Genomic DNA, 102,903 nt, shown 5'->3' with positions numbered 1-102,903 from the left:
AAGACGGCAGAGCCGCGAAACAGAAGGAGCCCAGGTCACTGAAGATACTAGAGCCTTCTCTCCTGGCCCTTGACATGATTGCTGAGAGGGCAGCACACGTTCTCTCGCGTTGAAGGTATGGTTGTGGTTCTCTTGTGACGCGCCGTCTCTTCTAACACTAATACACGCTTAGTGGCGGAATGCAGGCGTCCTGACTGCACTGGCGGTGGCGTCAGGGAGCAGGTTGAGCCTCAGTGGGAGTGTGGAGGCTTCAAGGAAAGAACATGCTGGGTAAGAGCAAAAAGCCAAGTCTGGCTGAAGAGAACAGAGACACAAGAAGGAAAAGAAAGGACTGGGTCACGTGAGCCCTCTACACTAGGCTTCGTAACTCCAACTTTCTCAGGCAGGTAACTGAGCAGAGTGAGTGTGTAGGTTGTTTGTGCACGTGCTGTTTAAGTGGCTTCACTCAGCACCCACCCAACTCACTTTCACCTGCCTCCTACACTGTAAGGGTGATAAATAAATGACAAGCAGTAGGCTATATTGGAGGATATGAGGAAGCCATTTGGTTTGAAACTAATTTGACCTGACCTTGTTTTTCCAGAAAGGTCTGTTGAGCATGCATTGTACATCTGCTTTAAACGCTTACAATGTCCCAAAGATAAGAACAATGCCCTTAAAGATAAGGAGGTAGCTTCCCCCCACATCGGCATTTCCTTTAATATGCATCTGTCCCTAAACTAAGGATTAATTATGGACCTGCTGTGCTCACCGTGTGACCACCCACCTTGTGACCACTGACCTCTGACCTGCTGGGCCAGCAAAGCATCTCGCGATAATTGTAAAAGGGATATTCCTGCCATATATGATGGATGCTATTTGTTCCAAGACTGTGTATAACCACTCGGTACACCCCACTTCTTTGGTGCCCTTCCTTCCTTGGGGGAGGAAGGCCCCAGGCTAGTCCTCAGACCTGACTCATAATAAATTCACCCCAATTTTGATTTGTAGATTGATGTGGATTATTTGTGTCAAGGGGCTGAAAACAAAACTCTGAAATTGCCAGCTTCCTTTGCTGCTAGGGTTGGCCAATGAAATGTGGGCTGGAGTTTCTGAGGAGGCCTTTCTTCTTGGATAGAAAGGCCTTTGGCTTTTGCTCCTTCCTTTTTTTGGGGGGGCGGCGGTCCTGGAACGTGGATATGATGCCTTGGGACCTAGCAGCCATTTTGTGACTTGGTCTGAGGTCAGAGGCACACACTAAGGACAATAGGGAAGAAAAGGAACCTAGTTCCTTGAAGACAGGCTTAAGACAAAATCCCTAAACTAACTCCTCTGGACTTCTTATGTGAGAAAAATAAACTTTAGTCACTTTTCAGGTTTTTCGTTCTTGGAGCTAAGTGTATCCGTAACAGTCACAGTGGTTAAGAACAGACTGTGGAGTCAGAAAGATGCAGGTAAGTCCCACATCTTTCCCTCACCAGCTAAGTGAATAAGTTACACAGCTGACCAAACCTGTTTCACGTCTGTAAAATGAAGGTAGGCATAGCACCTACCTCAGGGATGTTGTGAGGAGGAAGGACTTGGCATGTACAATATTTGTTACATTTGTACTTAAAAATGTGAATGATTATTAGAAATTCAATTATAATGGATGGTAAAAATTACCCTTAAAGATTTTTTAAAACCCTGCCCTAGTTTCTGCTTGTGTTCACATAAGGTCTTTGGTAAAACTGTCTCTCATTGCCCCACTGTAGCTTCTAACACTGGGTCTAATGACTGTAATCACACGCAGCTGTGCTCCTTGTGTTCCTAACAACATCTTTCCTTTCTTTTTTTTTATGCTTTTTTTTTGGTGAGGAAGACTGGCCCTGAGTTAACATGTTACCAATCTTCCTCTTTTTTTTTTTCTCCCCAAAGCTCCAGTACATAGGTGTATAGCTTAGTTGTAGGTCATTCTAGCTCTTCTATGTGAGACACTGCTACAGCATGGCTTGATGAGCGGTGGTAGGTCCACGCTCAGGATCTGAACCAGTGAACCCCACGCCACCAAAGCAGAACATGCGAACTTAACCACTTGGCCATGGGGCCAGCGCCAATACCTTTCCTTTGACTTTTGAGGATTTTGGAATAGACTTTTTATGAATATGAGAGTTCCCTAATCAAGGCCAACTCAGGTACCTCTTTCTCGATGCAGCTGTCTTCAGCCTCCCTTTATTCACAGATCTTCAACAATTATGCTTACTCTACGACCGCCTAAGTCACATGGTATTGCAGATATTTGCTTACCCCTCTGTATAGTCAGTGGACTAAATTTGTTTAAGGTTAGGGACCATATCTTTTTCACCCTTACATTGTGATCAGCTCATATTAAAAGTATGAGTTATTTGTTTTCCAGCTACAACATGAGTCCCACAAAGGCAGTGCCTTTCGGTGCCTAGACCAGTGATCAGCACACAGTAGAAGGTAGTTAAATATTTGAGTATGAATGGCAGGCTCTCAATAAGTTTCCTGAACATGATTCTGCTAGGCTCTCAAGAAAATGTTTCCTATGAACAATACTGTATTTTGTCTTCTCTGGTCCTGACTTGACTTTTCAGATTTTAGTGTTGTCTGACCATCTTATTGCTTTTTAACATTCTCGCAAGTTTCCATTGCTAACTTTCATCATTGTTCCTTCACAATCTTTCATCATGACACTGAAACTCAGGTCATAAGAGTTAAGCAACATTCTGAGGGAGACATCAGCAAGATGGAGGAATACAAAGTCCCGGCTCTTTTTCCCTGACAGAGACACTGTCGTAACAGCAATACATGGACCAAAGTATCTTTGTGAGAACTTCAGAAGCCAGGTAAGAAGTTGCAGTCCCCTGGGTAAGGGCAAAGCTAACAACTTCCACCCTGAAACTAGGCAGAAGAGCCCTTTCATTTTCCCTGCGACCACCTCTCCCCCAAGCCAGCACAGCTCACCCCTGCTTACAGCTCCTCCATCGTGAGGAGCAGGGGAAAGAAAAGAGAGGAAAATTCAGTCACAGTTCCGTCTTTTTGGAGAGCTGCCTGAAGGACTGGTTTCTGTCTCACTTGACCCGAACTGCTGATGGAACTGGCATGGTCTGGCACCAGACAGAGCCTAGCGTGGCTCAGCACCATCAGGAGTAGGTGCCCAACTCGAAGCTTCATCCTCGGGAGGGAGGGAGGGAGGAGAGCAGAGCGTGTGTCTTATGTGCCAGCGTTTTGGAGGGCTGCCATTGGGACTGGTTTCTATCTCACCTGATTTGGGGTGCTGATGGGAGCTGACGTAATTTGGATGCCTGGGGGCCAATGAGAACAAAGGAGAGTGGGGTGGCTTCCTGCTGCAGCACCAAAGAAGCTGCAGTACTACAGACAGATATTAGAGGGAGCAAGAGATTATGAGCTCCTGAAAAAGAAACTGGCAAACCTCTCTAATTGGCAAATCACATACACAAGCCTAGAGAGTCACATCTGCCCAAAAGCTTTCAGAGGGCCCACAGTCTATAACTGGGCTGACTGATGAAGGTCTTCCCCTGTATGAAGCAGCCCACAAAGACTGGAAGAGGTGGCTATTTTTCAAATGCATAAAAGTCAGCAAAAAAATCAAAAGGCACACAAAGAAACAGAGAAACACGATGCAATCAAAGAAACAAACTAAATCTCCAGAAACCAACTCCAAAGAAATGGTGACCTATGAACAAATACCTGACAAACACTTGAAAATAATAGTTTTAAGGAAGCTCAATGATCTACAAGAGAACACCAATAGACAGCTAAATGAAATCAGGAAAATGATGCACAAACAAAATGAGAATATTAAAGAGATGGAAACTATAAAAAAGGACCAAACAGAAATTCTGGAGCTGAAGAATACAAATAACTAAAATGAAAAATTCACAGAGGGGTTCAATAGCAGACTTGATCAAGCAGAAGAATCAATAAGTTGAAACCAGGTCATATGAAATTACTCAGTTAGAGAAGAAAAAAGAAAAAAGAATAAAGAAAAGTGAAGAGAGCCTAAGGTACTTATGGGACATCAGCAAGTGGACCAATATATGCATCATGGAACTTCCAGAAGGAAAGAGAAAGGGACAAAAGATTTATTTGAGGAAATAATGGCCAAAAACTTCCCAAATCTGAGGAATGAAAGATATCCAAATTCAAGAGTTAAGCAACATTCTACTAGACTGGATATCTGAAGACTGATCTTATATATATATATAATTTCTATTGAGTTCATAAGAGTTGACATCATTGTGAAATTTCAGTTGTACATTGTTTCTTGTCTGTCACCACGTAAGTGTTCTCCTTCACCCCCTATGCCCACCCCTCACCCCCCTTCCCCTGGTAACCACTGAACTGTTTTCTTTGTCCATGTGTTTGTTTATATTCCACATGTGAGTGAAATCATCTGGTGTTTGTCTTTTTCAGTCTTACTTCCCTTAGCATAATTCCCTCCAGGTCCTTCCATGTTGTTGCAAATGGGATGGATCCGTCTTCTTTTAATGGCTGAGTAGTATTCCATTGTATATATACCGCATCATCTTTATCCAATCATTGGTCAATGGGCACTTGGGTTGCTTCCAGGTCTTGGCTATTGTGGATAGTGCTGCTATCAACACAGGGGTGCATATGTTCTTTGGATTATTGATTGCAAGTTGTTTAGGTAGATACCCAGTAATGGAATAACTGGATATGGTATTTCTATTTTTAGTTTTCTGAGGAACCTCCATCTTGTTTTCCATAGTGGCTATACCAGTTTGCAGTCCCACCAGCAGTGTATGAGGGTTCCCTTTTCTCCACACCCTCTCCAACTTTTGTTATTTTTAGTCTTAGTGATTATAGCCATTTAAACAGGTGTAAGGTGGTATCTTAGTGTAGTTTTGATTTGCATTTCCCTGATGATTAGTGATGTTGAACATCTTTTCATGTGTTTCTTGGCCATCTGTATATCTTCTTTGGAAAAATGTTCATATCCCCTGCTCATTTTTTGATTGTGCTGTCTTTTTGTTGTTCAGTTGTGTGAATTCCTTATATATTATGGAGATTAACTCCTTGTCAGATATATGATTTGCAAATATTTTCTCCCACTTGGTGGGCTGTCTTTTTGTTTTGATCCTAGTTTCTTTTGCCTTGCAGAAGCTCTTTAGTCTGATGAAGTCCCACTTATTTTTTTCTTCTGTTTCCCTTGTCTGAGAAGACCTGGTATTCAAAAAGATCCTTTTAAGTTTGATGTCAGTGAGTCTACTACCTATATTTTCTTCTAGGAGTTTTATGGTTTCAGGACTTATCTTCAAGTCTTTGATCCATTTTATTTTTGTGTATGGCATGAGATAATGGTGTACTTTCATTCTTTTGCATCTGGCTGTCCAGTTTTCCCAACACCATTTGTTGAAAATACTTTCCTTTCTCCATTGTATGTTCCCAGCTCCTTTGTCAAAGATTAGCTGTCCATAGATGTGTGGTTTTCCTTCTGGGCTTTCAGTTCTGTTCCACTGATCTGTGTGTCTGTTTTTGTACCAGTACCATGTCATTTTGATCACTATGGCTTTGTAGTACACTTTGAAGTCAGGGATGGTGGTACCTCCAGCTTTGTTCTTTTTTCTCAGGATTGCTTTAGCAATTTGGCGTCTTTGGTTGCCCCATATGAATTTTAGGATTCTCTGTTCTGTTTCCATGAAGAATGTCATTGGGATTCTGATTGGGATTGCATTACATCTGTAGATTGCTTTGGGTAGTATGGACATTTTAACCGTGTTTATTCTTCCAATCCATGTGCGTGGAATCTCTTTCCATCTCTTTATGTCATCATCTATTTTTAAGACTGATTATATTTTTAATGGCCTTAAAGTCGTTTTATTACCCAGGTGAACATACCTACTACTTTGCAATACTCTTATTCAGTGGAGGAGTGAACATCGTAGAGAATCAACCTGCAGCTCTGTAATCATGTCTGGTTTGGGTGCAGAGGAGAAACCAAACTCCCAAGGGACAGGCCTGAGGGACAGCGTTATAGGAAGGCACAGTTTCACTTCACCCTAGTGAACCTGTGACAGTGTGTTAAGGTAAGGGAAATAACCAATTCATAGACTTTAACAGTGATGGCTATGATACAATTAATAATCTCTCCCTTTGAATAAGTCTTCTTACCAAAGAGCCAAGAATGCCTTGAAATCACTAACTCTGTTCTAAACCTTATGCAACTTGCTGTTTTATATGGTTTTTCAAAGTCATATGATATAAAAGTACTATCAGATACTCTCTAAAACCACAGTTCTTAACCTCTTATAGAGTAACAGACCTCTCAGAGAGTATGTTATAAGAAAGTAGGGACCCTAGTATCCTAGAAAACTGAATCCACACACAAAAGATAAAATTTCAGAGGTTTTACAGATTGTGTGAAGCCCATCCATAGATGCTTTATGTGTTGCGGGGAGCCCAGGTTTAGGAATTTTGTTAATTAAATGATGCTTTAATTTATGTATTATCTAAGTCACATGTGGATAACGAGATTAATGAAAATGTATACATTTTATGTATACACGGAAAGACTGGAAATTTCCTTCAATAACTTTATTCTTCACAAAATATATAAATAAATAAAACAATTCAACTTCTAAAGTATTACCACATTCAGGAAGAAGGCAGTCTATCACCATTCTAAATGACTGGAATGCCTCAATTTCTAATGGCAAAGTGCAAACTGAATTGAAATTAAGTTGGACTGTGACATCATTGCCAGGGATAGAAAAATAAAGTAACAAATACAGTCATTTCTAAATAAGGAACACTAGGCCCCTAGAAAAGTGACAGCAGAGTTTACTGAGTCTTGCACTCGGGCACAGCTTGTCCTGAGGAGGCGTGCCAAGGGCCTGGCTGAGGATCCACACTCTCTGCTCCAGCAGTTTGTTCTTCTGAGAAAAAAATAGAAAGCAAAAGTCATCTTATTAAAAAACACGTTTGGTTGCAACACAACATACAGCTTATATACAGTTTACCTTACAGCTGAGGTAATGTTTTCAAATTGATAACCCATTATGTTCTCCTGCTGTTCTTTAACATCTTTCAACGGCTTCCTCTAGCATGCTCCCAGGATGAAGTAAAAATTCCTCTCCACAACCCACAAAGTCCTGCGCATCTGGCTCTTCTCTCTCTGGCTTCACCGACTTCACCCAGAGGAACCTGTGTGCACTGCGCTCTGGCCACACGTGGTTTTCCAACCCTTCCCCTGGTTACGGTCTCTCCCAGCTGGGCCGACCCTGTTCCCTCTGCCTGAATCGCCTTCCCCTCCCCTCTTTGTTAAGCTAACTCACCTTAACCTGTTAGATCTCAGTCCCCTTCTTCAAGGAAGACTTCCTTATGTTCCTAAAACAACCTATTAAAAACTCATAGGCTTTTGAACTCTAGAACTGTACCTTTTTTGACTACTTGATCACCGTCTATACCCACTAGACTGTGAACTCCAGGAAGGCAGGGGCCATATCTGGTTTGGTTATCAATGTACCATCAGGGTGCAATATGTGACACATAGGTGGAGACCAAAAATTTCTGTTCATTGAATGAATATGTAAATGATATAAGTCTATGATCTGGCTTGTGTAAAATGAATATAATGCTACTGGAAATACTGGCCCATTGAATTGATAAGAAGGTCTTTTGCAGTAAAAGTAGTTATGTTTGTAGGATGGTGTCTCTCTGTGTCCTCGAGAGCTGCTTGTCTATCTGAGGGAAAAGTTGAAGGTTCAGGAGGCAGAATAAGACTTCCCTCGGGGTAAAAAGTGATTTCACTTCAGTGCTGTGCTTTGGAGAAACTTCTCACAGAGACAGCAAATGACATCTCTGCAGTGCAGCTTCTCCATGACATCTTCTCTTGTCTAAACTTGCCCTTTGGGGCCACAGGTGACAAATGAGTTCCAACCGTTATCCCCGATCCCCAAGTAACCAGTATATTTACCCACCTGGGCGGAGGCCTAGACTTGAGTTATCAAAATAGCGAACTGGGTGAGGTGCTGGGAAAGACTTTGATCGGCCATCAAAAAACCAAGATTTCGGTGAGTCCTTTGGCACAGGATCTTGTAAATTCCGTTCCTTGCATTGAGAAGGCGTATGCTGTCTCTTTTGAGAAGCTGGTCCGGTCGCTTTAGGAGACTTTGGAGAATTCTCACAAGTCACTTCTTTGTGAGCTTCTCTTTTAAGAGTTCTCTCCTTCCACATTTTGACCTCATTGGAAAGATGATGATTATTGCTTAAATGTGGGGAAAAATAAAAGAGACTGTAAGACTGCTCAATTCCAGAAATATATTCATATTTACATAAAATTTTTTTTCTTAATTGTGGTAAAATATATGTGACATATAATTTACCATTTTATCATATTTACATTTTAATTTCAACCTAATGCTTCCTAAGTTTGGATTATTTCCACAGTTCAGAAAATGAAATGAGGTCAATATAAATTGAAAAATTGTACTAAATCTCCGTGATCACAGAATCTTGAAAAGTATGATATTAGGTTTCAAATGAATCAGTGATGTCGTCCAGCATGGTTTATCTACTGATACTCTGTGGCAATAATTTGATAAGTTAGTCTTCTGGATGGATGAATCTTTAATGTACCTTTGTTATTTTAAAAGATATATTACACTGTGCTTTTCTGGATTACTTATAGTGTTGCTTCCCACAGGAAATGCTGCCTGCATTTATTCACTCCTTCAGAGAAGCCTGGGAAGCAATCCTAGGCCCTGCTCTCCTTTCTTTGATCAGTCAGCCAAGTGTGTTGATACAACCTCACACTTTTGGGTTCCCCCCCATTCTGCTCTAGCAGCTAGAGACGCCGTATGAGCTCATTAGGCCCCAGCTTAAAATCCTCCAGTGGTGGTAATCCTCCCGTTACATTTAGGAGACCACCCCAGCTGCCTCAGAATGACCTGCAATGTGTAATCTGGACCAGTGGCCTCTGGCATCGCATCTTGCACTTACTCTGCCTCATTCTGTATGCTCTGGCCACACTGCATGTCTTTCTGTTCCACTTTCCTCTTTGACTCAAAGCCTGTGCACATGCTGTTCCCTCAGCCTAGAAGGCTTAGCCATCTCTCCTGTCATCAAGCCTAACTGCTACTCATTTTCAGATCTACTCTTACATATTAGTTTCTTGATCACCGCCCCTCCCCACATCTAGATAAGGTCTGATCCCTCTGTTGGACCCTTTCATAATGTCCTGTTTGCTTTTTTTGTTGTTTAATAGCCTCACACAGAACAGTAGCTATTTGCATATTTATTTAATGCCTATTTTTCTTCTATTGCATCATTAGTAAAGATTAGCACAAGATTCTAATCTTTGGTAGAAGCCAATTAATCAAATTTTTTACAACTGTTTATAAAGGTTAATGGGCTACAATAATGGACCTCAGGGATTCTCCTTTGAGTAAAGCCTCACTGACTTGGGCATATTTGTGGCATATTTAAGCTCCCCTCAAAGATCTTGGTTTACTTTTTGGTTCTTGGCTTAGTTAAAAACAGGCTTAGCTAAAATCAGTTGATGGGCCAGCCCTGTGGCCTAGTGGTTAAGTTCCGGGCACTCCACTTTGGCAGCCTGGGTTTGGTTCTCGAGTGTGGACCCACATCACTCTGTTAGTGGCCATGCTGTGCTGGCAGCCCACATACTAAAAATAGAGGAAGATTGGCATGTTAGCTCAGGGCGAATCTTCCTCAGGAAAAAAAAAAGGTCAGTTGATGGATAGCAAACCTCTGGAATGGTGCTACCATATTCTCATTCCTTTTAAAAAAGACACATTACATGAGCTCTAAAAATTACTTCCCCTATATGTGTGAGGGGTTGCCCACTGCAAAAAATATATATGCATGTGTAGGCATCATCCTCTCCCACACGTACCACCATAAGCATAATTCCTGTATCAGGTAAGCAGATCTTACCTTAACATTTCATTCCTTTGCTTTGTTAACTGTTCATTTTGCTGCTTTAACTTAGAAATTTCCTTTTCTAGCCGTATATATTCACTTTTCAAAATAAGAGCTCTTGTGCTTTGTACAATGCCGCTGCCACCCCCACAGGTTAAGGGTTTCCTTGAAGGCTGAGAATCAGTATGTTCTGATATCACTGTGGGAGGCAAACACACAGACAGGTGATAATTTTAATTATCTCCAAAGTTCACAATAAAGGAAACATTAGTAAGTTCAATAAATCACTATAAAAAACAAAACATCTCAGCACCATCTCCCTGAACGTCACCCTTGACTTCCTCCTCTTCCCTCACCTCCTATGCCAATTCCATCATGGATTCTAAGTATCTGTGGAACCCCTGCTTCTCTCCACCCACTACCTCCACCACCACCACCTGCTAGGATCACTCACGGTGACGGCAGCAGTCGGAGCTGCCCTTCACTGTCTACTCTCGACGCCAGTGGGGTCCCCTGGAGGGCTGCTTCCACCACACAGCGTGTGTGGGGTCCACCCCAAGGCAGTCAATGTGCTCCCAATACTCAACACGTATTTGTTAACTAAATAAACCTTAGACTGCTATTAAAGAATATACTATTCAGTATTTTACACCATATGTGTACAAGTAATGTAAAGAACTGTTTTGTAAATTTTAGGTAAAATTGCATAAAAGTGTGAGGTGCTTAGAAAGTGGAATGATCCACTGGGTCACTGACTGTTTACAAGGGAGGGGCAAGATGAGTGTGGGGAAGACACTCAATGTCCATTTCCTTTTGAATTATTCTGAATTCAGGTATAACACGTACCTGAAAGTCACAAATTAGAAGGAATCATCCTGACCCTTCTCTAACAACAAAAGTTCTATTTTTACCCCTTGAAGTTTTCCAGGTAGGAGCTGCAATTATCCTGCAATGGACACTAGGGCAGTTCAAACTAAACAAGCACCAGACAATGCGTGGACAATAATACACACAAACATCATCTTGCATTTGCCTGACATTTAGAATTTTCAGTGTGCTTTCACACACAACTTTTAGCCTGATCCTTACAAGTCTATATCCAATCTAGAAGGTCAGGCGTTCTCCTCATGATTTCACAGGCTGTTAAGTGAGGGCAGTCAGCTTAGAGAACTGTTCGTGACGTTATTTCGATGCTGGACCCACTACACAAAGCTGCCCCAAGTACTGTTCAGCATTCTCTCTTTTCAAATGAAACATAAGAGACAGAAATATGGGAAAAGATACAGTTTGAGGAATGTATATGCAGAAATTTGATGATTAGATTTGAAAACTGTATCTAAGATAAGTTTCAAAGAGTTTGCCAGTAAGCATCAAGTCTGTATTTTCAGTACCAACAACAAGTAGGATAATATTTACTGTATACTGACTATGTTTTTACAGTGCACATGGTTAAAATCTATTAAGATATGCTTGTGTTTTATTGGGAAGGGTACGTCTACCTTGACAGGTAAGTCATTCTTGTATACTACTGAAGGTATCTTCACTGATATGTAAAGATCTGATAGCGCACAGGTTACATTCATAGTTTTTAAGAATCTATAATGGATAAATAGTTGAGATTACAGGAAACTTAAGGAGGTATCACAGGATAAATATGATCTCAATGAATTCATTTTAAAAATAGTTCTTTATAAATTAGTGATTAACAGGTTTATTCTTGACTGTCATATATATAGTAGCAGTCTTCAAAATGTGTAAGTATACTGAGAAGTAAGATGGAAAAAGATCTGGAAATATCAGCATTTTCTACTTACTTGAAGTATCTTGGGCCTGCTGATTTCGTCTAAGATTTTCTCTCAATAGCCTTATAACTTCTTTTTGATGTTCTACAGTGGCTTTTGTACAAGTAATTCTATTAAGAATAACAACAGAAATATGTAAAAGGCCAGCAACTAATTTTTAATGGAAGAATAAACAGAACTGCTGTCAAGAATTTTCTGATAAGATACATCACATTGATATGATATGCATAAGCAGCAGTAGGTAAGCCCTCACGATACCCCCTGGTATCATGCACTTTATAGCCATAAATAACACCATCAAATTGGAAGTGTTCTGTTTGGCTGCAGGGGCAATTTTTTTTTAACATTGAGAAACCAATTCTTTTAAAATTTCTGAAAGCCCAATAGGTATCATTAACTGGATATTGAGCAAAATTACATTCAGGGGCACCATAAAACAAATAATTGGGTTGTTATCATGAGGTCCTAGAAACCTCTTGAAGGTACAACAATTACCAAAGCGTAAAACCAAAAGCACCTTCTGTATACACTGTAAGGAAAGCACACTCGACTGCAGCTCTGATCTGAGGTGACACAGTCAGAGGTCACAGTCTGCTCATTGCACCCAGGAGAAAAAGACATTCTGTTAATTATTTGCTTGAGTGTTAATTGGCAATGCTAAATTATGAGACTTTCTGCCTTTCTTAGAGACTGAAAGTATCTGCTGATTCTATTCTATATAAAATTGCTTTGCATTTATTTAAAAAAATTTTTTTCTTTTGAGGAAGATTAGCTAGCCCTGAGCTAACATCTGCCACCAATCCTCTTTTTGCTGAGGAGGACTGGCCCTGAGCTAACATCGGTGCCCATCTTCCTCTACTTTATATGTGGGATGCCTACCACAGCATGGCTTGACAGGTGATGTGTAGGTCCACACCTAGGATGGTGAACCCTGGGCCACCGAAGCGGAATGTGCAAACTTAACCACCGTGCCACTGGGCTGGCCACTAAAATTGCCTTTTTAATGATGCTCCACTAAAACCAACAGTCCTATCAATAGAAGGCTGGTTAGAATGCATGAAGATTCAGAGTGCGACTTTTTGGGCAAAATTAGATATCATCATTAAACATTTATTAAACATTTACAGGAAGAATAAAAAGTGTGAGGAGTCAGAGGTGACATATTAATAAGTGGCAACATTATATTTCTAATTCAGTTTCCTTGACTCTCTGTTTAATGTTCTTTTCATTATGCTATACCACAAAGAACTTTAGGCATGCTATTGTATATGGTACTATACATAAATAAATCAATAAAAAGGGAATATGCTCTTGGGCACTAAGTACTACAATTTAAAAGGAAATAAAACCTTACACAAAAATACAATAGGAAGAACAAATGAAATTAAGAGAACCAACAGAAACCTTAGACAAACTGCTAAAAACACACACACGTTCTTAATATTCACTTTCAAACAAAAAAGGCCATTTTTAAGCTGTTCCTATATGATTGAACAAGAAGTATCCAAAGACATAGTATGTCAGTAATTGATCAGAATTGTGCTTGTTTTCAAAACCTTTGCATACATAATGAGAATTTAATAACTTTAAAAGCTGTAGATGTTTGTATTTATTTTATAAAAAGCAATAACAATATCTTAATATATTTTAAATTTATACAGTTTAGAAAGGAAATTTAAGCTACTAAAGTCATATTCAATTAAGACAAAGACATACTCCTTTTCAAACTCCTTGGCATTTCTCATCTTCTCTAGGTCTATTTTCACCAGCTTTGTTTTGAGCTCTTCAATTTCTTCTTTATAGGGCTTAGCTCCTAAAGCAACTTTGTCCTAAAGGTTTTAGAGAAAAGAGAAATAAAGTAATTTTAGAGCAGTTTCAAAGACTTGTTAACTACCTAATATAGTAGGAACATTTTAAAACAGCAAACTCCAAACATATGAAAAGGAGGAAAGGCACAAATTTTAACCCTAAAATGAGTAACAAATAGATATTTGATGTGAAGTACATGTGAAGCTATTGGAAGCTAATGTGTAATTAGAAAACCTATGACTTCTATTTCTTAAAACAAATATTTTTCCCAATTAAAAAACAATATACTTAAACAAAATGAAACAGAAAAGTTGAAACGAATGAAATGGGTAGATAAAGGTAAATCAGGAAAATAAGACAAGAGATGAACAGTAATATAAATATCAAAGTAGAACTGAATTCAAGGCACAAAATATTATATAACATTATTGGGGATATTCTGTACTCAAGGTTGGTTCAATCTAGCCATACATCTACTTCGACTCAGAAAAAAAATCAGTCATATATACATACAAACATATACAAAAATCTTTTTTAATAAATAGGTTTAACTTTTTAGAGCAATTTTAGGTTTATAGACAAATTGAGCAGAGTACATAGAGTCCCGGTAATACCCGTGTCCTCCCCTAGTTTCTCCTATTATTAACATCTTAGTGTGGTATGATTGTTACAAATGATGAGCCAATATCGATACATTATTAACTGACGTTCACAGTTTACATTAGAGTCTATTGTTTGCATTGTATAGTCCATGGGTTTTGACAAATGTATGACACGTGTTCATCATCACTGTATCATGCAGAATAGTTTCACTGCCCTAAAAATCTCCTGTGCTCCACTTATCCATCCCTCCACCCTCCCCCAGAACCCTTAGTAATCATTGATCTTTTCCTGTTCGCCTAGTTTTGCCTCTTCCAGAATGTCATACAGTATGCAGTGTTTTTAGATGGGCTTTTTAAAATTAGCAATGTGCATTTAAGGTTCCTCCATGTCTTTTGTGGCTTGATGGCTCATTTCTTATTATTGCTGAATAAATCATTCATTTCTTTTATTGCTGTTACCACAGCCATACTATGGATTACTATTATATATTGAATACAAAAATAAACCCATCTAAATAGGGACCCAGAGAGCTCTTCATTCCTCTAGGCGTTACCCCCAGTGCCTATAAAAACATTTGCACACACACGTAGTTAGCAAAGACTAAAAAGATGCAAGCTTCCAAAGCTGAGATGCTCAGCTTAAGAGGGTTGCTGACTAGGTCAGATAAGCCCATTCTGGGAGGAGCCCAGTATTTGCTCAGTCATGGCACCAGTAAAATACCCTGGCTTTCTGGACCAGATGCTGATATCAGGGACTCCTTGAGCATATGACTGGCTGGAGTGGTGTCAGTTTTGTAAGAAACTGCCAAACTCTCTTCTAAAGTGGCTACTGTACCACTTGCATTCCCACCAGCAGTGAGCAAGAGCTCCTGGCCCCACTCCTTGCCAGCATTTAGTGTAGTCAGTGTTCCGGATTTTGGCCATTATATTTTGAGATACAGTGGATGTACAGTGGTATCTCATTGTTTTTTAATTTGTAATTTTCTAATGACATATGATGTGGAGCATCTTTTCATATGCTTATTTGCCATGTGTGTATCTTCTCTGGTGAAGTGTCTGTTCAGATCCATTGCCTATTTTTAAATCAGGCTGTTTGCTTTCTAATTATTGAGTTTTAAGAGTTCTTTGTATATTTTGGATAACAGTTCTTGAAAGATATGTGTTTTGCAAAGATTTTCTTCCAGTCTGTGGCTTGTCTTTCATAGGGCAAACATTTTTAATTTAAATGAAGTCCAGTTTATCAATTTTTTTCCTTCATAGATTATGCTTTTGGTGTTGTATGTAAAAAAATGTCAATGCCAAACCCAAGGTCACCTCGATTTTCTCCTACGTTATCTTCTAGGCATTTTCTAGTTTTGTGTTTTAGATTTAGGTTACAATCAATTGAGTTAATTTTTGTGAAAGGTGCCCAGTTGTTCAGCACCGCTAGTTGATAAGACTACCGTTTTCCATTGAATTGCCTTTGCTCTTTTGTCAAAGATGAACTGACTATATTTGTATATATTTCTGGGCTATTTTGTTCCATTGATCTATTTGTATACATTTTGATTTAAAAGTTCAAAGAACTCTAAAAATATTTATTCATTTATGACACCTAAAAGAAAATTTCAATATATTCTAAAAATGGAGAAATTGCAGTAATTTTTTTGCCACAATGTAATGAAATAAATTAGTCATATATAACAGTTTTAAAGCAATTCTTGAGTAAAAGAAATTGAAATTGGAAATACTCTCTTAGAAATGAAAGACAGTGAGAATTCCTTATTTCAAACACATGACGTGTGCCCAAGCTGCACTCAGAAGCGCTGACAGCCTTAAACATCCTCTAGCCGCCTGAGGAGTCTGAGCGCCTGTGTTCTCAGTGAACAGCACCTGCTCATCCTATTTTAGATGGAGTCTGCTGAGAAACTTTCTTTGCTCTACCAGAAAAAGAATTCCTTTGAGATTCTGATTTGAATTACATTAACTTTAGAAATTAATTTGGGAAAAACTGATGGTTGTACAGTATTTAGGTTACAACCTAGGAAATGGCATATTTCTTATTTTAAACCACATGCTCTCCTATATTTCCTTTTAGAGTTTTGTTGTTCTTTTCATATATGTTGCCTCATTTTTTGTTAAGGTTAGTCACTTGAGCATTTTATATTTTGTGCCAGTTATAAATAAGATCTTTTTTTCCCACTGTGCAGGATGTCCCTAAAGTACTAGCACAGTTTGAATTTTTAACAAATTTACTGCTACTTGATATAAATAATTTGTAAAGATACAACAGAGGAAATGTATCAAGATTTAAACAAAACTGTTAATGAGTCATTTGTTCAAATTACTTTCTTCTATATTCACTTAATAAACCCTACATTATATTGGACAGCTATATCCAGGTGAATTAAAATAGTGGTGAATAGGTTAAAAGTTAATATCTTTGCATTTTACTATGCCAAATCTCAAGTTAAATATACTGTTGCATTTTATAGAATATTTATATAAAATACAGAAACAGATTCTTAAAAATTCAAACTGTATAAAGATTTTATGGATACCCTATACTTTGCTTTCTTTCCTCATGGATGCTGTACAATGGCATACTCTATTATATTATCTAAATGGTTACTTTTAGTATGCAGGAAAGATATTCCTCTCTCCATAGACACCTGTACCAATCTATACTGAGTGTGGAGAAATTTGTCGCTTACTCCCTCTTTCTTGAAACACTAGCTTCACTTATATGAAGAAACTGGAACCACTCTGTTGCCCAGACCCCCTTTTCTTTTTCACTCACTGGCTGCTCCATCTCAGTATCATTTGATTACTCCACATCTCCTCTCCATTATGCTTATGCCCTCGTCCAGTCTCATGATTTTTATATGCTGATGATTCCCCAAACTTAAACCTCTCGCCTATATCTTGCTCAGACTCAGATATTCAATTGCCTAAGTCATATCTCAACTTGGGTGTCCCCAGTGGGCATTTCCAATTCAGCATGTCCAAAACTGAACTTTCCTGGTTTCAAACTTCCTCTTCTGGCAGTCTTTCCCATTTCCGTATGTAGCAACTCTATCTTCTTGGCTGCTCAGGCCAAAAACTTTGGAATCATCTCTGACTCCAAGAAATACGAGAGGTACGTGTTTGGCTTTCTCTTTGATAAATTGAATCTAAATATTTTGCAAAAAAAAGGAAATATGAGAGGAAGAGACATGTGCCACTTCTGGGCCAGAGCCTTTATGAGTACAGATTTTAAGACAATTTTTAGCTTCTCCATCTTGTCCCTTTTCTGTGAGCCTGAGCACGGACAGCTTACAACTGGGCTTTAACCATGCAGATGAAAACAGCACCAAGGAAGTGCTGGAGAAACAAGATGGGAGAAACGGGGGCCTCTGAATGACCATGTGGAAAGGAGCCACTTGCCAAGCTGGAACCCACACTTTTACGTGTGAAATAAGCTTCTGTTTTGTTTGAGCCATTGCATTTTGTGGTTCCCTTTGTTGTAGGAGCTGGCACGTCACTAACAAACACGCCTTCCTGGATTCTATTTTCAAAGGGCAGCCTTTAAAAATTTAAGTCAGACTATATCATTTTGCCAAAATCCTCTGATGACTTCCCATCTCATCCAGAATAAAACCCAAAGTGCTTACAAATAGCTTTCAAGATGCTTTATGATTTGGCTCTCTGCTACTTCTCACCTATTTCCCTTTCTATCCTTGCCCACGCTGCTCAGGAGACGCTGGCTTTCTTGCTGTTTCCTTGAATACATCTCAACTACTTCTGTGTTGCGGCCTTCGCATTTGCTACTTCTTTTGCCTAGAAGGCCCTTCCCTACCAGACAGCTCACACCATCACTTCGTCATCTTAATTGTGCGGCTCTCCTCAACTCCCCTTACAAAATCACACTCCTACTCACACCCACTCTCACCCTGCACCTATATACCTCTGTCTGGCTTAATATTTTTCCATTGCACTTCTCACCGTTTAACAAACATATATACTTGTTTATTTTCTGACTTCATGAAGCAGAATGTAAGCCTCTTCAAGGAGGCTTTATTTTTTTTCCATTGCAGTACACATGGCATCTAGAACAATGACCAACACATAGTAGGTATTCAACAAATACTTGTTGAATGAATAAAAATGTGATCATTTAGTTATTTGAAGTATTAAAAAATTACTCTCAAAGATTTTAAAGCTTTACAGTTGATTTTCTTGGTTTTTAGCTATACTAACAATTTCTAAAAACAAAATTAAGATTATTTTCTCTTGCCTCTCTGTTTCATGTCTCATTGAAAGAACCAGAATTTTTAGAACAATGTTAAATAATGAAAAGAGTAGGCATTCTTGGCTTGTTTCTAATTTTGGAATGAAGAGAAGAGACACTGGAGCAGGAACAGTGAACAAAATGCCTATTAGGATCCGACCCAAGTAGCAGAAGAGTGAGAAGTAGCTGTGGCTCAGACGAGGAAGGAAGGCTGTGATGAAGGAGGGTGCGACTTGTGTAACGGCATTCAAGCTCAAAAACATTTCAACTCTGCTCTTTCTAGAGAAAACAGGTTAGATTAAGCCCATAGGCTACCAGGTGGGACTCAATAACAGGGGATTAAGTAGAAAAAAATATAATTTTAAAATGTACTTATCTAACAGAGTATTAAATATTTAGATAAGAAGCATATTTTTTTGAAAAATAAAAAGAAAGTCTCAACAAGAAAAAAACCAACAACTCAATTAAAAAGTGGGCAAAAGATCTGAACAGAGATTTCTGCAAAGAAGATATATGGGTGGCCAACAGGCTCATGAAAAGATGTTCAACATCATTAGCTATCAGGGAAATGCAAATCAAAACTACAAGGAGATATCACCTCACTCTGGTCAGAATGGCTATAATTAACAAGACAGGAAACAACAAGTGTTGGAGAGGATGTGGAGAGAAAGGAACCCTCAAACATTGCTGGTGGGAGTGCAAAGTGGTGAAGCCACTATGGAAAACAGTATGGAGACGCCTCAGAAAATTAAGAATAGATCTACCATATGATCCAGCTATCCCATTGCTGGGTATTTATCCAAAGAACTTGAAAACACAAAGGCATAAAAGATATATGCACCCCTATGTTCATCACATCATTATTCACAATAGCCAAGGCTTGTAAACAACCTAGGTGCCCATCAAGGGACGAATGGAAGATGTGGTATATATACACAATGGAATACTACTCAGCCATAAGAAATGATGAAATCTGGCCATTTGTGACAACATAGATGGACCTTGAGGGTATTATGCTAAGTGAAATAAGTCAGAGGGAGAAAGTCAAATACCATATGATCTCACTCATAAGTAGAAGATAAAAATGACAAACAAACACAGAGCAAGAGAGACTGGATTGGTGGTTACCAGAAGGGAAGGGAGGAGGGGGAAGGGCAAAAGGGGTGATTAGACACACGTGTGGTGATGGATAATTGGTCTTTGTGGGGTGAACATGATGTAATCTACACAGAATTCGAAATATATTATGATGTACACCTGAAAGTTATATAATGTTATAATCCAATGTTACTGCAATAGTAAAAAATTTAAAAAAAAACATATTTATGAAAAAATGTTGCAATATACTACTAGAGATATACAAACATACATCCTCTACATTTTTGGCATTCAGAAATTAAAGTGAAAATAAAAAATTTCCTTACTTTGAAAAGTAAAAAAATTAAAAAAAATTAAAAAAATAAGATATATTTTAAACTGTCAAGAATATTTATGTTTTTTAAAAATAATTTTTACAGGAAGATGAAAACAATCATTATTTGGCATGAAAATAAACGTATGCATTTATTTATATTTATTATGCATAATTTATAAAATTATGCCTTTATTTATAAAATGAGTTTTAAGTTACCTGAAGTACTTGGATCATTTCTTTTGTTTTTTCAAGGCATTTATTTGATTCATTAACTTGTGATTGAAGTTTTGCTATTATATCATTAGTCATCTCAAGCTCTTTCTGCATCTTTATAATCTTGTCTTCCTTTTGCATGGCGGTTTCTTTAGCTTCACGTAGTGAAGTTTCCAGCTCTTGAATCTTCTATTAAAAAAAACACACATATATAAGGTGTGCCTTGAAGACAGAATCACAGTTTATATGAAACAAAGATCATATATAGGTATTAATCTTTCAGATTGCATCAACATAGGATAGATGGAGACTCCAAATGTCACTCAATTTATACATGTATTATTTTTTTCATTTAGAAGCTGATCATTTAGGACTAAAAGAGGCCCAGATTTTATATAAGGTTAGTACTTATTTTATTTACTAGTTAGCATGGTGCTAAGCATATTAAATAGGCACTTACATTTTAAATTAACACTACTTACAGAAAGTATATTTGTTAATTGACACTTTAGAGGAATACATGTAACATATCTTTCCCTTTATTTTTATTACCTAGTTTTTATGCTGAAAAATACAAGTATGTGGAAAAATCCAAAGGCATATAATTAAGATTAAGTTCCCCCATCTCAGAACCCCCACTGACTCTAAAGCGATGACTACTAAACTCTTTCAAGTGTATCCTTCTAGAAATTTTCTATATGTATCTACGCATGTGAATATACAGTTTACAAAAACAGTAAGTCACACACACAATAGTGTGTAAGAAGAAAGTTCACACAGAATAGCGTGAAAGAAGAAAGAGCCAAAGCAGGACTGCATTCGAACATGAAGAAGACAGATATGACTACAGAAGAACTATACAACTTTAATGTAGACCATGAAGACACTGAAATTGTTAAAGGTTTTGTTTCCCTTGGTTCAGTCATCAGTTTAAATGGAGACCGCAGCCAAGAAATCAAGAGAAGACTGTGACTCAGAAGGGCAGCGATGGAAGAATCAGGAAAGATCATCAACAGTAAGGGAGTATCATTAGAGACCAAGGCCAAGATTATCGACACCCTCGCATTCCCAATTACTATGTGTGGGTGCGAAAGCTGGACAGTGAAGAAGGCTGACAGGAAAAAATGGACTCATTTGAGATATGGTGTTGGAGGAGAGCTCTACAGATACCCTGGACTGCCAGAAAAATGAACAAGTGGGTCCAAGAGCAAATTAAGCCTGACCTATCTCTGGAGGCAAAAATTGTAAAACTGAGACTATCCTACCTTGGGGACATGATGAAAAGTAAAAGGCAGCAGGAAAAGAGGAAGACGAAATACGAGATGGCGTAATTCCAGAAAGGAAGCCATAGGCGTGAGTCTACAGGAGCTGAGTAGGGCTCTTGAGGACAGGATATTGGACATCACTCATTCATAGAGTTGCCAGGAATCAGAGCTGACTCTACAGCACATAACAACAATAAATATATACTTCTGGTTTTTTGTGGGTTTTTATTGCTGAGGAAGATGAGCCCTGAGCTAACTTCCTCTTTTTTTGCTTGAGGAAGATTAGCCCTGAGCTAATATCTATGTCAATCTTCCTCCATTTTATATGTGGATTGCTGCCACATCATGGCTGCCAATGAGTGGTGTAGGTCCGTGCCTGGGATCTGAACCATGAACTGGGCCGCCGAAGTAGAGCATGCAAACTTAACCACTATGCCATGGGGCTGGCCTCCTGCTTTTTAAAAAATTAAAAATTTTATTTTCACTTGATAATATATTTTCCAGATCTTTTCATTATCAACACATAGATCTCTCGCATTTTTGTTTTCATGGGTAAATATATCCTATTTCATGGAGGTACTATAAACTAGTTAACCTGTCACCTACTAATGAACATTTAGGTTATTTCCAGTTTTTTATAAGTACAAAAATATCTTAATTTGTTCATAATATAAGACTGTTCACATATACACACATGCAGGTTTTCCTGGAAAACGTTTCTTTTTGGTCCACCTGGAATTTACTTTTGTTTAATGAATGAGGTAGGAGTCCAGACTTATTCTTCTAAGATGGCTAGTTGGTTGTTCTGATTCAAACATTAAGCAGACTATCTTTCCCCCCTGAGTTGACTGCTCCTACTGTCATGCACTGAATTCTCCTACTTGTTTGGGTGGACTGCCCAACTCTCTGCCTGCCCCACTGCTCTACCTCCACATCACTGACCTGCTCTGTGCTACTCTGATTTGGCCTAATTATCAAACTAATAACATACGATTTATTATCTGATGGGGTATTTCCTGGGGTCATTGAAAATGGGATTTCCTTGTGCTTGTTTATCTTATTGCTTTGGAAGATGGGTTTCATATTTCCACTATTTTTACCTCTGCAGCTGACTGAGGTCTGTAGTGATCAGCAAATCAATAAACTCTATATTAGTGATCTTCTAGTTTCCACTAGTAATAATTATTAAACTGGCAGTTGATGTTTTATTATAAATATTTATTTTGGTAAAAATGCTAAGTTGTAATTCACTCGGGTTCCCCACTAAGACGTGTGTGCTAACAAAATAAAACAGCGTGTTTGCTGTACAGATTCCCAAGTAAGGGCAGTTAATACAGTTATTGGATTATTCAAATAATGTACTGATTCTTGGGCACAGGTTAATCTGTATAAGAAATTTATTATACTTTTAGCCTCTTCCATTTTTGTTTTGATCACATTAACCAATATTAAAGACACTGATGATAATTAGAGAAAAGCTAAATTGCTCTTTCTCTCTAAACTAGTTTGGTACTATAGACATAGATTATAATTTAATAGAAAGTCACATGATTTAGAAAACTTATAATGTATGGTAATAACACCTTAAGTGGTATACATACCTATTAATCAAATTAAGGCATGAGTTACTTCTATTTTATAATTCAAAGGTAAGATCTTATGTAACATGTAGCTTTATAATTAGTTGAGTGAGCGCCCCAATAGAACTATATTTAAAAAACAAGTCCATCATGCATGTTCCCTAATACCTTCAATACTGTGATTTTGCTCTGAAATGTTACATATGATACATCTTTAACTCTACAATGAAGCTGCAAATTGAAAAACATCTTATAAGAAATCTCATACCTCTGTGGTTAGTTGTGTAGCTCTTGATGTGACATGAAGATTCTTATCGCCTTGTGTAGTAGGATTAACAAGGGCACCAGATGTTTGAGAGATCTTCAAAGTTTGATAGTTTTTCAACAGTTTTTCATTTTTCTCTTTCACTGATTTCAGGTCATGTTCCCATTCTTTGGTGATGGTCACATTTCTTTCCTCAAACTCTGTTGATTCATTTATTATAGCCTATTGAGTAGTAAAGACAACACTATAGCTTCTAAAATGAATTACGTATTAAAAAAACCACTATGGAAAATACTAGAGTTCTAGGACAAGGCATATGTTGAAATTCATTATTCAGAACATTCTAGAATAGTACTTTAAAAGAATGTGAACATTCTTTGTGGCTTGCACCAGTTCCTGACATTTCAGAAGACGCTGGATATTGATTATGAGAATAAAAGAAGAATAAGGACTAGAGAGGATTCATGTTGATTTGCAAGATGATAATCTCATTCTATTAGATCAGCACTGACATATGAAGAGGAATCTGAAGAACTGGTCAGGTTAAAATCATTATGTATGTTATGACATATATAATGTCATATATAAACATTAACTGACATCTAATAGCAGAGCATACCCAGTAAACTTAATAACAATCTATTTTCCTCTTTCATTTCAAACCTCAGTGTTTATAAGGAAAAAAATTTACTGACTTTTCGTAATCTGAAAATCTTCTATTTCCGTGCAGGGAGTAACAGCCAATCCATACCCTCGTTACATCAAAGGCTGACTCACTCTGAAATTGCTTCTATCATCTTTTTACTTCCTATTCTTATGGGATGTACTTTTTGCTCTCATCATGAATGCCTTCTTGGCCTTACCTGTATCTTTCTTTGTGGCTTTATGGTAGTTCTGTGAGATGCGGATCCTAAATTAGTTGTGTTCTTGCTGGCACCCTGGACTCTCCTTGGTTCTGGACTACTGACCCCACACCACACCAAGTTATCAATTGCTATGCTCAGATGGTGGAAGAAGCCACATATCCATGCTGATCCACAGAGCAGAAATCTCTACTTTCTAACCACAAGTGAGCCCTCAATATTATGAGAAAAACACTGAATTATATGGAAATTATCTTATCCCAAACACTGGTTTTATGCTTTTCTTCATTGATTGTGGACCATTTTTTTTTATTTTAAAAGCTCATTTACTGTTTTGCTAGCTTGGGGTATTCGACAAATGGGATTCACTATCCACAGGAAAACCTTTTTTAAAAATGTTATCTACATTTCAATGTGATTTAAGTATAGTTTCCAGATGAAATTAAAGTGTCAGGAAAGAACTACCCAAACAAATGAAATATAAAACCAATCTTAGGAGCTATAATATTAATCTAGCTCCCTTTGCTCCAACTGCCTATATAACAAGCAACTTTCTGATTAATGACAATTTTACCAGGTGTATGAGGTAGAGATTACTTCAGAAAGCCGAATGAATCTTCTCATCAGTGGAAAGTAAAACAAATTAATAAAACTGATCTCAAGCAATCTTGGTTCATATGAATCTGTCCACAAGGGCTGGTCACCTTGGGAACAATGATACAAACCACATGTTTGAACCTCACAGTTGAAGGATCAGCACGTATGATAGCAACAGCACCGAGGTGAGAAGCACAAGGCCTCACTAATTAGTGGACTAGAGCTGTCTTTGGCTTGACCACAGGTGCTGCCCACAGCCCTGAAACAGGCTAGCATCTCACCTTGTTTGAGGATACTTGGGGGAAAAGGCTCAGGTCCTACGGAAGCGAGAAAGGACAGAGGAAAATGGCAAGATTTGAGGTTTCACCAGTGGAAATGGATTGTTATACTGCAACATTTTATTATCTTCTTTACAAGTTGATATATTTAATTACCTTAAGGAAGCAAAATGTGTTAGAGGAAGAACACATTTACAGTCACTCTTTTTCAAATAAAAAAATAAAGAAGCATATACAAATAAATGAAAGAAAATATACTTAAAATTAAGTTGCTCTAAGTCTTTTTAAGAATGAGGCAGAAAAATTAAAGCAAACAAAAAAAAAGAATGAGCACCAAAAAAGTACTACTTACAATTATCTTTTTATTATAAAAGATATTCACTTCACAAATCCTATCATTTTCTTTCTGGATGCCATTTTTAAGCTTTCCTATATCAAAATGAGTATTCAACCACTCTTCCAAAAACTGGGTCATTTCTTTCCTATTACTCAGTACTTGTTGAAATTCCATCTTTACGCTGTGGAAGTCACATTCCGAAAAATCTTTGAGAATTTCCTGTGTGAAAAATAAGCATTGAATCTCCTGAATCTTAGGAAAGTTTTTATCTAAATATCAGACAAATATCATAAAAAGGGGAAAATAACCTTACTGAACTTTCACTTCTAATATTTTGAAGTAAACATAATTCTAATTTATCCTCATTATATTAGAAATATAATTCTAATTTAAATAATAAAATTTTGGCAGTATAGGCTATGTAACAGAGGCACATCTACAAATTCTGCCTTTTGGCATTTTTAAAACCTGTTCGAAACTATGAATCTGTGACAGTGTCTGAAGTGCTTCTGGATGCAGCTTTTCTGTGCATACAGCAGGCCTTGCATGCATACTGGGAACTGCAGGGGCCTCACACTGCTGGGTGAGAGCAGGACACTCCATGTGGGGTTGCTACAATACAAATGTCTGTGACTCCCAGTCACAGATCTAGGAAGTTTTAGAAGGCATTTGGAAACTTATTCTGGCCTTCCAAGAAATCCTACTTGCTGATATTAAGTCTACTTTTCTATATCTGTGTAGTTCTGAAAGGAGGCTAGTCTATGACTTGGCACTCTTTACATCTGGCCAGCTGTCATCCTGCAACCTATTTTTTTTCTCCCCAAAGCCCCAGTAGTACATAGTTGTATATCCTAGTTCTAGGTCCTTCTGGTTCTTCTCTGTGGGACACTGCCACAGCATGGCCTGACGAGCAGTGCCAGGTCCACGCCTAGGATCTGAATCAGCGAACCCCAGGCTGCCAAAGCAGAGCACAGGAACCCACTTGCTACGCCACCAGGCTGGCCCCTCTGCAAGCTGTTTTTAATTTCATAAATGAAAATGACTCTAAGCACATGAAGAGGTACCTTTCTATTTGATAAAAAGACTTAAAATCTAATTAAATCCATTTTAAATAAATCATACCTCAATATGTAGATCCATTTTCTGGCTCAACTGGAGGTCCCCTAATTCTCTGGATGGTACATCATCATCTTGTTGAAGATGCTGCATTTTACTTAGCAGTTCATTTTGCTTTTCCACTTCATCAATAAAAAGCATTTCAAGTTTACTGATGGATTCATGTTGTTCTTCCTTTATCTTTGTAACATGGCTTAACACATACTTGCAGGAAAACATGAAACAAATTGGGAAATGAAACTTTTATCACGTTTAGAGGAAGTTCTAAACTCTCAAGACTAAGAGGTGGGGCGGCTTGTCTTGTTTGTCTCTATCCTCTGAGGAGTGAGGAAGAAGGGAAGAACCTCTCTCTATTCCCAAGTTTCTACTCTCAGCGTCTTCGGAGAGTGACTTCCAGACCTCTAGTTTCTTATTTCTGACTTCCTTCTGGAGCTACCTCAGGGATGTCCTACAGTTACCTCAGATTCAATATGTTTACAATGTAACATGATGCCTTTCCCTATAAACCCACCTTTTTCTATTGCCTCCTTTTGGTTAATTATATCACGCAGTTTTCCCAGTGAGATTCATTTCAACATCCTCTCCTGCCTATGTCAGCTGGGTGGCCAACGTGAGTGTGCCCTGCCTCAGGAATTACCTGTCAAGTGTGGCTTAAAGGGGACAAGAATTTGAATGCCCTGGTTCTACGGACCTCATGAATAAGTTCTGGATATCTGATTGTTAGGCTTTTGAAGACTATTAGAGCCTGAGGGGCAATCTACCTAGGTAGGGAAGATACCGCTTCCTACTTCCTCAACTTCCACCATTCCTTAACAATTTACAATCTGGCCTCTTTCCTAACCACTCAACTAAAACTGCTCTGACAAAGGTCACCAGTAAGCTCTATTGTCAACAATTGAGGGGATCTCTTCATTCATGTTCTGGCTGTCTGAAGCATCTGCCACTCTTGACCACTTCATCTTTGACACACTCTCCTCCACTGACTTGACCAATGGCACTTTTGCTCAGTTCTCTCTTATCTCTCTGACTTTTCCAACCTCAAACTCATGTGTTGCTCTCTTTTCTGCTACTGCCTCTTGAGAACTGATCTTTTCCAGAGTTCTCTTTTATCTTCACTCTATTATGCTTCTGGGTGGCCTCATTCACACCTGTTGTACTATCTATCACCAAATGCTGATGGATCCCACATCTTTATCTGTGGTCCTGATTTTTCTCCTGACAAACCTCAGATTCACAACTAAAAGCCTACTTGGTTTCTCTTCCTGGATGTTCCATTATAGGTATTTCTATCTCAAAACATCTCAAATTAAACACCAGATCTCTCCTCCTGCCTCACCTGCCTTCTCCCTTTCGTTTTTTCTTTCTATCAGTTAATGGCACCACTATCCACAAACCCGGCTAAGCCCAAATCCTGGGGCTCAGTCTGAACTTCCCTCCCCTCCCTCCACTGTCAAGCACATGGACCTACTATTGTAAACTGCCAAATATTTCTTTAACTTCTTTCATCCTTTCCATCCCTATGAATCCTTCCCCCATAGTACTGTCACCCATCACATCTCATCAGGACAATTGTAACTGCCTCTTGTCTCTTCTCTCTGCCACCAGGCTTATCATCCCCTGCAGACTCATTTCTTCTTTGTCTGTAGTGAAGTCTCTACAATGGCAACCCGATCACATTACTGCCACCACTTAAAATAACTGTCCAGTGACCCCTCCTCATCTCTAAAATGAACTCTAAGCTTTACTGCTTGAGCCCAGCTTCCAGTCCAGTCTTGTCTTCAACTTGTTCTCCAGGACATTGTCCACTACTGCACTTCTCACCTGTTCAAATGTCTGCCTCACCCACTGGACTAGGAGAGATTTAGCGGTTGCTCATCTCTGTCTCCCCAGCACCCTGACACATTGTTAAGGCCAAAGGCAGAGCTCAGGTTTTGTTGAATGAGCAGGTCCTAGATGCACTGAGGATCCTGCACATGCTATTCTCAGACCCATGCCATCTTTAATTCAGTAGCAAATGTACTAATTAGCAAATACACCAACTCCCAAAGCAGGACTTAAATATACTGGTTTGTAACTGAAATTAATGGCAATATTTACAAAGATATTACTAAAACAGGTGGTACCTTGAGTTTCTTCATGACTCTGTGGAACTCCATGGAACATCTCTGGTTGGCAGTGAGAAGTTTCTGAATCTGTCTGGTTTGTGGATGTGGAAGTGAGAGGTTTGCTTTTACTCTAATTGAAAGCTCTCTTTGGGTTTCAATTTCCCTCTCCAAGTCAAGACAGAGTCCATTTAAGCACTCATAATGACTATCCATCTCTGTGTATCTCTTCAGAAGCTCCTAAAGGCAGTGAGAATTCATTCAATTTAATAATTCATTCTACTTTAACAATAAGTAGTCCTAGCTCTGGAATTGTAACAAAATCTATGCTTTAACACTTTCTATAGGGCAGAAATAAATTGAGACTTTTGTGTATAAAAAACAAAAAGAAAATGTTATTGTCGATTTTGGATTATAGAAATAATTATAATCATTGTGGAAATTTAAGAAGTTTAAACTGTAGGGGAGGAAGATATTTCCTCTACACGCTCTAAGTCCTTCTGGCTGGACAGCGAATTAAATTCACATGAGACAGAATAACAGGAGAAAATTAAACAAAGCTTTATAACATGTATACATGGGAGAGACCCAGGAAAACTGAGCAACTCACCAAAATGGCGGAAGCTCTCACCTTAAATATCATCTTCAGCTAAAGACAAAGGAGGATGTTGTGGGTAGGGGGAGTTAGTATGGGAGGTTACCAGACAAGTACAGTAAACAAGAGTAAGGTTATTATGCAGATTTAAGTCCTTGCCTTCCGCATTGATAAGAGTTTCTAGAGGTAAGGTCATCCCCCTTCTTCCTGGTACAGAGAGGGAGACATCTTTACAGATGGAGATTTCCCTTACAAATGGAAATGTCTCTTACAAAGGGTAACTTCTACTTTTCAGAGTTTCTCTCATGTCTGCAGTTTTTGAAAGTAACCAGCCCAAAATAATCTTCATGCCAAAGAGATATATCTTGGGGTGGCCAATTCTAATCCTCTATAAAACAGCTATAACAAAGAAAACCAGAAACAACCATTGTTATCATTTTGATACATTTTCTTTTAGTCTTCTAAACATCCATGATTTGAATGAACATTTACAAAGTTGGAAGAGAAATTTGCATGAATTCAATCTAGTATGTATTGTAGCTCAAGGCTGAATGCTAGCTTCTGTTGACAATAGGTGGTGTGAGTGAGCAGATAAAACTGATGAGGATCAAGGATGCCTCAGGGAGAAAAGCCCAAGGCTTCCTGGCCTACATACCAATCTATATCAACCTCACAGAAGCATGGGACATCCTGACCTCATTCAATCTGATTCTTACCCAAAGTTATAAGACCACCTGATAACCAGACTCCACCTGCACTGATACTTTTTTTACCTAATTTTTCCTTTGTCTTGTAAAGAAGCAACTCACATACTTATGCCTTATAAATTTAGCCCTACCCTCAACCCATGTTTGCAGCTCTTCACTGCCCATAGGTCCTGTCCCCATGCTACTCCATGCTACTTCCTGAATAAAAGAGCACTACTGCCATACCTTGAGAGTCCAAGAAATGTTTCTTTCGACTCCTCAGCTCACTGAGCCAGCATCAAAATGAGTGACAACAAATCACATGACCTACGTTCTATTATCTGCCTAGAATCTGAGATTTCTCACCTTTTATCAGAGTTAGAGTTCAGGTTCTAGCCCTGTCACTTCCTGACTGGGGAAATCCTTGAGCCATTCTCCCAACTACAAAATGAAGACTACAATAATTTCCACAAAGTTTTCTAGGGAATTAAGTAAAATGTTAGATAATATCTATATATAACCTATAAAATACATATAGACACTATAAATTAAGGAAATAAAATTATATTTGTAGAAATGCTTCTATACCCAAGTTTTAAACTTAGACTTGGTTTCAAATCCTAATTTTACCAATTTACCAGCTGTGTGACCTTGGGCAATGACTAAACTTCCTCCTGGGCCTCAATTTCTTTGTTTATAAATGGAACAATAAACTCTGTCTCATGAGGTAAAGCACCCAGTCTAGTGCCTTGTGTATGGCAGACACCCATTAGGCCCAGGCCCAGCAGCTCAACTTTCTAGAGACCAGACAGGTGACAAGCTGGTCAGGGCACAGGTGGAAGAACACTTTACATTCAATCGGGTATTAACATATTTAGTTCAGGGTGCTAAACAATAGAGTAAGGGGCTTCTGACAATAATGAGCTCTCCTTTTAATAATTTAAGGAAAACCTAGATAGATGTTCATTAATCTGGGATGTTGGAGAGGGGATTCTTGCCTTTGGTCTTAGGAGGAATCACCTTATGGTTGGAGCAGCACTGTCTAGTCATTCATTTGTACTTTTAATAAATACATATTGAAGGCTGACTTCTGTCAGGACTGTGCTAAGTGATGCAGCCATAAACAACACACAGAAGTCTTTAGGGATCTTGTGTTCTAATAGGGGTGACAGTAAATCCTGTTGGCTTTACCCTCACTACATGTTCAGAATCCACACACTTCTCACTGCTTCCACTACTACCTCTCTGGGCCAAGCCATCACCATCTTCGCATGATTACTGAAATTAGTCTTTCAAATAGTCTTCCTGCTATCACTTAATTTTCAACACAACAATCAGAGCTATCCCTTTAAAATGTAAGTCAGACCATGTCTCTCTCGTGGTCAAAACTCTCCAGTGGATCCACATCTCGTTCAGAGTAAAACCCAAAGTCTTTTAAAAGCCCCACAGCCTGCTTCCTCCTGTTAACTCTGACCTTGTTTCTCATTAGCTTTCCCCCTTGTTGATGTTGCTGGAGCCCACTAGGCAGCTTCTGCTTCAGGAGCTCTGTCCTTGCTGTTCTCCCTGCCTGTTCTGCTCTCCACCAGATACCTGTATGTCTCAACCATTGACTCCTTTCAGGTATCTGCTGAAATACCACCTTTCCAGTGAAGCCTCAAAGTCATAAACCCTACTGTTTTTTTTCAAAGATTGGCACCTGAGCTAACATCTGTTGCCAATCTTTTTTCTTCTTCTCCCCAAAGCCTCCCCAGTACATAATTGTATATTCTAGTTGTGAGTGCCTCTGGTTGTGCTATGTGGGATGCTGCCTCAGCGTGGCCTGACAAGCGGTGCCATGTCTGTGCCCAGGATCTGAACTGGGGAAACCCTGGGCTGCCGAAGCGGGAGCACAAACTTAACCACTTGGCCCCAGGGCCGGCCCCAAACCCCACTGTTTTGTTTGTGTATGTATGCATGTATGCACACACATATCTGTACTAGATTATGAAGTTTAGAAGAATACTGAGCATTATCTATTCATTCCATAGAGGTGCCTGTGACTCCTCAGGCCTTTGGAAGGGCCCCAATATTTATTTGTAATTTGAACAGGGGCACTTACTTTTATCCTAAAGCACTTTTCTCTTAGGCTTTCTGTAAGGTGCTGTTTTCCATCACATAGCAACATTTTTTCATATTTTAATACCTCTTTGATGTTCTGTTGGTCCTGCTTGGATGGAAAGAAATAAACAAGGCTTCAGCTATAACTCCATTCATATATAATGTCTAATCATTTACTTTTTCAATTACACATTGTACATTATTTCAATAATGGAATCAAATATTATACTTGTAACACAAAAAATGTAAAAAATGGTCAGAAAATGAATAATAGTATCATGAAGTCTTTTAGTGAGTAACCTCAACTCATTGGGGAAAAAAGTGGGAGAACCACATATTTTTTGGAGACAGAATCTGTTCCTGTAACCTTCATAGCTGCAAATTAGGTTTTAGATTTATCTCTGGTTCCTACTCTTCCAGATCTCTGCATCAGAATAATTATTGCCAACTAAACATGCTAGCACGACTGTCTGTACTGTCCATGGTGCTCCAAGCTCCATTCATATATTCTTCCCAGCACCTTGGACCAGAAAATTCATACCCTGCCTACATTTTGTATTTCTGACTACAAGTACAAAACAAAACATTTTCTCCCATTTGTTTATCTTATTTACTGCAGTACCCAGAAGACTAATGGTTCAATGAATATTTGTTGAATGAATTAAATCTCTTTATAAATTTAGTTAGGGTCCACATAAATATGATTCCCAAGTGTCTGATGTTTCTATTGAGATTGCAAATGATACTGTTTTCCACTTTATTCTTTCTTCACTATTGAAATATGAGAATGAAAAAGATTTTTATAGATTTCATAAACTTTCTTATTGATCTGAAGTTTACATTACTTTTTAGAGGATTCAGTTCAATTTCTTTTCCAATATCCATTTATGATAAAAACTCTCAATAAAATGGGTATAGAGGGAAAGTACCTCAACATTACAAAGGCCATATATGACCAACCCACCGCCAACATCACACACAATGGTCAAAAAGTGAAAGCCATTCCTCTGAGAACAGGAACAAGACAAGGGTGCCCACTCTTGCCACTCTTCTTCAACATAGTACTGGGAATTTTAGCCAAACAAGTAAGGCAAGAAAAAGAAATAATAGTTATCCAAAAAGGAAAGGAAGAATTAAAACTGTCACTATTTGTGGTTGACATGATTCTATATACAGAAAACTGTAAAGAATCCAACAAAAAACTATTAGAAATAATCAATGAATACAGTAAAGCTGCAGAGTACAAAATCAACATTCAAAAATCATTTGCGTTTCACTCCATAACGGGGGCCTGCAGTTTGCCAGTTGGGATCCTGGGCGTGGACCTACACACCGCTCATCAGGCCATGCTGTGGTGGCATCCCAAATAGAAGAACTAGAACTATTTACAACTAGGATATACAACTATGTACTGGGGCTTTGGGGAGAAAATAAAAGAGGAAGATTGGCAAAATACGTTATCTCAAGGCCAGTCTTCCTCACACACACAAAATCAGTTGCATTCCTATACACTAGTAATGGACCACCAGAAAGAGAAGTCAAGACTATAATCCCATTTACAACTGCAACAAAAAAGAATAAAATACTTGGAATAAATTTAACCAAGGAGGTGAATGCCATATACTCCAAAAACTATGACATTAATGAAATAACTCAAAGAAGACAAAGAAATGGAAAGATATTCCATTCCCACGCATTGGAAGAATAAACACAGTTAAAATGTCCATATTACCTAAATCAATCTACAGATTGATCTACAGATCAACCTACAGACTTAATGCAAACCCGAATGGAATACCAATGACATTCTTCATGAAAAGAGAAAAAAGAATCTTAAAATTTATATGGAAAAACAAATGACACTGAATAGCCAAAGCAATTCTGAGGGGGGAAAAAAGAAACAATATTTGGATGTATCATGCTCCCTGAACTCAAAATATACTACAAAGCTGTAGTAGTCAAAACAGCATGGTACTGGCATAAAAAACCCGGATATACAGATCAATGGAACAGAATTGAAAGCCCAGAAGTAAAACCACACATCAAGGGACAGCTAATCTTCAACAAAGAAGGCAAGAACACACAATGAAGAAAGGAAAATCTCTTCAATTAATAGTGTTGGGAAAATTGGACAGCCACATGCAAAAGAATGAATGTAGACCATTGTCTCACATGATACACAAAAATTAACTCTAAATTGATTAAAGACTTGAACGTAAGACCTGAAACCATAAAACTCTTAGAAGAACATATAGGCAGTACAGATTTGACGTAGGTCTTAGTAGTATCTTTCTGAATACCATGTCTCTACAGGCAAGGGAATCAAAAGACAAAATAAAGAAATGGGATTACATCAGACTAAAGAGCTTCTGCAATGCAAAGGAAACCATCAGCAAAACGAAAAGACAACCTACCAATGGGAAGAAAACATTTGCAAATCATACATCTGACAAGGCGTTACTTTCCAAAATATATAAAGAGCTCATACAACTCATTAACAAGAAAAAAGAATAATCCAATAAAAAAATGGGCAGAGGATACGAACAGACATTTTTCAAAGACGATATCCAGATGGCCAACAGGCACACGAAAAGATGTTCGACATCACTAATCATCAGGGAAATGCAAATCAAAACGACAATGAGATATCACCTCAGACCAGTCAAATGGCTATAATTACCAAGACAAAAAATAACAAACGTTGGAGAGGATGTGGAGTAAAGGGAATGCTCATAAACTGGTGGTGGGAATGCAAACCGGTGTGACCACTATGGAAAACAGTATGCAAATTTCTCAAAAACTTAAAAACGGAAATACTGTATGATCCAGCCATTCTGCTACTGGGTATTTATCAAAAGAACATGAAATCACTAATTCAAAAAGATATATGCACCCGTATGCTCACCACAGCATTATTCACAATAGGCAAGATGTGGAAGCAACCTAGGTGCCCATCAAGAGACAAATGGATAAGAAGGTGTTGTATATATATATATACAATGGAATACTAATCACCCATAAAAACAGACAAACTCCTCCCATGTGAGACAACATGGATGGATCTTGAGCAAAATAAGTCAGACAGAGAAAGAAATACTGTATGATTTCACTCCTATGTGGAATATAAGCAAACACATAAATGAGAATAGATTAGTGGTTACCAGAGGAAAAAGGGATGAGGGAGGATGAAATGGTAAAGCCACATATGTATGGTGATGGATAAAAACTGAATTATTGGTGATGAACACAATGCAGTCTAAAGAGAAACCGAAATATAATGATAGACACTTGAAATGTATACAAGGTTGAAAGCCAATATGACCCAATAAAATAATTATATATATATAAATACATATATATACATATATATATATTTAAATACAGACACTGACCACTAAAAATAGGCACATATAGAAAAAGCAAGTTAAAATGGAATTTTAAATAAATATTATTAACCCCAAAGAAGAAAAAAAGAGAAAGGGGAACAAAAGCCAAACGGAAAAAAAGAAAACATATAGTAAAACGGATGACCTAAATCTAACTGTCAATAATTACATTAAATGTAAAAGGATAAAATTCTCCAATTGAAACTTAGAGTTTGTCATAACAGATAGAAAAACAGCATTTAAAAAGAAACAAAAGAATATCTTAAATACTCAAATTCTTTGTTAAATTCTATCATATGTAGTTTCATTATTTTGACAAATATTTTGAATGGCTGCATAGCACTCTAACTTATGGTATAATAGAATTAATCATGTTTAGATGATTATGATTTTATACATTAAGTTGGACAACATATCTAAGGTCTTTTCTGCTCTTGCTCTCTGTTAATTTAAGACATGATTTTACTCTCTCTTATGGCCACTAGCAATCCGACTTAGTACTTCTGTGGTTCATGAGTTAGAGGATACTAATGTAGGATGATCCAGAATTATATCAAAGTCATTAAAATTCATCGCATCCTAGTCAGCAATAAAATAGTCATATTTATCATTCAGGAATCCCTTACCAAGGACCATGATCCATATATTTTCAAGTCTTAAATCATATTGCTATTCAATTCCAAAAACCTCACAGAGCATTGGATCTCAGCCTCCAGAGATCGTTCATTGCTGGGCTTTATCACGTGTATCTAGAAAACTCACGTCTGTGAGAATGTCAGAGTCTTTCCCTGCTTGGCCAAATGGGATCTCCATCTCTCATGCAACTACAGTCCTGACACGGGAAGCTCAAATCATTTCTTGACAGGACTTAATTTCTTCATTCCTCCATTATAGCTCTTAATATTACTAAGTTGAACATATAGGAGAGAATAATCTGGTCAGTGAATACATAAACACTGGCTAGAAGAGACTCGGCCACATAAGGAGGACTAGGTTATTTGGAACCATTGTTCAGTTCACTGGAATGGGAGGAACTGGGAAGCACATAATAACATGGGGTTCTTTTGGGTAGGAAGCTTCAGAACAATTAATGAAAACATTTACGTCCCACTATTTCAATGAGAAGGAAACACTAACTTACACATACCATGGTTGTGCACCTGCCAAAACGGATCAGTCCTCCTTGGGATTCCTCTACTGGGAAAGAACAAAGAGAATCCAGAGCTGGGAAAGGAAAAAGAGACCATGAGAGCAAGCATAATTTAGGGTTACCATGAGAGGAAGTAACATTTGGCTCCACCATTCCATTTTGCATAATACCTCTAACTGTACAAACATAACAATATGAAAAAATTAGAAGGACTGTAGATAAACCCAAACTCTTCCCCTAATGCCCAGGAAACCCAAACACTTCAGCAGACAGTTTTCTGGCCAGACCTCCACTTTGGGGAAGCTGCTCTGCACCTGAGACTAGGCTGCTCAGCCCAGCCCTGAACAGGTCCTCCTCCCTCCATTCACACCTTCCAGGACTGAAAAGGAGCCACGCCATCCAGGCACACCTAACCTCATGGCCTTGGGGTCAGGTGAGGTTGAAGAGGTTAGAAAAGACATAGAACTGGTCAGGAAATATTCAGTATTCCAATTCCAGAAAAACTGACTGTGATTAAACACATTACAACATATCCACGTAATAAACGTGAAGTCAGGAAAAATATCGTGAACATGGAAAGCATTCCGGAAACACTGTCAGTAGAAAAATCAGGTTATAAAACTATAGGTACAATATGATACCATTTGAAGAACATATGTGTATCTCAATATCAAACGACTGAAAAATCATCAGACTTCAATAGACAGAAAAAATCTAGAAAGTTTTACATTTACATGTTGACAGTGCTTATCTTTTGCCCCTGATGGGGGATTTTGTTTGTTGAGTATATCTTAACTTGCTGATTGAATGTTCATTTGTTAAAATATCTATGCATGTGAAGATTTGTTGTGTGTTAAGTGGAAGCTGTTTTCCAAAATGTGGACAGTTCATTCTTCTAAACAGAGTTTAGTTGGTCTTGGGGAAATGTACTAAATTTGGGTTGTTTTATTAAATGGTTTTTGTTTCCTTCAGTTACCAGTGACACAATCTCCTCTCAGGTTTCTAGGCATGCTCATTGCTGGATTACTGTCTAGACAGATGGCTGAAGTCCCTGAGTATAGCTAATATGTATTGTTGCTGGTCTCGGGGCTACATCCTTTTGCAAGTTCTCTTCATGGAACCCGTTCCCATCCTGTTAGCCACGTCCTCCAGAAAGCTGCTCAATTATCTTATCCCATCAGTCTCACTCAGCAACCATCATCATCAGAATAAAAAATGTAAAGTAGGAGTTACCATGTGACCCAGCACTTCTGCCCTTAGGTATATACTGAAGAGAATGGAAATATGCATTCACACAAAAACTAGTACACAAATGTTCACATTTGTCACAGCCAAAAAGTGGAAGCAATACAAATGTCCATCAACAGATGGATGAAGAAAATGCCATTTATGGATATAAGGGAATATTACGCAGCCAGAAAAATAAGGCTATTTTGATACCGGCTCCTCATGGATGACCTTGAGGACACTGCACTAAGTAAAATGAGCTAGTCACGAAAGTATAAATTTTGCACGATTGCTCTACTATGAGGGTCCTAGAGAAGTCAAATTCATAGACACAGAAAGGAGAACAGTGGTTGCCAGGACTGGGAGGAGAGGGGAATGGGGAGTTAGTGTTTAATGGGACAGAGTTTCAGTCGAAGATGAAAAAGTCCTGGAAGTGGGTGGTGCTGATGGTTGTACAACAGTGTGAATGTACTTACTGTCACAGAACTGTACACTGAAAAGTGGTTAAAATAGCAAATGTAATGCCGTGTATACTTTCCAAAATAAAGTAAAAGAATGATGTGCTTATCTACCACATGGACGAACTTTGAAAACCTCAGGCTAAGTGAAAGGAGCTAGACATAAAAGGACACATACTGCATGATTCCATGTAGACTGAATTTCAAGACTCAGCAAATCCATGGAGACAGACGACGTGTTAGTGGTTTCCAGAGTATGGGAGGACGAGGGATAGGAAGTGACAGCTGACAAGGACAGGGTTTCTTACTAAGGTGATCAAATATTTTGGAATTAGATAGTGGTACTGATTTGTACAACCTTGTGAATATAGTAAAAAGTTTTCTTTTGAGTACACTTTTACAAGGTGAATTTGGGGCTGGCCCAGTGGCGTAGTGGTCAAGTTCAGCACATTTTGCTTTGGTGGCCCGGGTTCACAGGTTTGGGTCCCAGGCATGGACCTACACCACTCATCATGCCATGCTGTGGTGGCACCCCACATACACAACAGAGGAAGACGGGCACAGATGTTAGCTCGGGGCCACTCTTCCTCAAGCAAAAAGAGGAAGATTAGCCACAGGTGTTAGCACAGGGCCAAACTACCTCACCAAAAAAAAAAAAAGGGGGGGGAATTTTATGATCATGTATATATCTCAACTGAAAAAGTAAGGTAAAAATTTACAACATAAATTCCTTACCATCATGGTGCTCTCATAGGTCATCATAGTTTGATCGCAACCCGACAGTGGTGGCTGCAGTCAGAATGACATCACTGCCTTATCAAACACCAAGTCACATTATCTGAATCTCCCTAGTGGCCTTCAATGCATCTATTCCTATTCAGGGTTTACTTTACCTACCAGAAGGAACATAAGAGTATCAACAGTGTCATTTGAGTCTTTTTATCACCCCAAATACTAAGATGGCATGGTCTGGCATATGATAAGCATTTACTAAAAATCTGATTATTTTACCCCAAATTCTAGTTCTAGACATTTCTTAAGAAAATATTGAGATAAAGAAATGCATGTACGAGTATCTTCAATACAGAGTTTTTGACAGCCAAAAACTAGAAACACAAAAATCTAACAGGGAACAGGTTAATTAATTTGGTTCTGCTGTGTGATGGCATGTACAGGATTATTAATCAGGATGATACTGGTCCCAGTGTAAAGTACACACTCATAACCGGGGAATGGTATCCAGTTGAAACTTAACCATAGATTCTGTTCTCAGATTTTCTAAATGTAACTGCTCTTAGAGTTCATGACATTTTAGTGTCTTGGGTTTTTCATCAGTAAAGGCAAGAGTACGAAGATCACTTACTTAGCATGAATATGTTGGAGAAATATGATCTACATTAAAACTTAGTAATATGTTGTAATCCCATATAAATATAAATGTTAGCTATTTTTATTGAAGAACATTGCATGTCCCCTAATTGGGTATTATAAAAGAAACGATTCTCCTTCCTAGAGTAAAATTGTGCTTATCAGCCCTGCTCTGATAATGCTCACAAAAATAATGGGCAAAATTAGATCTTTTGCTTGAGAATGCATTTTTAATTCATACATCAAGAGTTTCTAGAAAAGAGGAGGAGGAAATTTCCCTCCCGCCGAAATGCAGCAGAAACAAAGAGACATTTGTGAATCACAACCTGCGCAAAGAAGCTGATGTGATCAAGCGTCTCATAAAGTGAGAACATCAGTAAGACTCTCAGTGCCCTGAAGCAGCAACAAAAGGCATGTGGGTAAATAAAACGATTCCTTATTTTCTTGTATTTCAATCAGTATTTGGAAATCTTTTTGGGAAGACAACTAAAAATCAGATATTATTGCAAAGTTTTGTTAAATTTTTCTTATATCAATAATTTAAAATCAGTGAATTTATGAAAGAAAGAAACAACTATCCTCAATGTTGATTTTTGCATGAAAACAATTCTTTCCCCTCCCCAAGGTTCTTCTTTGGGGGATGGCAGGACTGAGGAGGAAGTCACCAGGCACCAGGCTGCTCTTGGGGCACAGAATGACTCTCTTACACGACACTCTCCAGGTCCACACCCGCCCTGCTCATACACATAAACAGATGGAAAAGACGACAGAGCCTGGACTACGGGTATAGGTTTACAGCACGTTCCTGGGGTCCGAGCTCTGGGAACCCCGAGGCTCTGAGACAGTAGCTGCCCCTCAGAGCTCCCAAGTAGAGAACTCCCCAGGCTTTCCCAAACTAACCTCGGTGCCCCCTGGCTGGAAATCTTCCTTTAGGGCTCAATATCCTACTTTCCTCTTGCAGCCAAGTGGCTGTGAGGAGAGAAGAGGAGGAAGCGCCAGGCAGCCCAGAGCCACCAGACAGTGACGCCACAGAGCCACAGCCATCACACCTGCACAGGTAAAGGACATGCAACCAAATCCCCGTCACCCCAGCACAGCCACGCACCTGTCACAGCCTCGCAGCCACACCCACGGCACGGAGGCGCATCCCACCACTCACTCGCGTCTCTCACACACACCCCGCCACACGCTGCCCGTCTGTCCCCACAGACACACACCGTCCTCTGCCGTTCATGCCCGAGAGTCCCCTGAGGACTGGCGTCCTTACTACGGGCCTCCACCCTGTGAGCGCTTCTGCCGCCACCCCACCTGGTTCACGTCGGGCTCCGAATTGACTCGCTTCACAGGATTCCCGCATCCTGTGCTAACACATCCACAAACGAGCTCCACTCACCTTGCAAAGAGGGAGAAGCGCGCGAAAACGGAATGGAAGCCGAAGATCTGGCGTGACCGCTGCCCTCTGGCAAGTGTCGCTCCAACCTGAACCTCTCTGGGCGCGGCGGCTCGTCAGACAGGCCGCCGAAGCGCGGAAGTCCCGGTGGAACTGCAGCGGCGAGAACCGCCCGGAGCCCGGCCCCGGAGCGCGCGATGCGAGGGCACGTGCACGGGCAAACGCCGCTGCGCCCAGGAGGCCGAGCAGGGCAGCCCGGCGCTGGTTCTGAGCCTCTGGCCTGTGCACGCAGAGTCGCACTGGAGTGTCGGGGGGCGGCCCCTGGGGCGCGAGCGCACGGCGGGTGTGAGCTCTGAGGGCGGGGCCCCGGGCGAGTCCCCTCAGGCGGCTGCAGCCTGGCGACAGCATATGCGGAACCTAACTCCTGATACCGCCGGGGGCGGGCTGGTTTATTCAGAAAGCCTGTTAGCTGCGTTTAAACGGTGTGTAGGAGTGAAGTAACACATGTTTACTTAATTCTCTAGGCTAAGCTATAATAATAAAAATGGAATGAATATTTAATTGTAAAGGTGCTGTGGTGAATATTTTGTATATACTTTGCAATATTGATTTAGGGACAGATTTTCCAAGCATACCCAAAGAGAGGAATCTTAGTAAAATTCTAAGAGTTCACTGGATAATTATTGTAATCATCCTAATCACTTGAATGCAAATCAATTAATAAAAGTAAATCCTAGACAAAGATTTGATAGATTTATTTTAACAAATATAATGAGACTGCATTACAGCCCGCTGAATTAGAATCTCTGGAAAGCTTTTGTTTATGTCTGTGGAGGATTTTGACACAGCCAATGCATGGACTAAGATTTGAGAGTCAGTGCCTAATAACAAGTATAATAATGCAAATAATAACTAATGTATACTTAATCCATGCCATGAGCCATGCACCAGGCCAAGCACTTCAGATTATCTCCTTTAACATTCATAACAACCCAATGGTGTAGGTACTGTTACTATTCCTGTTTTATATGTGAGGGAATGGACGTTTAGAGGGGTCAAGTTACCTGCTTAAGGTCACATGGTAGGACTTGAGCTCATGAAACAGACAAACAGCTTTTCAGCCTCTAGCTGTAACCATCAATTATATACAGAGGGCCAAGGAACATGTTAAATGGCACCATGGGGATTCAATCAGAAAACTCCAGAATGTGGGAAATTCCATGACATAAATGACTTGGGTTTTTTTTGACAATCAAAATGGATGAAACAGAGAGGGAAGAGAGACTTGTAGATCAGCACTGTCCTATAACACTTTGTGCAATCGTGGAAATGTTCCGTATCTGCACTATCCATGCGACTATTTGGCACTTGAAATGTGGCTGTTGCAATGGAGGAACTGAATTCTTAATTTTATTTAATTTGAATTAATTTGTGTTTAAATTTAAATGGATACATGTGGCTAGTAGCTGCCATGTTGAACAGTGCAGTTATAGATCAGACTAAAGAGACAGGTCAGTCAAATGCTATGTGTAGACCTTATTTAAATCCTGAGTCAAACAAAATAATTCTAAAAAGATTTTATGAGACAACTGGGAAATGGCCACTGACTAGGTATGTGTTAAAATTTTTAAGTAGCATAATGGCTTTATAGTTAGGCTTTTAAAAAAGAGACTTTACCTTTTAGAGATACACACTAAAATATGTAAGCATGGGGATGATATGACATCTGGAACTTGCTGTATAAGATTCCTTTGGGGGCAAGAGAGAGTACTGGTTGGAGTATAGATGAACATCACTGACCGTGAATGGATGATTGTTGAAGCTGGGTGATGGGCACATGAGGGTACAACTGTCTTCTCTCAACCTTAGAATAGGTTTGAAATTTTCAACAATTAAAAATGTAAAAAGATATTTGCGTAGTGCTTTTCCATGTATTATCTCATTTAATCATCAGAACTTAGGAAGCAACTGGAACGACTGTTTACAGATGGAGAATCCGAGGCTCAGAGAGATTAGGTAACGTGCCTGAGGTCACACAGCTAGTTGAAGGCCTAGACTCAAATCCAAGCAATCTACCTCCAAATGTTGTGATTCCATCTCCTCATACTCTGTGTGACAACCTGTGTCATTGTCACGGGTTGCTTAACGGTGAATGAAGCAGGAAGGGTGAGGGAAACAGAGTAAACACCATTGCTCTCATTCAGAATGATGGCTCTGCAGCACGTGCTCCTCTAATTAGGAAGAGATGAACGTCAGCCACCAGCTGCATGAGCTGATTAGTGAGCACAGAGAGAGAATGCTGCTGAACAGGATTAATTTGTAAGTTCCAGCCGTGAAAGAGGCTTTATTAACCTTTTTCTATATACCACCAATGATGATAATAAAAGCCATTTAAGACATTAAGTCCATTGATTGCAATTGCTCTTCTCAGGACTCAAAGGTTATATTATGCTCCTTTTCCTTCAAAATATAGTCAATATGTGCCGAGGAAAATTTTCTCAGGGTAGTATCTGAAACAAAAGACAAGTAACTTGTATTTGATCTTGTTAATGCATCTATTCTCAAATTAAATGATTTTGGTCTTTAATTTCTTATGCCTTCCTCAAAGGCCTTGGTTCCTATCGGCATATGATGACACGTTAACGTTTCCTACATAAAAGATTTCACAGCAGAGGCACAGCTCGGCCAATGCTTTTAGGCAATATTTTCACTCCTTGACAATTATGATACAGTGAAGTATCTTTCTTAAGCTAATAAATTAACCACTTAGTATCTGTGGGAACTACAAACAAGAGAGATGAATATACTAATTATTACCCTTCGTATCCGGACCTTTGTCTAGGCTTCACTGCTTACTGGTTGTAGCCTATGATAGTAGTCACTCAGCACTTGAGTGAAGAGTCACATGTAGCTTCATCTCTAAAAATATTTGCAAATATTTGCCTGGATCTGTTGGAATGTAATAAAAGGGACAAAAAAATAATGGCCTAATAATGACAGGATGCAGGAAAAAGGGTTATGAATTGAATCTTGAAGCAATTAAACTGTGTCCCGTAGAATTTTATTCCTGGGCTGAGAGTAACGGCCTTGAAGCACTGAGCCTTCTTGCTCAGAACTGCCTGCTTCCCAAGCAGCTGCTCTGAATCCAACATCTCCATCATCTCAAGCAGCCGTCACTCCCTCCTCAGGTCTGAGCTGACCCATCTCACCTGAGAGCTGGAGTTGCAGGAAGGCACGAGGCAGGAATTGGAGTCAGAAGGCAAATGGCAAGCGCAGATTTATGGAATGGTGAGTTCCAATAATTAAGTAACCAAAATGTCATACAGAAATGAGATGTGCCACACAAATTGTAACCATGAGTGCCTTAGAGTTTGCTGAGGAGAGAATAGGATTACGAAGACTTTACCCTAATGGTCTAAGAAGGCTTTGAAAACTACGGATGTCTTTCCACGTGCTTTGAGTCAAGACTTGTTTTCTTCACGTTCTTATTAAAAAATCCACCTCTAGCCAAAAGGGTTTAAAGACATTACCACCTTCTAAAGATCATGAAAATTGAAAATCAAAATGACTTTGCTTATGTAGGATCCAAACTTTTCTGAAGTATTTGAGTTCTCTTCAAAGGAAATTTCACACATAATTTGGAGGAATGCACGTGTTGAGGTAAAGATTCTTTTAGGGACATTTAGATGGTGAAAGAAAGTAAGCCCTACCCTCACCCCCACAGATAGTGCAATAAACCATTATTAGATCTTATACTGTTATTAAATAATATGTTTTACAAAAAAGATTGAACACATAAAATAAGAACATACCTCTGATTGTTCCAGAAGTAAAAATATCATCATTTTGTGTCAAAAAGCTCTTCCTGATTGACCACACCTGCTATGTTCCTTGTTCACTGTGTAGTTTATTGCTTATTTCTACAGGCCGGCTCTGCAGATGTCACGTCTGGTTATGCGACAGGTTTGGAGTTTTAGTTTATTTTTGGCTGGGATGGCGTGACAAAGTTTAATGTCTTGCATAAGCTTAACATTTCAAAAATTTTTAGCCTGAACTTTGTTACATCTAGGACTTTCCTGAAACTTTGACCTGATAATGAGGAGAAAGTGAACATTATTCAAAAGATGTAGGACAAGGAAGATAGGGAGAAAGGAGCATCAGGACTGAACCCTCCAGATCAATCTTCGCCCTCGACCTGATACAGTTATCAATGCTGCATTAGACAACCCGGCTCTGGGCAGTGAGCAGAAGCCTTTCAACGAAGACGTCTGGCTACTACATACAGTGTTTAGCATGGTTTCCCAATTGAAGGTTTCTGAATTTAATTTAACCTCACCGTTAGCCTCCCTTAATATCTGGCAGGCAAAGTGTTGCACAGTCTGGATAGAATCCTGCTGCAGGATTACCAGATTTCTGGACTATTAGTACTATTCTCTTTTAATGTCATCGTTGTGAAACAAAATGAACAACCTGAAAACTATATTTGCAAGTTAAGCTGCAGTAACCATTTACTGCCAAAACTAAACGTGACCAAAAACCTCTAAACATGACAAAACACACGCACACCACCCTACACCACACACACACACACACACACACACACACACACACACGGGCCAGGAGCCATAAGGCAATAGTTTGATAAATTATACTACTATCAAAATCATACAACTCCCAAACACAGAGGATACACACAAGAGACAGAAAGGATGTGGGTAAGAGGAATCCTCACTTACTACTAGGGAAAAGTATGAACTCTAGGAGACAACCACGCTGAAGAACACTTTACAATAGCCAGTAAGGAGGGTGCAGGACTCACAAACCAACAGCCTCCCTTGTAGACAGACACACTAGGGAAATCCTTGGACACGTGCACAAGGAGATATGTCAATGCAGCATTGTTTTTACTAAAGGAAAAAGGAATAATCTAAATGTTTATTAATTTTAAAATAGAAAAATATATTCATAAAAGGGACTACTATTCGGTAGTTAAAAGGAATAATCTCAATCTATATGCATCCACATGGATAAATTTTGAAGTCATAGTGAATAACCATGCTGAATTGCAGAATGATATGCACAGTCTGGTGCAATTTATAGAAACTTTATAATTTTAAAAAATTATATATATACATTTTTTAAAGAAACAGATCTGTGAAAAAGTATAAAACCATGGGAGTGTATTGTTTAAGGTGTTGTCAAAATCACAGGTGACTCCCTTGTTTAGGCCAAGCCCAATTTGGGTTCTTTTAAAAATAAGCAATGAGGTAGAAGTTTCAGAATATCCAAAGACTAGAGAGTATTCAGAAGTTTTTTTTACTGTCCTTTAATTCTTTCTGCAAAAACGTTCAGACATGAGCACATTGGTTCCATCAGCCTCCTCAGGAAATGTCTTCATTTTTCATGTGCCCGAGCAGATAGGAACGCCCCAGGCCCCCTGCCTGCAACCTTTCATAGAGGCAGACGTTAGAGCTTTGACCCCAGCTAAAATCTGCTCCAAAGTGGGCAGAAAGAGGTATTATGGCCTTTTTCAAATGAACCTCTCCTAGGGTCAAAATAAATTATTGTATAATATATAATATATCCAATCACAACTCAACGACCTCCTTTGAGGCAAGTTTGACGGGCAGATTCTTCTCTGTTCTTTATTAGCAACATCAGTCAGAAGGTGGCACAGTTTGTGAACAGCTTCTCACGGGAACTTTGCGAGCCTCACTGTTGCAACGATGTGAACCTGGTCTCTCTTGGAAAGATGCTTGCAGATCCCGGGAAGGCTTACTTGAGAACAACTGTCCACAGACAATTCATTATTGCTGTCTTTTTTTCTTCTAAAAGACACAGGAAAATATTTAAACCTTTGGTGCATGTGAGGGGGTTTTCAGGTGTACAAAGGGTCTCCACAAATGATGCACGTCACCTTCGAGGTGGTGGTCACCTGTGGGGAGACGTGGAGAAGAATGGCATCAGTGAGAGTGGAAGAGAAGCTTCAGCTGTACCTGTAACATTTTATTCTTTAAAAAACAAAGGTGAAGCAAATATTGCAAAATCACGATAACATTTTAAAACTGGATGGTGGACATATAGGTGCTATTATATAATTCTCTCCTGCTTTCTGTACACTTGAAATGTTATACTTAAAAAAATGATAAAGAAACAAAGCAATGCTGAAGGGTGAACAACAAACTTGGAAAAATATATTCAGAACATGTATGGGTGTGGGCCCTGTGGCCGAGAGGTTAAGTTCATGTGCTCATCTTTGGCAGCCTGGGGTTTGCTGGTTCGGATCCTGGGTGTGGACCTACACACTGCTCACCAGGCCATGCTGCGGTAGCATCCCACATAGAAGAACTAGAATGACTTGGAACTAGGATATACAATTACGAACTGGGGCTTTGGGGAGAAAAAAAATACAGGAAAATTGGTAACAGGTGTTAGCTTAGGGCCACTCTTGCTCACCAAAAAAAAAGGAAAAGCATACTTAAAAAAAAAGGAACATGTATGAGAAAAGGGTCTATTTTCCTGATATGTAAAGACAAATCAATAAGGACAAGATAAATGACCCAAGAGAAAAATCTGTGGAGGATATGAATGGGGAATTTATAGAAAAATAGCTAATGAATTTATAAAATATATAGCCTAAATATATATGAATCTCTCTCCATGTGTGTCTATGTGTGTGTATACACTCATCAAACAAATGCAAATTGAGAAAACAATACTGCTTTTCACTATCATATTGGCAAAATTTCTTATATTTGGCAAAACACAGTGTTACTAATGGTGGAGAAGAAACATTCTCATGTGTTTTTGAGAAGACTGTATTGGTATAATCATTCTGGAAGGCAACATTTTTTACATTCCCTTTGAAAGACCAATTCCATTTCTAGGGTTTTTTCCCTTTGGATATAATTGCATGAATGCACACAGATATATGTATAAAGGTATTGTTTATCATAGTAAAAAATTGAAGAGAAAATAAATTTTCACCAGTGGAAGACAGATCAAATTGATGATGATACATCCAATTGCCGAATAGTCTGTATCAACAAATGAAGATCTCCACAATACAACATAAGTTTAGAATGAGCAAGTGGTGGAACCATGTATACAATACAATTCGATTTGCATGAAAGGCATGCGTTATACATACGTGTGCACCCAAATGTCTGAACGCAGCATCACAGTGATTACCTCCGGGGCATGAAACTGGAGGTTGGGAACAGGCAAGAAACCTTTTCTTTCCTCTTAGACTTTTATTGCATCAGTTAGGACTCTATGCTGCAAATGACGGAAAACGGAAACTCAACCTGCTCTAAGAAGTGGGTGGATTTGTTGGCTTAATGTAACTGAAAAATCTGTGGGGAGTTTCAGTTCATCTTGAATCACGGCTCTGCAATGTCACCAGGATGCTTTTCCTGGGTCATGACTTCATCTTTTGCGTATGTGAATGGTGTCCTCTAGGGGTGTGTACCTGATGGCCCTGATCATCTGGATAGCTCCCCTATCCATTACCAAAGGCAAGGGGGAATGCTTCCCTTTTCCAGAAGCCTCTACTTACTGGCTCTCAAGGGTTCATCAGTTCTAATTGGATTGTATACCAATCTTTGAATCAAACATCATCAATCGTGGCAATGGGCTTGTGGATCAATTCCAGGCAAACAAATTAACATAAAATGGAGTCTGGATGGTTTCCCAAAAGAAAGAGGGATGCTGGGCAGCAAAGAGCAAATATCCACTATTGCTAGATAATGTTTTCCCAAGGGCATGTAATTATCTGTCTGTCTATCTATCTATCTATCTATCTTTCTATCTATCTATCTATTTTATAGTCCACTAGGGCCTAGACTCTGAGCTCCACAGGAAGGGACTATGTTTGTGTCACTCATTATCTGTCCTTTGGGTCTAAGACGGGTTCCTGGAACATGATAGGTGGTCAGATAATATTTGTAGAATAAAAACAAGATGAAACAACCTACATTGCAACCTGACTCCTAATCACTGTCTACAGATTAAGAAAACTTAGTCACAGAATGAGCATCCTCAAGGCTATCTTTCACAATATTTTCATCCCAAGTGATCAGAAGAGAGGCTGATGTAGTGAGAGAGACACAATTTTTAGGAGAAACACTGATGGCTCTTTTAAACATTTGCTGATACTGCTTTTTGTTGATAGAAATTATTTGATACATTGTGTGAATTCATTACTCCTGAACTATTGCAATAGTGGATGAACTCAGCTAATTCACTTACTCTATTGTTCAAATAGCTTAGGGTCAGGCTAATTTAAGACTTTTCTTCTTCTTTCTCTTCCCTTTCCTTGGCCCTCCTTTGGGTACTCCCCTCACCGGGCCACCGAGAACTGCTTCTGCCTGTGCAGCTTGCCACATATTTACGGTTGCCAGATAAAATACAGGATGCTCAGTAATGTGTGAATTTCAGATAAACAGCGCATTATTTTTCAGTACGTGTATGTCCCAGATATTGCATGGGACCAGATATTACATGGGGTATGCTTATCTAAAAGATTATTCATTGTTTATCAGAGTTCACATGTAACTGAGCATCCAGTGTTTTTATTTGCAGTAATTTCTTATTTTTATTTGCTAAATCTGGCAACTCTACACATAATGCCGGCTACCTGCAACTACTTTCAGTTTCCCAAAGGGTAAACCCCTGGGCTTTCTGGACCATGAAATAGCTGATTATTGGATTTTTACTTGTTAGTATGGCTCTTTTATACTTAAAGAGCAATCCTAAAGTAAACCCGTGTGTAACCACCCCCCAGGTGAAGAAACATAGCAGAACGATGCCAGTACCTTAGCGCCATCTGTGGTTCTTTCCTATATCAGCATCCTCCTCCCTCCCTTGAGGGGTAACGACTGGCTTTTTTCATCATTCTCTGGCATCTCTTTAGGTTTGCCACCTGTGTAAGCATGCATAACGATATAGCTCCTTTTGACTACCTTTGATAGCTTCTTTGTGACTTGTTTCTTTCACCCAACCTTGCACTTGTGAGGTTTATCCATGTTTATGAGTGCCGCTGTGCTTCCTTACTTGTCATTGCTGCACAGTGTTCCAAAATGTGATCATACCCATGATTATCCATCCATTGTACTGTTGTGCGGTTGATGGTACAGTTTTAACTTAAGTTGAAAATTTTAGAATGTTTTAAATTTATTGCAGGAAACTAAAATAACTACCATAAAATAGTTTCATACCGTTTAGGGAAATTTCTAATACTTAGTACTCCTCTGAAAATTTCTGTTGCTATATTCAATAATTGGGCAAAGTTTAGAGGCTTATATAAATTGGTTCTCATTTATATTCACAAATTGTTTTTTATTGTGGAATAACAGACATATAGTAAAATGCACAAATCTTAAATATATATCTTGATGAATTTTTACATATGTATATACCTGTGTAACCATCACCCAGATCAAGATCTAGAACGTTTCCAGCATCCTTTTACTATGACTGTCTTGCAGCTCTTTTATTTCCTGTTGCTACCTACAAGATAGCTGTCTGTCTAAATTTTTGGACATGCCCAATACAAGTCTGTATGATGATGGGTTTTGGGCTTTCAGGTGCACCACATGGTGAGTCTGCACAATGCTAAGTGGTTCCTTTAGAGAAGGGCTCAAGCCATTCGATTTCCAAAAGGAAAAGTGATAATACAGATGCTGATGGGGCTAACAAAGTAGATGAACTAATGTTTCTATTAAATAAAAAAATATTTATCTTCCAAAAGGAGGATTTAAGATCAGGCAGATAGTAACATCACATGTCTTTATAGTTAAATTGAACATATAACTCTCTGCTTGTGTATTTATCATATAAAGAAAAAACTGACTTATTGCAAATATTATCACCCACTAGCTGTAAAATGCCTTGAACCTGGTGATGTGTAGAAAGTATAAGAATAAAGTTACATGCAAGCAATTTATTCAAAACTTTGAACTTATTGATATATTTTTTATTACTATAATGTATTCTGTATACTGCTCTGTATTCTGACCACAAATTGCTGTGATTCCCCTCAGAATTATGCCACTCTCTAATGGCTACATAACAGCAATGTCTCTTAAAATATACCCAGTGGCACAGTGGTTAAGTTTGCACCCTCCACTTCAGCGGCCCAGGGTTCACCTGTTCGGATCCCGGGTCCAGACAAGGCACCACTTGGCAAGCCATGCTGCGGGAGGCATCCCACATATAAAGTAGAGGAAGATGGGCATGAATGTTAGCTTAGGGCCAGTCTTCCTCAGCAAAAAGAGGGGGATTGGCTCAGGGCTAATCTGCCTAAAAAAAAATATATATATATATATATATACACTCTGAAATTTATTTATTTATTTATATTTTAATTGCAGTAACATTGGATTATAACATTATATAGCTTTTGGATGTACATCATAATATATTTCGAATTCTGTGTAGATTACATCCTGTTCACCACCCCAAAATTAATTATAGTCCATCCCCTCACATGTCAGCCTAATCACCCCTTTTGCCCTCCCCTCCTTTCCCTATGGCAACCACCAATCCAATCTCCATTGCTATGTGTTTGTTTGTCATTGCTTTTGTCTTCTACTTATGAGTGAGGTCATACGGTATTTGACTTTCTCGCTCTGACTAATTTCACTCAGCAGAATACCCTCAAGGACCATCCATGTTGTCAGAAATGGCCATGTTTCATCATTTCTTATGGCTGAGTAGTATTCCATTGTGTATAAATACCACATCTTGTTTATCCATTCATCCCTTGATGGGCACCTAGTTTGCTCCCAAGTCTTGGCTATTGTGTATAATGCTGCAATGAACATAGGGGTGCATGCATCTTTATGCTTTTGTATTTTCAAGTTCTTTGGATAAATACCCTGCAGCAGAATAGCTGGATCATATGGTAGATCTATTCTTAATTTTCTGAGGATACTCCATACTGCTTTCCATAGTGGCTGCACCAGTTTGCACTCCCACCAGCAGTGTACAAGGGTTCCCTTCTCTCCACATACTCTCCAACATTTGTTGTTTCCTGTCTTGTTAATTATAGCCATTCTGACCAGAGGGAGGTGATACCTCATTGTAATTTTGATTTGCATGTCCCTGATAACTAATGATGTTGAGAACATTTTCATATGCCTGTTTGCCATCTGTGTATCTTCTTTAGAGAAATCTCTGTTCAGATCTTTTGCCCATTTTTTAATTGGATTGTTGGTTTTCTTGTTGAGCTGTATGAGTTCTTTGTATATTTTGGATACCAGCCCCTTATCTGGTATATGGTTTGCAAATATCTTCTCAATAAAGGAATACAGTCAAGTCGCAGGAAACAAAATCAATGTACAAAAATTAGTTGCGTTTGTACATACTAACAATGAAGCAGAAGAAAGAGAAATTAAGAATGCAATCCCACTTACAATTGCAATCAAAAGAATAAAATACCTAGGAATAAACTTAACCAAAGAGGTGAAAGATCTGTACACCGAAAACTATAAAACATTGATGAAAGAACCCAAAGAAGACACATAGAAATGGAAAGATATTCCATGCTCTTGGATTTGAAGAATCAACATCATTAAAATGTCCATACTCCTTAAAGCAATCTGTAGATTCAATGCAATCCCTATCAAAGTTCCAACAAAATTTTTCAAAGAAATAGAACAAAGAATCCTAAAATTTACATGGAACAACAAAAGACCCTGAATAGCCAAAGAACACCTGAGAAAAAAGAACAAAGCTGGAGGTATCACACTTCCTGATTTCAAAATATACTACAAAGCTACAGTAACCAAAACAGCATGGTACTGGCACAAAAACAGACACACACATCAAGGGAACAGAATCGAGAGCCCAGAAATAAGCCCACACATTTATGGACAGCTAATATTCGACAAGGGAGCCAAGAGCATACCATGGAGAAAAGAGAGTCTCTTCAATAAATGGTGTTGGGAAAACTGGACAGCCACATGCAAAAGAATGAAAGATCATTCCCTTACACCATGCGCAAAAATCAACTCAAAATGGATTAAAGGCTTGAATGTAAGACCTGAAACCATGAAACTCCTGGAAGAAAACATAGGCAGTACGATCTTTGACGTCGGTCCTAGCAGCATATTTTCAAGTCACACGTCTGTCCGGGCAAGGGAAACTAAAGAAAAAATGAACAAGTGGGACTACATCAGACTAAAAAGCTTCTGCACAGCAAAGGAAACCATGTGAAATTTCTGAATGCTCACTAGAGATACGTTGTTCAGACAGATCTCTCCAGTATTTTACATTTTCAGCATGGGAAGGAAAGAGAACTCAAGCACTGAGAGTTTTAGTGAATCTTAAGGAAAAGTATTCACGTGTTAAATGAAATGATTTTGTGTGCACATGCAATACATGTTGAAGAGGAAGAGAGGGAAGAAGAAAGTGGATGGGCACTGAACAATGTTTTATTTCTATAAATGTGGAGCTTACAATTGAGAATCTCTTGCAGGAAAGATTCCAGGTCAAGATGTACGCTGTGACACATGATTAATCCCCACTCTCTCATCTCCCACTGAAATTCCAACACAGATACTTTTCAAAATCACAGAACTATATCTGTAGAAAACGATTACAGTCTCGTCAGTGTGCCAGAAATTTTGAGGACTACCTGGAAAATAGAAAGCAAATGGGTTGAAATTTCCTGTAAAAATCAAAAGAGAAGAAATTGCATCTCAGGACACCAAAGCCAAGCCAGGTTCTTTCTAGGAAGCCTCAGATAAGCTCTAGGCTCAGCATCAGCGGATTCAAAGGGAGGAGCTGGCTGTGGAGCAACCATCAGTGGAGTTCCCTCAAGATGCTTCCTCGTGAGAGTATTTGGGCCTGAGAGAAAAACCAAAGCCAGACTTGTAGTAATGTCAGAATTTAGACCCAAAAAAGCATTAAAACAAGATACTTTATAATATTAAAGGGGGAATTTGCAATGAAGGTATAAAATCTCTGCACCAAATAACATAGCATCAATATCGATCAAGCAACAACTGTAGGAGATGCAAGGAGAAATAGAAACCCACTAGAGATGGAGCCTTCAGTTCACCTCTCTCGATCTATTTTAGAGCAAGTAGACAAAAGTAAGAAAATAGAAGAAAGTGCAGTAATGTCTTCAAAGGTCTAGGGAAAGACTTTTTGAATTTAGCCTTATTGTTAATTAAGCATCAGGATAAAATGAAGACATCTGGAAATTAAAAAGTCACCATTCAGTGTCCCCACGAGAAAACAATTACTTGAAGTTCTTCAGGCCAAAAATGGGAAACCAAGACATCAGATTGTACATAATGGTGGCAACTAAGTACAACCAGAAAAAATAAAAGAAAAATTTAAGCAGCAAACTTTTAATGTCGTAGCCTTCAGTTTCCTTCTAAATTAGTTCAATCGCAATGTTTGGTTTGCGGTGAATAATACTTATGTAATCTTAATATTGTACATGCCGTGTATTGGTTTTCACTTTTGGGTGTCAAACAATGTCAAAAGCACAGAAGATTTAATAATTATATTACAGAACAGCAAGTAAATCTCATAAATCTTGGCAATTTAAAGATTACGTGGCAGGGTATCTCAGCCAACAAATTCAAGTGTATAAGAAATATCACTTTATTTTCTACATTTCAGTTTAATTTCCACCTCTGGGAAATATTCTCTTTCTCCCTCTACCTCTCTCATAAGACCTGCTTGATGGGAAATGTAACCACAGACATTCCTGGGCTTTCTCTGCCCTCCTGGGGTCCCACCAAGGTATGCAGTTGCCAAATATTCAGAGAGAAGGGCGCCCCCCAGGCTTCAGTGATCTGCACACCCGGGTAACCGGGAGCCTCCATGAATGACTCTTTGCAGCGCAGCAGATCTCTGCTCCTTTGGGGCTCCACGCGCGGCATGGGAGTCTCAGCTGAGGTTGGAACCCTGTGCTAGGGTCCTGCTTTCCCCAAATAGCTGACACCACTACCTTTTCTGAGGTTTGCCCCTCCTAGGGCTCCACCATGGAGCAGTGTTTGTTTCCCACGTAGCTTCTCAGCACCGCTCCGGCCCTCGCGGACCTCCGACGGGGGAGCCTCTCCTGCCCCTGCTCCTCCAGGGCCCCTGCGTCCTCCTGAACGTCGTGTGCTCCTCGCTGAGCTCAGGTGTGTGGACAAGTAAAACAGGCAAACATTTGACTGGCTAACTCTGCCCTCCTCCCTGCCCTGTGCCTCTCCTGAGGCAATAAAATTCACAGCATGTTACTGCTTGAATGGAAAAATGGAAAAGGGGAAACATGAATTAAGATCACACAGTATTTTTCAGACAATATTAACATAACTGAGAACAATAGGGAGGTAACTAGAGAGAAGAGGAGTAGAAGGGTAGTGTTCTTGCCTTTCATTGTGGATACTGAATCCATAGTAAATTTGATAAATCAAGAATTAAACATTTATATATGCTATTTAGAGTAAATAAGGCAATGACTAGAAAATAAAAATATAAACAATATAATCCAGAGGTGGAAGGGGAGTTAAATCATGATAAATTCTTAGTCCCTCAGAGTGGAATATCAATAGATTCTGTATAAACTTGATAAAACTTGAAGAAATATGATATAAAACTAAACTAAAAACTATTAACAGAGGTGATTTCTGGGAAATGAGTTAGGGCCTAGGGAGAAGAGGAGAAAACTGGGAAGAGGAGGGAGACTTTGTTATTTTCATTTTAAGCTTTTTTATTTTAATTTTTTTAATGATGCAATCCTTTTCTAACAAAAATTAGGTTAGTTAAAAATAAATGACTATTTTAACACACTGCCTCATCAACATTTATAAGACATACTTAATAAAGAATTCACACATTAAAATGTGCCTATGGGCACTAGGCCTTTACTTTAAAAATTCACTATTAAATTCCTTCCCATATTAGGAAGAGCTGCTAAAAAATCCACACCGAAAAACAAACCCCCTTAGCTTTATATAGATAAACAAATAATTTAGCCAAAAAGAAATACTTGAGAAACGACTAGAAGGAAACACTAACAAAAATTAGCAAGAGTGACAAGGCAATGGTAATGAGCACGCCGTCTTTCAAAAGAAGAAATCATTCAAAATATTTCTTTATCAGAGTCGCAAAAAAAATCATGTCCTCTGGTACAGTAAAACCACTTTAAAGATATATTCCAGCACCCTGCTAAATTCCATCAAAGTTCCTGTATGTAATCTCTATCAGTGCACACTACACTATATATTTACTCCTGAGATCTAAACTTCATGTAAAACTACACATCATCCTGAATAAGAGAGAGTGCAAGATGGCACAGGCAAGCACACAGACTCAGTGCCCTCTTCACAGTCTACTTTCCTTCAGAAGGTGGGCAAGTTCCTTTACCTCCAGCTCTTGTTTTTCTCCTCTGCCAATATGGAACTTCCAAATCGAGGTCTTATGAGGCTTTCCACATATGCCAAGAAGGAACCCAGCTACCAGGCAAAGAAGTCCAAGAGAGACCAAATGGAGAATCTGCTGGGGAAGGAAAGCCTAACCAAAGGGAGAGAATGGCCCCACTTGATAGTCAGCAACTGGGTCCACAAAGATGAGCGAGACGGCCGTGGATTCTCTCACTCTAGTGGGAGAATGAGAAGAGAGAATTAGAAAGGGGATCAATACCCATCCCAGCCAGTGCCTGGCCCTTTGAGCCAACCCAGCTGAGAACACAGACATGAAACACAGATGACTTGTTCCACTGAGGTCTGCCCAAATTCCTGACCCACTGAATCAAGAGCAAATAAAATGGTGGTTGTTTTATGCTGCACATTTTGGGGTAATCTGCTACAAAGGAATAAGTAACGCATATAGTCCCCTTTGTGTATTCTCATTCATGATACTGTTTGTGTCTTCTTTTTTTGATCAATCTTGCTAGAGTTTTATCTATTTTAATTTTTTCAAAGAATGAAGTTTTAACTTTGTCGATTTTCTTATTGTATCTTTACTTTCTATTTCACTGGTTTGTGTACTTTCTTTTACTATCTTTCTATTTTCTTTGACTTTACTCAGTTATTATTTTTCTAATTTCTTAAGAGGGACACATATTAATTTTAAGATTTTCTTCTTTTCTAATATAAGCATTTAAAATTTCTTTCAAAATTCCTTTCAAAGCACCTAATCCCACTAGTCTTGATTTGCTTCTTCATTATCTTTTGGTTTTAGACATTTACATTTTCCATCATAAGTTTCATCTTAAACCCAGAAGTTACTACACAGGGATTTTAAATTTATTTTTCGCTTTTAATTTCTAACTTTCTTGAGTCTATGCAGTTTGTTGAAGTTTTCTTCATGGCCTAGTGTGTGATCATTTGTAACTCCTCCATACGTGCTCAAGGAAAATATGTGTTCTCTGATTATTGAATGTCCATTCGGTCAAGTTGGTTAATTCTTTTGTTGAGATCTTCTTTATATCGTTGCTGAATTGTGTCTGTTTGGTCAATCAGTGCTGAGAGAGGTGTGTTGAATCACTCACGATAACGGCGGATTCATCATTTTTTCTCTGTAGTTCTGTAGATTTTTGCTTCATCAATAGTGAGCCTATTTTATTAGCTCCATACATGTTTAAAATTGCTCTAGCTTGGCGAATAGAATGTTTTATCATTGCACCATGACCCTCTCTGTTCCTAACAATGTGCCAGCTTTCTTTTGGAAAACTGCTTGGCAATTTCTTATAAAGTTAAGCATACCCAGAATGACCCAGAAATACCACATCTATATTTCCCCAAGAGAAATAAAACATGCCCACAAAAAAGACTTGTACAAGAATGTTTATAGCAACTGTTGACCTTAAACAGACAGTCAGTTATTTCTCCAGCAAAAATGGGTTTATGGGGGACCAGGAAAGAATTGCAGTTCAAAGTCTGAAACCATCTCGAGCCAGGTGCAAGTCGCTAGCAGCATGGAGGAGAAACTCTATTCTGGGAGGAAGAGCAAGTTGGGACGGCCATTGTAAACATGGAGTCCAGAGGTATAGCAGCGTTTCACTAGCTGAGTTGTGATAGTCTCTCATTGGCTGAGCTTCTTGGTCAAGAAGAAGTCTGTCTTCTTCCTGTTGGGCTCTGCTAGAAGGTAGGGTGTGAGAGCTCCGCCTTTGGGCCCCAAGACTCCAATTTAATGAAGTTTCTATTTATTAATTTCCACACAACTTTATTCATAATCGCTAAAAACGGAAACAATCCAGATGTCCAGCAATGGGTGAATGGGTAGACAAAGTATTCGATGGAATACTTTTCAGCAATAAAATCCAACTCCTGATCACGCAACAGTAGGGATGGATCTGGAAAGCATGGTTAGAGAAAGAAGGCCCACCTGGGAGAGGACCTACCCCCTTTATGTGTGTGGTGATGGAAATCAGAGCAGAGGTTGGCTGCCTAACAGTGGGCGCCTGGAAAGGGGATGAGGGAACTCTCAGTGATGGAAATACTCTGTATCCCGATTGGGTGGTGCTTACACAGCTGTTTACGTTTACCAAAACTCATCAAATCACACACTAAAAGATCAATCCTTTCCACGGTATTTAAATTTTACCTCAATAAAAAGCGGATGGGAAAAAAAAAGCCTGGCGATGTTGGAAAGTAACGCTAAGCGATGTAAGGAGAAATCTGCGGTAGTAAACCCTTTTTAAAAAATATTAAGTGAAGAAAACGTTCCAATAAGCTGTGCTGTATTTGTGTGACTAAATAAGGACGTTAAAAAGCCCTGCAAACAGTGAATCCCTTCTGCTCCGAGGAGCGCTTTCATTTTTCCTCGGATGCTGGGGCCCTGGAGCTCCGGTCGGATTAGGGACCCTAACGCCTCACCTGCGCCCCGGCCCCGCCCCTCAGGCATAATCCCGTCGTACCCGCCCATCCTTTGAACCGTGCGTTCACCTTTCAATCAGTTCGAATAGCACAGGGAGAGAACCAATCGCAAGCCTCGTGGGAGAGAAGGGGCGGGCCCCTTTCCCGCAGGGGTTGCTCAAAGGCCCTCCAATCAGAGGCTGGGTGTGGGAAGTTCGGATTCTGGGCGGCTGAGGTGTAGGCGGCACTGCTCCGAGGCGGCGGCGGCGGCTCTCCAGACAGGGAGCGTTCCTTTCCTTTTGGTTTGACTGAGGTTTCACGCGACAGGCTGCCTGAGGAAGGTGAGTGCTGGGAGCTGGAGGAAGGGCGCTGGCTCGCCTCCTCCTAGAAGGTCTGGAAGGGTCTGAGGTGGGCAGTGGCGAGCTGGACGCCGCTTGGGGGAGGCTCCTCTAGGACCACTTACCTGTCCTTCCCGCAGCCGATGGCTCCGTCCTCCAGAAGAGTAAGTATTTGTTGCCATAATCTATGCAGCAGTCAGCGTTTCACCACTGGGCCGTGATTGGCCTCTGGGGCGGGACGATGCTTAGCATCCTTGGCCCCGACCTTCAATTCCAGTAGCTGCTCCCAGAGCCAGCGACAACTAAACCCGCCCTGGTTGGGAACCTCTAGGCAAGCAAGACGAAGGCATTCTAGACTTTCAAGCTGGAAGAAACTCCACTCAGCCAAGAGGGGAACTTAGATGTCCTGTATGTGAAGAGCCAGGCTGCGGGGCTTGAGATCCCAGCTCCAGCGCCTGTTGGCAGTTCTCTCCCTCACCTGTGTAACAGCAATGACACTAACCACCTGTGCTGGTTTAGGTGACAATTAAACACGCCTTTACTATTAACTCGAGCTTTTGCACACACCCTGTCTCTCTTTGTGGAGCATAGTCCTATGCAGTATTTTAAAATAACTAATGGTTTATTGTTTAACATTTAGCACATTAATACTTGCAGGAGGTGGCAAGTCAAATAGTAGAGGAGCATGCTTACTGAAAAGTAGAGTCCTTTGTCACTTCCCCTGGGCTCTTACAGGAGAATGTTATTAGCATCCAGGTCAGAAGAATTCTCATTTTTTATATACTCTGTTGATTGCTTAAAATCATGTAACATTTTAATGGGTTGCATTTCTTGTGCAGATTTTTCTTTTATCTGGAGTTTTCTAGTGGACTGTCTCAGTTATTCTTGTTGTTGAAGAGTATAGTGTGCTTAGAACTTTTCTATCTTCCTATTGCAGACCTTCCCCTTTTTCTTTCTTTTTTTTTCTTTTGAGCCAGCAACACTTGTGGAGAATCAGTCATCTTTCTCCCATTGGGCTTGGTTCTTTTCTATACCAGCTGCATAGGTGACTCCCTTAGACTTTCCACTTTCCTTTATTCTTTTCCTCATTTGAATGAAGGATTTCCTGGAACACATGGCATCCTGTTTCTTGTCCTTCTCCCTTGTTTTGCTTGAACACGTTCTCAAGAATCTTTCTAAGAAAAGAGTATGGGCCAGGTAAACAATATGATTTTTCACATGGCCGAAAATAATTTCATTATGCCCTCAAATGGCAAACTATGGTTATCCTTCTGTATCACCATGGTAGTTCTTCTAAAATCCCATCTTTTGCTCAATCTTGTATATCCAACTGCCTGCTTATCATCCCTGTCTGTCTAATAGGCATCTCGTGTGTTTGTTTTGTTTTGTTTTTTGGCTTGAGAAAAAATGCCAGGCTGCCTGCCTTCATCACAGGGAAAGGTTAGGAAACGATTCTGTATACTGTCCTTCACTTACTTTCCCTATTCTCTCCTTTCCTTCACTCTTGTCACTTTGTAATGCTGTGCGGTGAGCCTAGAGCCTCTTGTTTGTGTTATGGCCCACAGCTTCCTGGGCTTCACTTCATCTGTCAAGCAAGGCCCTATGTAGAAGCCCAAAATAGATCGTACTATCTTTTGATAACTTTCTTCCCACTCTGCAGTGTCGTATATTTATTCCATTTTGTACTGAAAATTTTTTATTTCAGAATGCTCTGAGGTGGGGCAGGAGGTGAACTGGAATCTTAATTTTTTAAATAATATGAAAATCTATATAAGTTGTCTACCTTTCTTTTCCCTGGCAGGATGGCTGCATCACATTTTGCCAGTCAACTGAGAAAGGATTTAAGTATTGAGATGATTAGAACTAAAATTGCTGAGGAGAGTTTTCTCTCTCAGAAAGCAGACAGATATGATAAATATGAACGAAAAAGACACTCTGGTTTGACGGATGTCAACCTTCCAACCTTGGAAGGTAGAAATCTTGAATTAGAGGAGACATCTCAAGAGCCTATTCCAGAAGAGATGAGTGTGAGGCAAAGTAAGTAAAGAGCTATTGTAATTTTAACTGCTTTGAAGAGGGGAAAAAAGTTGGTTTAATACCTGAGGTTAAAAAATCCTTGACCAGGGGCCAGCTGGGTGGTGTGGTGGTTAGGTTCACATACTCTGCTTCTGCGGCCCGAGGTTTGTGGGTTCGGATCCTGGGTGTGGACCTACATACTGCTCCTCAAGCCTGTGGCAGCATCCAGCAAACAAAATAGAGGAAGCTTTGGCAACAGATGTTACCTCAGGGACAATCTTCCACATCAAAAAAAAAAAAAAACTTACCAGAAGAATGGAGTTTTGAAATACCATTCTAAATAACTTGATATTTTCTATGACTAAATACTTCCTATTTAAGGTAAAGGCTGTGAAAGTTCCATTCGCTTGTGGAGTGTTGTAAGTTCTGACTTCTGGAGTTTGAATAAGATAAGTGTTGACAAGATTAATTGATAAGGGACATTAAAATAGAAGTTTTGTAGCTAAATCAGGTCTCAAGTTGTTTAAATGTTCACTGCTTCAATTTTGTCATTTTCCAGGACCAGTGAAATATGCAGCCCAAGGGCCTTCTTTACAGGGAGACCAGCTTTACTCTGAGTGACATGAGAAGCCATTATTGGATTAGTGTGTTTATAATCTGCTTTATGTTTTAAAGCATCACTTACGGATGGTAGGGTGACCAGCATGGCCTCCAGAAGACCAGCTGGGAGATAACTGCAATAATTTAGCTCATGGTTGACCACAGTGGGAACGGCAACCCTGGGTGGTTTCATTCTGGTTACATTTTGAAGTTTGAACCAATAGGATTTCCTAATAGAGTGGATGTAGGTTGATAAAGAAAAGTCAGGATGGTTCTAAGGGTTTTGGCCTGAGCAACTAAAAAAATGGAGTGGCCATTTACTAAGTTGTAAAATACTGAGAGAAGAACTTGCCATCTATAGATGGCAAGTCAGGGTGCTGTCTAGTATGGTCTGATGATGTGAAATATAAAGCTGGGCTGTTTTAGTGAAGAGGAAGAAATAATTGAGAAACAGCAATGAGGGACCACCCCCCACCCCGGCCCGCTTCAGGCCCAGTGATATGACCTTTGTGGGAGAAGAAAACAGTCAACCACTTGAGAGGACAACTAGGGGAGCGTTGTCTTCAGGGGAGAGCCAGGTTACGGTTAGATCAAGAGATGAAGGGAAGAGGAACTTCAGGGAAGTTGAGGATATAGGGGTTTCATCGATGATTAACCACTTCATCATCTGAGCTTTCGCATCTTCTGTTCTCTGCCTGGATTATTTCTTTTAAACAACTTTATTGAGGTAGAATTTGCATACCATAAAATTCACCCATTTAAGTAAATGCCTTTTGTTTAGTAAATTTACTGAGTTGTGCAGTCATCTCCCTGGATTATTTTAAACCCTCACCCAGTGGGCAAACGCACTCTCATTCTTCAGAAACCTTCTCGGGTATTCTCTCTTCTGACAAGCCTTTCCTGACCTCCCCAGACAGGTTTATACTGATTCTCGATTGTGCATTCTCGTAGTCTTCATTCCATGCTAAACCAAATTGAAACTGTGCTCATCTCCCCCACGATACTGTGAGCCCTTCAGGGGCAGAAATTCTCTTATTCTTACTTCCTAAAAATGTCTGGTACATAGTAGCCACTGACATTTTTCAAACAAGTTTAAATAAACATGAAAATACATAGTAGAAACCTGAGTTGAGAATCACAGGTGGGAGATAAGGAATCTGACAGGTCAAGGTGTCATCCAGGGATGCCTCTGAAGCTTGACTGAGGCTGGAGGAGCTGTTTCCAAGATGACTCACTCACATGACTGGCAAGTCGATGCTGGCTTTTGGCAGGAGGCCTTAGTTCTTCGTCATGTGGTGTCTCCATAGGGCTGACGCGGGGTCGGTGAGCCGAGGAGTCGAAAGAAAGATTTCTTAGACTCTCAAGATCTGGCAGTAGTGCTCTTTTATTTAGAGAATAGTGTGGAATAGCATGGGGACAGGACCCATGGGCAGTCGGAGCTTCTGCTGCTGCCGCTGCCCCGAACTGAGGGTTGGGGCCAATATTTAAGGCATAGGTGTGTGAGTTATCTCTTTATTAGTGCCCGTTTGGTCTGGCCATTTGGCGGTCCCACAACTTTTAGATAAGAATCAAACCGGATTGAGTAAATGGCAGAAGTCACCGCTCAAATATTATCCTCGGCTAAAGACAAAGGAGGATTTTGGGGTGGGGGGTCAGTTACATGAGGTTGCCAGACAGTTTCCAAAGATAAGGCCATCCCCCCTTCCTCCTGGCTCAGAGAGGGAGGCATCTTCACAGATAGAGGTTTCCCTTAGAAATGTAAATGTTTTCCCAACAAGGGGCAAACAAATTCCAGAAAGGGAGGCATGAAGATTTCCTTTACAAATGCAATTGCCTCTGATCAAAGGGCAAACAAATTCCACTCCTTGGAGCCTGCTTCTTATCTGTAGTTTTAAAAGTAACCAGCCTAAAAATCCTCATCATAAACTGTTTTAAAATTAAGCAGCCTAAAAATCCCCATCAGGGCTGCCTGAATCTCCTTAAGGCTCCACATGGCCACTGACTTCCCCAGCGCAAGTGATCTGAGAGAGAGCAAGGCCAAGCTGCACTGTCTTTAATGATACAGTCTTGGAAGCCACACTCCATCATTCCCACACTTTTCTTGGTGACACAGCTCAGCCCTATTCTGTGTGGAGGGGACAACACAAGGGCATGACTACCAGGAGGTGAGAATTGTTGGAGGTCAGCTTGGAGGTGGGTGATCATAGAAGTTAATTAATTTAAAAGTGAAGTAATGGATGCCTAGGGGATGGCAAGCAGTTAATTTGTGAACAAGAGAAGGCAAAAGGGAGAGAAATTTTGAAAGAACAGGGGTTGAAATGACTTGTGTGGTTAGCGTGCTAAGGAATCAATACGAAGTTACTGAAAGTATTGCTTAGCAGCTGTTGAAGTTAGATAATGGTATTTTAGACATTTGGATAACTTTTTATTTGAATGTTTTATATGCTATTTTCCCCCCTGCTTAGGATCAGCAAAGTCTCTTCTAAGTGATCAACGAAGACAAATGTTCCAGAAATACCTAGAGGAAAAGCGACTGAAAAAATTGAGAAACCTTCAGCGATGACCATTTATAGTGGGTGTTTATAGACATGATAAGACTATTTTTCTTTCATGAATACCAGCACACCAACCAAAAAAGGTAAATTTAGTATCATAACTTGATATTCAGGAATAGTTCTTAACCAGACTTTTCTTTAAGAGATTATACTTGATCTTAGCCAAGAGGCCAAGAAGCGATTATTTGAGAGTTTAAATGACTAAAACAACCCTTTCCCTGTAGTCCCTTTATTCACTTAGCTAGTTGGCAGGAGCTGGGAGTGACATCCTAATAGTTCAGAAGATGGAGATGAGGTCTCTCGGTGCAGCCATAGGTAGGTTGACACGGGATAAAACTAGCAAAGCAGTCAGAGCCAGGCTGGACGGGCAAGGCCGGGCGAAGGATCTGGCGTCCACCCTGTCGGATGCGGAGAGTCAAGAGAGGCTTATACATGAGCTTGTACCATGATCAGATTAATAATTCAGGAAGATTACCCTAGGCTGGAAGATCGTAGTCTGGAAGGGGAAGAACTTATAGGTAGGAAGACTGTAGTGAGACTGTCGTGATGGAATAGATGAGACAGGATAAGGGGACTGGGGCAGTGGGCTTAAAGGAAGAAACAGGTGTGAGACATCTCAGGAGATAAATTTGACGGGGACCAAGCAGATGGTGAGGGGTGAAGGAAATTGAAGAGTCGGAGATAAGATGATTCTGAAGATAAATTAGTTTGAGCAACCATATAAATTGTGCTGCAGCTAAAAGAGGGGTGGAAGCCAGGAAAAGGAACATGCCTAAGTGGGTGCATATTGATAATGCTTTTCCTGCTTTTTCTGCAGCTCATTTGGGCCATCTGGATAACAGGCAGTTGGGAATAAAAATTTGAAAATCAGGACGGAGATCCATGCTGAGTGGTGGATTTAGGATATGATATTGGGAGTATGGATGGGGGTTTAAGCTGTAGGGCTAAATGAGACCACTCCAGTAAAGATATACACATTGTGAAAGAGTGAGGTCTAGAGAGCACCTTCAAGTGGGCAGAAGTCAGGTACCAGTGATAGGTCAGATTGGCAGGAGAGCTAAAACAGGACAGAAGCTGGAGGAGGGGTGATCTAAAGAAGAGAATGATCCATGAGTTAAGGGGGATGAAGTTTGAACACAGGCAGCTGGATTTGTAAATTAGGTAGTCACTGGTGATTTGCTCTTTTCAAGGTCGTCTCTTGTTGGCTGTGTATTCATTCCTGATTTAAATAAGAATTGAATAATATAAAAGCTCAAGATATCGCCTGTTTTTGTTTGCTTCAGGAATGTCATTGATTTGAGAGACCTTTGATTACTCTGCATGTGACCTTAGGATAAGGTGGAAGTGACCAAAATTAGTAGAATGTAGCTCAAGGTGGAAAGATACAGAAAAATATGGTGTGTATGTGTTCGAGGAGGGCGAGATTGTTTCTGTTTGGAGGAACATCAGAGAAGACCTCTTGGAAGGGGCTGAATTTAATCTGGCTTCTCAAGAGTATGTAAGGCACCAGTCATTGGTCTAAACTGTAAACAGCTATTTACAAAGTGTTATATGTAGGGGGAAAAAGACACACATTGTTGTGTTAAATAATACGATTCACCAGTAGTTTTTTATTCTACTTAGACAATAGCCATCGCTGAATATTGTTTACTTTGTGCCTCGTTTCTTCAGCACTAGATCTTCCCTGAGATTTGGAGAAGCAAGTGGCTTCTAATCTACAGAAGAAGTCTGATTGTGCTTCTTCAGGAATTTTAGAGTTGATAAATAACTTATCACTTTTAATCAATCCTTCTCTTGCTGGATTTCTTCCTTGCTTTGTGATCAGGTCTCCATTTTCTTATGGACAGAGGACAAGTGCACAATCATTGGATTTGAAGGCAAACTGTCAAAGCTAAGAAAGTAAGCTGTGCAGTATCTTTTCATAAACAGGAGAGAAGAGATCTTAATACTCTAGTTTCTTCATTGACCCCTTCCAAATATTTCCAGTTCATCATATTAACAAGGATTCTAATACCTGGAAAATATAGTATGAAATTTCTCCTTTGTGCTCACTGAGAAATATGAGTAAGTTTTGAGGCTTTTAAGCATAATTTAAATCAAACCAGAACCAGAAAAGAGAGTAATTTAAGTTAGCAAGTATCTTTTTGCCATAAATGATTAAGGGTTGGATGACTAAGGGTAAAATTTAACTTTAAAATGGAGACTTTATTTTGTAATGAGACATGGAAGTAAATTATGGCAGTTCATTTTTTTAACTTTGTCTGCTTTTGATTGTTTTAATGCTGTTCCATCTTGTATGGATTGCCAGGTCAAAGGCCAAAGCCCAAATGGAGCTGACTAGGGTGAAGTTGATAGTAGATAATTGTTACTAAAATGATGAATCGTGCTCCTTTTCTCAGAGTAAGTAAATTCATTTTAAATCTATTATCAGCTTCAATCAGAGTGATTATTTTACTAGAGTTAACAGTACCAAACTCCCTGTTATTGGCATGGTGACATAGAGCAGTTTTGGCTAGATGCTAAGGAAGTACTCACTTGAAATATTCATTGCCAAACATCCCTTATGAGATCTATACCAACTCTGTGTGTCACTCTGTTTGTTTACTGGGCTCTATTATGCATCCATGTCACTATAAAATGCAGATAGGGATATAAAGCACGTAGGGTGGGGGATAAACTTACGGGTCTTCAGAACACCATTATGGACAAAGTTAATAGGACGATTACTAAAATAAAGTGAAGTGGGCAAGGAGGTAAATAGCATGTCTCTTTATCAGGTGAGAAGGCTCCGTTTCACGTATTCAATAAATTGAGTCACTGCCATGTTCCTCTAGGCTCTAGGATATAGTAATGAATAAAGCAACATTCCCTGTTTTCATGGAGCTTACATGTGAGATAGGCAATGAAAAGAAAAATATATAGTATGTGATGGTCCTAAGTATTATGCGGGAAATAAAAAAAAAAAAAAGAAGGCAGATGGGGAGTATTGAAGCTGGTACAGGGTGAGCTTCCGATGGGGCCTCACTGAGACGGTGGCGCTTTGAATGCAGTCTCCAAGGAAGTTGCAGAGTGCACTGTGGGAAGAGTTTTCTATCCAGGAGAAGATTTTTCCAGACAAAATTCAAAAGTTTTGAAGCGAAAACATGCTGGTATGTTTAAGGACTCTCAGAAGATTATAGTCAGCTATTTAGAATAGCTTAGGCTATTAGCATTTTCAAAATTCTAGGATTCTACAAAAAGTTTGTAAGGAAATCTATATAATGGAAAACTTTTTTCATCTCATCTTATTTGGGGTGGTGGATTTTTTGCTGGGTCATTTACAATAGATTTCAGATGAGGGGTCAAAATACCGATTGAAAATGTGGTAATTTGATTCATCAAGCAATTAAATCACATACCACCTAATCTTTTCAATAGATCATTAATAGGAGTGATGTTCGAGCAACACGATCTGGTCAAAGACAAACTTCTGAAAAGAAAGCGTCCAACGAGAAAAAGGTAGCTTATTATTATAAGCTCTGACGTTGCCGCAACAATGCTTTACTAATTACCGAAAGCATTTAATTTCATGGTTCCCGCAGCAGGGCAGCCTGCAATGCCCACGTGCGTGAGAACCACTCGGTCGATGACTCAAAGAGCGAAGCAGACCTGGGGGGCAGGCACCGCCAGTGCAGCCTCTGCGGGAGCAGCCTTGGCTGTGCCGGCCACGCGAGCGGCACGTGGTGAGAACTGTTCCTTCATCAGTGGCTGAAGTAGAATGCTCTGGTCCCTGAGGTTTTTCGTGTTCAGTTTTTAAAGTCATCGTGTACTTCTTTGAGTAGGCGAGGAGGAAACGGGAGATTCCAGGTCCCGAAGACAGGTTCAGTGCCCCACCATCCAGTTAGCACACAGTGGGCGCTCAATCGGTGAAGCATGTGCATCGGTGGGCAGCGCCACAAAGTGAAGATTAATGGCCCCAGTAAATTACAGCCCATTTGTTTGGTGGAATACAGTGTAGCGTTTAAGAACGATCCTGTGAAAGACACTTCATGACATGGTCCAGGATGTATTAAGTGGGCAAAGAAAACAGGTCAAATTCTGAACAGTGTGATCACAATTCTAAAATATGTATGTGAATATGTGAACATAGGAAAAAAACTGGAAAAGCATACCCTGAATTGTCAGCAGTGATGATTTCTGAGTAAGGTCATCTTGAGTGATTTTTATTTATTTATTTTTTGAGGAAGATTAGCCCTGAGCTAACATCTGCCGCTAATCCTCCTCTTTCTTGCTGAGGAAGAGTGGCTCGGAGCTAACATCCGTGCCTATCTTCCTCTGCTTTATATGTGGGACACCCACCACAGCATGTTTTCGACAGGCAGTGGGTGGGTCCGCACCCGGGATCTGAGCACCTGGGCTGCCAAAGCAGAAGCGTGAACTTACCTGCTGCGCAGCGGGGCCAGCCCCTCTGGGGTGATGTTTTTTGCGCTTTGCTTTTCCTGATTTTCTATAATAAATATGCATTTGATAGTCAGAGGCAAAAGGTAAAATACTTTAGCACCTTTGGTTTTGTAAACAGATATCCTATACTTGGCAGGAAGTTTTATCTGTATTTATCGTATTTAAATAGGGTATTTTAAATAGGATATTTTAAAATGACTTTTAATCATAAAATCCATTAAGGCATAGATTCATATTGTTGCCTTTTTTTCTTTCCCAAATTACCTAGTACTTTTTAATTTTTTTCGAGGAAGATTGGCCTTGAGCTAACATCTGTGCCCATCTTCCTCTAGTTTATATGTGGGACAGCTGCCACAGCATGGCTTGATAAGCAGTGCATAGGTCCATGCCCAGGATCTGAACCAGCAAACCCCGGGCCACCAAAGTGGAGTGTATGAACTCAGCTGCTATGCCACTGGACCGGCTCCTTACCTAGCATTTTTAATGCAGAATTTTCTATCTAGTCAAAATGGATCTGTTATGTCATTTTTATTTTAGATAATATAACAGAAAGAAAAGTACCAGATCAAGGAAGGCCTGCCAAAAAGATCGAAGAAGAACCAGGCAAGGTAGAGTATAAGTATCTGTTTATTTCTAGACATTTGGAAAATCTCATTTTTATTTTCATGAAGCTGAAATTAAGCTTACAAAACTGCTTCAAGAGGTTAACCTCCACGTGTGTGAAAACCTCTTGAAGCACAAGGAAGCGTCAAGAGGGTTTACTGTTATGGTTTGTGAGGTGTCTCATCTTTAAAACCTTATAGGTAGAGAATGTGTAGTTTGGTTAACAGAAGAGAGAAAATAAAAACACAGCTGACGGAAACCTTCATGTGAGCATCGGCTAGGAGATGGGTGCAGTGGGTGAAATGCGTTGACTCTGGATTCAGCTAGGCCTGAGTTTGCCTATTGTCTCGCTTCCAATTGGCTATATAATCTTGGGGAAGCTATGAGTTTGTTCTCCCAGCTGTAACATGTAATATCTACACAGAGTAGTTTCAAGAATGAAATCACCTGACGTTTCTGACAGCATCTAGCATAGTGCCTGGTAGAGTCTTCAAAAAGAGCCACCATTTCGAGGACCCAATCCCTTAATTTATAATCCATGCTATAATTCCTTAGCCTTAAAAAAAAAAAACAAAGTTATGCCAAAGTGTAAGAAACCTGGCTAGGTTCTTACCAAAAATCAGACATAGATCCTCCAAGGAAGGCAGTACAGGGTGATCTTCACAGGCGAGCAGCTGGACCTCACAGCTCCTCCCTCAAGGTTGGTTTTCTCCTTAAGGATTATCGCTAGTGTCTACCTTTGCAGCCACACAGGCCTCAAGCACAGTGTTACCCTTAAACTCTAGTCCGGGTAGAAATACGTATCTCATTAAAACTCAGAAACGTAGAAACCTCTAAAAATTATGTTGAAATGAGTGGATTAAATTGGCAAAGGTGGTTGAAAGGTACAAACTTCCAGTTATAAAATAGGTAAGTAGAGAATGTAATGTACTGCATGGTGACTACAGTTAATAATATTGTATATTTGAAAGTTGCTAAGAGTAGATCTTAAAAGTTCTCATCACAAGAAAACAAAATTTGTAACTGTGCATGGTGATGGATGTTAACTAGACTAACTGGGGTGATCATTGCACAATATACAAATATTGAATCATGTTGTATACCTGAAACTAATGTAATGTTGTATGCCAATTATATTACAGTAAAAAAAAAAACTACCAAATAACAAATTGACTTGAAAAAGAAAATACGCTTCACATTTTATATGGTTAATCTTACTGTGCCACATTGAAAAATAGTTTTGCTCATATGATAAACTTATTTATAATAATCCAAAGTTATTAAAAAAGATTTTGTCCTTGACAATACTGGTAATCCAATAAACATTGGATTTCTGATTCTCAAACCTTTGTAATTATCAACATAATTTAAGTAAAAAGATACGTATTTGTTAGGTGAGTGAATTTTTCCACCTTAGTTTTCATATATTTTAATTTTTGGTAATACCTAAAACCTATTATATAGTTTTTTTAATATGGATTGGTTCTCCCTCTTTCTGGACCATAGCAATGTTTTATGTAGCTGGTCTTCTGACTCCATGTAAACATTTAATTGTATTTGTTTTTGTTTCTTAAATTATGTACGTGGGACATATCTCTTAACTTTCACATTTTCGGGCCTAAAAAATTGGTGGAATATATCCCAAGAAGAGAGACTCTCACTCTATTCTGTTTATTCACATCCAGGTCATGTCTTTTAAAGTTGATAGCGAAGTAAATACTTTGGAATCACAAACCAGTGTGACAAACGGAAGGGATCCAGATGGAGTCTTATCCAAAGTGGAAAAGTTACCTGAGACAAATCCTGCAGAAGTGAAAGGGAGGCCATCCTTCGCACCAGTAGATTTTCTGTTTCGGCCACCAGATGGTCTGAAGAGCTATGACGTAACACCTAGACTCCAACAAGCACCGCTACTTTGACAGCCAGTGACAGAATGAGATGTTATGAATGAATTCCTTGCTGACATGGAGAACGAATGCCTTTCTTAAATTTGGCCTGTGCTTTTTAAGTTATTTAGTTAGTAAACTATGTTCATTATAAATCATGAAAATTTGACCTTTCCAAAAAATTTTTCAGAAGGATACAATAATGTATTTGACAGATTTGATATTTTCTGTGCATTATTATTTTCACGATTCAATTTGCTTTTTTTTTGCTTTTAAGAAGTGACTTAATTGCAACACTTAGAAATAAATTTTTAGAAAGAAGAAATTGCTATACTGCAGCTCAGACATGGTTTGGATTTTTTTGTTTGTGTTTTTTTTACTGAGTACTACTTTATAAAAGCTATCTCAAAAGACAAAATGATTAACTTGTAAAGTGGGGAGAAAAAATCAGTTTGAATCTTTACAAGAAATGGCAAGGTTGCTTTCCAAAGGCTGGCTGGCGGCAGATTGACCGAGAACTGCTCTGCGGCATCTGAGACTCCTAAGTGTGTATGTCCGGTTGAGAGGGCTTTGCATCTGTGGATCTCATCACAGGGGGCAGAGACGGGCCTTCCCGCTGGAGGTGTTTACGGTTTTTCCCTCTAGATTAGACATGTTTTAAAAAACAGAAACATATTTCTATTTTATCCCATGTTTTTAAAAAACAACATAATTTTGAAATCCTTCAGTGAGATGTATGGGTTCATGTTTTACGAAGTGTATTTTTGCTCTTGCTTAGTGATGAGGCTCCAGAAGTAACAAAAGAAATGTTGGCACACAAAAGTGAAACTTCAGTACATCAAGATTCCGACGAATTACGCCGTCCTTTGAGTTCTCTGACAGTTGGGAGCACAGGTATGGTATTTTCATGAATTTTTTACTTGTTTCTCTGGGTTATGGTTTATCAGAGATCGTTTAGAGTCTTTTCCACCATGTGTCTCACCATGTAGCTCAGGGTGTGATCTCAGGGTCAGAAGAGACGGAAAAGCATGGGGAGGGCTATCTGGAAACAGAGCTGGAATGAGGACTGCAGACTGAGAGGGGGACCGAAATGTAAATTTCAAGAGATGAAGAACATTGAGAGACACTGTAAAAGGAGATCTGATGAATGAAATCTTTGAGGCAGAAATAAAATTTTATTTAAATTTTAAATTTATTTACAATTTTAAATTTCAATGTTGAAAAAATTGAAGGATTTAAGAAATTTGTCTTGTGGGGGATGTCGTTATAGGAGTTGCTGCTTTGAAATGTATATGTAATGTTTTCTTTAATCTATAGATCGTGTCTTAAATAAAAATGAAACTACTACTGAAAATTTACATGGCTTTCCAATAAAAGAAGTCCCATCACTTGAAATAAAGGAGGATCAGACATCTCAGCAGCGACATGTGCTGCATTTCAGGTCTGTGCGTTTGTTCCCAGTGTAAGCATTTTGTATTAATGTCTAGACATTTAAAACCAAAATTAAACTATTTTAACCTTAATATAATACGTAGATGAATTAGGAGGAAACTGACCTTGAGTGATTTTTATTTATCTTTTAAATTAAAAATCTTTTTCAATGGCTAGTATATTCATGTGGTTGCTAACTTAAAAGATAGAAAGAGGTACAAGTGAGAAGCCTTTTTTCCAACTCTGCTCCCAACCCTACAGTTCGAACCTTCCACAGAGGCAAGTGTTATTCATTTCTTGTGAATTCTTCCAGAGATACATAATGCATATGTAGATAAACTTTTTTTAAATGTAAACAGTAGCATACTATTCTGTTTTCATTTAATGTTAAATGTAGGAGATATTCCATTTGAGTCCTTTAAGAACTTTCTCATGCTGTTTTTGTGTGTGTTTTAATGGCCGCATGGTATCCAATTGTATGGCTACACCACGATTTACTTAGTAGGTCCCTGTTGCTGGTTGTTTCCATTGAGTTCAGTCTGGTAGTATTACTGTCAAGCCTGCAAAAAACAAGCCTGGATGCTTTTCAATCCTCTCCTGTGCAAATAAATAAAGACCTCAATTTACATTCCCTCAGCAAAATATGGGAGTTCCTATTTTATCATACCTTTTTTTTCAAACAAAGAAACTAAGTTAATGTTTATTTTACAAAAGAAGGATAGAGGGAGATGATGGTAGGCTCCTTGGCCCACTAAATCATAAGATAGGATTATGTTTCTCCAACTATGAAGACTGAAAATTAGAGTTCCTGTTTGGGAACCTAAAAGCCATGTCACCTAAATGCCTTGGACACAGATCAGAGGACTGCATCTGGAGAAAGGCCCCAACGCTCCACATCACACAGGAAATGATGACATACTATGTTCTTGAGTGAATGTAGCAAGGAGATTCTCACATCTTTTCCAATACAGTACTAACCACTTTTTTGGGCTTTGACAATCAAATAGAGGAGAAATATTATCTTCCTATACTTTTAATACTCATTTGTTCTATTATGAATGAGTATATTTCAGAGCCACTTCAGCTGTTTGTAGAACGTAAGGTTTTATGATTGTAAGGGATTTTAGAGATGAGCTAGTCCACCGTGTTGTTGGACTGAGACATTGAGATAATAAGCAATTTACCCAACTAAATAATGTCGGATCTAAGACAAGTCTCCTTTCTCATTAATTAAGTTTTCATTAGATATAAACAGCTAATTTTTTCTTCTAAGAAAAAAAAACTATCCTCAGTTTCTCCTGCTAAGATGCTTTTTATAAAGAGACAGATTCAATTTATCTTGGGCCGGGGTTTCTCAACTTGCACTACTGACATTTCAGATTGGATAATTCTTGTTGTGGGGCCGTCCTCTGCATCGCAGGATGTTGTGTAACGTCCCAGACCAGTAGCACTCCTCTGGTTTGTGACAAAGGTGCTCTAGACACTGCCAGATGTCCCCTGGGGGGCAAAATTGACCAGTGTTGAGAACTACCGCCCTTGGACAAGCAAAGCCTACTAATTAGAATCTGTGAGGCCCTGACACTGTAATTCCAGTCTTACAGGGTTTAGCTTCAACTTACTCTGGGCAGTTGGGTTGGTCTCAGTTCCATGGGCAATACCAGAAGTAAAGACAGAACTCAGGCATGTCTGGTTCTTTCTGTTTCATCTCTGATAAATGAGAACGGAAAGAACTAGAAATATTAGCTTGGAAAGTTGCTCTTGGCATTAACCATCCACGTAAGTTTTAGGTGTAGAAAGATGGACATGTATAGGATATCAACTTGTATTTATGGATTTTAATATATCACAGTTCATAAAATAAGCATCAGCTCTGGAAAATCGCTATTGTATAAGTGTCATATTGCTAATACTTAGATATTAGTATGAGAAACATTTGTAAAGCTGAAACATGTCATAATTTTAGAAAGATTCTCTGATATGAAAGAGAGGAATTAATATTGACCGACTGCCTTGAGTGGGAAAGGAAGCTTGAAGTATAGATTCCAAACAAAGGGGAGGGAACATTTATGTTTTTTGTCTTAGCTTTGTTTATTTTATTTTATTTATGTATTTATTCTTTTTAGGAAGATCGGCCCTGAGCTAACATCTGTTGCCAGTCTTCCTCCTTTTTTTCCCTCTCCCCAAAGCCCTGACATATAGCTGTATATCCTAGTTGTAGGTCATTCTAGTTCTTCTGCGTGGGATGCCAGCACAGCATGGCCTGATGAGCGGTGTGTAGGTCTGGGCCCAGGATCTGAACCAGTGAACCCTGGGCTGCTGAAGGTGAGTGCATGGACCCAACCACTTGGCCACCAGGGTGGCTCTGCATTGTTTATTTTAATATGTCTACATTTATCTGAAACAAAAATCTAGTGTTGCCGAACTTTATAGTTTTGTTAATCAAAATAGCAAGACTTTTCATTTCTCAACATACGTTCACTAGTATCTCTGTGCTAAAATGGTAGATGACTTATAAGGTGTAAGTAATTAGAATGTTAGCAATCATTCCTGGGAGTTAAACGTTTGCCTATTTATTGTTAGATTTTTTATGACTTTTTGAGTGACATCTATATCTAGTATTGTTTAATTATGCAAAATATTTTCTGAATGAAAATGACCTAAATAAATATGGAACAAATTTTCTGATATTTCCTTAATCTTATTTGGAGAAGCTTTTTAGAAAAAATCATTTGTGTGCTGTGTGAAGTCCTTAGATGCTGATGTACAGTGAGTTGTTTGAGGTTGAATTCTTGTAAAATACAAAGTGAGCAGAATGCTGTTTACTATGTAGCAACATATATGAGAATGAATATTGCTACGTTTTAGTGGGAACAGAAGCAGACAGTTAATGCTCAGTATTTGTATGACAAAGTTTTGTAGTCGATGTTTTTTTGTTTTGCTTTAAGGTAAGAGTTTGATTCTGGAAGCCCCAGGATATTTGGGGTGAGGTCGTCTTATCAGCTGGCTGACTTGCAATCAAGGTCCTGTTTTGTTCTCTAGCTTTTAAAAATCTCATCTTTTCCTTAGCAGAAGATCTTATTCCCCTCGCAGTTGGTCAAAAAAGACTCCTTAAGGCAGAAATATTCAAACGGCTTGAAGAACTGGTGGACAATTTGGAATACAAATGAGGCAAAAAGGATACCACCTGTGCAGACCTGGATGGGTTCTGGAACATGGCCAGCCTTCAGGTATGTGGCCAGGATTTGGAATGGCTTAACTTTCGAGTCGCATGTTTTTGGAAGTGAGGTAACAGTAGTAAAATGGGAGTAGTAGAGGCTGCTTAGGTATCTGTAATATTAAAGGAGATATTAGCCCCTTTACAAACTGTAAAGCACTGTCTAAATTTTATGGCTGCTGTCCCCTCCTCCTGCATACTGTCAGGGTAATTTCTATATGGGTTGGAAATTGAGATTCTATTCAGCTGTTGCCTAGTCTGTGATGATTCCATGTGTGCGAAAATGAGGACGAGTCTTCAGTAGCTGGGTCCATCGAGCAGTTATTGTCCCTGCTGTGTGTCAGGCGTTGTATGAGGAGCTGACAAATAGGCACATTCTCTACCCCAGAGGAGTTTATAGTTTTATCAGAGTCAGACATAGCCCTCATACCAATCTGGTGTAGAAAGCGCTGATAGAGGCCGTTACTAGGAAAATCAGTGAAGGTAGGGAGATGACAATTTCTAGCTTTTTGAGCTTATTTTAGAAATAAGCATATAAAATACTAATTCAAGAACCAGTGGCCAAGAACCATGAGACATTTGCAGACAGCCCGAAACCTGGAAGAAGGGGCCGCAGCAGCACAGGAAGGAAGCTGTCTGGATGAGGCCGTGGGCTGATCCAGGAGAAAGAACTTTAAAAGCAAGTGTTAATATGCTCAAAGAGACCAGGCATTTTTTCTGCCAAATGAGAACAGCTATGCAAAAAAGAACATTCAGAGAACGACAACAAGAGCTCTTTGAAGTTAAAAACTATATGAGCAGAAATGTAAGATTCACTAGAAAGATGGAATATGAAGCTGAGATCTCCCATAAATTAGAGCAAAAAGAGAGAGATAAAAGAGGAGAGACTAGATAAGAATATTAAGGGGACCAGTCTAGGAAGTATAATATCCAAATAACAGGGATTCCAGAAAAAGAGAACAGAAAAAATAGTGGAGAGGAAATGATCAATGAAATAGTTTGACATTTTCCTGGAACTGGAGGACCTGAATTCCAGATTGAAGGAGCCCATTGAGTGCCTAGCACTGTATGTCAGTGTAGACACACACCAATGCACAATGAAATATAATTGTACAACTCTTGGGATGAGGAGAAACATCTAGAAACTTCCAGAGAGCAAAAACAAGTTTCATACAAAAGGTCAAAAATCAGAATATCCCTAGATTTCTCAACAGCGACATCGAAAGCTGGGAGAACAAGGCCCTCGAACTTCTCGGGGAAAATAACACTCAGCCTGGTGTTGTATACCCAGCCAGTCACGCTTGAGGGTGGAAAGGCATGTTTCAGACACACACAGTCTGAAATTTTACCTCCCAGGCACCCTTTCTCAGGAAACTGAGAACGGCCCTCACAAAAATGAGGGAGTAAGCCAAGAAAGGGGAAGGAGCTGGGACAGATCCCCAAAAAGTCTAAGGGAATTGTGGCTGAGGTGAGTAAAGAGGGTGAGCAGCAGGCTTAGGAAGCAGCTGTTCAGACTGGAGCAGGAGGCTGGGGCTCGGCGAGATACTGTCTCTGAGGCTGAACGGAACAGAATACCCGAGTGGTTTGCTTTTCTAGTTGTATTAAGAGGGAATTTATACATACTGTGCAGACTTTAGAGGCAAATTGATGATAGATACATTAAAAAACTAAGCAAACAAAAAGCAAAGCAATGATGAAGTCTAGAGAAAAATGTGAAGAAACACAATATTCTGGTAATTATATGGCGCAGAAGTGAATAGTGTTTATGGAGTCACTTTATGACCAGTTGACATAATAATGAGTTGGTTCACTAGCATCCTTCAATGTTGACCAATTAATTTTGTCTTTCTTAGTATCATAATTATTTTATGGATTTAAAAGTATTTGTGTTGGCATCTTTTACAGTCATTATCTTTAGTGATGCTCATTTCCCAGTTTTGGCCAGTGGGAGCCTCTTCAAGTTGGCTCCTGGGGCTTTTATTTATTTTAAAGAGCTATACTGAGGATAAACAATCTACATATGATAAAATCTGCCCATTCTAAGTGTAAAAGTCAATGATGTTTAGTAAATTTACAGAGTTGTGCAACCGTCGCTGCAATCCAAACTTAGAACGTTTTCCTCACCACAGAAAGATGCCTCTTGCCTGTTTTCAGTCAGTTCCCATTGCCACTCCCAGTCCCAAGCAACCACGAGTCTCCTTACTGTCTCTGTAGATTTGCTTTTTCTGAACGTTTCATTCTAAGAATCACCCAATATGTGGTCTTTTGTATGTGGCTTCTTTCCCTCGGCGTGGTGTCTCTGGGGTTCCTCCATGTTGCAGCACATGCCTGTACTTTGTTCCTTTCATGGCTGAGTAGCGGTTCATGGAGACATCAGTCTGTATTGTCCAGTTGATGGACATTTCCACTATTTGACGATTACGAATAATCTATGAATATTCACTTACAAATCTTCATGTGGGCATGTTTTCTTTCACTTGGGTAGATATGGCTGGATCATGTGGTAAATTTCTGTTTAACTATTTAAGAAACTGCCAAACTGCTTTCCAAATTGATTACACCCTTTCACGTGCCCGCCAGCAGTGTGTGAGAGCTCCTGTTGCTCCGCATCCTCACCAGTGCTTGCTCCTGTCTCTCTTAGTATCGGCCATCCTGTGGGGTGTGAACTGTCATATTGTAGATTTGATTTGCATTTCCCTAATGAGTAATGATGATCAGCATCTTTTCATGTGCTTATTATTAGACATTTGTATGTCGTCTTTGGTGAAATATCTATTCAAATCTTTTTGCCCATTTTTAATTGGGTCTGTCTTTTTATTATTGAGTTGTAAGTGTTCTTTGTATATTCTGGATACAAGTCCTTTATCAGAAATATTTGCAAATATTTCCTCCCAGTTTGTGGCTTGTTCTTTAATTTTCTTAATGGTATCTTTTGGAACACAGCTGTTTTTAATTTTGATGAAGTTCAGTTTATCAATTTTTTTAATGTTGTGATTTTGGCATTATTTCCAAGAACTCTTTTTGCCTAACCATAGGTCACAAAGATTTTATCTTATGTTTACTTCTAAAAGCTTTATCTCTTTCACTTAGGTCTGTGAACAATTGGAGTTCATTTTTTAAAAAAATTAAGTTGTGATTAATTATTTTTTGCTAGGAAAGATTTGCCCTGAGCAAATCTGTTGCCAGTCTTCCTCTCTTTTTTTTCCTCCCCAAAGCCCTGGTACATAATTGTGTATTCTAGTTGTAAGTCCTACTAGTTCTTCTGTGTGAGCTGCCACCACAGCATGGCTACTGCTAGACAAGTCACGTGGTTCCACACCCAGGAACTGAACTTGGGCTGTCGAAGCACAGCATACTGAACTTTGACCACTAGGTTATCAGGGCTGGCTCTGGAGTTCATTTTTGTGTATGGTGTAGGAAAGAGCCCAAATTCATATTTTTTCTTGCAGATATCCACTTTTCTCAGTCCTGTTTGTTGGAAAAAACTATCTTTTCCTCACTGAATTGCATTGGCACTTTTGTTGAAAATCAATTGGTCATAAGTGTAATCCTGAGTCTTTTTGACATTTAAATTTTTTTGAGAAAGGGAGATTGAGAGTACCTATTTGTATAAATGCAAATAGAGTACCTATTTGTATAAATGCAAATAGAGTACCTATTTGTATAAACGGAGACTCAAAGCATATTTACCCAACTGTTGACAGTGGTTACCACTTTGAGGAGATTGGAAATACCAGAAGGATGGGATCATACATTCCCATCCTGCTAGTATGTATATTATTTGAATCCTTTAAAATGAGATTGTGCCAGGGTCAGCCCAGTGGTATAGTGGTTAAATTTGGCACACTCCACTTCATTGCCCCAGGGTTTGCGGGTTCTGATCCCAGGCATGGACCTACACCACTCATCAAGCCATGTTGTGGTGGTGACCCACGTACAAAATAGAGGAAGACTGGCACAGATGTTAGCTCAGGGCCAGTCTTCCTCAAGCGAAAAAAGAAGAGGATTGGTAACAGATGTTAGGGCCGATCTTCCTCACCAAAACAATAAAAATGAAAATAAAATGAGATTATGTCAAGAGAAAGAGAAGGCAAGCTACAGACTAGGGGAAACTTTTGCAAAAGACCTATCTGATAAAGGACTGTTTTCTAAAATATACAAAGAACTCTTAAAACTCAACAATGATAAAACAAGCAACCTGATTTAAAAATGGACAAAAGAACTGAACAGACAGACACTTGATCAAAGAAGACAGATGGATGGCAAGTAAGTGTATGAAAAGATAAGATGCTCAACATCATATGCCCTTAGAGAATTGCCAGTTAAAAGTAAAATGAGACACTAGTACACACTTATTAGAATGGCAAAGATCCAAACCGCTGACAGCACCGGATGTTGGTGAGGATGTGGAGCAACAGGAGCACTCATTCATAGCTGGTGGGGGTGCAAAATGGTGCAGCCACTTTGGAAGACAGTTTGGCAGTTTCTTACAAAACTAAACAGAGTCTTACCATACGATGCTGCAGTCACGCTCCTTGGTGTTTGCCCAAATGAGCTGAAAACCTGTGTCCAGACAAACATGTGCACAGATGTTTATAGCAGCATTGTTCATAATTGCCAAGACTTGGAAGCAATGGATATGCTCCTCAGTAGGAGAAGGGATAAATAAACTGTAAAAAAAAAACAAAAAAACAAAAAAAAAACGGAGAGATTGTGTTCACACTGTATAATTTAGGATATCTCTCCTACCATTTTAGTCATCAAAATAGTTTGGGAGTTATTCACATATGACATCCTTTATGTAGATTTTTAACATAAAATAACAATGAACAATTTTACCATAAGAATTCATTTGAATACAAAATTGACAATGACAGTCTAATTTTATGTCACCAGTCCAAGTCGTTGTCAATTTGTTTGAAGCTTTTATGCATTAATTTGTAAATTTAATATGGTTAGCATTAATCTGATAAACTTGTGCTTCATTTATTAACAGATACAGGATCTACGCCAGAAATTCAACAATCTGACCATACTTGAGGAGTGTGGATGGGAGAAAGCCAGCAATACGAGCAAAGATGTGTTTCAGGTAAATTTGTGGATTTCTAATATAGACTTTTACTTTAATGAATTTAAGCTTTAGAAACATTTAGCTTCAGGTTTTTCATTTCACAAAACGTGTCATCTATTACAATGTCCTGATTGTCTTGAAAGAGTGAGGAAAGGTCAACACAAAATTCAGGATGGTTATTTCTGGCGGGGGAGGTGGGGCTGAGATTGGATTTGGTCCTCCTGAGAGCTTCTGAGTTGCTAAGTAACGGTATGTACCAGTGTGTTTTATTCTTTAAACTGTACCTATACATTGTTTTGCAGTAATAATAGCAGTAGTACATAATTTATATAATGTGCCAACTATGCTTCCCAGGCCCTCACACACATTGACTCAGTTAATCCTCACAACAGTCCTGTGAGGTGGGTGCCGTTATCCCCGGGTGGGGAATCTGAGGCCAGGAAGACTCGAGCACGTGCCCAGGGTGGAGCTGGGTTTCTCATTCCAGAACCCATGTTCTTAACCCACAGGTTATGCCATCTCTGCTTTCTATACTCTTGTGCGTGATATATTTCAAAATGAAAGAACTTTTTAAGTAGAAAAGAGGAACAATGACTCTTAGACTCTCTCTCTTCTTCCCAAATTTTATCATGTAAAATTTCCTATTTTCTCTGTAAAATTGGCTTTGTTGACATGATAGATTCCATTCTTATCTATTTGTACTAATTTTTTTCCCAAAATATTTTAACTCCAAGCTTTTGGTTCAGAATTGCTACTTCTCAAGCCAGCTTGGAGCCCTGCCACTTTTTCTTTTAGATTTTAGAAAAATGCCTCTGGTTGTAAAATCAGGTTTCTAAACTGGTACTTTATTATGCTGTGTAATCCAAATAAAAACTCTGTTTTGAATTCTGTCTTAGGAGTTTAAGATGTTAGAGTATTAAAGGATTATTGTAGGATTGTTTTACTAATGAAGTCTCCTTATTTTACTAATGAAGTAATGTCTTAGTAAGACGTTAGTAATGTCTTACTAATGACAAAGGCCCTGAGGACAGTGACGAGATTGATTGAATGAATTTCAAGTCTGTTAAACAGGAAGGATGCTGGGACATTTGGACCTGCCGTGCGCATTTCTTATCGGGTGCTTAGTCCTGGGGACATAACACCATCAGTGACGCAGATAACGGCTGTGTCAAGACAGCATTATGTCGGAGCCTTGTAATTCTGCCCCTTACCACCAGTGTTTCTCTCCTACATTATTTTATAGGCCACCGTTAAGACTACTGAACAGTTAAAATCAAACTAATCTTTTATCTGTACTTTGGAACCATTCCCCCAGATCTCTTAGTCATTGACCTCTCATCCCATCAGTTAGCCTTGTTCTCTCTTTTCCATCAGTTTTTAGACATGTTGAAGGGTCCTATCTTTGTTTACATTAAACGACAACCACAACTAACTCCTTGAGGGCAGGAACTTTGTCCTTTACCTTTGACCCCCAGCATGTTTAGCACATACTAGGAACTTGATAAGCATAAGATGGATGTGTGAAATATTTTAGGCATGCTTTATTCATTTTTCTTATAAGATGGTAATGAGTTGCTTTAGTAAATGTCATAATTTCTCTTTGTAGGAAAAAGTTGTCTCGGGTATAGCGAGTGAACCAAAACATGATGATGCTGGGATCGCAGATGGGGGTCGCCTCGCTGCTGTGAAGAAGGCAATGAGAGAGAGGATGCAGCCGGGAGAGCGTGCTGAGGCCGTGGGCTCTGCGGTGCCAAAGGAAGTTGATCATAAAGCGTTTGACACTGGATCTTTTAGAATTGAAAGTCCCGTTAAATCATTCTCAGGTTAGTTTTTCTGTTGAGACTACTTAAGAAACGTACTTGGGTTGGATGGGAGCTTGTACAGGAGGTGAAAAAGTTTTCACAGGAAGCAATATAAGCTGTCTGTGATTTCTGGAAAATAGACCACATCCTCACCACCAAACACTTGCAGATTTTGTTTGATGGATGGGATTAGATTACCTGAAGTGACATATCTCCTAAAGTTGCTTTTCTGTGTTTTCTAAGTGACTTCACTTCCATTATTAGCCCCTAACCCCAAGGTCCTGGGAGGAAGGTCCCAGGTCCCAAGAGGGAAGGGCGATGAGCATGAGGAGTGAGGTGATTTCCTTCAGGTTGGTGCCAGGCTGGATGAGAATTTCAGCAGGAAAGGAAGCTTAGGCACCAAACCATCACACTTCTCTGGCTGTTCTTAAAAAATGACGCTTAGGGAAGGTGGGTTTGGTTTTATTTTCATTTGTATCAAAACTTTTGCCCAGATCTTTTTGAAACACAACAGGCCAATCCACAGACAGAAAGGGGACTCATGGTTGCCAGGGGCTGGGCGTGGGGAATGGGGAGTGACTGCTACAGAACCCGGGATTCCCTTGTAGGGGGATGTGAATGTTCGGGAACCAGACAGTGGTAATGGTTGTGCAACACTGTCTATGAAATAAAGGCCCCTGAATTGTACATCTTAAAATGGTTAAAATGCTGGTGGAACTTTATGTGAATTTTACCACCATAAAAAGAATGAAAGTATCTGCAGTATGATTTAGTTTATGTACAATTCTAGAAATCCCTAATCAATAGTGACCACAGGGAGCCTGGGGCTGGGGGCGGGAGGGATGAGAATGAAGCAGAGTTTAGGGGCCAGTGGAGACGCTCATCATGCTGACTGTGCTGACGGCTTGACAGGCCCACTGGAACTCACCAAACTGTCCACAGCAGACACCCACTGCTTCTCGCCCAGCAACCGTGCCCGGAGAAAGCCGCCAAAGAAGTAGAAAAGCTACACAGGTTTCAGCTCGTGGGGTCACTTTCATGCTCCCACACGAACATGCAAAGCGAGGGCCACCTCGCCAATGGGGAGTGATCGCCACCCATAATGTTCAGAGAGAACACACCCAAGCATAGAACAGCGTGCTACTTCTCATCCAAGAAAGGGAAGAAATTAAATATGTGTGTACATACACAGATGTATATTTGTAGGTATTTGCTCATATTAAAAAATAAAGGATAAGCCAAATTTATGAAAACTGTTACTTATGGGGGAGGAAGAGAGCAGAGTTGAACAGACAGGGGTAGACTCTGGACTTATGGGAATATATCTGGTTTGTGAGTTTTGACCTTGGAACCATGTACGTTTTTACATACTTATAAAACAAAATTTAAAAACATACTTTAAAAAGGCGATCTCTAACAGAAGAGAAGGGGACACTTCCGATCTTCCTCTTGGACCAGTGTTACCCTAATACCAAAACCAGACACAGGAATCACAGGAAAACTGCCAGCCAGTATCTCTTCTGGATACGGACACAAAAACCATCCACAGAATACCAGCCAGTGAAATCCAGCCACGCAGAAAAAGGACCACACACGATGGCCAAGTGGGATTTGCTCCAGAACGCAAGGTTGGTTTAACATTGGAAAAACCAACTCACGTAATGCACCTCATCCATAGAATAAAGAACCAAACCACACGGGCCTCTCAACAGACACAGGAAAAGCATCCGACCAAGCTAACATCTTTTCTTGATAAAAACGCTGACCAAACCAGGAATGGAAAGGAAGGTCCCCAACCCGATAAAGGGTATCTGTGAAAACCCACGCTCACAGCATGCTTAGCGGTGAAGGACTGGATGCTTTTCCCAAGGGCAGGATCAAGAACCTCCACTCTCGGACATCAACACCACACCACGCTACAGGTTCTTCCCAGAGCAGTCGGGCGCGACGAGGAAATAACAGATCCACACCGGGAAGGAAGAAGCGAAACTATTTCTAGCCGCAGGTAACATGATCATGTACACACAAAATCCTAAGGAATACGCTAAAACACTATTAGAACGAATAAATGAGTTCAGAGGACTGCAGGATACAAGATCAGTACACAGGAATTAATTGCATTTTTATACACTTGCAATGAACAAGCTGAAAATAAAATTCAGAGAAGCATTCCAGTTATAATAGCATCAAAAAGAATAAAATGCTTCAGAACAAATTTAACAGAAGATGTGCAAAACTTATACTTGAAAACTACAAAACATCTTCGAAAGAAACTAAGACCTAAATGAGTGGAAGACGTCCTATGCACACGGATGAGAAGACAGTAGTAAGACGGCCATACTCCCCACACCGATCTACAGAGTCAACGCGAGCCCAGCAGAACCCCAGCTGGCGTCTCTGCAGAAACTGACAAGCTGACCCTAAAATCCATAAGGAGTTGCAAGGGTCCACGGAGAGCCAAAACAAGCTTGAGAAGGGACTCACACGTCCCATTTCAAAACCGACTACAAAGCAGCAGTAATCAAGACAGGGTGGAACTGGCATAAAGACACAAGGACAGGTCAAGGGCTAGAATCAGAATCCAGTACTAAACCCTCATATTTATGGGGAACTGATTTTCAACAAGGGGGCCAGGGCCGCTGGACGGGGAAAGAATGGTCTCTTCAGCCTTGGTGCTGAGACAACTGGATTTCCAGACGTAAAAAATGGAGTTTGACCGCTGCATCACTATATTCAAAAATTAACTCAAAATGGATCAAAGACCTAGACGTAAAGGCCGAAACTAGAAACTCTCAGGAAAAAACAAAAGCAAATCTTCATGACCTTGCATCTGGCAATGATTTCTTGGATATGACGGCAAAAGTACGGGCAACAAATGAAAAAACAGATAAAGTGAACTTTATCAAACAAACAAAAACTTTTTGGCATCATGGAAGACTATCAAAAACTGAAAAAAGGGGTCAGCCTGGTGGTACAGTAGTTAAGTTTGCACACTCTGCTTCAGTGGCCCAGTGTTGGTGGGTTCAGATCCTGGGCACAGACTTACACACCGCTCAACAAGCCATGCTGTTGCAGCAGCCCACATCCAAAATAGAGGAAGACTGGCACAGATGTTAGCTCAGGTCCAGTCTTCCTCAGCAAAAAAGAAAAGGTTAAAAAAGACTCAGGTCAATTCTCAGTTTTTCAGGTGCTGAGTACATATAATTAAAAAAAAAAAACAACTCAGAGAATGGGAAAAAATGCACACCAAGTATTGGATAAGGGACTTGAATCTAGAATATATAAAGAACTCTTACAATTGGACAATAAAGTGACAATCCAGTTAAAGAACGGGCACAGGATCTAAACAAACATTTCTACAAAGAAGATGCACAAATAGCCAATAAGCAGATGAAAAGCTGCTCAACATGACAGTCTTCAGGGAAATGCGAGTCAAAACCACCAGGAGACACTTCGTGCCCCCTAGGACACGCTGTCTACAATCAGCAAGACACAAGTGCTGGCGAGGGTGTGAGAGATCGGAACCCTCCTACGCTGCCGGTGGGAATGCAAAATGGGGCAGCTGCTTTGGGAAATGGTCTTGTGGCTCCTCAAAGCGTTAAACATGGTGTCGCCATGTGTCCCAGCAATTCCACTCCTAGGTGTGTATATCTGAGAGAACCCTACACCTGCACACCAAGACTCGCACACGCGTGTTCCAGCAGCCCTGTGCACCACAGCCCAAAGGTGGGCCAACCCAGACGTCCACCAGTTGATGAATGGATAAATGCACAACGGGACGCTGAAAGGACGTGCCACTGACACACGCCCCAATACAGACGAACCTTGAAAACACAGGCTCACTTGTATTTTTGCTTTATTTTGCAATAAAGCACTTCCTTTATTGCTCCTCGCTTTACCGCGCTTTGCTTTATTGCGTTTTTCACCAGATGCTCCACCAGCAAAGAGAAGATGACTTGCTGAAGGCTCAGGTGCTGGTTAGCATTTTTTAGCAATATGGTATTTTTTAATTAGGGTATGCACTTTTCTTTAGTCATAATGCTATCACCCACTTAGACTACAGCATAGCATAAACCTAACTTTTATCTGCACTCGGAAACCAAACAATTCGTGTGACTTGCTTTATGGTGACATTCACTTTGTTGTGGGGGCCTGGAGCCGAGCCCCCAGTGTCGCCCGGGTCTGGCTGTGTGCTGAGGGAAAGAAGGCAGACACAAAAAGCCACACATGGTATGGATCTGTTTACATAAGATGTCCAGGATACTCGAACCTACAGAGACAGGAAGTGGATTAGTTGGGGGTGGGGGAGGGGGGATGACAGCTAAAGGGTACAGGGTTTCTTTTAGGGGGTGACAAAAATGTCCTCCAGTTGACTACGATGATGGCTGCACAACTCCGGGCATACACTGCATTGTGCTGAGTTGTACGTTTTAAATGGGTGAACTGTGGTCCGAGACTTATATCTCAATAAAGCAGTTCCAACAAGAAAAGAGGACAAGCCCTAAAAACTGCAAGCAAAAGGAAGCACGTGAACCATTCAGCAGGTGGAACAGAACCTGCTCACAACACACATGGACGGAAGGTCAGCATCCAGAATAGGAAGAGACATTCCAGAGGGGAGGGTGGGGATGAAGAAAGAGAGAGAAAGCACCCCGGAAGCACAGGGGCAAAGGGGAAGCACAAGCACCCCAATGCGGCCTGAAGGCGGAGCTCAGGAGCACAGCCCAAGGCAGCCCGATCCATGGGGGAGCGGGACGCGTCAACGCCAGCACCCAGGAGGGGCCGTGCCAGCCGCCGGCTACACGGGAGCCTTCCCACGCGGCTGAGGCGATGTGGGAAACCACGATTGTGCTCGTCTACATGTGTCTACACATGTCAACATGGATGGCCTGGAGACATGCCACCGAATTTCAAAACCAAATGGTGAGACAATGCACGGGGGATCATGTGTTAGGCTAAGTTCAAAATCGACATGTTGCTGCGCATGGACTGTGGGTCCACTAGCACCCACCCTACACAGGGAGAGACAGGGGGCAGGAGGGCGCAGAGGAAGGGCCAGGCTGGACCTCAGGGGATCAGTTGCTTAAAAAATGCAAAGGTGAACGCTGCTCCATCTGGGAGGGCAACAACGCACAGGCATGTCTGTCTTCAATATTTGGCACAACCGTTAATACAGAGTCTCCACTGTGTTTCAGATCCTGAAAACAGAACACAAGCACCAACCCGTGAACGCGGTGCTGCCCAGAGGCAGCACGCAGGGCACCCACCTTGGCCACCTTGCCCATGTCCTCCATGGTGGCTCTCTCGTGCGGAAACTGGGCGAAGGTCCGCTCAATCTTGGCGATGACGGCATCGACGTTCACTGTCCCCTGCGGACGGCCTCGGGGGAAGTAGAAGGTGGGGATGCTCTGGCTGCTGGCTGGTGGCAGGGGCTCCTCCTTTGTCTGGACCTGAGAAATGAGACAGGTGGTGAGGACTTGGGAACAGGAAACATCGTCCTCACATGAACCCGTAACAGACAGGGGCGGCACCGTTCTCAAAGTGAGCGCACGGGGCCACGGAACCCCAATGTGCACAGAACGCCAGACAATCCTGGGGGCCAACTCCAGCCATGAGGCCACCCGCATCCGAAAGGTCACACACCACAAGAGAGCGTCACATACCACTGATCCACACTGCTGAGCCTCCCCCAGCCCTGCCTCAGTGTGACCCCGCAACAGTGACAGCTGACGGCCCAGGCTGCCAGGGAGGCTGGCACAGGTCCTTGTGGGGAGCCTGCCCCGCAGTCCTCCTGGGGTCAGGGTCCTCCAGGCGGGCCGTCAATGGCGCTCGCTCACAGCCAGGACAGGTGTGGCCTCTCTTTGGGGCCCACACCTGCAGTCGCTGGTTCCCACGTGTGCCTCCCGGAGAATGGGACGTACGTCTGTCACCTGACCTGGGATGGCCCTCCGGGAAAGGATCTGGCCCTGCAGCCTCTTTCTCGCCAGAAGGCAGAACGGCAGCTGAGCCACCCCAAGTGAAGCCAGCACCTTCAGCAGCAACTACTTCGGAGAAGTTTGACCTCCTGACATGCTTTCCAAGACACAGTGGTGTCGGGACGTGCCCTCGGGGATTCAGGGAGCTGACCTGCTGTGGGGCTGTCGTTACAGGCGGAAGGGGGGACTCTGTATATAAAACACGGTTGTTTAAAATGCCCCCAAGCAGAAAGAGCTGTTCAGTGGACCCGGTTAAGGAATGACTGCCGAAAGTTGGCCCCAGGCCGGGTCTGCAGCACCGAGGGGGGAGAGGCTCTGAATCTCCTCTGAGGCCGAGCCCATGAGGCTCGCTGTTCCCACTACGGTGGGCACGGTCGCCCAGCAGGACTCAGCAGCATCTCCCTGCTGACTCAGGAGAGGCCTTCTGGGGCCAGAAACAGCTCCTGGGAGCCGGGTCGTAGACGGCCGCCGAGGACCAGGCACCCGGTCGGCCTCGACGGGCAGTGACGGGGAGGCACAGTCTGGCCCATGGACGCATCTCCGGTCTACACCCTACATTCTCTAGGGCTGGGGACACGAGGCCACAGTCTCAGGAGGCAGGAACAGCCCAGCGTCCTACTGGGGAAGGACTGGACTGAGCAGCAAAAACCCAATGCCTGAGGCCACGGGGGCTGATGGGGCCGGGAGTGGGCAGATGGTCAGGAGAGTGCACTGTGAGGGTCCCCAACTCAACAAGGTCTGGGGAACCCAATGCACACGGGACACCACGGGACCACATAGGACCTGCAGACCCTGAGCGTGCAGGAGACACACACACAACACAGCAGGCCGAGGAAACACCACAGAGGGTTCAGGGCCGGCCCAGTGACCGGGCACAGCGTGGTTCTTACCCAGAGGAATGGCACCGCCAGCAGGCCCGAACGCCCAGGTGGGGGGTCCCCTCCATGCGCCACGGGGCACTCACATGTCAGCCACCCTCCCCAAGGCCGAGTGACAGAGCACAGCTCATGCAGCCACCGCCTCATGCCACAGGGACCAGGGGCTGGAACACCAGACACCAACAGCACTACCAATTTGCCACCAGGATACACAGTCAACACGGCTCCCCACTGAAACCTGCGGGTGTCCTACACATCTCGTCCTGCAACGGGGGCCTCTTCACCACCCAGCTGCAGCCTCTGGGACCGGCTAGTGTCCTCCTCAGTCCATCAGTCCATCTCAGGGACGGCCCATGTTCTCTCAGTCACGTCTCGGGATGGCCCCACGTCCCCCTCACTCATGTCTTGGGATGGCCCCCCACGTCCCCTCAGTCACGTCTCAGGATGGCCCCACGTCCCCCTCAGTCACGTCTCGGGACGGCCCTGCATCCCCTCAGTCACGTCTCAGAACGGCCCTGCATCCCCTCACTCACGTCCCGGGACGGTCCCTCGTCCCCCTCACTCACGTCTCGGGAGGGGCCCATGTCCCCCTCAGTCATGTCTCAGGGTGGCCCCGCATCCCCTCAGTCACGTCTCAGCATGGCCCCATGTCCCCTTCAGTCACATCTCGGGACGGCCTCGCGTCCCCTCAGTCATGTCCCGGGACGCCCTGTGTCACCTGTCTGTTTTCCCTCCAGCACTAGGAGGAGGAGTCACTTGTAAACGCTTTCTGTCCTGCCCCACTGACGTGACCCACAGACGACAGCAACACGTCCAGAGGTGTTGCTGTCCTGAGTCTGCTGTACTGGGGGGCTATGGGGAGAGCCTGCAGACGCACGACAATGAGCCCTGTGATCACAACAGGGCAAATAAAACAGTCAGGGGTTTGACGCAGGGTCACCTCAGTGCTGAGAGCCGAGAGGCAGATGTGGACGGCACGGTGATCAGAAAGGAGAGGCTGCAAAGGGCGGCCCTGAGGTTCCGGCACCTATTGCAGGCCGGCTGTGCTGAGCGAGGTGGATCTGCCATGGACGGTGGGAAGCACGAGGACCACACTGTGGACTAAGCCTCAGAGCAGAGCAAAGGCTGGACGATGACCTCGGGCCCACCCTTCACGAGACTCGGCCCGAGTCAGCACCCAGGGACACAGGCTGATCCCCCTCCTCCCAGCCCGGGATGTCCTGTTCCACGGGGATTGGGTTACAGTGTCAGAATCACTGAGTCCTGATGTGACAGCCCTGCACAGCAGCACTGAGCCAAAACCACACCCACCGTGGCCCAGGGACAGGCGGGAGGGGAAGCCACACCCAGAGCTGCCTCCTTGGAAGGAGAGGGTTCGGTTCAACAGATCTGCTGGGGGTGCCCACGATTCGCTTTGAGGAAGATAACTTTTCCCCTCGATTTCTGGAACAAAGACTGAGGGCCATTTTTCATTTTTTTAATTTTTTGTGAGGAAGACTGTTACTGAGCTAACATCTGTCCCAATCGTCTACTACTTCATATGAAGGAGGCCGCCTCAGCGTGACTTGACGAGCGGTGCTAGGTCTGCGCCTGGGATCCGAACCCGCGAACCCCAGGCCACCGAAGCGGAGCCTGTAAACTTAACTGCTGTGCCCCCGGGGCAGGCCCCTGAGTTCCTGTTTCCTTGCCTTGTGGCGGTGGTTCCGTTTTCCCGTCTTTCTCTTTTCTTCTCTCCCGCGAGGCGGAATGAATTGCGAGCCCAATGCCCTGAGCTGTCGGCCACAGTCGCTGCCCTTGTACCTTTGTGCAATACGGTGTTGGTGTTTCCTGAGCACCGACCACATCTTCCCATGAGCCATCTCACTCAACTGCCGCGTTCAGGACAATCTGTGACTGACGTGCCACCAGCATCCTGTATTCACGGTGGGAAAACTGAGGCACAAGGAGTCTGGCGCTCCAGGCAGAGGGCAGGGCACCTACACTGTGGGGTGGCTGCCCCTGGGCTGGTTCTGGAGCCGTTGTCAACCATGTGCCTTCTCCCCAGTCCATGGCTGGGCTGACACAGACCCCTGGGCTGCTAAGTCACAGGGACGTCGTTCGCTGCTGGTCAGCGCTAGGAGGCCGCGCACCTGGTCACCTGGGAAAGGACAAGGAAGAGGGATGACAGCGCTGCTACGCCTCCATGCAGACACACTGCTCGGCCTCTCGCCTACGACCAGGTGTGATTCCTGAAAACGAGGTTGCTGTCACCGTGTCAGCCGGCTTCTGCCAGACCCGTTACACAGTTAATACTCAGGCCGGTCCTGAGAAATGGACTTTGACAAAATGGACAGAACGTGACAAAGAACTTAAATCAAATCTTCCTGCGGCTGTCAGTGCACAGCAATCCACCACGAGGCTCACCCTCGCCCCCCTGGCTGGCCCGAGCGTCCCCATGGGTGCCCTCCTCCCCCTGGATGGCCACAGGCACACTCCAGCTGGCGACGGCGTGATGCTGACTCCACCACACGAAGCCCTGAAAGCAGCGGGGTGGGCTCACTGGGGCGTCCTGGACATGTGGTGTCAGGCCCTGTGTCGCTCATGCCCACTATCTGTGCCCCCCTCCTGTGGAGACATAGGGACATTTCCTGCCCAAGGGCTGCCAAGCGACAGCTCTGGAACCTCGCTGGACACTCACGAGGAAGTCTGTCTTCATCTGCACAAGTCACGCATGGCGACCAGACCTCCTCATGAATCCTCAGTCTACGCAGATGCGAATCCAGGCTGGGATCCGCGAGCAAGGCTTTGCCCTGGGGTCCTGGCGGCTCTGCCTGGGGAAGTAACGTGGCCTTTGTGCCCTGGTGACCTCGCGGTGACCCGGCCGCCACCACACGTGAGGGGAGGGCGGGAGGCCAGCATGCCCCTTTGTGGAGCAGCAGCAGCAGCAGCGAGTGCTCGTGGCTCCTGTCCTAGGCGTGAGGATACATGCAAGCACCTCCTGAGGGGGCTTTGGGGGCCTGGTGTCCCTGGTGCTGGTGTCTGCACACACCACAGTCCTAAAGGTGGGCGGTCCCCACCACGGGCTAGGCGCCTGTCCTGCGTTGTTTAAAGGTGAGCGAGTGCAAGAAGCTTACAAAGGCCCCAATCTGAATGGGAGCACAGGGAGGCAGCCGGCACGGCCTCAGCACCGCAAGAGTGTGGCTCGTCCACGTGCTCCTGTGGGAGGAGCTCCGGGGGCCACCACCATCTCCGACACCGCATTCCCTCCTGCCCCGTCAGCAGAGGGCGCTGTCAAACTGAGGTTCCGCCGTCTGGGGGAACTAAGACACCACACAGGCATCATGCTCCACCCCCACCATACTCTGAACCAGGTGGAGCATCTCCTCATTTGTCTAAAAGGCAAGGACACCATCTTCCCTGCCCCTTCTCTACTCCACGCTGTGCCGTCATTTCTGTTCCTCCTCTGACCATTCCCAGGGCGGCACGTGTCTTCGGCTTTGTGAGTTTTGTCCTCCGTCCCCAGGCCCCACGTCTTTTTATTTACTTTGTGACGTCTGTCACCACACGGGAGTTTTTAGATCACGTTTGTAGTCGGCTTCATTCTCTCGTTGGTCTAACAGATGGTCCAAGGCAGCACTGGGAGCTACTTTATGACATCTGAGCACGTGCCCTGTGCTCACGAACTCAGAACGACCGGCACCACGGGGACAACGTCTGAGGTCTGTACAGTGGCCCATCGACCCTCCCATGGCCCTGCTGGGCGGGGAGGCCTCGGACAACAGGAGAGGCCAGAGGTATAGAGAAGGACATGGGGGGCCAGTTCCAAGGAGGATGGACACCGGGCCCCCGTGATGCAGGCTCGGCCGCAGTCCGAGAGGGGGAAGCTGATGGGCCACCCGGGCAGAGGGGCCAGCCTGGGCCAAGGGCACGGGGAGCCCCAGGTCCTGTGTGGGCCTCGCAAGGGGCAGAAACCACGCGTCAGGAGCAAGTTCACCAAACCTCTGTGGGTGGAGACGCGCCAACGTGTCTTCCGAAGCTGCAGACTGAGCACTCTAGGAGGCAGTATTCACACTGCACGGGATGAACCACATCTGACGGTTTCTACCCGCTTCCTGAGCACATGGCGCAGAGATTCCCACGACAGCGATGGCACCGGCTCAGTCACCTGTTCCTCCTTCTCCATCCCCCACCGTCTGCTGGTCCGCTTGTCTCCAGGGGCAGGAACAGGAAGGGGATGGGGCCCAACAGCCAAATGGGCCTCCCAGTCAGGACTGGCGGGGAAGGGCCTGCTGGTCGCGATGGAGACACACACACAGACGCACACACACGCATGAGGCCTCCACGCCCAGGGCTGCCACGTGAGGGCCTGTCTCTGCCTCAGCTCGTGTGTCTGTTCCTGGGGGTGGACACACAGCTCGCTGATCTCCAGGAACCCCTCGCCTCGTGCGGCAGCCCGGGTCCTTCTGACCCTGGAACACAGCAGAGCTCCTGTCTTCCTCTGCTCCGGGCCCTGAGGCCTGGCCCCAAGGACACACGCATAGCTCCATGAGACATGACCTTCTGGACAGCGGCACAGGACGAGCAGAGTGGGACACGAGCGAGCTTACTGCCTGGGGAGCTTGACCATGGTGGAGGGAGGACGCCCACATGGGCTGCGCAGTGAGAGACGGCCCCTGTGGTCAGAGCCATGCGGACGGGGGGAATTTGGGGGGAATTTGGCAGATGGAGGGAGGGAGGAAGGGAGACAGCTACAAACTTAGGGGCAAAGACACAACCACAGGTCTTTGGTGCTCTTGACAGCGCCCTGCAGACACGCCGCATGGCCACACTGGCTGCTGCCAGCAGGAGGGCTTCCCTTGAGGGTGCCACACGTCCCTTCCACCAACACGCTGGTACAGGAGGACGGTCCCCTGGGTCAGGAGTTTGAGAACCACTGCACCACAGCTCCCTGGGGCACAGCGGGTGTGTGGAGGCGCTAATGACTGCCCCTGTCACTGCCCACCTCAGGGCCTTTGTGCCTACTGTTCCCAGGCGCCCCACAAACACTGCCTTACCTCATCTAAGACCATGATCAGATCCCACCTGCCACTAGCATGTCATCAATAGACAACACAACACCCCCCGCCTGAGCCCACTCCCACCTGCCGTCCCCTCACACCAACCATCACCCCAGGTCACAAGGTCATCCCTGACACACCACACATCCCACCCCACCTGCCGCCCCCTCATAGTAACCGTTACCCCAGGTCACAAGGTCATCCCTGACAGGACAAACATCCCACCCTACCTGCTGCCCCTTCACAGGAGCCATCACCCCAGGTCACAAGGTCATCCTACACACCACACATCCCACCTCACCTGCAGCCCCCTCATAGGAACCATCACCCCAGGTCACGAGGTCATCCCTGACAGAACACACATCCCACCCCACCTGCCGCCCCTTCACAGGAACCTCACCCCAGGTCACAAGGTCATCCCTGACAGAACACACATCCCACCCCACCTGCCGCCCCCTCATAGTAACCGTTACCCCAGGTCACGAGGTCATCCCTGACAGAACACTCATCCCACCCCACCTGCTGCCCCCTCACAGGAACCATCATCCCAGGTTACAAGGTCATCCCTGACAGAACACACATCCCACCCCATCTGCTGCCCCCTCACAGGAACCATCACCCCGGGTCACAAGGTCACCCCTGACAGAACACACATCCCACCCCATCTGCTGCCCCCTCACAGAATACATCACCGCAGGTCACAAGGTCATCCCTGACAGAACACACATCCCACCCCACCTGCCGCCCCTTCACAGGTACTGTCATCCCAGTCAGGCTCTGTAGGCTTTTCTGTCATCCCAACTAGAAGGTGCAGCTACCCTCCAGTGCCTGGCACAGAGCAGGCCCCCAGCAATATGCAGTGATGGAACGCACATCCCAAAGAGCTCCCCTGAAAGGAAAACACCTTTCGCTGTGTTCAGAAAGCTGCTACCTCAGAGAACTTGGCCACATGACTCTGTTTCCCTCTGTCCACAGTGAGTCTCTCCCAGCCTGGAACCTTCCATGTCTCTCACACTCATGGGGAAGCAAGCGTCTCCCACCAACTCACTCCCTGAGGGACAGCGCAACACTGGATGACCCAGTTCTGGTGCTGGACTTGCAGGATCGACTCAGGGAGAAGTAAATGCTAACATGTGTGCTCTTTCTGCGGCCCTGTCAAGACCCAGGTACCCGGACCAGCCCTTCTGAGGAAGGCAGCTGGAAATGCTGGGGAGAGCACTTGACAAACATCTTCCTGAGTGCCTCACAGACTGGCAAGAGAGGAAGGACTCTCAGGGCATGGACGCTGGGAAGGGGCACCCAGCGAGGCCAGGAGAGGCTGGACAGGCGCTGCCTTCAGGGAGTGCACTCAAGGGGGTGAAGTGACCGTCACCTCACAGTGTTGCAGAGCTCGGGGACAGGAGGCAACATCCAGCATCCTCGACGGAGGCTGCCCCCTGAGCGGGATCCTGGGGGCTGCCCCTGCAGCGAGAAGAATGAAGTGGAAATAAATCCCCACCAACCTCTGACCCCAGGAAGGAAAGGACAATCATAGGCCTGGAAGCTGGTGCTGCATCAAGGGGCTGCGGGCAGGGGTGGTGGCGAAGCTCCCGAGAGCTCACAGCAGACTCCCAGTCAAGTGTGCAAACCAAATGTACATCCTGTGCCTGGTCCCCAAACCCTCCAGCCGACGACGTCAGGCTGCCACAGATCAGCAGTGCCCCGAAGCAGCAAGATGTGCTGAGGTGAACCATCCTCAACTCGGGACTCAGAAAACGCCCCAAGTTCCAAGGAAAGTGAGGCGTTCATGATCAAAATGCACAAACACACATGAAAGGAAGGCACCATGGGGGAGAGCCGGCAAGCAGGGAGCAGCTGGGCTGGCGAAGACTCCGGACTCTGACGTTGTTGAGAATGAGAGCCGACACGCTTCATATATCAAGACAGGGAGAGGCTTGAAGATGCAAGAGTGAGGAGACTTAAGACAGCCCCAAATAAAACGTCCAGAAGAACAGGAAACACACTTGCTTTCTGGGTTGGAGAGCAGAGCAGCACAGCTGGGAGGGACTCGTGCCCCGGGAGGGAGGAGACGCAGGTGCTGAGCCTGCAGCTGCAGAGCTGGAGACACATCCTGAGACCCGAGGCCCAAGGAACCCCAAGCAGGAGTCCTTGGAGCGACCCACACTGCACACCGGACGACGAGACTGGACAACACCCAAGACAGCGGCAGATCCTCAGAACCTGCCACAAAGAGATGGAACGGAACAGAAAAGGGCATCGTCTCCAAAGGAGCGACCCAGGAGCCCTGCAGCCAGCTTCTCGACAGAAATGCAGGGGCCAGAGCTGGAGGAGAGCGGCTGCCCTTTCGCCCAAACGCCACCTCCCGGGAGGTGTCTGCCACACAAAACCAACATGGAGACAGTTTGAGACCAAAACGGAAGAAAAGCAAAAGCGAGCCGGCCACTGTCAGCAGACGCTGGTGCAGGATGTGCGGGGGACCGTGCGTCAGGCAGAAGCCAAGTGCTCCTGACGCAGGTCGGAGATGCAGGAAAGGGGCGTATGGGGGGCAAATCTCAACACGCTGACTGTGTGAATCATCATAAGGCGGCGATTTTATTTCTTTTTAAAAACCCTCCAAAGGCAACAATAGCAGTATAAAATGAATGGGGTCATGGAATGGAAGTGTCTGAGAGTTTTGTTTTTTTTTGTTGAAGAAGATTAGCCCTGAGCATCTGCCAATCCTCCTCTTTTTGCTGAGGAAGACTGGGCCTGAGCTAACATCCGTGCCCATCTTCCTCTACTTTATATGTGGGACGCCTACCACAGCATGGCTTGCCAAGTGGTGCCATGTCTGCACCTGGGATCCGAACTGGTGAACCCCGGGCCGCTGAAGCAGAACATGCTCACTTAACTGCTGCGCCACTGGGCCAGCCCCCATCTGAGTGTTTTGAGCTGGAAGGCAAAGGTATTAATTTTTCAACTGGAAAAATCCAGTAGTGGCCATTTCTAGGATGAGCAGTCAGCTAGGAGCAAGGGAATACTCCAAAGTAGGAGAGGAAAAGAGAAAGAGGAGGCAAGAAAGGACAGGACGAAAATAAACCAAGATGGACGAACAGTCATAACACGTGGAAACAGACAAACGGCACAAAGATGAAGATCAAAAGGAAAAAGAGAATCGTGTCTATTCACAAGAGACACACATAAGACGGAAGGGTGCAGAGGGTGAGCATCTTCTCAAAAGACGGAAAAGGGTAGAGGGGCCGTGGGGTGGCTGGACTGACGTGCACACAAGAGGTGGAGGTGTGGACAGTACTAGAGAGAGACAGGGACCGCGTCAGGGCAGGCGACCAGGGGAAACGACATGCCTCAGAGCTGGCCGATGCCGGCCCCAGGAGCCCCACACGGACACGGCAGACGCTGCAGGGAAAAGCAGAGGTCCAGCCCCCAGGGAGGCCGGGCCCAGCTCCCCGGAGCGATGACGGAGCTGACCGGACAACGAGAAACAAACAGCCTGCTGCAGACACGGGAGATTTACAAGTTTAATCTCCGGGACAGAAATAGATGCGGCCCCAGCACAGCTGCAGCTCTCACATTCTTTTCCAACACACAGGACGCCGTTGGGGGCTGGCCACCTCCTGGGCCGCAAAACAGGTCTCAGCAGGTCCTGCAGGGACCGTGGGGCGCATTCCCCGACCTCCAGGGGACGCGGCCAGATGACTGGAATGAACAAAAGTGGCAAAAACACACACGTGTGTGTGTGAAAGGAGAGTCCTAAAGTACGGCTCAGGCCTCTTAAAAAATGACAACCAGCCGACCAAGGGGCATTCGGGTCCCCAAGCCTCTTGCCTGGGCTCCCACCCGCCCCGCCCCACGCAGGCCCCCTGCAGCCCCGATCAAGGGGCACGGCCTCACGGAGAGCTACTTCTGTAGAGGGCCCCAGCCGCCTGCTCCCTGACTCGACCCCACTCCTGGGACCTCAGACTCGCCCATGGGCCTCCCAGAACACACAGTGGGGCGGAGCGGTGCCCCCACGACCAAAATCCAAGCCCTGGGATAAAGCAAAGGCATCTCTTCTCCCGCAGAAGGGTGTGGGGGAGCCCAGCAGAAATCCGTCCAGCTGTGTCTCTGGGGTCACACCTCCCAACACCAGCCTCGGACGGTCAGGTCCCAGAGGGGTCAGACGGCACGTGCTGGGACATCAGATGGGTCCCTCCGACTCCAACGGGCCAGGACAGGGCACAGGTGGCAGAATGAGAGCAGGCCAGGCAGGGACGCTGGGCCGGAGCGGCCAAGCCCAGCAGCGTCCTGGGCGGCCCCGTCTGAGACCGGATGCAGCAGCAAGGCCGGGACGGGGCCCTGGACGGGGCCAGGGAGCTCAGGGGGACAGCCTGTGGATTCCAGGTGAGCCCAGGCCCCAAAGATGCTGCACCCAACAGGAGGCCCCTGTGGGCCGCGAGCTTTCTCCTCGGCTCCCGTGGACCCTCCACACCAGCTGGCAGGAGGTGCGCCAACTAAACGCGTGAACGACACTCCACGCTGACAGATGGGAGCCAGAGGTCAAAGTTTAACACAGGGGAGCCAAAGACAACAACGGGGGAGCCAGGCCCTGCACACGGGTTCGTGCGAAGGATCTCCCTCCAGCACAGGAGGGGCCGGGCTCACTGTGGAGGCTGCTGGGCCAGCCGCGTTCACAGGAGGGAGCAGAGCTGTGTTCCCAACACTGACACAGACGGGGGAGCCCGGCTGAGCGGGGTCCCCGGCCTGGACACTGTCAGCCTGGCTCTGCACCTGCCCCACAGGACGGGCTCCCAAGGGGGCGTGTGTGCGGCTCTGGAGTGGCCTGTGAGGGGAACCTGCATCCACAGCCGAGTGGACAGAGGGGCCGCTTCCAGCTGCCAGGGTCCTGGGAATGTGGATCAAAGGGGGTATTCATGACCCTTCCTGCAGGGTACTGTGACCCCACCCAGACTAGGACCCCAGACTGTGGCCCACTTGCCATCTGGGACAGGCAGAGCTGGGAGGCCACGCTGTCACCCCAGGGAGGGGAGGTCAGCTCAGAGTCCAGGACTGTCCCCAGGGGGTGGCCACACTGGGGTCTGGAATGACGCTCAGCGGGGTCTGTGTGCCCTGAAGGACCCTGCAGGGAGGCTGGACAGCGTGTCCGGGCCCACAGCAAGGTGACAGAGTGGAGGAGCAGAGGCGCCCGTCAACTGTGCCTGAGCCTGTTTGTGGAGAGTGGGTGATGGGACCCCCGGGGTACAGGACGCTCAGGACCCCTTCCAGCGGGGTGAGCCGAGCATGTCCTGGGCCTGAGAGAGCCTGCAGTGACCACCGGGAGTTGGCGCTGCTTGGCGCCCAGAAGGCCCGAGAATCCCTGGGCAGGGTGGGCGGGTGGACATGGGAGGCGGGAGCAGGGATGGTTCCACTGTGGACGGCACAGCCGTGCCCCAGGGTCCTCTGCTCCGGGCCAGGGGGGCCCACTGAGCGGGTGGCGTGGCCGTCAGGCTGAAGCACCACCTCCCTCCCTCCACCCCCAGCCTCTCCCTCTACCCCCAGCCTCTCCCAAAGATGTTGGCTGACCCCCCCAAGGCTGTGTCCCGAATCCGCCCTCCAACATCTTGGGATGAAAGGAGCCAGGAGAACTCTCCTTCTGCTCCTCCCACAACCCCCATGAGAAAGACCCACTGGTCCACCGCCTGCAGCCCAGGGAGCACTCACGTTACGCAATGCACATCGTCACGGCTGAGAAGCAAGGTTGAGACATGTTTTCTGTGACAAGAAACAGCTTCCCATGAAATGAATTCATAAAGTTTGATTCCCAAAAAGTGATTTTCATTTGATAAGCAGCAGCCCTAAAGCAATGCAGACTTTCCTGCATGGGCTCTGTGGGGAGCCGGGCCCCCAGGCACGACCATCCTGGGCGAGGCTGGAGGGATTTCCGGGTCTCCCACACAGCCCAGTGGACCATCAGGAGAAACCCTAACTGCCCCACATCTGTTTTCCTATCGTCAAAGCAGGACCCGCGTGGGGCAGATTCCACTCCTGGGTCTCCAAATGCAGGCACTTTCCTTAAAATCTAGGGACAGACTCACACCTTCCCCAGCTGCAGACAAAACTTCAGAAGTTGGAAGACACAAGACAGGAAAAATTCCCAAGCTGTGTAAAAGCTGAGATATGATCCCAGAAAAACTCCCATTAAAATATTAGCAGAAGGCAGGTCTTTTTTTCCCCCAGATGGCCCGGTCTGATTGGATGTCATTTTTTTTGGCCACAACAGGACGTTAAGTCCTGGCCTACAGAAAAAGTGCGGGTGTCTAACTGCAAGAGGTGAGGCATTCAGGAGCAGGAGCCCCGGCCCCAAGCCCTGTGGCCCTGCCCCCAGCACCGGCCCAGAGCTGAGGCGAGGACAAGATATGCCACGGAGACCCCTCGAGTCACAGACAGACTCTGGGGATCACGGGCTGTCTGATGCTTCCAAACGACTGGGTCCCTCAAACTAACTCGTAACACGTCCAAGGTGTAGACACAGCAGGTCTTACTCCTCCGAGCACACACAACCATGGAGAGGGTGTCTACACGCCAACTACTCACTATCAGCACCGAGCCATCCACTTGCCCGGCCCATGTGTGCAGATCCCCACAGCCCAGTAAACACCATGTGGCCGAGAAGGCCAGGCGTCCCACAGGGCCGTGTCATCACGGAGATGGCCGTGACCATGGGCCAGGCTTCCCACCGGGACCACAGGGTCAGGTCCCCACCCGAGCCAGAACCTGTCCACGCGCTGGGGGCTTGCATCCTGGCCACACCGCGGCACCTGCCGCCAAAACTCCAGCAACGGGCGAGCTCTTAGGAGCTCTCCCAGCGACTTCACGCGGGACCCACGCTCCCTGCACGGGTGGGTGCGAGCAGCCCCCGCCCCCCCCACACCAGGGAGGGACTCGGGAGGGACCCGGGTGGGCCGGGGGGGTGACATGCGGCAGACCTGGACCTGCTGGAAGGCCTTGAGCCTCTTCTTGAAGCGGGAGGGCAGCACGAAGTCGCAGCCGCGGGCCAGTGAGGCCAGCTCCTGCCTCAGGCTGGGGTCCTGGCACAGCGACGGCTCGTGGAGCCGCATGTCGGCTCGCGTGGGCCGCCAGGGCCCGGGCCAGGCACCTCGCTCTGGCTCTTGCTCTCGGGGCTGGGCCTGGCTGGGGCCGCTGGGCTCGGGGCGGCAGCTGCGCCCGGCAGGACGGTTGGGGTGGCTGGGCTCAGCGCACTCCGTGCGTCGCTGGCCAGGCGCTGTGGGGGCCGGCCCAGGCGGCGCGCGTTCCACAGGCTGAGGAGGGCACATGGCTGGAGGAGGGGTGGCAGGCCACCCCTCCCGCGGGCGGGCGGGCCGGCGGCTGTGCAGGCGGGAGGGGACAGCTGGCGCGCCCTGACTGAGCAGCTCTCTGCGCGACTGCTGAGGGTGCGGGAGGCCTTGCAGGGGGCGGTGTCTGCAGGGACCCCGGCTGTGGCTCAGTGTGGACGCACAGGGCACAAACAGGTCAGCAAGGACAGCCGATCTGGGGCAGATCTGGGGCCGCCTGCCAGCGCTCGCACAGCGGGGAGGTGGCGCTCTCCCCAGAAGCAAAGCCTGCCCGCCCGCCCACGACTAAAGGGGACCTGCCACAGGCTCCTCGCGGAGGAGCGGGTTCTACGCTGAGGCCCCAGCCTGGGACCCAGATGCAGCCAAGCAGCTGTTCCCTCCCTGAAAACGCACTGGGAACAAAGGGGTCTGCCCGCCCCAGCTTCCCCTGCTCGTTAGAGGCTGAGAAAACATACTGAAGCTGCAGAGGACACCGGAAAGTTTTCTCTTCAAAAATCGGGTGAGGGGGTGAGTATTCTGGCTTCTGTAGTCTTGGTGCCGGTTCCACACGACAAAACGTAGAATGTCAGGACAGGGCAGAAAGTACCACAACATACAAGGTAACAATATGGAACGACAGTGTGGAACGTCACGACAAAGTACCAAGTAACCAGAACGTCCAAAATAACGACAGTGCACAAAGTACCAACAGGGCAGAACGTAACCACAACGCAGGATGTAGCGCTAACGCACACCATAAGGTAGGAGCCAGTCACATAAACGTCAACAGGGCAGCAGACAGCAGGTGCACTGAGGATGCGGCCAGCGGACACACGGACACCCGGCACCTCCGCCCGCTCCCGCAGGAAGGACCAAGGCTGCAGTGGGGGCCGAGTCGCCTGGGCCCACGCAACTCAACAACAAAACATCAAACAACCCAATCAAAAAATGGGCTGGAGACATGAACAGACATTTCTCCAAAGAAGATATACTGATGGCCAATAGGCACAGGAACAGATGCTTATCATCGCTGATCATCAGGGAAATGCAAATCAAAACTACACTAACATATCACCTTACACCCGTTAGAATGACAAAAATATCTAAAACTAATACTAACAAATGTTGGAGAGGTTGTGGAGAAAAAGGAACCCTCATACACTGCTGGTGGGAAGGCAAACTGGTGCAGCCA

At 42.7% G+C, this 102,903-nt stretch overlaps 2 protein-coding genes and 1 long non-coding RNA gene across 3 annotated transcripts; 1 reads left to right on the top strand and 2 right to left on the bottom strand.

The window, feature by feature from the left end:
- Window positions 1–6,546: 6,546 nt before the first annotated feature.
- Window positions 6,547–42,594, bottom strand: LOC123276077 (centromere-associated protein E-like). Its single transcript, XM_070503343.1, has 15 exons — window positions 42,556–42,594; window positions 40,759–41,224; window positions 36,310–36,386; window positions 31,778–31,885; window positions 28,420–28,638; window positions 26,303–26,500; window positions 25,196–25,399; window positions 24,847–24,882; window positions 23,109–23,327; window positions 19,999–20,184; window positions 13,425–13,537; window positions 11,721–11,818; window positions 9,922–10,105; window positions 7,947–8,233; window positions 6,547–6,902 (listed from the first exon to the last, which is right to left on the bottom strand). The coding sequence occupies exons 1-15, from the start codon at window positions 42,592–42,594 to the stop codon at window positions 6,808–6,810; spliced, it is 2,529 nt and encodes an 842-aa protein (XP_070359444.1). The 3' UTR covers window positions 6,547–6,807.
- A 3,249-nt stretch (window positions 42,595–45,843) lies between these two features.
- Window positions 45,844–101,872, bottom strand: LOC123282444 (serine/threonine-protein phosphatase 2A regulatory subunit B'' subunit beta-like). Its single transcript, XM_070503372.1, has 3 exons — window positions 101,367–101,872; window positions 87,783–87,965; window positions 45,844–46,690 (listed from the first exon to the last, which is right to left on the bottom strand). Exons 1-3 carry the CDS (start codon window positions 101,712–101,714, stop codon window positions 46,634–46,636), a joined length of 588 nt encoding a protein of 195 aa, XP_070359473.1. The 5' UTR covers window positions 101,715–101,872; the 3' UTR covers window positions 45,844–46,633.
- On the top strand, window positions 58,762–64,151 carry LOC139042830 (uncharacterized). The gene is made up of 3 exons (XR_011499979.1): window positions 58,762–58,900; window positions 60,699–60,934; window positions 63,979–64,151. It is a non-coding gene; the product is annotated as an uncharacterized lncRNA (long non-coding RNA).
- Window positions 101,873–102,903: the final 1,031 nt, after the last annotated feature.

This window comes from Equus asinus, unplaced genomic scaffold (assembly GCF_041296235.1).
Source record: "Equus asinus isolate D_3611 breed Donkey unplaced genomic scaffold, EquAss-T2T_v2 contig_1, whole genome shotgun sequence".
NCBI classification, from domain to species: domain Eukaryota; kingdom Metazoa; phylum Chordata; class Mammalia; order Perissodactyla; family Equidae; genus Equus; species Equus asinus.
This window is presented reverse-complemented; position numbering and strand designations above follow the sequence as displayed.

Coding starts and splice junctions, on each gene's coding strand:
- LOC123276077 (XM_070503343.1), bottom strand. CDS start 42,594: ATGTGCCCATCACCCAGCTTCAACAATCATCCATTCACG. Junction 31,886..36,309: donor TTGGCAGGTGCACAACCATG/GTATGTGTAAGT, acceptor TTTCCATCCAAG/CAGGACCAACAGAACATCAA. Junction 26,501..28,419: donor GAGTCATGAAGAAACTCAAG/GTACCACCTGTT, acceptor TTTTCCTGCAAG/TATGTGTTAAGCCATGTTAC.
- LOC123282444 (XM_070503372.1), bottom strand. CDS start 101,714: ATGTGCCCTCCTCAGCCTGTGGAACGCGCGCCGCCTGGGCCGGCCCCC. Junction 87,966..101,366: donor AGGCCTTCCAGCAGGTCCAG/GTCTGCCGCATG, acceptor CTCATTTCTCAG/GTCCAGACAAAGGAGGAGCC. Junction 46,691..87,782: donor ACATGGGCAAGGTGGCCAAG/GTGGGTGCCCTG, acceptor GTCTCCCCACAG/GTGACCACCACCTCGAAGGT.